The sequence below is a fragment of the Equus przewalskii genome, chromosome 9 (genome assembly GCF_037783145.1).
Source record: "Equus przewalskii isolate Varuska chromosome 9, EquPr2, whole genome shotgun sequence".
Taxonomy (NCBI): domain Eukaryota; kingdom Metazoa; phylum Chordata; class Mammalia; order Perissodactyla; family Equidae; genus Equus; species Equus przewalskii.
The window spans coordinates 18,437,649-18,558,365 of NC_091839.1; the positions used below are offsets into that span (position 1 = coordinate 18,437,649).

The following is a 120,717-nucleotide window of genomic DNA, read 5'->3' on the forward strand; positions in this document are numbered from 1 at the left end:
CCCAGCCCTCTTGGCTGCCTCCTCCCTCTGCCCAGCCTGCCCACCTCGGGGGTAACGATTTCCAGACTTCCCCGGGGCCGTCCCTCCCTCCCTCCCTCCTTGTGTGTGCTGAAGGAGCCAGCATCGGCCTCGGCTTCGGCTGTCCCGCCTGCCTTTGATTTGGTTGAAAACTTCCACCTGGGGATGGGGGTAGGGGGCGAAGAGGGAGAGACCCACAGGGAAATACTTAGCAAAAAAAACGGGGGGGGGGGTTTCGGAAAGAGCTTTGATGAGTGAGAAAGAATTACAGACTAGAACGGGGGAGAGCCGGTGGGAAACAGACACAAAGAGAACTATTGACCCAGAGACCAGAGACAGGAAGTGAGATGAGAGACAGAGAGGGATGCGGCCAAAAACAGAGTGGGAACCATAGAGCCAGAACACAGAGATGGAGAAACAGAGGCAGCCAGAGCCCCACGCTGCCGAGCGGCCCCCAGCCTTCCCAGTCTGTGTTGGTGGGGGATGGGGGATGTCTATGCCCTTAGCCCAAAGCTGGTCTTAAGAGAGTGTGTGTGTGTGTGTGTGTGTGTGTGTGTGTGTGTGTTGGCAAGAGGCATGAGGCCATGGAGCGGTAATACAGGAAGGGGTGTCCTGAGGGTGTGGGATGTACCCCTGACTTCCCTTGTCACTTCCTCACGTTAAACACCTGTAGGTCAAGGCTTCTGCTTCCTCAGCCCCCATTATCTCATGCTACCAACCCATTCTTCAGACAGGGAAAACAGACACTGCCTTTTTTCTCTTTTTTCTTTTCTGTTGCTTTTTTTTTTTTTTTTTGAGGAAGATTTAGCCCTGAGCTAACATCCGTGCCCATCTTCCTCCACTCTATATGTGGGACACGTGCCACAGCATGGCTTGCCAAGCAGTGCCATGTCTGCACCTGGGATCTGAACCAGCGAACCCCAGGCTGCCGAAGCAGAACATGGAACCTAACCGCTGCGCCACCAGGCCGGCCCCAAGGCTGCCTTTTGCAGCCTGGCCCAGGGTCCCACTAACCCCCTCATTCAGGCTTCTGGGGCCCGTTCTCCTGTTGGATTTTCCTGGCTCACTCAAGGCCTCCGTGTGTCCAGATAAGCCCGGATCCTAGCCAGGGGGCAGGCCAATTGGTCAGAACCTCAGGCCCTCCTCAAGGTGTACCAGTTTAAGTTCTACTTCATTCTCAATGGGGGGTAAAGGTTGAGACAGGGTAGGGGGGTAGAAACCTGACTCCAACTGCCCACCAGAGCCAAACTCTCTAGCATCCTGACTCCCTGCCATTCAACCCTGCTTGTGTTCCTACTGTGACGGGGGTCTCACTACCTCAAAACAGAATATTCTAAGTCAACATTCACCACCTGACCAAGTAAGATTTCTCATTTGAACCCTAGCTCCCAGCTAATTGCCTCCCCCACCCACTTCTTGACAGATCCCCTCCTTGTCACTCTCTCCAGAGTGCACAAGGTGATGTCCTCTGAGATTGTGTGGTCAGCTATTTAGAAGCCAAGGGCCTCCAATGGTCAAATCCACCAGAGTTGATCTGACAAGTTGTGTATTAGAGCTGATAAACAGTAGGCACTCAGAAAATATTGGCTATTATTATCATCATCATTACCCTCAAGTTCATCCAAGAGAACTCCTATTCATCCTTCAAAACCCCATTTGGTTTCATCACCTGTCTTGCCCAGATTGAGCTCTCAAAATCAGAGAGCTGTGATTTTGTGACCATTTGATATGTTCCCAAACTGAGGCCCAGAGCAGCCAGGTGCCTCCTGCGGTCCCTCAGGATCCAGTTCTCTTCCTCCTCTGCCTGCCTAGTTCCAGGGCATGGGCCTAGGCCCTGCCAGTCCGGCTGAGGAGAGTGCAGACGCAGGCAGTGTCAATTCGAATCCATCGCCAGCCCACACGGCCCTGGGCATCAGTGGTCAACGCCCGCACGTAGGACTGCTTGGCCTTACACTCAGACACCCAGTGCCTCCGGTCCACACCCCGGCAGCCCCCTCCACCTCCACCAGGGCCACCTTCCCCAGCGCTGTCAGCCTTGCAGCGGGTCTCGAAGAAGTACTGGCGAAGGGGACTGCCACCAGCCGCAGGCACCTCGCCCAGCACCTCCACCTCGCGCCCCCGCAGGTCCACGGCCGTCCGGCGGTCTGTCACCCAGCCGCTGACTGCGTCGCACACGGCCAGCTCTCCCCGGCGACTCGCTGGGGCTGTCTCGCTCACCCCCCGCCGACTGCGGTTGGCTGGGCTGCCCGCTGGCTCCCCAAAGGCCCTGGCCTCCAGCAGGAAGAGCAGAGGGGGGCCCGCGGGAGCGCCCCTGGACAGGGCTACACGAGGGGACAGGAGGTCCCACTCAGGGGCTGGAAATGGGGGCAGTGGCGAGGGTGGGGGATGGGGCTCCATGGGGACACTGGGGAGGAGGAAAAGTAAGAGGATGGGGACGGAGCATGAGGGGTGGGGGCGCATCTCGCTGAGCACCTGAGGAGAGAGAGAAGGAAGCCGGAGTTAAAGAAGAGGGTAACAACTTAGTCGGGGGGCAGAAGTTGGGAATTCCAGGGGGACCTGCACCCCAGAATCACGGAGAGGCCCTAGTTCTAGAACCTTGGGGGACCCCTATATTCTAGGACTTAAAGAACGTCCAACTTCTAGATTAATCTTAATTATTCTACTACTATTACTAATCTTAGCCAACAAATGGGGAAATACAAGCTCAGAGAGGTTAGTAACTTGTACCAGGTCACATAGCCAGCAAATAAATGCAAGAGGTGGGACTTGAACCCTATCGGAGCAACTCCACTCTGTCATGCTGCCTCTACAACCCAGAGGAACCCTAAGTCCTGCAGCCTGGGGGAGGTTTGAGGTTCCCAAATTCTGAGAGGCCACGTCCTGGAATCCCAGGAAGACCCAGGTTCAGCTCAGGACTGCCACTTAAGGAGGCTGTGAAATTGATTCGGGAGTGGAAGACACTGGTGGGGGCACTGTTCTCGACAACATTCTAGAAGCCTGTGGTTTTGGGAAGGGGTGGCACAGAGGGGACTGGGATGCAGCAAGTGGTTACCAGACCTGTCAGCACCTCCTCCGCCTCCGAGCTCCGGGGCTGGGGGCCCCCAGGCTCCGGGGGGCCCCTGTGGGGGACACAGGTGGCCCCCTCCTTCCTGACATCTCAGGAGAGGGAGGGGGCAGCCACCTAGGGGAGGAAGCGGATGGGCAGGTTATATAGGCTGGTGGGGGAGGGGGCCTGAACCCCTGAGCGCTCCCCTTCCCGGTGTTCCTCTTAAAGCGTAGGGGACCCAAAAGTCAAGGCTGCACCCCCTTCCCAGAGGCCCCTTCCCTGCCCAGGTGATGGCTCCTGGCTGGGATGGGAAGCAGATGGGGGATGAGAGGGGAGGGGAGAGGCTGTGGATGGAGGAGGCTGGAAAAGATTACATCCTCCTCAGCCCATTCATCTCCCAGACGGAGCGGGGGCGGGGCTGGCCTGGACACCCGGGTCCCTGAGGGCCCACACTCATGAAGCCCTGGGTCCCCGAGGCTGCTTCCTGGAATGTTCTCTCCTCGCAGGACAGGCCAGGGCCCGTCCAAGACGTCTGCTACACATACCTGGAGTGGCTGCCTGCTCCGGCTGGGAGATGGGGAAATGGCAAGGGGGAGTGTGAAGAGGGGCGCATGTTGACCCAACCGGGACCGGGCGTCTAGATCCCCAGCTGCCTCCTCCCTCAGACCGGGAATCCTGGTCCCCAGCTGCCTCCTCCCATAGGAGACCAGGCGCCAGCTCCCTCTTCTCTCTGACCCAAGAGCCCTGGGCCCCAGCCCCTCCTCCTGCGGGAGCTCAGACCCCCGGCTCCCTCCCTTAGATGCAGGATCCAGGCCCCCAAATCTCTACTCTCAGACCCAGGAGTCAGGACCCCTAGTGTCCTCCTTCCCCAGACCCAGGAGTTCTGGAGGTCAAGCCCCTCCTCCCCAGGTACTCAGAAGTACGGACTCCCAGGTCCCTCCTCCCCGAGAAGATTTAGGCTGGGGTTCCAGACTTCTGAGACCCTGCTGGGGTAACCGGCTGCGGATCCGGACACTTTCCTCCTGCCTCAGTTTCCTCAGCCAAGCCCCGCCCCCGCCGGCCCCGCCCCCGTCCCTCCCTACCCGGGGGCAGGGCGACCCGGGCGCCGGAATCCCGGGGGAGGAGGCGCGGAGGCTCTTACCTGGGGCGCCCTCCTCGGCTCCCGCGGCTGCCCCTGGCGCGGCGGCGGCTCCTCCTCCTGCTCGCTGGCTGCGGGGACGCCCGCGCCTCGCGGCTCGCGCTCCGGAGGGCCCGGCCGGGGCGGGGCGGGGCTGGGCGGGGCCGGCGGCGGGGGAGGGGCCGGGGTCCCGCCTTCCTCACGCGTGCCGGGCCTCGGAAGGCCGGCCCGGCTCCCGCAGCCAGCCCTCCTCCCTCAGTCCCCGGAGGCCATGCCCCCAGCTCCTCCTCCCTCAGACCCAGGAGGCCATGCCCCCAACCCCTCCTCCCTCCGACCCAGGGATCCAGGCCCCCAGCCCCTCTTCCCTCAGACCCAGGGGTCCCGGCCCCCAACCCCACCTCCCTCAGACCCAGGAGTCCCGGCCCCCAACCCCTCCTCCCTCAGACCCAGGAGTCCGGGCCCCAGCCCCACCTCCCTCAGACCCAGGAGTCCAGGCCCCCAGCCCCTACTCCCTCAGACCCAGGAGTCCAGGCCCCCAGCCCCTCCTCCCTCAGACCCAGGAGTCTGGGTCTGAGATTCCTTTGCCTTCTTTTGCCAATTTAGTGTCAATCCCGGGGCAGATTCCCACCCTCTCTCTCATCCCCACTTTCCCAGGAGCCCCAGGCCAGACATTAACCAGCTGGGCTTGGGCAGTGATAAGGACCGAGGCCGGGGGAGACAGTGGATGTGGGGGGCTCTCCCACAGTCGTCTCTCCTGGAATTTCCTGGGTGGGGACTGCGGAGAGGGTCTTGTCCTGAGCTCAGAGAAGGGAAATTCAAGGTATTATAGGACTCAGGGATAGACAAAGATAGGATTTGGTTAGAGAAAGTGAATAGTGACAGATGAAGGGGGCTGGGGGAAGGCACAGAAATGGAGTGGGAAAGGGGGCAGAGTCCAAGAGAAAGAGGAGGACAGACACCCAGAGAGAGGGGACACCCCAAGAAAAGGAGACAGAACCCTAGAAGGGGGACAGAGACCCAGAGAGAGAGACCTAAGACAGACGGAGATCAGACGGGAGCTGGAGCCCAGGACAGTCCTACTGGAGAGCCCTGCGCCCCTCCCGGGGAGCTATTTTCAGGAGGAAAACTGACACCCACCTTGGGGGGGGTCACCCATACACCTCCCTCAGCCTAAATATAGCATGGCAAGGTGGCAGGAAGGGTGTCCCCAGATTAGGGTGTTCCCCTCTCCTCCCCATCTCAGCCAAGGCAACATAGAAGGCGGCTACAGTTGTTTATTGGGGTGGGGGAGGGGCACCTCCCAGTCTCTAAGTGTCCACTCAGGTCACCTCCCTGACCTCTCCACACTTCCCTCCATCCCTAATCTCCAAGCACGTCCCACCCCCAACAGAGGGACTCTATGTAACCCAGTCTATGATGAGGTAGCATACGTGAGTTTTCAAAGAGTAATGGGAAGCAGTCCCGGTCCCCCTCTCTGGGTCCCTGTCCCCCTCTTTGGGTCCCTGTCCCCCTCCCTCTGGGTCCCTGTCCCTCTCTCTCTGGGTCCCTGTCCCTCTCTCTCTGGGTATCTGTCCCCCTCTCTCTGGGTCGCTGGTCGCCCTCTCTCTGGGTCCCTGTCCCCCTCTCTCTGGGTCCCTGTCCCCCTCTCTCTGGGTCTCTGTCCCCCTCTCTCTGGGTCCCTGTCCCCCTCTCTCTGGGTCCCTGTCCCCCTCTCTCTGGGTCCCTGTCCCTCTCTCTCTGGGTCTCTGTCCCCCTCTCTCTGGGTCCCTGTCCCCCTCTCTCTGGGTCCCTGTCCCCCTCTCTCTGGGTCTCTGTCCCCCTCTCTCTGGGTCCCTGTCCCCCTCTCTCTGGGTCCCTGTCCCCCTCTCTCTGGGTCCCTGTCCCCCTCTCTCTGGGTCCCTGTCCCCCTCTCTCTGGGTCCCTGTCCCTCTCTCTCTGGGTCCCTGTCCCCCTCTCTCTGGGTCTCTGTCCCCCTCTCTCTGGGTCCCTGTCCCTCTCTCTCTGGGTCCCTGTCCCCCTCTCTCTGGGTCCCTGTCCCCCTCTCTCTGGGTCTCTTCACCCCTTCTGTGGGTCTCTGTCCTCATTCCTGGGTCTCTTACCCCCTCCAGGCTGCTGTGAGAAGTGACTGGCTAAAAGTTGTATTATTTTCAACTTTTCTCAAACCCTTCCCATAACCTGTGCCTTCCTCTCTCTCTGTATTAAAAGGTGGTTGGATTACGTCAGAGGTTTCCAAGCTGAATTTCTTAGCTGTGTTCTGAGTTGACAAGAGGGACTCCCTAAGAGGAGTGTCCCCCTCAAACCAGTTCCCCTCTGATGTGACACAGTCGTGTCTCTCAGTAAGATTTCATTTAACCAAAAAAAAAGGGGGGGTGGTTATAGCTAAAAGTAAAAACGACAACACTCTGTGAACCACTGGACGGGTTTTAATAAATTAATACGATAAAGTCCTTTGAAAGATGCCTGCCACATAGGAAGCCCTATATGTGTTAGTGATTTAACCCGCCTCCTCCTCCTCGAAATGCCCTTTTAGTACTGAAAGACCTCTGAAAATGTTCTGGCTCCGTGAGGGTGACACTCTCCCCTCTGAGCCTCAGTTTCCCTGTTTGTGAGGAATGAGGCTGTTGGACTCAGGAGGTCCTGTGTATACCAGAAGGCTGATGGGGACACATGGGGTTGGCCACAAGCCACAAGCCCTGGCCCCGGGGGACAGGCCACGCGACCTTGGGAAGCCACTCCCATGCTCTAAGACTCTGGTTTCTCCCCTGGAAAGCAGAGTGGGCCCCCCAGTTTGCCTGACAGTCTCCCTGAGCTGCGGGAGGATGGGGTGGCACGCCTGGTCTGGGGTCTCTGTGATTCTGTGGAACAGAGATTGTGCGTCTCTCTTGGGTTCAGGGGAGCTGCATTTGTCTGCCTTTTTCTTTTCTGGTTCTCCTTCTCCGGGGCGCTCTGGTTTGTTTCCAGCCCTGGATGTCTGCCTCTCTCTCTCTCTGAGTGCCTGACAGCCCCCCTCTGGGTCTCTATCCACCACTCTTGGTCTCTGTCCCCGTCCATCTGGGTGTCTGTCTCCCCCTCTCTTTGGGTCTTTGTGCCCCTCTTCCTTGAGTTTCTATCTCTTCCTTTCTCTGGGCCTCTTGCCCTCCCCAGGTCTCTGTCCCCCTCCTTTGGGTTTCTGTCCCCCCTTCATGTCTGGACAGAGTACAATTTCTTCCTCTTTCCCCTTTCTGTGTGGCTCTGATCTCCACGTCTAGAAGCAAAATGGTAGGGGAGGACAGACAGGGGGGCGTTGAATGGCAAAACAAAGCAGGTGTGGGGTAAACGGAAGGAGTGTTGACATCTTCCTAGTTCACCCAGAAGCCCTCTGCGTGAACAACTGAATCCACGGATACAGAACCCAGCCCCACCCCTTGAAGTGAGTGACACTGGGCAAGCCAGTTCAGTTCGTCTCCCAGAGTCTACAATACCACACTCTCTCCCTGAAACATGATTCCTCCCCAGTGCTGTTGTCCTTGGGTCCTTTTCCTACCATTAAGTGCAAAACAAACCAACGTGGCCCTATGGAGCTCATACATACAGTCCGACTCAACCCAACATTCCTACAGGACTCACAGTGACATGACGTAACTCAACTCCGCATGGCCCTACAAGACTCAAACAGTTGTACCACCCAACTGAACCGGCCCTACGAGACTCACATGGTCATACAACTCATTACAGCTCAACTCAATGTAGACCTGAAAAACTTCCAGCCACATCACGGCGCTATTCAACCCCATGGAACCCTGAAAGACATACAGTCATACGTTCCAACCCAACTTAACCTCATGTGACCCTGAAAGCTCACATTCTATCACTTGACTCTTTGAATTTCTACATGACTCACAAGTTCACAGAACCTAAAATAACATGGCCCTAGAAGAATTGCAAAGCCACACAATTTCCAACGTGTCTCAACTCAACTCCATGACACCATGCATGAACACGCAATCACTCCCAACAATGCCATGGGCGGCCACCCAACCTGACCCAACATTGCCCTAGAGGATCATCAAACCACAGAATCTCGCACAATGCAGTTGGACAAGACTCACCCAGACTCGCAACCAAACCCAACCCAACATGGAACTGAAAAACTCACAAAGCTATGTGACCAAACCTATCTCGACACTACCTCTAAAGGCTTCACGAGGCTTTCACAACCCAATGCAACACAAACCAACAGAGTCTCCCGTCAACTCGGCATAACCCAGTGCCATTCATTGCCACCTAAGGAGGTACCCGCAGGAGCTACCAAACCACACAGCTGAAGACCCAAAAAGACTCTCAGCATTCCCCAACTCATTACCGCTTAACCTAGTTCTTCCTAAACCCAACACCCTCCCCCGACCTTCCCCTCCACCCACCCCCCTCCAAGGAAATGTGAGGTCCTGCAGATCTCAACTGTCCCTCACACTTCAGTGACCATGTGTTTCCCAGGGGGGGCCCAGAGTGGAGGCGGTAGCTCGGGTACCTCTCCATCCATCAACCCCCCATTGACCTTGCCCTCCAGTGGGCCACAAGGCTGCGTGTCCACATGGCTGTACATCCCGGCCTCTTCACTGTCTGTCTCCCGATGGTAAAAGTAGCTGAAGTTGGAGACAATGACTGGCACAGGCAAGGAAATGGTCAGCACGCCGGCAATGGCACACAGAGAGCCCACTATCTTGCCACCCACGGTGACGGGCGCCATGTCTCCATAGCCAACTGTGGTCATGGTGACCACTGCCCACCAGAAGGACTCAGGGATGCTGGTGAAATGGGAGTCTGCCCGGTCGGCCTCGGCAAAGTAGACTGCGCTGGAGAAGAGGACCACACCAATGAAGAGGAAGAAGATGAGGAGGCCCAGCTCACGCATGGAGGCCCGTAGTGTCTGGCCCAAGATTTGCAGGCCCTTGGAGTGCCGGGACAGCTTGAAGATGCGGAAGACACGCACCAGTCGGATGACACGCAGGATGGCCAGTGACATGGCCGGCTGGCCCACCCCCCGCTGCCGAGCAAGCTCAGTGCCCAGTGCCACAAAGTAGGGCAGGATGGCCACAAAATCGATGAGGTTCATTACGTTCTTGAAGAAGACTGCCTTGCTGGGGCAGGTTGCCAGGCGCACCAGCAGCTCAAAGGAGAACCAACAGATGCACAGCGTCTCCACCACAAAGAATGGGTCATCCAAGCGAGGCGGGGGTCCGGGTACCTGGTTGGAGCCGTTCAGCCGAGCAGGGAACTGCAGGGAAGAAGGGGTTCAGGGAGGACCATGCCAGGGCTGGGACACACTCGAATGGGCATATTTCTTGTTTAAATATCCAACTGCTTATCTACAAATTAGTCAATAGCCGCTGCCCCCAGACCCCCAGTTACTCAGATGTCTTCATTCCTTCCCAGGATCATAAGGATGGTCCCTGGACAGCTGACTTTGTGATCCCTGATCCTTCACTGGCGGGGCCTCCCAAAATGATGCTATAATGGGGTTCAACATCTTCTCTCCCAAAGTCCCACCCCTAGCATTGATTTTTTTAGATAGGGAGGGCCCTCGCACCTGCCCTACTCCCATGTGCCCTGCCCTCCCCAACTCAGCCCAGACTATATTGGGTAAGACTTTTCTGTACCCCAAACTCTCGGCTCCTCCTCTCATAGTCCTCAGCCCGACTTTCTTTGTAACAGATTCCTCCTACCCCCGCCCTCAGGCCCCACCCTCAGCTGCTTTCTTTGGGCCCTGGCTCTCACCACCTCCAGCCCATGGTTCCCACTGGTTACTGTGCAGACCTCAGATTTTTCAGGCTCTCCTGCACCCCTCAGCTTCGATTTCTTAATGTACTTGTCCTCTTGGCCTTCTGATAGGCCTCCTATTCAAATCCTCAGTCCTGGTCTCCATTAAGCTATACCTTCCCCACCCTCAGTTTTTAATCCCCTGGTCAGGCCCTGTCGCTGCGGTGCCCACTCTTCACAGCCCCTTGCCCCATTGAAGATAGGCCAGGTCCTCCTACCAGGTCTCCAATGCCCCGCCTACCCACAGCCAAGCCCCACCTTCCTGAGGCCCCCGCCTCCCACTGCCCCTTACTCCGCCTTTTGATTGGCTAGGTCTTCGTGGACCCCGCCCAGCTCCTCCCAAACCCCGCCTCTCTCCACCCGGGCCCCGCCCCCTCACCGGGCCAGCGGCAGCCACCGCGGCGAGCCCAGGGCTGTCGCGGTCGTCGCGGAAATCGGGCAGCGTCTCGAGGCAGAAGACGACGATGGAGACGAGGATGACGAGCACGGAGACGACGGCAAGCACGCGCGCGGCCTGCGAGCTCTCGGGGAACTCGAAGAGCAGCCAGAGCTGGCGCGCGAAGGCGCGGCGGGGCAGGGGGCGCTCGGGCGGCAAGGGGCAGCCCTCGTCCTCGCGCAGGCGCGCCAGCGCCGCGGTGCCCAGCCCGTAAAAGGCCACCTCCTCCAGGAAGATGTCGAGCGGCACGTGCGCCGGCCGCCGCAGCCGCCCGCCCGACTGGTAGTAGTAGAGCACGGCGTCGAAGCTGGGCCGGTGCCGGTCGAAGAAGTACTCGCGGCGCGCGCCGTCGTAGAAGCGGCTGCGGCGCACCGGGTCCCCGAGCAGCGTGTCCGGGAAGCGGCCCAGGGTGCGCGCCCGCGTCTCGAAGCGCAGCCCCGCCACGTTGAGCACCACCCGCTCGCAGCAGCCGCACGGCGGCAGGCACCGCGGCTCCATGGCGCGCGCAGCCCCGGCGACCCGCGGACGGACGTGTGGCCCCGACGCCCGACCCGGCCCGTCCCCGCCTCGGCCACCGCCGCCGCCGCCGCCGCCCCAGCCTGGTGTCCGGTGTCCACGCGTAAAAATAGCCCGGCCGGCCGGCCAGGGCGCGGGGGAGGGGGCGCGGTGACCCCGGCGGGGCAGAGGGTGGCCGCGCGCCCTCTGCCGGGGCGCCCGCCTTTCCCCCCAGCCGCCGCCGTGCCGCGCTCTCTCGGCTTCCATCCCGATTTCGGTTCCCCTTTCCCTCTGTCTCTCCATCGCTCGGGATCTCTGTCCTGCGTGACTCCGGGTTTCCATGTGTCTCTCTCATCTCTTTTTTATGAGTGTCTGAGCCCCTCTTTTGGAGTCACCAAATTTCCAACCCTCTTTCTCTCGTTCTCTTGTGTCTCCGCGTCTGGTTCTACCTTACTTTGGGTCTCTGTCAGAGATGTATCTCTGAGTATCTCTATGGATCACTTATCTCTGAGTTTTGTCGTTGTAGGGGGTCTGTGTCTTGGTGTCTCTGGATCTCTGTCTTTGTTTTGTGTCTTGTTTCTCGGGGGTCTGTCCCTATTTATCTCTTGTCTCCCTTGGTCTCTATCTCTCCCCTCTGTCTGAGTCTTTCTGCCTTTCTGCTTCTTGTCTCTCTGGGTTTCTTCTCTCACTATCTCTTAGCCCTGTGTGTCTCTGTCCTGGATTTCTCCGGGGCGCCCCTTTGGGTCTCTTTCTTTCCCTGTGTCTCTGAATTACTGTGGGTCTCTGTCTCAGGGCCTCTGGACCCCTCAGGGTCTCCGGAGTCCTAATCGCTGAATCTCTAGGTCGGCTCCGCCAGTGTCCTCGTGGTTGCTGGGTCCCGGGGACTCTCCAGCAGCTGCAAACCATGAGCATGTGCGCCCCACACCCAGTCCCCTCGCCCGGGTCTCGTCCGGGGTCTCCACCTGAATTCTCTGCCAGACGTTCTGAGAATCCTCCAGGTCCTGAGCTGTAGCCCTGAATAGTGCAGACGGAGGCGGGGCCTGCCAGGAACAGGTGGGAGGTGGGCCGTGGAGATGTCTCAGGGTCACTCGAAGGGACCGAAGGACAGACAGACTGTGGCCTTCCAGCCACCGGTGTCCAATGACACCGCGTAAAAATAGCCGCATCTAGCCTATCGGAAGGGCTTCGGGGGAAGTGGTGGGGATTGGTCGCCGGGACTCCAGGGAATGGGGTCCCGGGCGCCCTCTGCTGGGGGACTGGAGAGAGACACTGAAGGTTATAACTCCCTGCGAATTCTGGCGCTCTGCAATTTCTTCCTGGGATGCTGTGTCACCAGCCCTCTGGATTTCTGTGTCCCTCTCTCTGGGTCTCTATCCTCCCTCTCTCGGGTCTCTGTCCCCCCATCTCTCTAGTCTTTTCTCTTCCGTTCTCCCTGGTCTCTGTCTCCTTTCTTCTCTGTCTCCTCTTTTCTCCCATTCTCAGAGACCACAAAGACACCCCTCTTTGTGGTCTCTGAACTCTGTGTGTGAACTGCTCCCTCCTCTCTGCAGCCCTGTCTCTTACAATCTTCTTCCACTGAGCCTGGAGGGGGTGTCCCTCCTTGCCACTTCCAGCCAATTCTCCCTGCCTCAGCTCCTTTGAAGCTCAAGCTTTCCATGGAGGCTTCTTCTCATCCTTACTTAATGAGCTCATCCCTTTCCATTCTGGCCACTCCCGATCTTTCATAGAAGATTTTGGGTCCTACCCATCACTCTACAACTACTGTCATTATTCTTAGTAATTTCAATATCCCCATAGATGGTCCTGCTGAAACCTGGCCTGCACTGGAAAATCTGGCCTGTGCTGGATTGTCTTTTCCAAAAAGGACCATATTTTTTGTCCTACCAGGTAGTCCCAAGGCTTGCCACACCCTATCTCGTGGAGTCCATGTCACCAGCTTTTGACGACTCCTTCAACTAATAGACCACCTCGGAAGGAATACTGTGATTTCTGAGGTTGGGTCAAAAGGCAACTTTCCGCACCACTCTTTTCCCTGGGACACTTGTGCAGGCCAGATGGCGAGGCCCATGTGGAGAGGACGCTAGGGTACCAGCCCTGAGCCCTGGCTTGACTCACAGCTGATCACCAGCACCAACCTGCAGCCGTGTGAGTGAGCCATTCTGGAAGCCTGTCCTCCCCCAGCCAGGCTACCCCTGCCGATGCTCCTGGAGCAGAGATAAACTTTCCTCCCCAAGACCTGCCCACATTGCAAACTTGGGAGGGAAATAAATGATCTTCGTGGTTTTCAGCCATGCAGTCTCTGGGTGGTTTGTTACAAATGCTGCAGGAATAGATAACCAGAACATGACTTCTCGCTACTCTGAGCCCATCATTTCCATCGATCTTGCCCTCCGCCCCATACCAGCCGCCCACTTTCTTTCTTTCTGTTTTTTAAAGTTTTCTTGAGCTACAATTCACATAGCATACAATTCACCCATTTAAAGTGTACAACACAAAGTCTATGCTCTCCTTTTTCCCATCAACTGAGTTTTAAAACCTTTGAAGTCCACCAGCATGAACAGTGCATTGACTCTTACCTCTTCATCATGTCTGACTCCCCCCACCTTGTCCTCCCCTTGCTTCTTTCTTCTGCTTCCACTGTTCCACGTCCACCCATAAAATCACTCTTCCACACGTCTCTAACTCCCTTGCTTATGACCCCCTCCAGGGCACTGTTGGGGCCAAACCCTAACCCTAGTAAATCCTTCTCTCACCTACTCTGTGCCTTCCCAGGGGGCCCTGAGCAAGGCTGGACCCCAAAATACCCTCCGCCTCCCCAAGATGGCTGTTACCCATCTTCGTTCTCCTCGAACACCCTACAGCGCCCTGGCCCTTCAGTCAGCTGATTGCCTCACTCCTCATTCCACTGAAAACGTAAAAGCTCCCAGAACGCTTCATCTGCCCGCAGCCCATTCTACCATCTGCCCGGATGACCTGCTTTTCATCCGTCCCACCCCAATCGAAGACCAACATCTTGCCTCGTGTCCTGGATCCCATCTCCCTGTTCTACCCGCAGACTCTGCTCCTGTCATCACTCTTACTTCTCCTGTATCATCAGTGTGGGAGGCAGAATGATGCCCCCCTGAAAGATGTCCACATCCTGACCCCCGGAACCTTTGAATATATCACCCTATATGGCTAAAGGGACTTTGTGAACATGATTAAATTGAGTCTCTTGAGTTGGGGAGATTATCCTGCATGATCTGGGTGGACCCAACGTCATCATGAGGGTCTTTATAAGAGAGGTAGGAAGGTCAGACTCATAGAAGAGGCGAAGATAGAAGTAGAGGTCAGAGAGAAGATGCTACACTGCCGACGTTGAAGATGGAGGAAGAGGTCATGAGCCAAGGGATGCAGGCAGCTCTAGAAGCTGGAAAAGGCAACCAAACGAATTATCTCCTAGGGCCTCCAGAAGGAACCAGCCCTGCAGACCTATTTTAGACTTCTGGCCTCCAGAAGTGTATGCTAATAAATGGGTGGTTGTAAGCCACTAAGCTTGTGGTAATTTGTTACAGCAGTGACAGGAAACTAACACAGCGGGTCTCTCCCATTCCTTGATATCATTCCCACGTTATAATAATATCTTTTTTTTACTTTTAATTTTGAAATACTGTTAGACTTACAGAAGAGTTGCAAAGATTGCACACAGATTTCGTGAATATCCTTCACTCAGCTTCCCCTAATGTTGGCATCTTACATTGCCGTGGTATATTTGGGAAAACCAAGAAATTGATGTTGGTGCAATGCTGTTGCGTGAAGGACAATCGGATTGCCTTTGCTTTTCCACTAATGTCCTTTCTCCATTCCAGGAGCCAACCCAGGATACCACATGGCTTTTAGTTGCCACGTCTCCTTATCTCCTGCAATCTGTGCTCGTTTCTTACTTTTTCCTTGTCTTTAATGACCTCAACACTTTTGAAGAATACTTGTCAGTTACTTTGTAGACTGTCCCTCAATTTGTGTTTATCTGGCATTTTATCTTGATTAGATTGAGATTATAAGGTTTTTTGGGGGGTGGGGGAAGAATGCCACAGAGGTGAAGTCCTCGTCTCATCACATCATATTAGGGGCACATGATGTTGATAAGCTTTATCACGAGTGATATTAATTTTGATCACTTGGTTAGGATAGTGTCTGCTGGGTTTCTCCACTGTAAAGTTATTTCTTCCCTTTGTAATTAACGAATATTTGAGGAAGCCATCTGTTTTGTTCAGTCAAGTTTATTGAGATTTAATTTACATAGAATAAAATTCACCCTTTATAGCGTACATTTCTATGAGTTTTGGCAAATGTGTAGTCATGGAACTGCCACGACAATCAAAATATAGAACAGCTCTGGGGCTGGCCCATGGCCAAGTGGCTAAGTTTGCGCACTCCGCTTCGGCGGCCCAGGGTTTCGAGGGTTCGGATCCTGGGTGTGGACATGGCACCGCTCATCAGGCCATGCTGAGGTGGCATCCCACATGCCACAACCAGAAGGACCTACAACTAGAATATACAACTATGTACCGGGGGCCTTTGGGGAGAAGAAGAAAAGATTGGTAACAGATGTTAGCTTAGGTGCCAGTCTTTAAAAAAAAACAAAAAAGAGAACAGCTCCAACACCCCCCAAAGTTCTCTCCTTCCCTTTGTAGTCAGCTGCTTTCCCCAGCTCCAGGTCTTGAAAAGTACTGCTGTTTTCTCTCCCTCCATCCCTGTAGTTTTGCTTTTTCCAGAATGTCAAATAAATGAAATCATGCAATATGTAGCCTTTTGAATCTGCCTCCTCTGCTTAGCATAATGCACTGAAGATTCACTCCTGTTGTGTGTGTTAATGGTTCTTTCCTTCTTAACACTCAGTGCTGTTCCAAAGCCTGATGTACGCCCGTTTGTTTATACATTCACTGTATATGAGAGACATTTGAATTACATTTCATTTTTGGCGGTTACAAATAAAGATGCTATAAAAATCCATGTACACGCTTTTGTGTGAACATAAGTTTTCAGGTCTCTTGAATAAGTAGCTAAGAGTGGGTTTTCTGGGTTGTAGGATAAGTCCATGCTTAACTTTTTGAGTGTGTCAGGAAGATTGGCCCTGAGCTAACATCTACTGCTAATCTTCCTCTTTTTGCTTGAAGAAGATTGTCGCTAACATCTGTGCCCATCTTCCTCTATTTTGTATGTGGGATGCTGCCATAGTGTGGCTTGATGAGCAGTCCTAGGTCGGTACCTGGGATCCCAACCAGCGAACCCCAGTAATATGGTGCATATACTGCGTATTATATAAAACCTGCGTGGGAGCCAGCCCCGTGGCATTGTGGCTAAGTTTAGTCCTCTACTTCCCTGGCTTGGGGTTCGTGGCCCCCATCTTGGGCACGGACCTATGCACCACTCATCAAGCCCCGCTGTGGCGACATCCCACATACAAGATAGAGGAAGACTGGCACAGATGTTAGCTCAGGGCCAATCTTCCTCCCAAAAACAACAACAACAAAACAACACATTATGAAGGCAGGTTTAGCTTTGTTTATTTCCTTTAAACTTTGTATTTTGAAAGAATTTTAGAATTACAGAAAAGCTCCAAAAAATAGTGGAGTTCCCACGTGTACATAAACAAAGCAATTATGTCCAAATATTTTTTAAAGTACGTGCTTTTATACTACGTTTCTTGAAACGTGAAATTAGTCACTTACATTTTGTAATAATTTCTGTAATTATTAAACAGGCAAGTGGATCTATCCAAAAAACTTAAAATACAATACTTAACTCCTGATAAGTCTGCAGAGCCCTAACTAACAGGGCTGCTGACTCTGATCTCAGGGCCAACATGGGGTTCCTGTCATCCGTCCTAAAACAGGCCCTTTACACTTGCTGTTAACCCTGCCCGGATCTCTCTTCCATCAGGCCTCTGTTCAAATGTCACCTCTTCAGCAGAGCGTTTCATCATCTTCCTTTCGTTTTTTTTTTTAAGATTTTATTTTTCCTTCTTCTCCCAAAGCCCCCTGGTACATAGTACATAGTGTATTTTTAGTTGTGGGTCCTTCTAGTTGTGGGCTATGTGTGACACCGCCTGAACATGGCTTGATGAGCAGTGCCACGTCCGTGCCCAGGATTCGAACCTGCGAAACCCTGGGCCGCTAGAACGCGCGAACTTAACCACTCGGCCACGGGGCCAGCTCCGCCCTCCTCCTCCTCCTTTGTAAAGTACCCCGCTCTCACCCTCCATCCTCTTACTCTGCGTTATTTTCCTCTACTGTGCAGACCACTATCCTAAATTATATTTATCCTTTTAAATGCCTTGTCTCCCCCAGTACAATGTGAGCTCCAAAAAAGAAAAGATTTTACTTTAGTCACGTGCTACATCCCCAGAGCCCAAACGGTGCGTTCGCTGAATAGCTGTAGATTTAACACGTTAGACACCTACGTAATCACACTATTCACGGAGGGACTCTTTGCCAGCCGGCGGAAGGGTATATCACAGCGCACAACGAAACACGCATGCGCGGAAGATCGGGGAAGTGTGTTAGGGAAAGGGGCGGAGCATCGAGAAGAGTCTCGCGGACAGAGGCGGTTGGAGGCCCGAGCGCGAGGCGGAGGGGGAACGCTTGGTGAGGAACGCGCGTGCGCACTGCTGCCTCTAGCCTGCCGCGGCAGAGTTTAAGGTGCCCGAAGGCGGGGGTAGTGACCTCGCGCCTGCGCAGTGTCCGCGGCGGCGCCAGGTCCTTGTGTGTGGGTTGGCCTCGACTCGCGCGGCGCGTGCGCAGTGCCGACGGCGGAGGGATTTGAGGCCGGTTCCACCCCTTGCCCCTGTCGCGAGCCGAGGCCGCGCGGGCTCGTGAGCAGCGGCCTGGTTCGCGCGCTAGGTGGGAGACGGAGGCGGACGGGCGCAGACGCCACCGGAGTCTAAGCCAGAGTACGAGTCCTTGCTGCTGAGGGGCCGCCGCAGCCGCTGCGAGCCCTCGGACCGTCGCCAGGCCGAGGAGGGCGCCGCGCGGCGGGTGAGTGTGACTGAGTGGCCTTACCGGGTGCGGGGCCGCTACCCACAAGCCCCCGCGGTGGGCCCCAGTCCCTTCCTCGCGGCCGGGCCCCCTTCCCGCGCCGCCGCCACAGCGCCTTTCTGCATCCCTTACCCCGAGTCCCCTGGGCACTCAGGCCCTCTTCCCGCAACTCCCCCGCGGTCCCTTACCCACAGGCCCTTGCGGTGTGTTGCCTTTTTTTTTTCCTTCGCTTCCGCGGCGTCCTGGACCCTTACCCACAATTCCTTTCGCCTCTAGGGGCCTAGGTCTGTTACCCACAAGCCCCTGGCTTGAGGGGTTTGTTGCATATGACCCTCTCCCGTTGTTCGGAGACTTCCTGCGACCCTTGCCTTCTAACGTGTTCCCCAAGGTCTGGGACCTCCAGCCGCCCCTGCTCTGGATGTCCCTTGTAAGGGCCCTTGATTGCCCCACCAGCCCCCAGGGAACCTCTCGCCCCACAGTTCCTTGCGCAGGACTCAGACTTTGCTCAGAAACCCTTTTTCCATCTTTGTTTCCCTTACCGGCCTTGCCCCACCCTCGCACAGCCCTCCCCGAGAACTTGCTTTCTCATTCGGGTCTGCTCCTTTCCCCCGTGACATAGGATCCCTCTGAGCCCTGTTTCCCTCTTTTCTTGGGAGTCAAGGAATGACAGGGCCTTCCTCTCTCCCCGCCCAGCCTCACCCACGGCTGTCTTGCTTCTGCTCCCAGACTTGGCAAGATGACCCAGTTCCTGCCGCCCAACCTTCTGGCCCTCTTTGCCCCCCGTGACCCCATCCCGTACCTGCCACCCCTGGAGAAGCTGCCCCATGAAAAACACCACAATCAACCTTACTGTGGCATTGCGCCCTACATCCGAGAGTTTGAGGTGAGTTCCCTACGCAGACTTGGAAGGGTTTGGGTTTTACGGGCCGGGGGGGCCGGGGGGGGGGGGGGGGGCCTTGATTTGGGAGTCTAGCCTCTGGCTGTTTTCTAGCAGTGTGATTTAGGCAGGTGACGTACTCTTTGTGATTCTCAGTTTTCTTGTCTTAAATGGGATTGACAAAACATGCCTTGTAGGGTTTTTGTGAAAACTCAGTAACTAGCAGTTGGGGATACGGGCGGGCTCTGGAGTCAGGTAGTCCTTGGCGCTCGCCGTTGATCAGCTGCATGACCTTGGGCAGGTGGTGTATACTCTTAGTGCGTCGATTTCTTCATCTTTAGCAGGGGATGGTAGAGTTTTCCTCATAACACTGATGGGGAATTAACTGCAAAATTAGTGTTGCGGGGCCTGGCCCCAGTCAGTCAGCAGATGCCCACGTGCATTACTGTATTTACTGTTTTTGTGATGTTCATGAAGTTTTAGCACCGTGCGAGGGGGTGCTTAAGACCATCGGCTTGAGAATTTCTGCTCTGCTCCTGCAGGGTAAACACGAATACACGAGTTAGGCTCCAGGGCCTCAGTTTTTTCATTCGTGAAATTGCGAGAACAGCATTCATCTCCTAAGGTGCCTCCGAGCCCACCTGGGAAATGCTGGCCCGCAGCCAGCAGCCAGGAGAGGGAAGTTGTGGCCTGGAGGTGGAGGGAGTCACGGAGCAGGAGTAGCAGAGAGAACAGAAGATTGGCCCTTTAGTGGGATTTGCCTCCCTCAGTGAACCATTAAACTAATTTAGCGGCTGCAGGCCGGTGGCACTCCGTGACAACGTGGTCATGGGCCAGTTACTGCTGCGGGAGCAGCTGGTGAGACGTTCCAGGACGGACGGCCCTCAGAGAGCATTCGCTTGTTTGCCTCTGAGCCCTGTGCTCTCAGCTGCTTTTGCCTCAGGCCTGATCCCGATTCCTCTCTGTGATAAAGGACAAAGCTGGTGTAGATTGTGCCTTTGGTAAACACAAAAGAAGTCATTTTATCTTCCTAGTATTTTTAAAGAAAAACTATAAAGTTAAAAGATTGAATTTCTATGGGGCTGACCCGGTGGTGCAGCGGTTAAGTGTGCACGCTCTGCTTTGGTGGCCCGGGGTTTGCTGGTTCGGATCCCGGGTGTGGACATGGCACTGCTTGGCAAGCCATGCTGTGGCAGTATCCCACATATAAAGTAGAGGAAGATGGGCGTGGATCTTAGCTCAGGGCCAGTCTTCCTCAGCAAAAAGATGAGGATTGGCAGATGTTAGCTCAGGGCTAATCTTCCTCAAAAAAAAAAAAAAGATTGAATTTCTGTTATTGAATTCAGTGGGTATAAAAACTCTGTCAGATGGTTGTACAAGTTTGTGAACACTTAGTCCTGATTTCTTTGCTTTTCTTGTCACAGACCAGTAACGGTTTTCACATAGCATCGGTCCCAGGACCACACTTTGATCTGCACCACTCCCCTGCCTCTGCTGGTGGGGGAGCTGTCCATGTTTGTTTGCTTGTGTGGGGGGTTGGGGTCGGGGGATGCATGGCTGAGGTGCCTATTATTTACGGGATGGGTGTCCCTTGCCATTTCCCCCAGTCCCTCCTACGCTGTCACCTCTCTCTCTGTTCCCAGGATCCTCGAGATGCTCCTCCCCCAACTCGAGCAGAAACCCGGGAGGAACGCATGGAGAGGAAGGTATGTATTTTTTGCCTCCTGCCTCCGAGTCTTTTTTACCTCTTTCTCCAGGATGTTCCCTGGTATCAGGGCTTCTGTCTGCATTCACTTGTCCACCTTTCTCCTGACAGAGACGGGAAAAAATTGAGCGGCGACAGCAGGAGGTGGAGACAGAGCTAAAAATGTGTAAGTCTCTCCTTCCTCCTCTCACCTGTCTTTTCCTTCAAACTCTCCTGCATTTCTTTCCCTCAACCTCAGGATCCTATTTTGGGAAAGTGAGGTTGTTAGTTCACTTTTTTAGCCCCCAGTGTTTGCCAAGTGCTGTGTTTGGCATTAAGCAGGAGGACGCAGAGTAGGAGTAGGTAGAAGGGAAGCCTGGAGCCTCAGGCTGCGTCCTGCAGGGCGGTGCACTCGGAGGGGCCACCAAAGCCCGGCTGGGTCTCACAGGCTGAGGCAGTGAGGTCCGGGTTAGTGAGGTACTTCTGGCTCCGCCTTAGCTCCCTGGCCCTTCGGCTGGGGATGTTCCATCCCTTCCAGGTACAGGAGGAATTGGAGTGCAGGACAGGTATGCTGTAGCCATTAACCAGACTTCACAAGATGGTCTCCTGTCAGCCTCAGCTGGCCCTTTCTTGTTAGAGCGGGGGCCTTGTGGTCGGAAGACTTGGCTTTTCCTCCTACCCCCAAAAGGCTGGGGTGAATCACTTCACTCTGAACCTTATTCCCGGAGTGGCGCATTTTCCCGGACTGCTTGTGCAGATGCCTGACGCCTGAATCCGGGGCATCTAGCTGAGCACACTCTTGAGCCCTGACTTTCACCTCAGCTGCCTTCCTGTCTTGTCTCCAACTCCTCGAAGGCATCTGAGACTCGTGTCCAAACCGCAGTCAAGCCCCCCCCGCCCGGGTCTGATGTCCTTTGGGTGTTTCCTTCCTTGGGACATGGCCATCCTGCTTTGCAAGCTGTGACCTCAGTTGTTGCCATCCAGTTTGTTTAACATTACCTTTCTTTTTTGCCATTTCCCCAGCCTGTCGCTGATTCTCTGTCTCTGCCAAGTCCTGTGGGTCTTTTCTAAGTACCTTTCTGTGTTAACAGCTTCCTTTTGCTCTCAGCATAAAGCCCAGAGTCCCTTCCCTGCCCGCTGTTCCAGACTCGTCATGCACTGTGCTCCCTTCCCCTCCGGCCTTAGCCACACTGACCTCTTCTCATGCCTCATCCTTTCCGGATGGTCTCCTGTCATTGGGCCTTTGCCCAGGCTGATCCCCCAGTTTCTGATGGTACCTTGGTTTATGAGTAACGGCCCTTTGGATCTTCATGCAGCTGTCACTCCTCAGGGAGGCCTTTCCTGACTTGCTTGCTCAGGTCAAGTCCCCTTGTACGCTGAGAGCCCTGAGTTCTGTGGGGTGATCGCTTCGGTCTGCAGGGGGGATTTGCTGGTAAATACCCATCTCTACGTGGGAGGGTCGCGCTTGCTCTGAGAGGGCAGGTTTGGGTGGGATTTCCTCAGCACCGTGGCCCCAGCTCCTGTAGGACCTGGCACACGAAATTCTTGGTAGCACTTAACTTGGGAACTCCTTCAGCTCTGTTGCTAGGGCACAGGCCTTGTGGTCTGACCCACCTGAGTGTTAATCCTGCCTCTGCCACTTACAGCCGTGTCACCTTGGATAAGTCACTGCTCCCCTTGGATGTTGTTTTCCACACTTTAAAAATGGGATTCTGGCACGTTAAACACCGTGAGGATGCAATCAGCCAAATTCGAAGTGTGGGAAATCGTATAGGACAGATTTGTGACGCAGTTTCTCAACACAGGACAAAGACAAAAGGACAGCAGGGAGTGGACCGTGTGTATTAAAGAGTTGAAAGACACATCAACCAAATGATAAGTGTGGAGCTTGTTTGGATCCTGATTTAAATGAGCTAACTATAGGGGCCGGCCCGGTGGCGCAGCGGTTAAGTGCGCATGCTCTGCTTCGGTGGCCCGGGGTTCACGGGTTTGGATCCCGGGTGTGGACATGGCGCTGCTTGGCAAAATTCATGCTGCGGCAGGCGTCCCACTTATAAAGTAGAGGAAGATGGGCATGGATGTTAGCTCAGGGCCAGTCTTCCTCGGCAAAAAGAGAAGGATTGGCAGCAGTTAGCTCAGGACTAATCTTTCTCAAAATAAAATAAATGAGCTAACTATAAAAATCTAGTTTTGAAACAATTGAGGACTTTTGGACACTGGGTCTTGGTGAGGCTAAGGAATTAATGTTAACTTTATAAGGTGTAATAACTGGTTCTAGTTTTTTAAAAGTCCTTGTCTGTTGGAGACTAAAATGGTGCATCTGGGGTTTGATTTAGAATACTCTGGTGGGGTGGGGGTGGGTATGAAACAGGTGGCCGCGCCTTGATAGTTGCAGCTGGTTCACAGGGCTTCGTCGTGCTGTCTCTACCTCTTGAAGTGTTTGAACTTCTCCGTAATGGAAACGAGGAAGGAAGGACTGGGTCGAGTGCAGTAGTGCTCCTGCGCCCGAGAGCCTCGAGCTGCGGAAGCTTGCTGTGCCTCGTCACACTTCACAGCTGCCGTTCAGGGCCGCGCCGTTTGCCGAGCACTTGCTGTCCTTCGTGTTACTGGCTTCTCACAGCTCCCAAGTGGGGTGTGGGGTGCTACTCCCATTTTTAACAGGAAGAAAATGGAGGTGTGTCAAGGCCGAGTCTGCTTACCCAGAGAGAGTTCTGACATGTTTTCTCCACCCCCTAAAAGCCCAGTGAGGTTTCCCAGAGCCACAGTGCAGTCCTTTGAGCCCCTGCTCTGGGCTGCCACCTAGATGATCCCTGTAACCAAGGACTTCCCGGGGGCAGGATGGAGTGTGGTGGCGGAGTGTGTGTGCTCACTGGTGAAGTGCTGACTGACTTGGGTTCTCTGCCACCCTCTTTCAGCTGATGTGTTCTTTCTTCAGATACGTAGGTACTGTTGGGTTGACTGCACCAGCTTTTAACTTGTCACACTGCTGGGCTTCTGGGGGGCAAGAGCTACAGAGACTCACGCAGCGTGCCTGAGGTGGCTTCCCCTTTGACTTGCTGGGCCGCTCCGGGCCGCCTGGCAGGAAGCTCCGCTCTCCGCTGTTTGCGCTTCATGCAGTGCCCCAGGCGGCAGTCGTGGGCCTTCTCTGGAGGCTGCAGTGTCCTGCGGTACCTGTTAGACCGCCCGCTGCCTGGTGTCGGCGAGGCATGTTTCCTGTTGCTGCTGTGACACCTCCGGGTCTCCCCTTAATTTCTTATTAGATTCCCTTAATTAGTTATTCCCTTAAATTTGGGCTCAGTCTTCTGCTTTTTAAGAAATTCCCTAAAGTCATCTTGAACTTCATTTATTTGCAGCCAAACCCTCTCACAGGAAATGGATCTGTGACTTTGTCTCTGGCTTCTTGCAACACCCAGACTATCTTCCTGAGAAGCTGGTGCCTGGGGGTTTAGTGTGGGAATGTGGTAGTCGGACCGCCTGGGCTGAGCCCTTGGGCTGGGAGGCAAAGCCCAGCTTGGCCTCTGCTTCTCTGACACCTCCCCTCTTCCGTGCCTTGAGGCTTGGCTTTCTTTCCATTTGCAAAACAGTGGTGAATAATTCTCAGCATCCAGCGCAGTGTGTGTGGGCGGCCTAATTATGCATTCTGTAAATTATTAATATTAGCTTTCTTATATTCTCCCGGAATGTGGCAAGTCCTCCTGAGGGTTACACTGTATTGTAGAGAAGCTGCCTCTGCGGTGCAATGGGCAGGATGCCTTTGGGGCCTGGCAGGAGACAAGGGCCGTGGTGTGTGCTGAGGCCACCACACTTGGTGACAAGGACTGCTTCCCAGGCTGGACCCATCAGAATCGCCCACAGAATTGGTTTTGTAATAGATTCTGGCTCCTTTCTCTGGAGGTAGTTACTCCTCAGTGGCCTTGCGATAGTAAGGCTGGGAGTAAGAATCTGATCAGCCGCTGGCCAGCTCCAGCACCAGCCCTGGGTTCCTCCCTGAGGCCATGGGGCAGAGGGAAGAAAGCAGGGCTTGGCCCCTGCTCCCAGCCTCAGGGTTTGATCTCAGCTTTCCCTGCGGGCTGTTGTTGCAGGCCATGCCAGTGGGGGGCAGTGTGGCCCTGCAGTTGAGGGAGGAAGCTCAGCATACCCAGGGACGAGGCTGCCTCTCCAGAGATGCCTAGCTGATCACTCACACCTGGAGGGACCAAGGTCGTAGGATATGTAGGTCTGAAATGGCAGTTGGGCCAGCCCCCGTCCTGTTGCCTTAAAGTCAGCCTTATCCCCTCTTGCCAACTCTGCCTAAATGGGTCACTCGGATAGAGGCCACTGTGCTTCAGGGAACTAGAGCTCAGAGAGGGTGTGCTCAAGGTCACCAGGTCAGCAACAGTTTTCTTCTAATGGGCATCTGCTTGCCTGTCTGTGTCTGTTTGGCTACATGAGACTATGGACACCTACTTACAAATTCTCTTCTTCCTGCACAGGGGACCCTCACAATGATCCCAATGCTCAGGGTGATGCCTTCAAGACTCTCTTTGTGGCTAGAGTGGTGAGTCCCCAGCTCCTCTTCCCCGGAGCCTCAGAGGAGTCTGGAACCCTGGGCTGCGGAGAGCTTGAGTGTGGGACACAGGACAATAGGCTAGGTCCCGGGAATGTTCTGAGGGCTTTGGGATGGCTCACTTCTCCCACTTAACTTCCTATGTGTCTCCTTGTAGAACTATGACACAACAGAATCTAAACTCCGGAGAGAGTTTGAAGTGTACGGACCCATCAAAAGAGTGAGTGGGTGTGGCAGGGGGTATGTGGATCGGGGGTGCGGGTAGGCAGAGGGAAGGCTGACTTCCAGCCTTGAGGACGGATCGCGTCATTTCAGAGTCCATGGCCTGGCTTTACGTCCTGACTCCACTTCCATGCAGCAGGCTTTGGGTAGCAGAAATAAAAGTAAGAAGCAGTGATTGCTCGTTGTTGATTTATTTTTAGAGCAGGGGTTGGCAAACCGAAAACTTCCTGTTTGTCAATAAAGTTTTGTTATTTGTTTAGCACTGTCTTTCTGTAAGGCAGCGTCGGGTAGTTGCGGCAGACACTGTGTGGCCCTCAGAGCTGGAAGCATCTGCTGCTGGCCCTTACAGAAAACAAATGCTGACTCCTCTTTGAGGGCAAGGCTTTATGTTAACTGAGATTGCTTCATTTGATTTAAAAGCTAGTTAAATGCTCTGGGCAGTAGTGAGGTCATCAAGCACCTAAACTGCTAAGACCACTTCCATTTGAGCATCAGTCACTCTGGGCTCTTGAAGGGCACAACGAGGGTCTGAGGCCATGTGTCGCTGGCATCACAGGCTGTGTGATGGACGGGGTGGCATTTCTGAGTGTTAGAGCTAACCTCTGCCCGCTGCCCCCAGATACACATGGTCTACAGTAAGCGGTCAGGGAAGCCCCGGGGTTACGCCTTCATCGAGTACGAGCACGAGCGAGACATGCACTGTGAGTACCCGCCGGAGCCCTGCCTGCTGACCCTCCTCTCTGCGCCCCAGCCCCTCCCGGCGGCTGTCCCCACCCCCACCCTGCCAAACCTGACATTAGCCATGTCTCTTCTCCTCCTCCCTCTGTTTCTGATATATCTTTTTTTTTTTTATATACGTGTTTTTTAAAAAACAAAAACCAAAATCCCCTACAACGTGTGTGTGTGTGTGAACCCGGGGAGGTAAGTGTCACACGTTGAACCTTAGGGGCAAGGAGGGAACTGGGTGGGGGCTGGGGCCACTGGAGGTGGGGGAGGGGTCGGATTTTTGGGGAGCCTCTCCCCATTCCCCCCACCGGAGTTGGGGGCGGCCAGGTTGGAATGAGGACTGGCTTTTGAACCTGCCCTCTCTTACTCCCAGCAGAGCTGGGGCTGGGCCACCCGACCCTCCGCCTCCCCACCCCTGGCGCCCCACCCTGTTCCTCAGCAGGCAGTGGGCTGGTAGGCGTGTTCAGCGCCTGCCCCCCTATCTCCAAAGCCCCCTTTGAGGCTGCGGCGGCGTTCACATGGGCAGGGATGGGTGGGTGGGGGCGGGCAGGGCTGCGGCGTGTCCAGGGGCCGCCGTATTAATTGACTGTTCTTATTGTCACTGCAGCCACCACGCAGCTGGCTTGCAGCTGATGCTTACGCTCCCCTTACAACACCTCAGTGTATGGTTGGTATAAGGGTTTGTATCATGGGTAAGATCACTCAGCACCGCACACCAGCCCAGCTTAGCCAGGCAGCTCAGGAGCAGCGAGGTGTCCCTCCTCCCGCCCCCAGTCACCCCTCAGTCTCCCCGCACCCAGGACCCTTTCCTTGTTTGGGTGCCCTTTGTCCCTCCTGCCCTCCGATCCATATGCTCTCTGATGATCTTACTGATCCCAGGAGGAGAGGGAGGAACCCTGATGGGAAAGGCAGCTGGCCTCTCCAGTTGGGCTCCACCCAGACCCCGACTTACCTGTCTTCATGATGTCAGCGGCAAGGTGGCGGGAATACTGAAGATGGGGTGCGCTAGGGCCAGGGCTCCATGTGGAACCCTTCACCCTTCGCTCACCTGCCCCCGTGCCTTCTGTGGGGCTGTCACTGGTGACCCTGGAGAATCTTTTTTGGTCGCTAGATTCGGGGTGCTCTGCCCCCCCTTTCCGTCTGCCTTATCACGGTCGAGGCCTCCTGAGGGGCTGTGGTGCCAGCCGCTCTCCAGAGTGCATGGAATTGGGAATTGGGATGTGGGAGGGATCAAGTGACAGGCTGCAAACTGCTGAAGGTGTTGTAGAATTTACTGAAGACCCTTCCACTGTCTAGAGACCTAAGAGAGGGAGAGAGAGAGAAGCCTAGAAGTACACACGTCACATGTTTTCTTTGCTGTTACTCCCGGGTTGGGCATCTTTTGGGGTTTGGGACACTGAACCAGAGCAGGGTTCCTTTGCTTGACTGTGTTCCCGGTCCTTAAAATTCCTTTCCCCACTACCCTCCTCTGGGTTCAGGGGCCAAGTGGCCCCTCCTCTGATCATGGGCAGCACTCCATCTCCTGGACCCCCGAGGCTGTCACCTTGTGTGCCAGCCTTTGGCTGAAGCAGATGGTGGGAGGGAGCGTGGAGGTCGAGGTGGAAAAGTCACTCTGTACTGAGAGGGGGTGGGGCGTGTGCCTAGGTTAGCGTGGACTTTACTGGGGAAAGGTGAGGGCCGACAGGTTTGCTAAGGCCTCCCCAGCCTTCTTTTCAAATTCAAACAAGGCGGTCCCAGGGCTTTCCAGCTCCCAGACTTAATGTTGATTCTTGTCTCCCCCTTTTTCAAGGCCTCCGTGAGGTTTCTTTGGGGTCCACCACTTCCTCTGCCTGTCTCCAGGTGGTGCAGGAGATGTGGTTCCTCTCCCTGTCTGGGGCTCCCTAGGACCCCCCCATTTCCCCTCCCTGTAGCATTAGCTGACCTTATGGTGGTGGGTGTGGGGTCTGTGCGCGTGCTCAGGTAAGCTTGGGGGCTCCAGGTAAGCGGTCCCGTGTCCCCCCCCGGGAAGCCCGCCTCCTCGCCAGGCCCCCAGGAGTTGCCGAGCCCCCCCATTCCCGCTCGGTTTGGACACCCGCAAGGCCGGCATCGGTAAATGGCACCTTTTTCTCTTCCTCTGGTTGTTATTTGGGTGGGGAGTGGGCTGGGGCGGGGCAGGGTATTGTGGTTGGTCGACGACAACCCCCTAGGCCAGGGCTGGGGGTGGGAAACAGGGACTTTTTGGGCCTTCCCCACAGCCCCGTGTGAGACAGGCCAGGGGATCGGGCCTGCCCTTCGCTGTGCCCTGCCCAAGAGCAGGAACACGCTTTTGCCCGCATCTCCCCCTCTACTCCTCCCCCTTCCCCACGCTCAGGCTGGGGTGGGCTCCCGGCCTGTGTTGCGCTGGGGGTGTGGAGGGAGAGACGGGCTAGGGGCTGGGGCTGGGTGGCAGTCAGTCGTCTCAGGTAAGGCAGGCATTTTCAGTAGCACCGCACGTCTCCCAGGCCTCCCTCCACTTTCCCTCTCTCCCACCTGCTGTCGGGGGCCGCTCCAGGCCCCCTGGGAGCCCCATACCCTGCCCTTCTGCTCCCTGCCATCTCCTGAAGATGTCTCCCATCCCCTCTGGTTCATTTTCTGTTCTGATGTCTGTTCCTGCCACGCTCACCCTGCCCCCCCAAAAAACAGAAAAAGAAAACTGGTGTGAACTGGGGTGCGGAGGGGCCCAGCTGGGCCTCCTCCCCCAGCATGATGTTTTAGGGTGCATGCCTGGGGTTGTGGAGGAGCCCTCCCCCACAGCAGAGTCCAGCCTTAAGTTAACCTCCAGTTTCTTTGCAGCGACTTTGGCCGCCTTGGCGGGAGGGGGCTGCTCTATCAAACGGGTGTAGCAAGGGCCTGGGAGCCCCAGGGGATGGGGGTTGGGAGTGGTCTTGCCCCCCCAACAGTGATTGGGGGCGATAAGGAAGCAGGTGTTGAGATGGAGCAGGCCCCTCCCTGGGTTGGGAGAGGGTTGGTCTGGCTGTCAGTTGCCTGGCTGTCTAATGGGCGTGTGCGCGCGCGTGTGTGAGTGCACTGATGGGGACGTGGGCGTGGGGATCCTGCAGAGCTGGGCCCTGTCCTGACTAGAGGACCCTCTGGGGACTCCTCCCCCTCCCCCCTCCCCACGTCTGTTGCAGCCGCTTACAAGCACGCAGATGGCAAGAAGATTGACGGCAGGAGAGTCCTTGTGGACGTGGAGAGGGGCCGAACTGTGAAGGGCTGGAGGCCCCGGCGGCTTGGTGAGCACACCCTGCCTGGGTCGGGCCCTGGGGGTCTGTGCTTGGCGGCTTCATCCTTAGCTGTTTCTTCTACACCCTTTGCTGCTTTCTGTCTTCTCTCCCCATTAGCCAGCTGCTCACTCCCTCCGCCTCTCCAGCTCATCCTGTCATCACCATCATATTCCTGGTGTCTGTCTTCTCCTTCTGAGTTACCGCATAGGAGCAGGAGCACTGGCCTGAAGAGGCCAGTCCGGGATCGAACGCGGGCTTGTACTTACTAGCTGATGGGTTCCCCTTTTCCTGCTTCATTTTCCTCATTGTGGAAAGTGGGAGTAACCTCAGAGTTCACTAGTCAGTGCCTCAGATGCCCCCCTTGGCTGGAGGCGTGTGGTAGGTCTTGTAAGTGTCTCCCTCTCCTCTGCTTACACTTTGCTCTTGCTCATTCCATTGGAGGTCTGTTTGATCACCAGCTGTGTACCAGGCTTGTAGGCAAGAGCAAGACATACATAGACAGCCTTTGCCCTCAGAGCCTCCTACGTTAGTCCCCCTCACTGTCTGTCTCTAATCATCATTCACCATCCCAGTCAAGGTCAGTTTGGTTGCAGGTATCAGAAGGGTGTTCGAGCTTCCTAAAGTATAAACGGGCCTTGTCGTACAGGATCCGGATGTCATTTGGAGCGCAGAGACTTGTGATGCTGATGGGCCTGGTAGCTGGATCTTAAAGCTGTCAGGAGCCACCTCTGGCATCTCTGCAGCTCCCTTCCACCTTGTGTGCTGTCTGTGCAGACTGGTCTGCTCTATCTCCCTGCACTGGCCCTGTGTGGCGTTCTACAACTCCCCGCTTGCCACCCAATCCTGGATAAGTCTCTGCGTTTCGAGGTGGGCAGATCTGAGTGGCTCAGCATTGGGCCTGGGCCTAGGCCTGGGCCTGGGGTTGAGCTCCTGCCGTCCGCACACGCCTGTTGAAGACTGACTCCTGCGAGGGCGAGTGACAGTTCTCAGAGACGAGGGTCTTCCCTGGGCAGGCATCCCAGGCGGGTCCAGTGCCCTCTGCTCTTAGTCCTGCCTCTCGGCCCGCTGTTCTCACTCTTGGCTTGCCTGTGCTGGGTAGACCACACACTTACCTGCTGAGTCTCTGAACTTACTAGACAGATTCTTATATTGCTGTCTGGTTTCCCTGGGATGGAATGAGTTCTTCAGCCTGCTATTTCCTGTTTTTATTTCCAGAATCTTGTAGTTTGATTGGCATTCAGACTTTCTGATAGTGATAGCTGGTACATCTTGACCTAGCTTGTGTGCAGAAATACATATAAGCCACACAAGTTTTAGGAAACAGTAATTACCTTTCTGCAGGCAGTACATACTAGTATTTTGTATTCTGCTGCTTTCTTTCCTTTCTTAGTATATTGACGGCAACCTACAGATGGATGATGTGATTCACTGCTGGGTTGTGACCTGAAAATCGAAAACACTGGGCTATTCTGTCCCATACCTGGGACATTCCAGGTGCCTCATCAGTTGCCTGGCCCTATTTGAATGTCTCTGATAGCCAAGCAGCCTGTTTTTTTTCTCTCTCTCATTGCTAAAGCTCATTATATGGAGCTCCAGCCTGCCTCTCTGAAGCTTTCTTCCAGGGAGGGAGGACAGAAGAGAGCACGAGGGGACAGGTTCTGGAGTCAGCTGGGAGTCCTGTCCCAGCTCTGCACCTTCCTTGCCCAGTCACCGTGGGCAAGTGACTGAGTTCGTTTCCCCATTTGAAGGAGACTGTCCTTGTGTTGAGTCGTTTGACTGCTGCACATAGACCTTTATATCATGGATGCTGTACCACATGCTGGTCACAGTGAGCAGAGCCCCGACTTCCTTGGTGCATCACAGTCTGCTGGGAGAGGCAGGTGTTCATCAGCTCACACACAGGGATAATTTGAAACTCCACTTGAAGTTCTGGGAAGGAAATGTATGTGGTGTGTAAAGTGTATAGTGGAGACCGGCTTAATCCGGTAAGTCAGGGCAGGCATGCTGAGGAAGTGATGTTGGAGCTAGCGTGTCGATGGTGAGTAGCAGTTAACTAGATGAGGAAGATGAGATGCCAGGGGAAGAGATGAATGATCCAAAAAACTGGGGCAGGAAGGAGATGGAGAGCATGAGGAGATTGGAAAATGCCTAGAATGGAAAGAGCCGGGGGCGCTTGGTTTGAAGGGCCAGGGCCAGCCCTCGTGGACTCTGGGGGCCCCTTGAGGAGGAGTTGGGACTTCAGGCAGCATGAAGCCCTTGAAGGCTTTGAAGCAGGTCATGTTTTCCTTTAGATCTGTGTGCTTTTGGGTTTGTGTGAGGACAAGGATGTCTCGAAAGGAGGGTCTGTGAGGAGGCTGTGTGTCACGCGTAGTGGCTAAGAACGTGAGCTTTGGAGTCTGATTACAGCTGTTTCCCTATTCTCTGTAAAGCCCGGTTGTCATGTTGAAAGAGTGCACCCAAAATGTCCTCATGGCCCTTGGCCCCACAGACACCAACAGAGGTGGTTGGTGTCCGTCTCTTTGCTCTTGGATGCCCCTTATCTTCCTTCCTTCAGTGCCCTGCCCAGACTGACCCTCTGTTCACCTGTCCCCGCCCCCAGGAGGTGGCCTAGGTGGTACCAGGAGAGGTGGGGCCGATGTGAATATCCGGCATTCGGGCCGTGATGATACGTCCCGCTACGATGAGAGGTAAGATTGGGCAGCCAGTTTCCTGGGACGGGGCGGTCGTGTGGGGGGAGCCCTGCCACAAACCTCTGCCCACCTTATCCAGGCCCGGCCCCTCCCCGCTTCCCCACAGGGACCGGGACCGGGACCGCGAGCGGGAGCGCAGAGAGCGGAGCCGCGAGCGAGACAAGGAGCGAGAACGGCGACGCTCCCGCTCTCGGGACCGGCGGCGGCGCTCCAGGAGTCGCGACAAGGATGAGCGGCGGCGCTCCAGGGAACGCAGTAAGGACAAGGACCGGGAACGGAAGCGGCGAAGCAGCCGGAGCCGTGAGCGGGCACGACGTGAGCGGGAGCGCAAGGAGGAGCTGCGTGGTGGTGGAGGAGGTGGCGACATGGCAGAGCCCTCTGAGGCTGGCGATGCGCCTCCTGATGACGGGCCTCCTGGGGAGCTGGGTCCTGATGGCCCTGACGGTCCAGAGGAAAAGGGCCGGGATCGTGACCGGGAACGACGTCGGAGCCACCGGAGTGAGCGGGAGCGGCGCCGGGACCGTGACCGAGACCGGGATCGCGAGCACAAGCGGGGGGAGCGGGGTGGTGAACGGGGCAGGGATGAGGCCCGAGGTGGAGGTGGGGGTGGCCAGGACAACGGGCTGGAGGGTCTGGGCAACGACGGCCGAGACATGTACATGGAGTCTGAGGGAGGCGACGGGTACCTTGCTCCAGAGAACGGGTATTTGATGGAGGCTGCACCAGAGTGAAGAGGGCATCTGTTTTATTTGGACGTGTTCCTACCCACCCCCTGCTGTCAGCCTCTCCCACAACCTTGGCCGCCACCTAAGTTTGCCAGCCAAGGGTAGGAGTCTCATTTGTTCTGGTTCCTTGGATTTAAAAATAAAATTAATTTCATGTTGATAATGGGCACCTTGGTTTCGTCTTCACTGCTCTTAATATCTTCCCCAGGAGGCTGTCACCTGACTTTTGATGGCCCTGCTTTGGTGTGAGTTCCACAGCATGCCTAAACTTGAGCTTTCTGACCTAAGCCTGGGGCCTCCCCCGTACACCGGAGCTGTCTGAAATGGGGTAGATGCGAAGTCCTCCCTAAGGGTTTTTGATGCCCTTGGTGTCTCTTCCTCCTTTTCTTACCTCTCCTGCACATGCCCGTGTGGGGCTGTTCATGCCCCTGTCTTGGTGGGAGGGTGAAGCTGTAGGCGCTAGACCACTCAGTGGAAGGGGCAGCTCCGAATGTGTGGAAGGGACGCTGGTGTCTGAGGTGGGGAACAGGAAGAAGGCTGAGGAAATGAAATGTGAGAGCAAGGTAGAAGGATAAGACGACTGGGGAGAGCAAAAAGTCCGCACAGGGCCAGGGTGGAAATGGCCTCCAGCTCACTGTGGAGTTTACTCCTAATGATGGCAGAGGAATAACAAGCAAGAAACAGAAGTTGTTCCATCAGCAGTTGGGGTTTCAACACATTTCTGGACAGAAGATTAAATCAGACGACGGTGAGAAGTCTTCAGTCTGGTGACCATTTGGGAAGGAAGCCAGTCAGCCTTGCAGAGCCCCAGAGGCTGCAGACTGCAGCTCCAGGCGTAAGGAGGCTGGGGGCCCGAGGCAGGCTACACAGAATAGTGGTCCTGTTTCAGCGCTCAGCACGTCCGGGAGCCGGGCATTGGCTGCCTAGGCAAATACAAGACCGAAATGCTTTCATCTTCTGGAAGTTTCTCAGCCTAAAGGAAAACTTGGCCTGAAAACCTAGAGGCAGTCTGTCAGTTAAATCTGCCTGACATCCATGAGGATTCTGGTATGCTGTTTGAGTCCTTAGAAGCATACCAAACCAAAGGTCACAGGAGTTTGAAAAAAATCCTGCAACAAGAGACAGCAAGATAAACAAAAACTGGTCCTGGAAGAAACAGGGAGTAGAACAGAACTTAAGATCTCTAATTAGTATACTCATTGATATCCCGGATATTGCAACTGGACTTCTGGGATTGGCTAGGGAGAATAGCCCATTTCGGACTAGCCTGACACAGACCAGTTATATAAAGACTGGACAAAATATATAAACACAACTCATGAAAGGCATTGGGGGGTGATCCTTAAGAAAAGGAGAGCACTCAGGAGAACTTCACATTCACCCTGGCCTTTTCCTTGAGGATATCTGCCAATTTAGCATGGGGGAACAGATGCACAGTGGCAGTCCCCCACTGGGCTGAGTTCACAGGGCTTGGACCAGAGACAGCTGGGTAAAAATTCCCAGAAGGGGCCTTGAGCCCCCAAATCTACATGGAATCTTCCATCAAGGCATTTGTCCACTCCTAAGCTGCTCGTTGTCCTTGCATAACCGCCAGGGGACTCATCAGAAAGCAGTAAGGGAGGCCAAGGAGCTGAGCAGAGGTCTCATGACGCATGCAGTTCTGGGGGAGACGGGTTTGGGTCCATGGCCTGCCAAGGTGGAGTGGCCATGCTCGAGATCTCCAGAGTGACACACTATTGGAGTAAGGCCACAAGTGACATAGACTAGGCCTAAGAAAACCTAAAACCATGGGGCCAGACCGGTGGCATAGCGGTTAACTTTGCATGCTCCGCTTTGGTGGCCTGAGGTTCCCTGGGCACAGATCTACATACCCTTCATCAAGCCATGCTGTGGTGGCGTCCCCCATATAAAGTAAAGGAAAATGGGCACAGATGTTAGCTCAGGGCTAATTTTCCTTAAAAAAACCCCCCTAAAACCAGACCTCATGATTTAGGTGATCTCTCTGCCAGGAGAAAACCTAACCCCCTTTGGAGGAAGATATTCAGAGCTTCTACAATTTTTAGTACACAGTGCTCAGCAACTACTAAAAAACTATCAGACACACTAGAAAGAGGACTTGAATTACAGAAAACCAAGAGAAAAAAATAGATAATAGAAACAGACCCAGATGTGACTCCGACGTTGCAGTTATCAACACTGAAATAACGACATGTTCACAAAATAAGGGAAGGACGGAGAATTTTAACAGAGATCTGGACTCTCTAAAAAAAAAAACGCCCAATGCAAATTTTGGAACTGGGAAACAATAATTGAAATTAAGAATTTAGTCAGTGCATTTGATAGTTGACTAGATACTAAATAACCTGAAATGTTCCTGTTAGAAACACAAGAAGTGCTAGAGGGAAAAAAGAACTAGACGAACTTTCTTGAAAGTAAGAGAAATCTCACAATCTTTTGGGGAGGTTAACTGAGGATATACTTCACGAAAATGAGGGATTTAAAAGAAGAAACCGGACCTAGTTTAGCAGACCGGAAGACGGGAGTCCCAAGATGGCAGGTTCTAGAGAGTACATGCTCCAGACTGGGATCAGCGGACTGAAGTTTCCAAGGAATTTCTAGATGAAAAGATTCAGTAAAATAACTGTTGCGATGGAGAGCTTGAAAGAAACTGAAAATGTAATGGAAGAAGCAAAAATAGACAGAAATCAGAAAAAACCAGAAGCTTGTTCGAGAAAGGAAATGTAATCACAGAACACTGCCTGGCCTCTGCAGTAGACGGTAAGGACTTAGACAGAACGTGAGCACTTTATAGATTGACCTAGAAACTAGTACCTAAAACTACTGTGGGAAGAGAGGGAAAAGGTGGGGAGAGCAGAAAACCAATATGCAATATATTACTGACATCTAACATTGATAAATTGAGGAACAGCATGTTTCTTAGATAAAGAAGCAACCAGCAGATTAAACATCTCTAAGTCGTCGCCTCTCGCGGTGGGGAGAGTTAGAAGGACAGGGGCCGGGGCTTTTCAATATTAGCCCCTCTGTATCATTTGATTTTGTTTGTAACTGTAAATATGTTATTTTTTGCTAAAATTAGAAGAGAAAAAGAAATCCTGTGAAGGAGAGGGATAGACACCTTGCTCCAGTCCTCTCACTTTGCAGAAGCCCTTTCCTGGGCTCGACGTCCCCACCCAGCGAATGGGGCAACAGCCAGACATCCCCACAGTCCCGTCTGCATTTCCTACACTTCTTTGGCCTCTAGAGAATCTGATAGCAGTGCCCACTCCCTTTTTAAAAAACACTCTCTTCTCATGGTTTCTCCTACCTGCTTACCTTTCTACCTTTCTGGCCTTTCTTTGTCGTCTGAAATGCTAGGAGTGTTAAGGACTCAGTCCTAGGTCCTCTTCATTCTGCATTCTGTCCCCAGCATTCTTGTCTGCTCTTACGGTTTTATTTACCACCTTTGCCCCAGTTCCCCAAACTGCTTGGATACTGCACGGGCCCCTAAATTCAAAATAGCCAGGATCCCTCCTCCAGCACAGACCATCTTAGCAAAAGGCCCCATAAGCACTGTGATACCCGCTTCTCCACTGCCCAGTGCTCAGACACCGTTAATTACCAAGACATGTCCAGAGACAGCTCCACATCTGTCCAGCTGTCCTCTGGGCCTCTGCCCTGGTCCAAGCTCCACGGGCTTGCTGGGAAGCCTCCTGACTGGTCCCCCTGCTTCCGCTCTTGCTCCCATCCAGTCCACAGTGGCCAGAGTGATCTTAAAAGACATCTTTAAGGAACCCTCATACACTGTTGGTGGGAATGCAAACTGGTACAGCCACTATGGAAAACAGTATGGAGATTTCTCAAAAAGTTAAAAATAGAAATACCCTATGACCCAGACATCCCATTACTGGGTATCTATCCTAAGAACCTGATATCAGAAATCTCAAGAGTCCGTTGCACCCCTATGTTCATCGCAGCATTATTTACAATAGCCAAGACGTGGAACCAACCTACATGCCCAGAAACTGATGATTGGATAAAGAAGATGTGGTATATATACACAATGGAATACTACTCAGCCATAAAAAAAGACAAAATTGGCCCATTCACAACAACGTGGATAGACCTCGAGGGCATTATGTTAAGCGAAATAAGCCAGTCAGAGAAAGACGAACTCTATATGACTCCACTCATAGGTGGAAGTTAGTATATTGATAAGGAGATCTGATCGGTGGTTACCAGGGAAAAGGGGGGGTGGGGGGAGGGCACAGAGGGGGAAGTGGTGTACCCACAACATGACTAACAAAAATGTACAACTGAAATCTCACAAGGTTGTAATCTATCATAACATTAATAAAAAAAGAAAAAAAAAAAGACACCTTTAAATAATATATTTTACTCTTAAGAGTCCCCATGAAGTCCAAAATCCTCAACAAGCGTATGCCAACACACAAGGCCACGCACAAACTGTATCCTGCCAACCGTTTAAATCCTCATCATAAGCCGCTCCTATCGTTACTCTGCTGTCCAGCCAAGTGGGCTCTTTCTGCCTGGAGAGTGACCCATGCCCCACCTCATAATGATCTTACCTCCAAGGACTCTGTCAATGTCCCTCCTAGATCGTCACCTCCCCACTCCCAATTCTGACCGCAGTCCTAGTTGACTGTCTACCTCCCCTCTCCCATAGACTAAGCGCAGGGAGGGCAGTGGCTTATCTGCCCTGCTTACCACCGTGTCCATCGCCTTGGGCCCAGATGTTTAACGTACGTTTGTCCAATGAATGTGGAAAAAAGGGACAGAAAGGGGACAGACAGGCGTGGCGGGCAAGGCAGACAGAGGCCGCCATAGGAGGGGTCGCAAACCAGACAGACCGACGCTGGCTGAGGGCAGGGCGGCGGGACCCGCGGCCGCAGGTGGAGCGCCGCGCACGGCGGGCCGCGCCTCCGCAGGGGGCGCCCGTCGCCGGGGGCGTGGCCTCGCGCGGCCCCGCCCTCCTCGCCGGCGACCGGGCGGGCGGGCGGCTCGCCGCGGCGGCGCCGACATGGCTGCGCTGGTGGAGCCGCTGGGGCTGGAGCGGGGTAAGCGCGCCGGGGGCCCTGCCCGCCCGCCTGCGGCCTGCGCCCTGGACCCCGGTCCCCGCCCCTCCCCCGGCAAAGTCCGGGCGGGCGGATGAGGCGGGGGTGGGCGGGGCGGGCGCCGGGAGTCCGGAGGGCTGTGGGTGTGGGAGGGTCCCTGGGTGAGCAGGCCAGGGAGGGGGCGCCCGCCGCACACCCCCGCCTGTGCGCGTAGGGGGATGCTGGGGACGCTGGGCGCCCGGCTGGCCGTAGGCTGTCCGTTGCCACCGGCGACTCTGCGGGTGTCCGACTGGGACGCGGCTGTCCTTCCCGGGGTCTGTCTGCGCTCGCTCTTACTCGATCTCTGGCCGCATCTCTCCGCTCTTCTCTGCGTCTTCGTGTCTCTGACTGTGTGTCTGCTGCGCCCCGCCCCCGCCCCGCAGACGTGTCCCGGGCGGTGGAGCTCCTCGAGCGGCTCCAGCGCAGCGGGGAGCTGCCTCCGCAGAAGCTGCAGGCCCTCCAGCGCGTCCTGCAGAGCCGCTTCTGCTCTGCCATCCGGGAGGTGAGAGCTGCGCGGCGCTGGGGCACGAGCGGGCGGCCGCCGTCCTCCTCCTGGTCGCCCGGAGCTCGGAGACTACGCCTCCCAGCAGCGCCTGGGGCGGCCCGCCTCGGGGTGCCTGCGCTTCAGCACCGGGGTTCTCTGGGAGTTGTAGTTTCCTCGGGCTCTGGGTTGCGGGGGCGTGGCGGATCCTTGGGTGGGAGGGTCTGGGGGCCTGGATTCATATGTCCGAGGAAGGAGGCGGGTGGCAGCTCCCTGATGCCGCTGCGTCCTCATCAGGTATATGAGCAGCTCTATGACACGCTGGACATCACCGGCAGCGCTGAGATCCGGGCCCACGCCACTGCCAAGGTAGGCGCTGCCCGGACCCGCTCCCCATCGCTCACGGTAGTCACTGAACTGCATGGTCTAGCTCAGGAACTTTTTTTTTTCCTTAAAGATTGGCACCTGAGCTAACAACTGTTGCCAATTTTTTTTCTCCTGCTTTTTTTCTTTCCTCCCCAAATCCCCCCAGTACATAGTTGTATATTTTAGTTGTGGGTCCTTCTAGTTGTGTCATGTGGGACGCTGCCTCAACATGGCCTGAGGAGTGGTGCCATGTCCGTGCCCAAGATCCAAACCCTGGGCCGCCCAAGCAGAGTTGGGAACTTAATCACTCGGCCTCAGGGCCGGCCCCTCAGGATCTTCTTAATGTCAGTCATTTCTGTTTCCTCCTTCATGATTTTTGCCAAGTCTGTGTACCACCCTTACTATTACTTATTTATAATTTATTTTAAATAATCTCACTTTCTTTTTAAGGTTTTATTTTTCCTTTTTCTCCCCAAAGCCCCCTGGTACATAGTTGTGTATTTTTCAGTTGTGGGTCCTTCTAGTTGTGGCATGTGGGATGCCACCTCAGCATGGCTTGATGAGCAGTGCCATGTCGGAGCCCAGGATTCGAACTGGCGAAACCCTGGGCGGCCGAAGTGAAGCGAGGGAACTTAACCACTCGGCCGCGGGGCTGGCCCCCCCATTTTTAACTTAAACAAGTGTCACATAAAGGCATCTTTAGCAACTACAAATAGAAACTAGTACCACATGCCTGATTAGAAGATAACCTTAAACATCTATACAATGAAAACAAACGAACTAGCGGTAAACACTGAAATCTTAGTGAACTACAGTTCCATGCTGTTTCTTGCTGCTTCCTAGAGGCGCTGAGCTCCTTGCAGGCTTTGTTTTTGTGTGTTAAAAAGCGAGACTGAGGGGCTGGCCCCGTGGCCGAGTGGTTAAGTTCGCGCGCTCCGCTGCAGGCGGCCCAGTGCTTCGTTGGTTCGAATCCTGGGTGCGGACATGGCACTGCTCATCAAACCACGCTGAGGCAGCGTCCCACATGCCACAACTAGAAGGACCCACAACGAAGAATACACAACTATGTACCGGGGGACTTTGGGGAGAAAAAGGAAAAATAAAATCTTGAAAAAAAAAAAAGCGAGACTGGTAAGTGTCCAGTATTCAGGACACACGACAAATGGAGACTTTCTCTTGGACATGTCTGAAGGATCAAAGTGAACTCAAAGGGACAGATGTCATTACAGAGTGATCGTGTGATGAGCGGGGGCAGGCGCCCTGTGTGCGGGGAAGGTGATCTGGCCTCAGTCGCTCTCTCTGGCCCAGATCCTCCACCCCAGTCTGCTTGCCCACCATGGAGGGGCCCTCACCTCCGGCTGCTTTCTCTCTCCCAGGCCACGGTGGCCGCCTTCACAGCCAGTGAGGGCCATGCACATCCCAGGGTAGTGGAGCTGCCCAAGACAGATGAGGGCCTGGGCTTCAACATCATGGGGGGCAAGGAGCAGAACTCACCCATCTACATCTCCCGTGTCATCCCTGGAGGCGTGGCTGACCGCCACGGAGGCCTCAAGCGTGGGGACCAGCTGCTGTCGGTGAATGGTGTGGTGAGTAGGGGGCTGAGGTCGGGCTGGGGTCACAGTCTGTCCAAGGTAGCATGGTCCCTGTTTTTGACCTTCATTCAACACACACTGGTTGAACACTGCCTCTGTGTCCAGCCTTGTGCTCGGCACTGCTGCGGGCCCTGAGAGAAGTTGACCTCAGCTGCTACATTCAAGGACTCCCTCTCTGATGGGGGAGACAAACTCTGACTAAAGTAGTCCTGACCCAGGGAGATAATACTGAGGAAGCAGAAAGCATTGGACGAGCCCAGATGTGGCACTGGACCAGTGTAGATGAGGGAAGTTTTTGTAGAGGAAAGAACATTTGAGTTGGGTTTTGAAGAATGAGTAGGAGTTCTCCAGGCAAATAAGGTGAAGATGGGTTTTACTAGCTGAGAGTGTTGTAGGTAGAGGCTGTGACTCTGCTTTCCTGTGGGCTGAAGAGAAAGGGCTTGATTCTGATGGAGGTCTGGGGCATCCAGGTAATCACTGTGGTTAGAGTAGGTGGAGGCATAACTGGGTGGGTGGTTGGGGCCAGCCATGCAGGGCCTGAGTGCCAGCCTGAGAAGCTGGGACTTTGTTTCAAGGGTTGTGGGGAGCCATGGGACCTGTGAGTCGTGGAGGGGTAGGCTCAGCTTGGAGGTATAGAAGGACCTCTTAGGGACTCCGTGGGGGATGGACTGAGGGGACACTGGAGGCCAGGCCAGGGAGGAGGCTACGGTGAGAACCCACAGGGGAGAGGACAAGGCCTGAGCTGGAGCCAGGGTGGTGGAGACAAAGAAGAGGGAGTCGGGGCAGGACAGATAAGGCTGGGGATTAGTGGGCTGTGGCGGGGAAGGGGACAGAGATGGGCAGGGAGGTCTGGCTCAGTGACTGAAGGCATATGGGGCTTGTCCCTGACATAGAGAACCTGGAAGGTTTTGGGGGAGGACACTGAGCCAAGAGTTATGAGGACACGAGGTCTTGGCATCTCAGGGTTGGTACCAGGCTCCCCAAGGGATGGTCCCATTTCCGGAGTGGGGGCTGGGTGAGGGCGGTGGGCCCCAGGCCCAGCTGTCTGTGTACCGCCCTGCAGAGCGTTGAGGGTGAGCAGCACGAGAAGGCAGTGGAGCTGCTGAAGGCGGCCCAGGGCTCAGTGAAGCTGGTGGTGCGTTACACCCCTCGCGTGCTGGAGGAGATGGAGGCCCGCTTTGAGAAGATGCGCTCCGCCCGCCGGCGCCAGCAACACCAGAGCTACTCGTGAGCCCTTGCTCCCACACCCCTGGGGTGTCCACTGCCTGCCTTAGCTCCAGACTCCCAGACCCGGCCAGTGATTTCTGGGACCCTGATTGCCACCCCCAGCCCTGGCTCCTCTCCCCTGGGATTCTGACCCTTGACCTGACCCATGCACTCACCCCACAGTGTTCTGGCTATATCCCTTGGGGACTCCTGGCTCACTCCCATCCCAAGATCTGGAACCTCCTCTCTCTGGAATCCCTCAACCCACTTCCCTGGGCCCTTGGCTCTGGAACCCCGGACCTGGCTCTCTCCCAGCCCTCCCGGGATCCCCTCCCCTGAGCCTGGCTCCCCTCTCTTCACCCTCCTTGCAGGTCCTTGGAGTCCCGAGGCTGAAACCACAAATCTGGACCCTCACCCTCATTCCTTCCCCTGTACAGTATTTATTGTCACCGGCTCCTTATTTAAAGATCTTTGACCCTCACTGAGTGTCTGTGTGTCTGTCCTGCATCCTGGGTTAAGAGTGTCTTGACATGTGGGGGAGGGAGAGAACCTGAGGTCGAGACCAGGCCCTGAAGAAGCCCTTTTCAGAGTCTGGGAGCAGAGTTGCACACTCTTCCCTACGTCTGAAGGCGGAGGCTGGCGGGCTTGCTAGGGACAAGTCCAAGGCCAGAGACTGGAACCCGGTCTGGGTCTGCGTGCAGAGTCAGAACTGAAAACAACGCGCCCTACCCTTAAGAGAGTCTGAGGGCGGAGGCCAAGCCCCTTCCTCCCTAGCTGGTGGGATGGTGGAGTCCCGAAACGCTGCAGGAGCCAGTGGGCGGCCTCTGTGTGGGCGGGGCGGAGCGAACCATTAGCCTCGTCCGCCGGGGGAGCCCTGCAGGCCGTACTATCGTCTGCGGGGGAGGCGGGGGTGGGGGCGCCGCGTGCAGTTCCCCAGGCGGGCGCAGGGGGTGCAGAATAAGGTGCACTCGCCGACCCGGCGCTCATCCCACCTTCCAACCCGAGCGCGCATCTCCGGGAGCCGCCCCCGCCTTAAAATCCAACCTTTCCTCTCATCTCGCCGCCGGCCCAGCCCTCCCGTCCCGTGCGGCGCCAGGGCCAGTGTGCGCCACCGCCGGGATCCAGGGTCGCGACTCGCGTTCCACGCCGAGCGCCACTCGCTCCAGGTGACATCATCCCCCTGCCAGGCTCCGCCTCCCGCCCCAGCCGCCGCACGCCGCGCGCCTATTGGCCGTCGCGCCTTGAGCCCCGCCTCCCGCTCTCCGCCCGCGCGACCCCTCCCGGCCCGCGCGGAGGCGGGGTTTAGCCGCCGGCCGGCGCCGACGCCGCTTCCCATTGGCCACTCAGGGCCGTCTGTCAGCCTCCTGTTAAAGGGGCCACGACCGCCCGGGAGCCGCGCGGGGGGGGAGGGAGGAGGAATTTTTTTGGGGGGGAAGGTGGGATTTGGGGGGCGCTGGTGGGCACCCCTGGATCTGGCGGCTGCGGCCTTGCGGGGGGAGACCGAACGGTGACTGGGGCAGGGGGCTATTTTCGGGGGTAGAGGGCTGAGACCGTGAGGGGAAGGGGGGTCCCCAGCGCCCAAGCCGGAGCAAGAGACGCGGAGCCCGTGCGAGCAGCGGAGACAGGGCTCCGGAGCCTCAGATCCGGGCCCCGGCTGCCGCCAGGGGCCCCGCCCGGTCCCCCCACCCCACCCCACGTCCCTCCTGCAGCCCAGCTCCGCCCGCAGCCGCCGCGGACCAGGTAGGTAAGAGACCCGGCCCGGCCCGCCTGGCAGCGCCCACCCCAGGGACCCCTCGCCGAGATTCCCCCGCCTCCCAGCGATCCTGGATTCCCTTCTTCATCCCCGGGGACCCCAGAGCCCAGGTTTCCCAGCCCAACCCCAGAGACCCAGGCGTGCCCCTCCCGGCTCCTAGAGTCCCCAACCGAACCCTAGAATCCCAGGCGTACTGCCGCCTTGCGCCTCCTCCAGGGCCCAGGAGCCTGGATTTCAGTGCAGCCCCGGGAACCCCCTCTGGACCCAGGTCCTCCTCCTCAGCCCCGTCCCGGGAGCTCCAGACACCCTCCGCGGCTGTGTCAGACTCCCCCGGCGAAGGCCGGCCGTCCCCCGTCGCGTCCGCATAGTCCCCCATTCGCGCACCCCGTCTGCCCATCTCCAGCCCTCCGGCTTGAACAGCCGGCCGCGTCCCTCAGTCCAGGCCGGCTTGGCAGCCGCCCTGGCCGCAGGCCCGCTCTGGAGCTGTCCATGGTCAGCGCACTCGGCAGCCTCGCCTCCCCCACCTCCCGCTGCCGCCGCCGGAGAGGGGGCGCCGGCGGCGCGGGGATCCCCCCCGCCGCGCCTTTGACCCGGGGATACCCGGGCCCTCCCCGGCCCGGGCGCCCGGGCCTCAGGGTTCCGCTGGTCAGTCTCCCGGCCCCATCCTCGGCACCCCAGGTTTCTGGGACCCTATCTCTTTCTGAGGAGTCAGGGCTTCTGAATGTTCCTGCCCGGTCCACCTTAGGGACATTGGCATCCAGGGATCCAGCTCCCACCCAGCTCTGGGAGTGCTGTCAGCTTTAGCTGTGGGGCTAAAAGACCCAGCTGGTAGCCCTCACCCCCTCAGGACCTGGGAATAGTTTCCCAGACTTTGTCCCCTTTAGAGACCCAGTTCAACAGCCCCTGTGCCCCTCAGACAAATATACCCAGCCTCCTGGCACCCCAGCATCTGTTCCCTGAGGGATTCAGGCGCCATGACTCTCTCCCTGTTTCAGGAGTCTCGGAATGCAATTCTTAATGCATTTCTTAGGCTTCTGCCTACCCTCCACCTTGGAGACCTAGAGGCCCTGTGCCCAATCTTGCATACCCTCAGGGACCCAGGAGTTCATCTCCCAGTGTCTGTACTGCCCACCAGCCTTTGCCCAGGCTGTCTGCCCCAGCCCTGCTTCCCAACCTCCCATCCCTTACTTCCACAAGGATTCAGAAGTCCAGGTCGCCAGCTCTGCCCCACCCCCCTACCCCAGGTTTCTAGCTCCTCAGCTCTTACTCTTAGGGACCCAGGTCCCTATGGCCTCACAAGCCCCCATCAACTTGACATCTCTGGGGACCTTGACAAACCCCTGCCTCATCCCCGTACCATCTCAGGCGCTGGGACCCCTGGGACTCTTCACTCTCTCCCCTGAGACCCAGCTTCTTAAGATGTTTCCAGCACCCCATTGCCTCCTGAGGCCCATATGGTGATGTCCCATCCTCTGAGTACACCCTCTCAGGCTGAGGAGCCAAACATACATCCCTTCTTCCAGATGCGCTCTGTGGCCTAGGCTCATTCTTTGATCTAGAACCTGCCCACTCTCTTCTACATTTCTGGTTAAACATGTGCCCCTGGGATGCTCCATGTTCTAGAGTCCTTCTAAATCCTAGAACGCTTCCAGTCAACATCTCTGTTCCATCTTCACCCAAGGCATGTTCTAAATTCTAGGCTAGGTGCCAAATTCCAGGCACGTCTTTCCCCAAGTGAATTCAGATGTCTAGATAATACTCCCGAACCACATTCTGATCCCACCCTCTCCTCAGACATGTTCCAAAGTTTTAGAAACCAGTCCTTGCTTGTTCCCTGCTAAAATTTCATTTTAGGTGTGTTCTAGGTTCCAGCCACGTCCTTGACATTGTTCTAGATTCCATTATCTTCCCAGGGACATTCTAAGTTCTAGAATGTGAGTGTTCCAGCTATGTGCCCTCGCCTTTCTCCAAATTGTGTTATCAATTCCAGAATGCACTTCCTAGTTTTAGGTTCCATCCAATTCTACACTCTTAAATCTAGAGGATTCCCACTGAAGTGTTCTACATTATATCTTCTTTCCTCAGATTCTAGGTTCTAGAACCATCCATGGCCACCTTCTCTGTCCATCTTTCCCCTAGTGTGACCTTAATTTAGAACTTGTCCCCTGGTGGATTGTGGGCCTCCTCCTCCATCTGCCACTTCAGCATTCCAAGCATGCTCTAGGCTCTTTCCTCTTCTGGAGTTTTCAGCCTAGAAATGTCCTCATTTCCAGAACATCCCCACCCCCCTTTGCCAGCTCAGTCCTTATGCCAGTAAATTCTCAATTCCCGGCATGCATCCTTCTGCATCTTCCCCCAGGCACTTGTAAGTTCCAGGCAAACTCCTTGCTACTTTCTAGGTTTTTCTTCACCTCCTGGGCATTCTGAATTCTAGAGCATATCTTCTGTCTTCTGAGTTCTAGCATTATCTAGACATGATAAAACCGAGAATGCAACCCCTGCTATATTTTGTGTTCTACCTTCATCGCTGGTAGATTCTGAGTTCTAGACTGTGTCTCCTGACTAGGTTTGTTAGGCATTGCATTAGGTATGTTCTTAGATATCATTATGCTCCCCTCTGTGTTTAGGGTTCTGGGGTGACCCAGATATGCTTTACATTATTGATGGCACTTGGCTGATTCCAGGTTCCAGAACTGGGTTCTAGAATATGCTCCTCTCCTTGGTCCTACGTGCGGTCTTACCCCAAGCACATTGTAAATGTGGAAGTGTATGTCTGCATTCTGTACCGTGCCTTCATGCCCGTGGCTTTCTAGAGTCTACACTGAGCCTTGCTGTGTTTTATTTCCTTCTGGGTGAATTTGAAGTTCCAGAGCAAGCCTCCCTCAAGCACGCTGTGGTGCATCTCCTGAGTAGGTTCTGGGTTTTAGATACCACGTCGGTTTCTGGCCTCAGGCTGGCCTGCCCTCTTATAAAACATTTTCCTGAATCTGGCCTCTGAGTCTTGGGATTCAGGTGTCTAGATTTCCAGATGCACCTCTTCAAAGACCCGGGGTACAGGAGCCCAGCCGCCTCCTCTCCCCTGTCCCAGACTTTGGACATAGTCTGCACGTTGGGTGGGGCTGGGAATTATCTACTCTCAGAACCGGTTATGCCGCTGCCCGAAGGGGGAGAAGGAAAGGAGGGAACACAGTGAAAAGTCTCTCCTGCTTTCGGCCGGGCCAGCCGGACCCGTCTGACCTGATGTGTGCAGAGGGAGGGGCTCAGGAGACCTCGCTTCATTTCTGCCCACAGCTCCTGCACTTGGACTCCTGGGTTCTGGGGGAGGGGGGGTCTGAGGCTGGGATTTCTGGGTCTAAAGTTGGAGGTTGAAAGCCCAGACTCTGGTGTCCTGGGGGAGGAGGGGGGTGTGGTCTGTGACTCCTGTGTCTGGGGAAGGAAGGGACTCAGGGACCTAGACTCTGACCTGAGGGAGGAGGGAGCTGGATCTTGGACTCCTGGGTCGGTCGTGGGAGATAGCTAGCATGGCCTCCTGCCAGGATTTTTTTTTTCTTCCCAAGTCGAGTGGGTCTTCTTCTGGAGCTGGGGTCCAGATCTCTGGGAAATTGAAGGAGGCAAGAGTTGGGCTGGATAGCAGGTGACGACCATCACTGTGACATCGTACAGGTAACCTCGTGCCAGTGACCTAATTCTGTGACCCCAGTGCTGTGGCCTCCTGAGGGCATGGTTCTCCCCTGGGGCTCGGTTTTCTCTTGCAGTGGGTCGAGGGGAATTCTCAGAAGGGCCAGAATTGGTAGAGGCTGATTTTTCCACATTCACTCAGGCAATGCCTGGGTCACCCGGCTTCGGGTTCTCTGACTCGGCCGGACCTAGATTGGCTTCCAGTGCCTGGTGGAGTCTGACCTCGGTTTCCCCAAATGCTCTCGCCCACGTAGCCCGGCCTGGTTTCCTGAGAGCAATGGGTTTCAGCGTATCCCGTGTCATAACTGGAATGGAGAGGCCTCAGTTTCTTCTGTGCAATGCCTGGGTTGCCCCGCCTCAGTTTCCCCTGCGTAGTATCTGAGTGGCGGTGCCTCAGTTTCTCTGCCTGTGCCTTGAAGAGGCCGATCTCTGCTCCCTGCCCCCTCCCCGCACCCGCAGGCCAGCACCGCCGCCATGATGTGCGAGGTGATGCCCACCATCAGCGAGGATGGCCGGCGGGGCTCGGCGCTGGGCCCGGACGAGGCAGGCGGCGAGCTGGAGCGCCTCATGGTCACCATGCTCACGGAGCGCGAGCGGCTGCTCGAGACGCTGCGCGAGGCGCAGGACGGGCTGGCTACGGCGCAGCTGCGGCTGCGCGAGCTCGGCCACGAGAAGGACTCGCTGCAGCGCCAGCTCAGCATCGCGCTGCCCCAGGTCTGGGCGGGGCCGGGGCGGGGCTGGCGGGAGGCGGGGCCTCGACCCGTGAAGGCAGGGAGTGGGCGGTCTGGAAGGGGCGGGGCTTGACACTTGGAAGGGCGGAGTCGGGGGTGGGGTGGGCTGTCGGTGATGGGCGGGGCCTGGGCCTCTAGAAGGGGCGGGGCATAGCGGGCAGGGGCGGGGCCTTCAAACTCTCAGGCCTGTGGAATGAGGGAGACGGGGAAAGGACTGATCTGATTGTCCCGATCCTGTCCGCATCTGGACAGGAGTTTGCCGCTCTGACGAAGGAACTGAATTTATGTCGGGAGCAGTTGCTGGAGCGTGAGGAAGAGATTGCAGAGCTGAAAGCGGAGCGGAACAACACGCGGGTGAGGGGTGTTGGGGGCGGGGCCAAAGTGGGATGGGCAGGACCTCCAGGTGTTGCAGCCTGACCCATCTTTTTTCTCCATCTCGCCTTCCTGTCCTCTCCTCTCCGCTCCCACTGCCTGGCCGGCCTCCTCTGGTCCTCTCCTTCCTTCATGTCCCCTCCCCTATCTTCATAACCGTTCTCGTTTCCTGTGCCACTCTTTCCTTACGGTGTTCCCACCTGTCTGAACCACTCTCTTCCTCAACGCTGCTTCTCTTCCCTTGCCTCTTTTCCCTGGACTGACGCCCTATCCGTGTAGCTTCTCCTGGAACACCTGGAATGCCTGGTGTCCAGGCACGAGAGATCACTGCGCATGACCGTGGTGAAGCGCCAGGCCCAGTCCCCGGGCGGGGTTTCTTCCGAGGTGGAGGTGCTCAAGGCTCTAAAATCCCTCTTCGAACACCACAAGGCCCTGGATGAGAAGGTATGAGAATCAGAGGAGCCTGGATGCAGAATGGAAATCCGTGGATGGCTGGGGCTGTCCTGAATGGGAGAGATTCTGGCTGTGATTGGTTGGGGATGTCCTAAGTGGGAAGAATGTTGACCGTGATTGGGACAGGCTACGCCCACTGGGACCATGAACTGGGGCGGGGGGTGGCTACCAGGGGATGGGGCTATCTTGGTAGCTGGCTGAGGCTGTACACCCATTACAGATAGAGGAATCTTAATGTTCCCTATCAGGCCCGTCCCAGGGGTGTTCTGCGTCACGGTCAAACGTCCTAGATTGGGTTTGATCTCCATCTCACTCCATCCTGCCCCCATCTCCAGGTCCGGGAGCGGCTGCGGATGGCGCTGGAGCGGGTGGCAGTGCTAGAGGAGGAGTTGGAGCTGAGCAATCAGGAGGTGGGGGGGCGTGGCCAAGAAAGGGAGGGCTGGACTAAGGAGCCCCTCAATGGGGTGGAGCTGATTGGGTGGGTTCCGAATCTGTTGGGGGCAAGACTAGGGCAGAGGGCCAATGGGGTTGGACTATGCAGAGGAGTAGTGGGGTTGCTAAGGAGGAACTCATCGTCAGGGCTAAGGGGAACACTGCTCAGTGAGAGTGAGACTAAGGTGAGAAACAGGGGCTGGGGCTGAGGGAAACTGACTACAGAGGAAATGGTTGGATGAACAAAGTCAGGGCTAAAGAGGACACGCCCACAAGGAGGCCAGGACAAGAGTAAGGGTGGACTTCCTCTCTAGTGGGCGGCTAAGGAGAGATATAATGAGGGCGCAGGGTCTAAGGGTGGACTGTGAAGTGGGGGTGGCCCCAGCAGGGCGGGGGCCAGTGGGAAGTAGATCGGGGGGTTCTGGGACTCCCTTCGCCCTGATCTCCCTTTCCCGTTCCCAGACTCTGAACCTTCGAGAGCAGCTGTCCAGGCGCCGGTCGGGGCTGGAGGAGCCTGGCAAGGATGGGGATGGGCAGGTAAGAGGTAGAAATCCTTTGCTCCCTTGCTCTTCATTGGTCCCCAGCCCTGTGACCTCGATTCAGCTTCCTAACTTTGTGATGGTCCTTTTAATGTTTGGTATGATCCTCACTGACCCTAGGACATCTGAACCCGTAAGACCTTTACTGGCCTTTGACCTCTGATTCAGGTCACCTAGCTAATTTCTGTGACCTCCATGACCCTACAGATCTGTGATTTCCCCTATCCCCCATTAACTTTCTCCTTGCATTCTTTCTATATCTCTGTGTTTCCCACTCTGAGTTCTGTCCCTTCCTCCCTCACTGTCCCCATTCCAGACCCTTGCCAATGGCCTTGGTCCTGGCGGCGATTCGAACCGGCGCACGGCAGAGCTGGAGGAGGCCCTGGAGCGGCAGCGGGCGGAGGTGTGCCAGCTGCGGGAGCGCCTGGCGGTGTTGTGCCGCCAGATGAGCCAGCTGGAGGAGGAGCTGGGCACCGCCCACCGCGAGCTGGGTAAGGCCGAGGAAGCTAACGCCAAGCTCCAGCGCGACCTCAAGGAGGTGAGGCCGGAGCCCCTGGTGGGCTGCCCTCTGTCCCTCCCCCAACCCTCCCCCTTTGCCCAAAGTCACAGAGCTCATGAATGGTGGAACCTGGATTCAGTCCACAAGCCGTGTGGATTCTCCTCTCTGGCCTCAGTTTCCTCACCTGTAAAATGGGATTTATGATCCTTGTGAGAGGGTTGGCATGTGGCACGTACATGGTAGGCATTCTGTAACTGGCCGCAGTTATTACGTTATCATTGGGAAATTCTCTTGTGCCTCTAAATTGAATTCCTTTGTCTGCATTTCACCCCTTCCTCGCTTAGGCCCCTTGATCCCAACTCTCATACCCCAGGGACTGCTGGGAAATGTAGGCTCTGGATTCTTGAAGGCAGTGGATGAGAAAGAAGAGTGAGCACTCTACTCTGGGGCCTTCACCTCGGATTTTAAGCCTGGATGACCCCGGGGCCTGTTGGGAAGTGTAGTCCCCCTGTGTGGGCTCCGAGGTGGGAGTCCATTTCCCATGAGACCCTGGAGCACCTTCTCTGGCCGCCTAAGCCTGCGCTACGCTGGAAGGGAACTTCGTTTCCCATGAGACCCTACGGCACTTGCTCTGTGGTTCTAAGCCTGGGCTATGCCGGAAGTTGCTGAAAAATCTAAGGCCTGGATTTCTGAGGCGAGTGGGCCAAGAAGAGTGGAGAGTTCCCATCCCACAGGCCTTAGGTCATCCATACTAGGAGAGTCTAACCCTAGATGCTCATAGGAAGTGTGGTACCACCCTTTAACTCTCAGGTGGCAGGGGACCCAATATTGGCTATTGCTGGGAAATCTTGGAAGGTGTGGTTCCACCATTCTGACGCTCCGATGGCAGAGGACTTGATTTCCCAGGATACCCTAGGGTGCTTGACCTGAGATTCTAAGCCTAGGCTACCACAGGGCCTTCTGGGAGCTGTAGTCCATGCGGCCGTTTGCCACCTCTGCAGGCGCTGGCTCAGCGGGAGGATATGGAGGAGCGGATCACGACCCTGGAGAAGCGCTACCTGAGTGCCCAGCGCGAGGCCACGTCTCTGCACGATGCCAACGACAAGCTGGAGAACGAGTTGGCCAGCAAGGAATCGCTGTATCGGCAGGTGGGGGCGTGGCCGGGGAGCAGCGATGGGGGAGAGGCCGTGGCCCGCTTGATCTAGCTTCTCCCCTCCTCCATCTCTGTCATTCTGCAGAGTGAAGAAAAGAGCCGTCAGCTGGCCGAGTGGCTGGACGATGCCAAGCAGAAGCTGCAGCAGACTCTGCAGAAAGCGGAGACCTTGCCCGAGATAGAGGCGCAGCTGGCCCAGCGCGTGGCGGCCCTCAACAAGGTCGGGGGACGCCTGGGGCGGGGCCTTGAGTCTCTGGGGAAAGGGGCGGAGCCTGGAGGAGGCAGGGCTTGAGTCTGGACAGGTCGTAGATCTTCAACCTGGATTCTGGGGGAAAAGGGCGGGCCCTGGGGTGTAGGAAAGGGATGGGACTTGGAATGGGGGAGGGCCTGGAGGTTTGGGGGGCTGTTCTCTAGTCTGGAACGAAAGGATGGGTGGCCTGTAACATGAACTGAGAAAGGGACAGGGCCTGTAGACTATACAGACCGGGGCAGGGCCTGAATCGCAAGTGCAGGGTCTGAAGTCCTGCGGGGGAGGAGCCTGGAGCTCTGGGGGCGGAGCCTGGCACTCAGCCTTGGAGGAGGTGCGGCTGGAGCCTGACTGGGTCACAGTGGGACAAAGTCAGATGCCTTGGGTTCCATCCACTAGGCTGAGGAACGTCATGGAAATTTTGAGGAGCGGCTTCGGCAGTTGGAGGCCCAGTTGGAGGAGAAGAATCAGGAGCTACAGCGGGTGAGGGGGCGGACAATTGCAGAGAGGGCGGGGCCTTGAGGCTGGGGGAGGAGCTTAGGTAGGGGGCTGGCTTGGGGGCGGGAGCTTAAAGCAGGCGCTGCGGTCTGGGCCAGGTGGGCTTGAGCGCCTCTGTCCGGCTCTACTTCGGGCAGGCCCGGCAGCGGGAGAAGATGAACGATGACCACAATAAGCGGCTGTCCGAGACCGTGGACAAGCTGCTGAGCGAGTCCAACGAACGGTTACAGCTTCACCTCAAGGAGCGCATGGGGGCGCTGGAGGAGAAGGTGCGCCCCAACCTAGGGCTCTGATAAGCTGGAATTCTGGACTGCCTTTTGCCAGAATCCTGGGGTCCCAGACATTTGCCCGGGATCGCTTACCTGAGGTCTCCCCAAATCTGGGCATCCCGAATTCAACAGACTTCTCTACTCTATTGCTGGGACCACTCTCTCACCTAGTCCTTTTTTTTTTTTTCTGCTTTTTCTCCCCAAATCCCCCAGTACATTCTAGTGTATTCTAGTTGTGGGTCCTTCTAGTTGTGGCATGTGGGACGCCGCCTCAGCATGGCCTAATGAGTGGTGCCATGTCCGCACCCAGGATCCAAACCGGTGAAACCCTGGGCCGCCAAAGCGGAGCAGGCGAACTTAACCACTCGGCCACAGGCCGGCCCTTTCACCTGGTCTTAATACCCCAAGAGCTGAATTCTGGGCCACCCGTACCCTGAGTTCTTGGTTTTTTTCCCCAAGTCTCTAACCCTGTGGGCCCTCAAACTCTGAATCCACGGAGATTATACAGGAGGCCGGATATTGGGGCTCCCAGGGACTGCCCTCTGCAGATACATCTTTGGCCCCACAACCCTCACTCCTTGCAGCTTACCATTCACGCCCACTTCATCCCCCCTAGGGTCCCCTCAGGCCTGTCTCTGGACACTTACAGCCCCCAGGGCCTGCCCCTTCCAGGCTCCACCCTCACTCTGCACCCCTGTCCCCCACAGAACTCATTGAGTGAGGAAATTGCCAACATGAAGAAGCTTCAGGACGAGTTGCTGCTCAACAAGGTATGGAGGCGCCTGGAGGGCGAGGACCAGGGAAATGGCGCTGTCATTACTGGGGTTGGAATCAGCCGGGCTGGAAGGGGCTGTTCCTCAGGGGCAGAGAGGATTCTGACCCGACACCTCCAACCCCCTCCCTCCAGGAGCAGCTCTTGGCGGAGATGGAACGGATGCAGATGGAGATCGACCAGCTTCGGGGGAGGCCACCATCCTCCTACTCCAGGTGACAGTCATCTTCCTGCTCCACCTCTCCCCAGGGAGCCCCCTTGGCCGGGGTCATCCTTTCTGATCCCCAGATCTCCCCCATGCCCGCTCCCTGTCCTCCTGGGATTTCCCCTCACTTTTGATCTCTGACTTCATGACCCCTGACCTCAAACTCCTTTTCCTGATCTTTGACTTCAGATCCCTCTTCCAGTCCCCTGACACCAGACCCTTCCCTGTGACCCTTGACTTCTCTTTCCTGACCCCTTTGTCCCTGACTGTCTCCCCATGCCCACAGGTCTCTCCCTGGCAGTGCCCTGGAGCTCCGTTACTCCCAGGCACCCACATTACCTTCTGGCGCCCACCTGGACCCCTATGGGGCTGGCAGTGGCCGGGCAGGCAAGAGGGGCCGCTGGTCGGGGGTCAAGGATGAGCCCTCCAAGGTCAGCAGCCACTTTTGGGGCCCGGACTGAGCAGGGCTTGGGCGGGCAGCAGTGGGAAGTGGAGCCCAATAGCCGGGTTCTGAAAGGGGGCTGGGTGGAGGCAGGCTCTCCCAGACCCACGCTGTCTTCTCTTCTCCTACAACTAACTCCATCATCCCCACTTGCCTGGATGTCTCTGCACATGGATGTCCTGCTGCCTGGTGAGAACCTTACAGGAATGATGGGGTGGAAAGAGGGGTGGGGCCTGGGGGACCGTGGGCAGGGTGAAGAATCCTAGAATGGGTGGGACCAGGTGAAGAAAGGAAGCAGGCAGGTTGAGGGAAACAGTAGAATCAGGGGAGGGGTGGAGGCATGGGTGGTGGGGGTGGTCCAGAAAATGGGCCTGTCAGGAGAGAAACCTGGGCTGAGAAAAGTGTGGGGGAACTGGGTCAACATGGTGAAGCTAGTCAGTATCAGGGAACACGGACCAGGTCATGGAGGGTGCGCAGAGTCGGGAGAGGTGAGGGAAGATCCAGCATCTACCTTGGCCCCCGCCCACCTTGCATCCCTCTGTCCCCACACAGAGACAGGAGTGGGAACGGTCTGCTCCTGCGGGGTCCATGCCGCCCCCATTCCCTGGGGAGCTGGATGGCTCAGACGAGGAGGAAGCGGAGGGAATGTTTGGGGCTGAGCTGCTCTCCCCCAGTGGGCAGGCTGACGTGCAGACGCTGGCCATCATGCTTCAGGAGCAGCTGGAGGCCATCAACAAGGAGATCAAGTGAGCGCTGGCCCGGTCCGGCTCCACTCTGCCCCCATCTCCTCTCCCACCATCTTCAAGGGTTTCTCCCAGCCCAACACCCCCTCCAGGATCCAGGGATCCCCCAGGATACACCTAGAAGTCTCTGATGTGCTATCTCTCTCTCTATACCCCCAGCCAGGACTCACGATTTCCCAATACACCAAAGACTGCATCCCCAAATACCAAAATTCTCAAAACAATATATCAAAAATCCTCTAGTACACCATGGATTTCATGGCATCACACAACCAGTATCCAGAGTCTCACAGTACCCAAAGAATCTCGACATAACACAAGATACCCAGCCCAAAATACCGAGGATCTCATTCTAACACCTCAAGAAGGTCAAATCTAGATACCAAGAGCTTCTGCCTAATATAACAAGAATCTTCGATTTATTAAGAATCCCTCACACCATCATGTCTACACTGATTCCCCAGCAATTGCCCTATTTAGCAGTTCTCTAATAACACATTCTCCCTGGGCCCCAGCAAATATGCCAACGTGACCACCACCTTCGATTCAAACTCTTTCTGATGAGAGGCATCGACTCTCACCTACTGAATGACCTCATGACCTTTCCCAGATCCTAGGTTGACCTCAGAGTCCCCGATCTCATCCTGATCTTATTACGACCTTGCTCTTGCTGCCCTCCTTGGAACTTGACCTCTTGCCCAGAGTAATCCCTTTGTGATCTTCCAGAACCAGTTGGTTATCGTCAGGGTTGCCCTGATGCAGACCCCTCATCATTCATCCTCCCCGATTCCTCCATGACCTCCTGAGCCTATGGTGACCCCTGACTCCCCTTAAACCCGTGAGACCGTCATGAATCCGCCAAGACCCTCTAACTTCATCCTGCCTTCCCCAGGATTGTTTTCGCCCCATCGAACTTTCCTGGCCAGTTGGGATCCCCAGACTCCCTCTCCCATTGTCTGCCTAAGTCCTCTCACGCGGTCTCCTCCGTTTCCCTCCTCAGGCTAATCCAAGAGGAGAAGGAGACAACAGAACAAAGGGCAGAGGAGCTGGAGAGCCGAGTGTCTGGCTCCGGCCTGGACTCACTGGGCCGCTACCGCAGCAGCTGCTCCCTGCCCCCCTCCCTCACCACCTCTACCCTTGCCAGCCCCTCCCCTCCCAGCTCTGGCCATTCGACACCCCGCCTGGCACCCCCTAGCCCTGCCCGTGAGGGCACCGACAAAGCAGTGAGTGTTCTGAAGCCTCCTCAGCTTGGTGGGGTGGCAGGGGGGTCAGAAACAGGGCTCCCCAACAAACAGCAACAAGAACCCCTCACACCAGTCGTTTTCAAAAGCAACCTTAGCTTTCCCTAAAAGTTCCAATTCAAAGGGCGAAGGGTAAGTTGAGTCACTGGATTCCTGAACCTTAATTTGTCCTTTAGTCAGATCTGGCCCACTTTTACCTGTTTTATGCATTCATTTTTTGCGTAGGATTTTTTTTTTTTTAATGTTTCTATGACTAAACATACATTTGAGAACTATCATTAGATCCTCAGAATTGACCTCTAGGGAGGCATAAGAGATATTAGTCCTATTTTATTTCCTTAAACTCAGCTTTCCTGCTTCCAGAACCTGTGACTCATTAGCTTTCCTTGAGGCTGAGCAGATCCCACTCCTGACACCAGAAGCCAAGAGACTATAAACATGGGCTCATCAAGCTCCAGGGGGACTGCGCTCATTGCCTTTATGTTCCTGCAGCTAACCCCGACTTGTTCTAGGCTACCTTCAGAAATGGTGCCCCAAACCAGGGGCATCCCAGACACCCCCTAGTAGACATCCCAACGAATGAGCCCCCAACATGACCCCTCCAACTCAATCCAGCATCTCTGCCTGTCTGTCCCCAGAATCATGTCCCCAAGGAGGAAGCTGGGGTTCCACGAGGGGAAGGGCCAGCCATCCCAGGAGACACCCCACCTCCCACTCCCCGCTCTGCTCGCCTTGAGAGAATGACCCAGGCCTTGGCACTCCAGGCGGGATCCTTGGAAGATGGGGGGCCCTCACGGGGAAGGTCAGCAGGGACGAGGGATGGGGCTTGGTCGGGAGGATGAGAGGGGAGTGGACAAAGACTTGGGCTGAGAAGAGGCATCCTAGATGGGGTCTGCCCTCACTCTGTCCTTCTCACCTAGTGAGGGCACCCCAGATTCCCTGCACAAAGCCCCTAAGAAGAAGAGCATCAAGTCATCCATAGGCCGTCTCTTCGGCAAGAAGGAGAAGGGGCGAATGGGACCACCAGGCCGGGACAGCTCTTCTCTGGGTGAGTACCCTGATTCTAACTCTCCTTTCCTTCCCTCCTTCCGTCTTTCCCTTCCTCCCTCCCTTCCTTCCTCCCTTCATCTCTTTCTTCTTTCTTCTTTCTATATTCACTTGACATTCATTCGTATCTTCATTCATTTGATAATTCATTTAGAATATGGAAGGGACCAGACTTGGCAGAGGTACAGGGGAGGAAGAGGGACAAGGAAAGGGCCTTCTGAGGCATGCCCAGGTGACTGGGAGTGGTGGTGGTAAATGAATTTGTTATTTCATTCATTTATTTTTTAAATAGAGAAAGAAGGAGGAGCATCCTAAAGGCAGAGCCCCTGGTATGCTGGAACCCGCTTGTTCTGGCTTGCGAGAGCCAATAGTTAAATTTTCTGGAATTTGTGGGCTGCTTGCCATCATATTGGTAGCTTGAAATTGGCATGGTGGGAGAATTTACACCATGGAAACTGGCAAATGCCACAAAGCAGGGATATTCCCTCCCTCCCCAGGGAGCCAGTTGTTAAACATTTACCAGCACACCACTGCCACTTTGACACAGCCAGCCCACTAAGTCCAGCCCTATTTTGGAGATGTCGGATGTCTCCAATTTATTGCCTGGGAGGTGACATTGATCCCTGTCTGGGTTTATCACTCTCACTATGTGGCCTCATTTACTACTCCCTTGGGGCCTCTGCTTTCCTGGGATCCTTCTCACCCACCTTGGCATGAAAGATTCTGCTTCCCCATTGAGACTCCAAATTTTGGCCCCTCCTTGTCTCCAGCTGGAACACCCTCAGACGAGACATTGGCCACTGACCCTCTGGGGTTAGCCAAGTTGACGGGTCCAGGAGACAAGGACCGAAGGAACAAGAGGAAGTGAGTGTGTGTGGGTTGGGGGGAGGGCTGGTGGTCCTAAGTGAAAAGAAAATGCTGGGAGAGGGGGTGTCCAGGATCCTGACTTGCTTGCCTGGAAACTTGGGAACTCCTAGAATTTTTCCTTATTTTTTCTCTTCTCTGTCGATGGAGGTGGGGAGGGGAGGATGACATACAGAGATTCACATGCATTTTTTTTTAACTTTCTGCCACATTTTCTACATTCCTAAAAACTGCCTGTGGTGGGGGAGGTGTTGTAGTGAAGGGAGCTATCCAAGAGGGCTGGGGGTCTCTACCCCCTGAGAGCTCCTGCCCTGGCCCCCTCTCCCCAGGCATGAACTTCTGGAAGAGGCCTGCCGCCAGGGGCTGCCCTTTGCTGCATGGGATGGGCCCACCGTGGTCTCCTGGCTGGAGGTACTGGGGCCCAGAAATGGCCTGACTCTTGATCCCACCTCTGTGACAGCCCCACCATGAGAAGCTGGCCAGATCCACCCAGCACCATCCTCCTAGCCCAGAGGTGGGGGGGGGGAGGGGAGGAGGCCCTGAGAGGGGTCAGGCTTCTTGTTGATCTTGCTGTTGTCCTTTCTCCTTCTCCCCCCTACCCCTGCCGATCTGGCCATGCCTGCCTTGGTCCTGTTCTCCTGTTGTCTTTCCCCATGTCTCTCCCTGTCTCTCCCTCTGTGGGGTTCTCTGTCTCTGTTTTTCTGCCTCTCTCCTCTTCTCTGTGTTTTTGTCACTCCCCATACTTCTTCCTATGTCTCTGGGTCTTCCCATGTCTCTCTCCCAATGTCTATTGCTCCTTTCTCTTTCCATGTCTGCCTTGTCTCTGTGTCTCTTCACATCTCTGACTCTCCCCATTTCTCTCTTTCCCCTTTGACTCTGGCATTCCTCTTCTCTGTCTCTCTTCATTTGTCTCCCTGTGACTCTCACATCTCTTTGCCTCGCCCTATATGTTTCTTGTCTAACTTTCTCGTGTCTTTCTGTTTCTCCCCCACTTGCCTTTCCCCATCTCTCTGTCTCCCTCTCTTTCCTTCTCCCTCCCATCCCTCCTGTTTCTCCTCTGATATCTTCTCTGTCTCTCCTCTGTCTCTGTCTCTGTCTCCCCTTCTCTCTCTTTCCTTTCCTTCCTCCCTCCTTCTCTCCCTCCCTCTGGTCCAGCTGTGGGTAGGCATGCCTGCGTGGTATGTGGCCGCCTGCCGGGCCAACGTCAAGAGTGGGGCCATCATGGCCAACTTGTCAGACACAGAGATCCAGCGCGAGATCGGCATCAGCAACCCGCTGCACCGGCTCAAGCTGCGCCTCGCCATCCAGGAGATGGTCTCGCTCACCTCCCCCTCGGCTCCCGCCTCCTCCCGCACGGTGAGTGTCCAGCGGCCAATCCCAGCCCTGGCTGCCTCAGGGCCCCGCCCCTTGGCCTCAGACTAGCCAATCCTGGGCCGGCTCACTCCCGCGCTGACTGGTAGACTCTGCTGCTCTCTGTTGTCTCTCACCTGGTTATCCCTGATGGGGAGTCTCCCCTCAGGTCTTCCTGACCCCCGTTTATCCCTAACCCTCAGTCTGTGTTCCACGCTGCAGCCAGAGGGACCTCATCCCAGAAATAAAGCCAAATTCGTGTGGTTCCCTGTAAGGCCCTTGATGAGGGGCCCTTCCCTGCTCCTTCCCTGACTCTGCCCCCCGGCACTTGCTTCTCCCTTTTCTTGGAGACCCCCCCTCCCCCCACCAGCTGTTTTCCCCAAGGCTGGCTCCTTCTCATCCTTCTGGTCTCAGCTCAAATGTCACCACCTCAAGAGGCCTCCCTAACTCAACAGCTAAACTAGTTGCCCGCCCCATCAACCCAGTACACGAACACCTAATTTTTTACCATAAAATTTATTGCCTTCTAATAGTTTATCCTTTTGGTCCATACAGAAAATTATGTGCACCCATGCCTAATTCAACAATGGTGATTGTTAACCCCTTGCCGTGATTGCTCTTTACCTGTGTGTGTGTGTGTGTGTGTGTGTGTGTGTGTGTGTGTGTGTGTATCTGAAGCACTTAAATGTAATTTGTGGACATCATAACAGGTTAGCCGGAAAAATTACTTCAGTGTGCATCTTCGAAAAATAAACATTCTCCTATGTAGCCACCATGCCGTTATCACACCTAAGAATAGCGACATTATCGCTAATTTCATCTACCGTTCAGTCTTTATTCAAATTTCCCCTTGTGTATCCCAGACACTACAGCTGTGCCTGGCACTCATGAGGAGCTATATAAGTGTATGAATTCTCACTTCATGGGGTTGTTGGGAGCAGGTGCTCAATAAATGTGAATACACGGCCCCCTCTCCCCCAAACATTTGCCCCGTTGCTGTATCTGCTACCTCATTCTGCATCCTCGCTCTGTACATCTGCGTGAGGTTGGCGAGGTGACACCATTTGCACAGGGCCACACAACAAAACGTCTAGCAGAATCCCAATTCAAACCTCACTTTGTCCAACCCCAAAGCCCGTGTTCCTTTGCCTGGTACACAGCAGGTGCTCAATAAATGATCATTCTTTTTCTTTGTCACGGTGTGGCCCAGAGCAGGGACTGGCCTTACTGAGCCAGAAAGCAGACTGTATATAAATATGCATGGCCTGGGCCTCCAGGAGGAGGACTTTCTTCCCCTCCCCTATCCGGAAGCCCTCTCTCAACCCTCCTTCCCCTCCCCTATCCGGAAACCCTCTCTCAACCCTCCTAACACTGCCGGCCCCTCAGTCCACAGGAAACGTGTGGATGACACATGAGGAGATGGAGTCCCTTACGGCCACGACCAAGCCTGTGAGTGCCCCCTGCCGGCAGCCTTGGGGGTGGCACTAACTCTCCCTGGGGAGGGACAGGGGGCGAGTCTGTAGCTGTCTGTCTGTCTGTTCGTCCCTCCCGCCCTCCTCCGCCTGCCCCTTAACCCACCCCTTCTCTCCCCTCTTCCCACTAACGGGTCAGGAGACCAAGGAGATCAGCTGGGAGCAGGTAGGGGGCGCGGGGCGGGACGTGGGCGCATGTCCAGGCTGTGCACGCTGCATGGACGCCCCTCCTTCTCCGAGCCCCGCCCTTACCCTTGCCGGAGCATTCCATCATCACCGCGGGGGGGTGCTGCGCGAGCTCGGCTCTGGGCTGTCTCACTGTGGCTTGGTGGGGGTGGGTGCAGAAGCCCGGACTGTTCCGTTGTTAGCGTGGTGCACGGGCCATTCCATTATCGTGGGTTGCAGGGGCTCCAGGGACTGTTCCATTGCTGTAAACTTGAGAGACGCTAAGCAGCAGGTTTCCCTCTCATTGAGGGGGCAGTGGGACTGTTCCAGCGTACGGGGCAAAGGGGGAAGCATTTGGGGAGGACTGGCTGCATGTTAGGCTGAGAAGTTGGGGAGGAGCTACACTTTGTTCTCAAGAAGGGGGAGGCACGAACTCACGTGAGGTGGAGGAACTGTGTTGGACTGGGGTGTTTGTGTCCAGTCAGGGGGAGGTGTGGGCTGTTTCCTATGCCAAAGGGAGTGAAGGACTTCGGGCTCATCCAGAATATTATCCTGGGTGAGATACAGCCTTAGACCAGTATTTTTGGGACAGTGCAAGAGTGATGGCTCCATTATCTTTTGTTGGAGGGAGAGCTCCTTTGGAAGAACCCACTGTCCTGGCTTGAGGGAGCGGTGGTGTTGTACTGATCCGTTGTTCTGAGTTGGGACAGAGCTCGGCTAGAGCTTCTCAAACTTGAATGTACAGTTCAGATCACCTGCGGGTCTTGTGAGAATGCAGGTTCTTATTCAGTAGCCTGGGGTGGGGTCTGAGATTCTGCAATTCCAGCAAGTTCACAGGTGATGGTGATGCCGCGGGTCTAAAGACCACGCTTTGAGTAGACAAGAGTTTGTTCTGTCATTTTGAAGGGGTGGAAGACCACTTTGGACGGGTCCATTGTCCTGAGCGGAGATTGGCCATTGGCCTGCTATGGGATGGAGAAAGAACAATCTTGGATTGGGGGGTTGGACTATACCCTTTCATACGTACGTGGGAAGGGGTCAGAGGGCCTGACCCTTCCCCCACCTGCCCATGGCCCCAGATCCTGGCATACGGCGACATGAACCACGAGTGGGTGGGAAACGACTGGCTGCCCAGCCTGGGGCTGCCCCAATACCGAAGCTACTTCATGGAGTCGCTGGTGGATGCCCGCATGTTAGATCATCTTAACAAGAAGGAGCTCCGGGGCCAACTCAAGATGGTGGACAGCTTCCACAGGTGGGGGCTGCTTGGCCAGTGGGGACTGTCCAAGGGGAAGCCCTACTTCTCGAGTCTCTGGGACTGGTGATGGGAAATTCCTTGGACTATCGTTGGCCCTTTAGCCTGGATCCTCAGGAACTCCTGACCGCTGTGCCTCTTCCACCAATAAGGTGGTCCACTAGGAAAAGTCCAAAACCTGAGACAGCCTGGCTAGTTGACCCCACACCCCTTCCAGGTTAGCCCATAGGAACTGCCTGTTTCAAGAACTCCGGCTTCTGGGGAGGTCAGCAGTTGATAGAACTGACGCAATGGGACAACTCCCCGAGCTCTCCCAGAAGACCACAGCCAATGGGGAGGGCCCAACAGGAGCAGCCGTCACTGGGGTTGTGAATTCTCATCTGTGACTCCATTTCCCCTGCTGCTCAGGGTGAGTCTGCATTATGGGATCATGTGCCTGAAGCGGCTCAACTATGACCGGAAGGACTTGGAGCGGAGGCGGGAAGAAAGTCAGACCCAGATCCGAGGTGAGCAGAAGAGTCTGAGAGTCCGGCCCCCCGGAGCCAGCTGGAGGGTTTGGGGTTGGGCTGGAGGAGGGGTGGTTAGGGAAGCGGAGGGAGGCCAGGGAAGAGGAGCCTTACGGTAAACTAGGGGGTGGAGCCAGCACAGGGGGCGTGGCCAGGAAAAGAGAAAATGGGGCGTAGGTATGGGCTAAGTTGGATGGGCCTGCAGCTGAGGGTCCCTTCCGTCCCCAGACGTGATGGTGTGGTCCAATGAGCGGGTCATGGGTTGGGTGTCCGGGCTGGGTCTGAAGGAGTTCGCCACGAACCTCACGGAGAGCGGGGTGCACGGGGCGCTGCTCGCCCTGGACGAGACCTTCGACTACTCCGACCTGGCCTTGCTCCTGCAGATCCCCACGCAGAATGCGCAGGTGAGCTGCCGCTTGGCCCGGGGCCTACTGGGTATCCCCACCTCACAGACCGCACGCTGCAACCCCTCCTCCACCTCTCCTCCCCAGGCCCGGCAGCTCCTGGAGAAGGAATTCAGCAACCTCATTTCCTTAGGCACAGACAGGCGGCTGGACGAGGTAGGCGCAGCAGCAGCTCAGAAGGCTGGGCTCCCAGCTGCACTTGGAGGGTCGGAGCTGAAGGCTTGACTTTGCCAACCAGCCGTGGTTGGAGGCGGGGCCAGGAGGGAGGCGGGGTTAAAGGAGAGCTGAAAGCCGGGGAGGGGTGGAGTCGAAGGAAGGGGCGGGGTCAGAACGGGGCCCTGGTCCCTCACCGGCTGCCCGGCCCCTATACCTAGGACAGCGCTAAGTCCTTCAGCCGCTCCCCATCCTGGCGGAAGATGTTTCGAGAGAAGGACCTCCGAGGCGTAACCCCCGACTCAGCTGAGATGTTGCCCCCCAATTTTCGTTCGGCCGCCGCAGGGGCCCTGGGCTCGCCGGGGCTCCCTCTCCGCAAGCTGCAGCCGGAAGGTGGGCGGCTCCCAAATGCGACAGCCTCTCCCGCCCCCTTTCCTCGGGATAGGAAAAGGACCAACTTAACATTCCAGAAGCCTCCCTCTCCAGATTCCGAAATGGCCTAGCCCTTTCTCCCCCACCCATGACAAATGGACCACTCCAGTATGCCAGCTCCCTCCTTAGGGTGTGGAATGGATTCATCTTACACCCCCTTTGCAGTGTGGGAAATGAACTCGCCCAGTGCCACCTAGGGCACCTTGGATGAATCCAAGGATGTAGGAAACGGAGGGAAACCGGCGGAGAGCCAGGCGGTTGTTGTCACCCCGGGAGGGGAAATCCGAGGGAGGACGCTTGGGGTTGAACCTCGGAGAAACCCTGGGGAGGATCTGGACGGAGTGGGGTGTGTGATGCTCCAGGCTGAACCGCTGCTCGCTCTCCCTCCAGGCCAGAGTGCTGGCAGCTCCCGGGCAGACGGCGTCTCCGTCCGGACCTACTCCTGCTAATGTAGGCCTCCAGGTGAGGACTGTCCTGGGCGATCTTGGGGGTTCGGGGCGGCCCAATGGATCTTCACTGCTGCACGTACTGCCCGGCGTCCATACAGGTGACCTCACTCGGATGGAAGAATCTTCCAGAGGCTGGGCTTTTCCCCCTCCCGCCCAGAGTATGGTCTCGCCGGGGAGAGCGGGCGGGGGCGCTCGCGCCGCGGACCGGACCATCTGTACAGACAAGCGGGAAGCGCGCGTCCCCGCCTCACAAATGGACTGGGCCTGGACCAAACCACAGGAACTGGACTGAGAGGGGGAAAGAAGCGGGCAGGAAGAAATCCCGCCCCGAACTTCCGCCTCCGTTTTCTCTACTTTGTAATTTATTGATCGGTTTCCGACGGGAGATGGAGGCCCTTTCCCCGCGGGGAGGGGGCGGGGCTTCCCTCCCGGGCCGCATGCGGGGAGAGGCTGCCCCCTCTCTTTTCTCCTCCCCAGTCGCGGGGCCCAAGTCTTCCTTCTCCGTCCGAAAGGAGGGGAGGGGGGACTCGCTGCTACAAGCCTCGCCCCCTGTGCCACTCAGCCCCGCCCCGCCGCGTCCGGTCGCCGGTGCCTGGGGTCAGCGGCGGCCGGCGTCCCTTCTCCCTCCCCAGTGTCTCGTGTCCCCGGGGCCCCTCCGCCCCCCGTGCTGTGGCCGTGTCCGTGCCCCGCGGGTAGGGGGTGCAGAAGTGCGCTCCCCGCTCCCCTCCGGCTCTGGGGTTTGCATGGGAGAATCCTCTTTCCACGATGCCACTGGGCGACGTGGCGTGAGGGGAGGGAGGACGGTGGGGGAGCCCTGGCCCCCGACTCTTGGTCGGCCTCCCTGCCCCAGGCGTCACTCAGTGATCACGGGTAAAGAGAACTGTTTCAAAAAGCTCCCATGTTGACTGATTTATTTGTCAGGACCTTAGGAAAGCAAACCAACCACCTCGAGGACCAGGCTCTGCCTCCCTCAGACCCACGAGTTCAAGTCCCCAGTCCCCACCCGCGTTCCCCGGTGCCCTGACTATCCAGACCCCACACCTGACAGTGTGGCTTTAGGGAAGCACGTTTATTCAGAGAAATAAATATGGCTCGTGGAAGGGGGTTTGGAGGGCTGGGGAGGTATGTCTGCGCGCAGCCACGCCCCCAGGTCAGGGTTCCGGAGTTTCCAGCATGGCCGCCAGGGCTCTGGAGAGAAGGACGCAGAGGTCAGTCTCTGTCCGAGGCTCACCCCAGGGCGCTTACAGATCGTTAACTTGCTCATTTCACCGACAGGGAAATGGAGTCCCAGGGTGCTCCAATAACTCATGGTGGGATAGCGCCACTCTAAACAGGGCCCTTAAAGTCCTCCCCCCCCCCCCCCCACTTACTGGTACAGGGACGAGGAGAAATAGTCGACGTAGCTTCCTGTGGGACAGAGGAGAGAAGAGGCTTTAGGGATCCTCCACGGGCGAAATTAGGGGGCCGCTTTTCACTCAATCCGGGATCAGGACTAGCTCTGCCCCCTTTTTCCTAATTCCTTCTACAAACTAGATTCCTTCTATTGGAACTCCTTTGAAAGCCCCTCTCCTTCCTCCTTGCTCTGGGTGTCCCCATTCTCCAGTATTCTGCTTGCTCTGACCCTGCCCACTGGGTTCTAGGCGCACCCCTCAACCCTCCACCCGCTCTTGCCTCCTAGGCTTCGGAATCCATGCCCATCCTTCCCTGCGTGCTGGCCCTGCTCCACCCATAGACTCAGCTCTGGCCACGCCTCCCCGCTTAGCCCCGCCCCAAGCCTTATGGGCCCGACCCCCGACTTGGCTCCGCCCCCGCCAGGGTTGGCCTCTCTGGGCCCCGCCCACGCTCACCTGGACTGCAGACCGTTTCGCAGACCAGCGGGCAGAGGTAGCAGAACTGGCAGTGCTGGGGGCGGGGATGGGGAGAGAGTGAGCGCTGGGATGGGGTTAGGGGCGGAGTCGGGAGGGAGGCGGCGGCTGTACAGCGGCCAGAGGTGGAGGGTCAGGTCAGGGGCAGGATGGGCTGTGGAGTCAGGGCTGCATCAGCGGTGAGGGCAGAGGCCAGGTTTTGGGACCAGGGATGCTCCGATGGTTCTGGGACATCCTGGGGCCTAGTGGAGCCTGGCGTCCGGGGAAGTCTCACCTGGCACTGGTCACAGTGCTCTCCCATGTTCTCCTCGTCGCAGTGACAGTTCTCACATTCCGTGCACCGCTGGGGACCGGAGGGGGCTGATTAGATGGAAACCCTAATCCCTCCTGCTAGTCGACTGCCCCGCCCCCTGGAAAATTCCCCAACTCCTCATCCTCGTACCTCCAACACTGACTTCAGGATCTTCCCCCAAACCCGCTTTCCTCCTCCCTCATTTCCCTATTGCAGGGTGACCCTATGTCCCCTGTCACTGTGGGCTGGACCTGTGCTCTCTTCACCCCCTATCTCCTATTCTCCCCACAGCCTTTCAGTCCCCAGTCCTGTCCCACATGCCCCCGACTCTGCCACGGACCCTCCTCTCGGTCCCCACATCCGCAGGTGCCGCTCAGGCCTCACTGTCTCTTTCCTGGATCATTGCCCCACCCTCCTCCCTGGTCTCCTGGCCTCCAGTCTGTCCCCCACATTGCCCCAGAAGTATCTTTGTTCCCTCAGAACTGCCCCTGCCCCTCCTTTACTCAGCGTCCCCTAAGGTACCCCTGAGCCCTGGGCCAGATTCCAGGGACTGGTTGGTAGATGGATCTGGGCTAGGGACATACATTGCAGAAGGTGCAGTAGCCACACAGGGACCCTGGCTGGTAGTTCCCGTACTCCTGGGCATCCCGTGGACCTGTGGGGACAGGAGGGCAGCAGTGACCCAGGCTGGCTCTGCTCCTCCCCGCTCCCCCCCCCCCCCCAAGCCAGATGGCTTACCAGTGTCTTCCTCACTCTCCTCACTGGAGGCACCTCCAGCCACCTCCTTCCTGGCCCGTGGGTTGGGGATGATGGTGAAGGGGAGCTCATCTTCCTCGTCTTCTTCCTCCCGGTGCTCTTGGCTCAGTGGAGCCCGAAGCTCAGCCCTCTCTTCCCTCCTCTCCTCCTCCTCCTCCTCCTCCTCCTCCTCCTCCTCCTGGCTCAGGCTGAGACCATGACCTTCCTCTTCCTCTTCCTCATCCTCCTGACCCAGGCTGCCATGATGGGTGCCTTCTCCCAGCTCTGAGCCTTCATCATCTTCCTCCTGGGAGCTGTGGTCCTCTTCCTTCTCCTCTTCCTCTTCCTCCTCAGAGTCTCCGCCCCTGAAATGGCTTCTATCCTTGACCCCCGTGTGCCCTGGGGGCTGGTGGCTAGTTTCCTCTTTGATGGACCCTCTGTGGCCAGTCCCTTCATCTCTGTGGCCTTCTTGCCCATGGCTGGGAGCCTGGTGGCCAAGCTTGGCAGAAATGTCCTCATCTTCCTCCTTGGGGACTCCGTGGTGGTGACGGCCAGGGACTGCTGTTTCGTACTCATCTGGGAAGTCCTCTTCCTCAGAGCTCTTGTGGCCTTCGGGTTGGTGGCTCGCAACATGGTGGCTGAACTTGACTGCGATCTCCTCCTCTTCCTCCTCATCCTCATCTCCAAGGCCATGGTGGGTAGGTCTGGCAACTTTGTGCCAATGTTCAGTGGACTCATCCTCATCTTCCTCATCTCCATGGTGTCGGTGCCCATGGCTGGGGACATGATGGTGATGTTCATCTGAGGCATCTTCATCCTCTCCCCTCCCATGCCCTTGGTGCCTGTGAGCCTGGCGTCTGTACTCAGTAGCGACGTCATCATCATCATCATCATCATCTTCATCATCATCTTCTTCTTCTCCTTCCTGGCCTTGGTGTCTGTGGCCAGGGACATGATGGTGATGTTCATCTGAGGCATCTTCATCCTCTTCCTTCCCATGGCCTTGGTGCCTGTGGGCCTCGTGTCTATACTCAGCAGAGACATCATCATCATCATCTTCTTCTTCATGGCCTCGGTGCCCGTGGCTGGGGACATGATGGTGGTGTTCACTTGAGACATCCTCATCCTCTTCCTTCCCGTGGCCTTGCTGTCTGTGGGCCTGGTGTCCGTACTCAGTGGAGACACCCCCCTCCTCCTCATCTTCCCCATCATCCTCTTCTCCTCTGTGGCCTTGGTGTACATGCCTGATGATACGATGATGACGCTCACTGGACACAACTTCGTCCTCATCCTCATCTTGGTGGCCATGACTCCTGTGGCTGGGGAAGTGGTGCCCATGCTCGGCCGAATCATCCAGGTCTTCGTTCCCATGGCCTCTGTGCCCATGGGCCTGCTGAGCATGCTCTGTGAAGACCTCCTCCTCAGAGACATTCTCATCCCCAGCCTCATGGCCTTGGTACCTGTGGCCTTGGACTCGGTGACTGTATTCCCTGGAGACATATTCATCCGCTTCTTTGTGGTCTCTGTGGCTCTGGAATTGATGCCCACTCTCTGTGGAAACATCCTTGTTCTCATGTCCATGGCCTCTCTGGCTGTGGATGGGATGGCCAAACTCAGCAGACCCGTCCTCTGAGGGCCCTGAGACTCCTGAATGGTCGTCCCAGTTGCTGGGGCCCGGCCCAGCCCCTCTCAGCTGCTGGGTCATGGCAGGGGGGAGGAGCAGGCTGGCCACGGCAGCCCAGAGGACAGAGGTGTGCAGCCATGGCACACGATGGCCCATGGGGAGCAACAGGGAGCAGAGCTTCTCCCAGGGCTGGCTCCAGCTGCTGCTGCGGCTGCGTGGATGAATGTTGGGGTCCTTGTCCCTTTTGGGGTCCTCCTCTTTCTCTCTTTCCGTGGCTTTCCTTTGCTGTGTCTCTCTCCACCTCTGCCTGTCTGCCTTCCCCTGGCCCTCACTGCCAGGCTCTGGACAGCCCTCTGAGGCAGAGTCAGGAGCCCCCTGACCCCCCTCTCAGGCCCTCCCTCCCACTTCCCAGCCAATAGGGTCTCTCCCCGCCCCTCTCTGTGGCTAAATTTACTCTGAGCCCTGAGTTATTCTGGGCCAGTCCCCGCCTGCCCCTCCCCCCTGCTGGGGAGGGGGTGTGTGAAGGGGTCTCCTTGGCCAGGAGAGGAGGACCAAGGGACTTAACTTTAGACCGCCAACAAGTTCATGTCTGGCAGCTGCAAAGACAACACCTAGACTTCTAGCTGGCCAAGTTGGGGCAGCCTGAGGCACCTGGGGTGTCAGGGGGGACCCTCTGAGGGAGAGACCCCTGACATGGAAGGATTGGGATTAGATTTGGGGCCAGAGTTTCCGGCCAGAATGGGACCCATTGCTGAGAGAGTGGATGCCAGTATGGAGGGCCTGGAGGTGGGGAAAGGAACGCTGCTCCCAGCCCCGGTACTCATGACCTCCTGTCCCTGGAACTCGGATCCCAGGGCAGGGGACCCGGCCAGGCCAGGGCTATAAATACAGCAAGGAGGGTGGGGGGCTCAGGTTACCCAGTGGCCGCAGCTGTCCCTGTCAGAGAGAGCCAGCAGGACACATGTGGCCCTGGCTGCCTGTTGTCACTATCTCCCACTCCTCATCCTGTCACTGTCGCCCTTGCTCTTGTGTCCCCATCCCTCTTTACGGGTCTCCCTCTCTCTCTTGTGGTTCCTTCACCCACTCTCTCAAGGTCCCCATCCCCTCTCCCCAGGATTCTGTCCCTTCTCGCTCTGAGTGTCTGCCCCTCACCCAAGTCTTTGTCTCTTTCTCTCTCTCTGGGTCAGTATACCACCCCCCAAATCTCTGTTCCCTCCTCTTTCTAATTCTCTGCCTCCCACCTAAGTCTTTGTGCCCCCGTCCAGGGTCACTGTGCCACCTTCCCCCATCTCTGTCATCCCCCTGGGGAGCTGTCCCTCTGTCTCTGGGTCTCTGTCCCCACCTCTGAGTCTCTGCACTTCATCTAAGTCTTTCTTTCTCTTTTGGTCAGTGTACCTCTCTCCTCTGGATCTCTGGGCCTCTTTTTCTGATTCTCTGCTTCTCACCTAAGCTTTTGTGTGCTCTCCTCCTCTAGGTCTGTCCCCCTCTCCCTGGGTCTCCATCTCCATATCTCTGGGTCTCCGTCTGCCTCTCTCTGGGTCCCCATCACCCCTCTCTCTGGGTCCCCGTCCCCCTCTCTCTGGGTCTCTGTCCCCCTCTCTCTGGGTCCCCATCACCCCTCTCTCTGGGTCCCCGTCCCCCTCTCTCTGGGTCCCCGTCCCCCTCTCTCCGGGTCCCCGTCCCCCTCTCTCCGGGTCCCCGTCCCCCTCTCTCCGGGTCCCCGTCCCCCCCTCTCCGGGTCTCCGTCCCCCTCTCTCTGGGTCTCCGTCCCCCCCTCTCCGGGTCTCCGTCCCCCTCTCTCTGGGTCTCTGTCTCGAAGTCCCGTCCGGCCCTCTGCCCCGCCTCCCGCTCTGCGTGTCTCCGAGACTCCCGCCCCCCCCAGACTTTGCCCCGCCCCAGGCAGGGCTGGAAAGTGGCGGATCCGGTTTGTCCGGGGCGGGTCTGGAACCCGGGTTCATAGACGGGATGTAAGGAACCGGATAGGTTGCGGCGGCTGCGGCAGCATGGTGGGCTCAGAGAAGGAGCAGGTACAGCAACCGGACCCCCGGGACGGAGGGAACAGGGAGCTGGGGGCCTGGTCTCCTCGTTCCCAGAGAGGAGGGCGCTGGACACCCAGATTCTTGGGTCAGACGAAGGAGGGTGGGGGGGCCCGGACTCCTGGGTCTTTGTGGAGGGGTAGGAAGGGAACTAGGAGGGGGTCGAGACTCCTGAGTCTGGGGGAGGAGGGCGCTGGGTCCCAGATTCCTGGGTCCCAGGGCGGGGCGCGGGGTGGGTGCCTCCGTGCCCCATAGGACTGAATGGGAGCCCCCCATTCCCACCCCTTGTTCCTGGCCCCAGAGCTGGATCCCCAAGATCTTCAGAAAGAAGACGTGCACGACGTTCATCGTTGACTCCACAGACCCGGGGTGAGGAGTTCGCCCCGGGACCGACCCCTGAGTGTCCCCGGCCCGCTAGCCCCGCCCACCTCAGACCCCGCCCTTCGGCCCCTCCCCCGTGCCAGTCTCTGCGGACACTCCCAAGGGCGTTCCCTGGTGGTCCTCTCCCTCGGGCGGGTTTGGGTCTGTGCAGACACTTCCAAGTTCCCATTCTCTCGTTCAGGTTCAGTGTTAAGGGTCCGGGACTCGGTTCTGTTCTTTCCTTCCCCGTGTCTCTCCTATGCGTCTCTGTCTCCTTGTGCCACTTTCTCTTTTTCTTTTGGGTGTTTCTGTTGCATTCATTCATTCATTCATCCAGGAAACTTCACCGAGCGCTCCCGAGGGGGCATAATTTTCAGGAGCACAAGCCCGACCAAAGTTCAGATCTCCCCTGGGACACGTGCTGTGTGGCTTTGCGCAAACCGTTTCACCTCTCTGGGCCTCATCTGGGCATAAAAACAGGCCCTGTCTCCAGGGATTATTGGGAGAATGAAACAAGTTAATGCTTGTGATATTTATGGAACAATGCCCAGCACATAGTAAGCCCTGGAAAATATCAGCAATTCTCACTCTGGGGTAGCAGTTATGACTGTGGACAGGCCCCGTTGTTTGTGCTGGATGGCTGGGGACACCGAGTGAGCCAGTCTGGTATTTGCCCCCTTAAGGAGCTCCCTGCCTTCAGCGAAGGTCTCCCGATGGGTTCTGAGTTTCTAGTTGTTCTTTTTTTTTTTTTTTAAAGATTTTATTTTTCCTTTTTCTCCCAAAGCCCCCCGAATACATAGTTGTGTATTTTTAGATGTGGATCCTTCTAGTTGTGGCATGTGGGATGCTGCCTCAGCACAGCCTGATGAGCGGTGCCATGTCCACACCCAGGATTCGAACCGGCGAAACCCTGGGCCACCGCAGCGGAGCGCGCGAACTTAACCACTTAGCCACGGGGCCGGTCGCTCTAGTTGTTCTTAAGACAATCTTTAGGGTGTAGGAAATGTCAACATTCCTAATTTAGTGTGTGTTTTGTTAGAAACATATTAGTGCAGTGTGGCTTGCAATCGTGTAGATAAACAGATATACATTGCTGCCGGCGAGTGCCCAAAACCTTTTTGTCCCTGGAAGTGTGGTCAAGAAAGCTTAGGGACCTCTTGTCTGGCGGGAGGCGGACAATTGTAAGGCAAGGGGATGGGAACTGCAACGGATGCGCCACTGGACCCCAGGGGTGCAGAGAGGAGGCATCTGGCTAAGACTGGGGAGGGGTCACGGGGTGTCACTAATGGCTTCTGGAGGAGGATGGGCCAGTGAGGTGACATTTGAAGGACAAGTTGGAGCTTGACAGTTGAAGGTGGGCTAGAGAGGAGTGTGGACAGTGATCCCAGGGGCAGGAAGATCATGTGCAAATTGGCAATGTGGTGTGGCTTGAAAATGGAGCAGAGTTCAGGGAGCAAGGAGCGCTGTCGCGAGAGAGGAGGCCACAGACGAGGGCAGGGCCTCAAATGCCACCCTGCGGGGCTGGGACCTTGTGCTGGGGCACTGGGGAGCCACAGGAAGGGCAGGGTCAACTCTGGGTGTGGAAAGGCTCTCTAAGGGCTGTATGAGGATGAATAGGAGTTCAGGAAGCCAGGGAAGAGGCTGGGCGAGGGTCCGGGTGGGAGAGGAAGAGGCCTGAGTCAGGCCAGGACTGGGGGACACAGAGAGGAGGGGGCAAGGGCAGGACTGATGGATTTAGAGAGTGACGGGGGAAGGAAGGAGGATGGTATCTGGTTTGGGGTCTGGGAGACAGCGAGGTTGTCCCCGAGATGTGAGAACCCAGAAGGATGAGCAGGCTTGGCATATGTCGCCGAGCTCAGAGTGGGACTTCGTGCACAGGAGGGGCCTGGGGGGAACCGGGGGCGTTGCAGACCTGGGTCTGGGATTCAGGGAAAGATCTGAGACTTGAGAAGTCTTAGCCGTAGATGGCAAAGAAACTGGGGAAGGAGGGGGTACGCCACAGGGGAAAAAATGTGAGAAGTCAGGGAGGTTGCAAACTGGCAGTTCTGTGGCCCAATGTTTTTGCATAGAAGAGCAGTTTTAACAACCTGTCTCTGAATGCCTCAAGACAAACATACCTGCCTGACATGATGGTGTCACATGGATGGTGACATATCCACTTGTCTGGAGCTTCTTTCCGTTAATGACTTGCCTGGCCCCTGGAGGCATCGAGTTTGAGACCCGTGTAGGGAAGCTGGTGGGCCTTGCTCCCGGGAACACCTGTACTCAAGGGAGACAGAGGAAGAGAAAGGCACAGATAAGGTGGGCACAGAACACCAGGGATGGGGGGCAGGTGTTCTCTGCCAAGGAGGAGGTTTTCTGGAATTGGAGCCCTCTAGCTGTGACCAGCTGCTTTGTGATAAAGTCAGATGAGACCTCAATACAGGCCATTGTATTTGGGGACACGCAGGTAATCGCGGATCTTACAGAGAACAATTTCAGTTTGGGTGGCCGCACTGAGGAAGGGGAGGGTAGGACGTGAGGAATGCAGAGGGGGAGTCTGCCAGTGCTGTCCACCAGAACTTTCTGCGATGGTGGCAATGTTCTATATCCATGTCCAATATGGCAGCCACTGGCCACGTGTGGCTCCCGAGCACGTGACATCTGGCCTGAGTGACTGAGGAACTGAATTTTTAATTGTATTGAATTTTAATTTATTTGGATATAAAGACTCCCATGTGGCTAGGGGCAACTGTATTGGACAGCACAGGTTCTAGAACATTCCATGAAGGAGTTTGGCCAGGCAAGGCTAGTGGGAAGTAGATGGAAGGGACCGAGGGGGTCCAGGGATGGGATTGAGATGGGTGAAAGGATCAAGTGGGTAAACTGAGGCATGACAGGACCCTGGAGGTAGACTCAGAAAGGAGGGGTGTGTTCCTCATTGTGGTTGGCCATTCTGTTAGTGTCTTGACAACTTCTGCCAAATCCATGTACCACCTGTGTTATTCTTTCCACAAAACTGGCCCTTCACTCACAGCTCACTCTGTTTACGTAAATGCGGGCAGGTCTCCCCTGATATCTGAATCCTTTCCAGAATCAGGGACCAAGGAGATCTAGATACGTTTTCAAATAAACCCCTCATTCCCCAAACTCATGTCGCTTGCTCTTTAAGACTCAGGTGCCAATCCCCTTTGGATGGCAAGGATACTTGTACATTTTTTTAGGGGGAAAAAAAGTTTCACATGTAATCACCATAAATGGAAAATCTGTTCCATTTGCCACAAAAAGAAAAAAAATAAAAACCAAGCCATCAAAGACAATTACAATGCAAAGCAAAGGAAGGAATGTACCTTCTGGCTAGATGCTATTGCCAGCCCCATTTTCTGAGGCTGAGGCCAGCTCTTCTCTGTCAAAGAGTAGCGATGGGTTTGCCCTTAGAGATATTCCAGCACCGGCGGAGCCTCTCTCCTTGACTATAATCAGAGCTGAGAAAGGAATGACTTTCTCGCTGCGTTACTCACGGTTATTTAAAGCTCTGTGTGCAGTTCTGCAGAGGCCGCTCTCCCACTGGGTCTGGTATGCAGTCCTCATTTCAGGAATATTGCGTGATTTCATTGGCTCCTCATAGTTCCATGGAGTAGGCTGTGTTCTTACCGTCTTTCCGTTTGAGGAGGAAATTTAGTCTTAGAGAGGTGAAGCCACTCGCCCAAAGTCACACAGCACAGCCACTAGCGCGTGTGCACTTTCTGAACCACTCTCTGGATTTTCCTTTTTGTGGGGAATATCATCTGTTTCGACTAGGGGCAGCGGGGACCCCCCTCCCCCACCCCCTGCACTGCTTCATTTTGGGCCCTGCAGGCAACAGCGAGGGTGGGCCACAGCGGTGTCCTTCTGGTGGGCACTGTGACTGTGGCTGCCCTCCCGCGCCAGTCTGTCCCTCAGGCTGGTCGGAGCCAAGGAGGGGCAATGCCAGGGGCAGCTTGGACTGTGACTGCCTCTGGGGGCATGCAGAAATATGGAGACTTGTACGGGATTCTGGGGGTCGGTGGGGACAACCCTGGGGTTCATGCTCCCCCTCCCTCTTCCCCCTCAGGGGGACCTTGTGCCAGTGTGGGCGTCCCCGGAGTGCCCACCCGTCAGTGGCTGTGGAGGATGCTTTTGGGGCAGCTGTGGTGACCGTGTGGGACAGTGACTTGCACACCACGGAAAAGCCCACCGATGCCTACGGGGACCTGGACTTCCAGGGCGCCGGCCGCAAGGCCAGCAATGTGAGGCCTGCATGTGTGGGCAGGGCCAGGGTGGACCAGCGGGGTGGCACGCCTCAGGGGCTCCCAGAGCCAGGGTCTGGGGGTGCCCCAGCTGACTGCTGTGCCTCCCCATTTGCCCATCTCTGTCTTCACCTCTCTCTGGGTCTCTGTCCCCCTCTCTCTGGGTCTCTGTCTCCCTCTCTCTGGGTCTCTGTCCCCCTCTCTGTGGGTCTCTGTCCCTCTCTCTCTGGATCTCTGTCCTTCTCTCTCTGTCTCTGTCTCTGTCCCCCTCCCTGTGTCCCCTCCTCCTGTGTGTCCACAGTTCCTCCGGCTGTCTGACCGAACGGATCCAGCTACAATTTATAGTCTGGTCACTCGCACATGGGGCTTCCGGGCCCCGAACCTGGTGGTGTCAGTGTTGGGGGGGTCGGTGGGCCCCACCCTCCAGACCTGGCTGCAGGACCTGCTGCGACGCGGGCTGGTGCGGGCTGCCCAGAGCACAGGTGACTGAGGGTGGGCGGGGGCTGAGGCCTCCTGGGCTGGGGCTGACTGCTCATCTCCCCCAGTTCTCTGGGATGCTGTCTCCCCACCATCTCTGTGTGTGGGTTTTTGTCTCACTCTCTATTCTCTCTCTTTCTCTCTCTCTCTCTCTGTGTCTACATACCTGTGTCTTTGGACCTCACCATCACTCTCTGTGTCTCTGTGTAGGGGCCTGGATTGTCACCGGGGGGCTGCACACAGGCATTGGCCGGCATGTTGGTGTGGCTGTGCGGGACCACCAGACAGCCAGTACTGGGGACAGCGAGGTGGTGGCCATGGGCGTGGCCCCCTGGGGTGTGGTTCGGAATAGAGAGAACCTCGTCAACCCCAAGGTGGGACTCAGGATCTTGGAAAAGGAGGGGCTGGGGACCCGGACTCCCGGGTGTGGGGGAGGCGGGGCTGGGGGCTGGACTCCTGGGTCTGAGGGAGGAGGGGCTGGGGGCTGGACTCCTGGGTCTGAGGGAGGAGGGGCTGGGGGCTGGACTCCTGGGTCTGAGGGAGGAGGGGCTGGGGGGCCTAGACTCCCGGGTCTGAGGGAGGAGGGGCTGGGGTCTGTCCTCCCGGCCCTGATGGAAAGACTCCCTGGTCTGGCCACTTGTCCCCCAGGGGTCGTTCCCTGCAAGGTACCAGTGGCACGGCGACCCTGAGGACGGGGTCCAGTTTCCCCTCGACTACAACTACTCGGCCTTCTTCCTGGTGGACGACGGCACCCACGGCCGCCTGGGTGGGGAGAACCGCTTCCGCCTGCGCTTCGAGTCCTACATCGCCCAGCAGAAGACGGGCTTGGGAGGTGAGTGGCTTCTTCCCCTCGCGACCCAAAGCTCAGGATCCTAGTGGTCCCGTCTGGTCGAAATTTGGGGGTTGCAGCAAGGAATTTCCTATGGTCAAGCGTCTTCGTCCAACATTTGCTGTCTTAAAAAAATCTTTATCTCGAAGTCTAAAATACACAAAAGTGGATGGCTTGATGAGTTTTTAACAAGCTGAACCCGCTTATGCAGCCAGCACCCAGATCAAGAAATAGATTATTTCCAGCCTCCAGAAGCCTTCTCCTCCTGCACCCAAGGGTCACCCCTATCCTTCTTCTAATACCATGGAATGGTTCTGACCACGTTTCTGCTTCATATAAATGGAATTCTGCCCTCAGCACAGTTTTGTCTGGCTTCTTGTATCCGATGTTATTTCTGTGAGATTCGTCATTGCATGAGTCGTAGTTTGTAAATAACCCACGGGCCAAAGAAGAAAGAAAAAGAAGCTAGAAAATGTTTTGAATCGAATGATAACGAATATATGACATACCATCACTTTTGGAATGCAGCTAATGCAATACTTAGAGGGAAATTCGTAGATTTAAATGCATAGATCAAAAAAGAAAAGAAGAAAGACTAAAAGTCAATGATTGAAGTTTTTTTTTTTTTAAACCTAGCAACAGAACAGCAAATCAAATCTAGAGAAAGTAAAAACAAGGAAATAATCAAGACAAGGCAGCAACTGATAAAATAGAAACAAATGTGCCGTGCAGAAAATCAACTCAAACAAAAGCTGCTTCTTTGTAAACATTTCCTGTATTTAAAAAAGCGTCCACTTAATTCTTAAACTTTACTTAGCTTTTTGGCAACTTTAATCTTATTTTTAAAATTATCATACACTAAAACCAACTTTTGGGAGTGTACGGTTTTGTGAGTTTTCGCATATTTAGTGATCTATGTGAGCATTTCCACAATCAGGACACAGACCAGTTACCATGAATGCATTCCTTTTGTACCCGACCCCTGGCAGTCACTGATCTGTTCTCCATCACTCTAGTTTTCTCTTTTCCGGAAGGTCCTATAAATGGAATAATATAATACACGACCTTTTGAGACTAGCTTCTTTCACTCAACATAATGTATTATGGCAGCTTTAATATAGGCTCATTGGAACAAATCAAAACAAACGAAGGTGTATCAAGAAAAAGTTAATGATCTTCCTTTCTCAGCTCCAACCCCCTCTACTGGGGTAATCAGTGTTATATAGTTTTGAGTTTATCCTTTTGTACCTTTCTCTATGCTTATAAAATCCTTTGTAATTATATTTCCACCTGTATAGTGTTTCTTTCTTTTTTGTATTATACATATACATCTTACACTTTCTTATGACTATCTCTTTTTTTTCCCCTTTTTCTCCCCAAAGCCCCCCAGTACATAGTTGTATATTTTTAGTTGTGGGTCCTTCTTAGCTGTGGCGTGTAGGATGCTGCCTCAGTGTGGCTTGATGAACAGTGCCATGTCTGCGCCCAGGATCTGAACCAGCAAAACCCTGGGCTGCTGAAGTGGAGTGTAGGAACTTAACCACTCGGCCACAGGGCTGGCCCCTATGACCATCTCTTTAGGTCCAAACTTCTCTATCTTGCATCTCCTTCTAATAGTTGCATCATATTCCTTGGTAACAGATGTGGCACCTGTTATGTAAAATTTTCTCAGTTGATGGATACTTAAAGTTCTACCAGCGTTTGGCACTACAAACAATGCTGAATAACTATCTTTGTGTGGACATCTGTAATTACATACGGGTGTTTTAAATTATGTACAGTAGATTCCTGCAGTGAGATTGCTGTGTGTCTGTATTAACAGATAGTACTAGAAAACTTTCTAAAAATTTGTAGCAATTTTCATGCCCATCAAGAATATGTGAGGGTTCCTTTTCTGCCTAGTTTCAACCAGGTCTGGATATTTTTTTTTTCTTTTAGAAAGCAAACATTTCTCATGCTGATTCCCCATTTTCATTCTTGACCATTTTTTAAAAACATTCCTTCTTTTTTTTTCATGGAAAGATTTTCTCTGAGCCAACATCTGTTGCCAATCTCCCTCTTTTTTCTTCTCTTTTTTCCTCCCCAAAGCCCCAGTATGTAATTGTATATTCTAGTTGTAAGTCCTTCTGGTTCTTCCATGTGAGCTGCTGCCAAAACATGGCTACCGACAGACAAGTGGTGTGGTTCTGCCTGGGATCCAAACCCAGGCTGCCGAAGCGGAGACGATGATCTTAACCACGAGGCCATCAGAGCTGGCTCAGCTCTGGATATTCTTGCTTTAAGTTTTTTTTTTTTTTGCCAATCTGATGGGTGAAAAGTGACGTCTCGCTTTCAATTTGATTTTTTTAACTTATCCAACCACTATTAAAAGATATAAACCTATATTTTGTCAGCCAGTCAGATTTCCTTGATTATGAACTGTCTATTGATATCCTTTGCACACTTTTGAGTTGGGTTATTTCTTTCTCATCTTTTTGTGGGAATTCTTTGTCTCCTGTCGATAGCTACGCTTTGACTGTTAGATGTATTGTAACATTTTTAAAACATACTTTCATTATGCTATTTCCATAAAAATTCTACCATTTTTATGTGGTTAGATATTTTTGTTGTTTCTTTCAGAGCCTCTCGGTTTCCCGTCTTTTTAGAAAAGTCCATCCCGCTCCAACACTATACAAATATTATCTCTAGGTCTTCTTGTTACTATCTTATATTTAGACCATTAATCCATCTGGAAATGATATTTGCATGTTTTGAGGTAGGGAATCTACGTTTCTTTTCTTCCAGATGGGAAGCCATGTTTTCTTCATGACTATTTAATAAATAAACCATCTTTTTCTGGCTGAATTGAAGTGCCACTTTTTTTTTTTTCAAGGAAGATTAGTCCTGAGCCAGCATCTGCCACCAATCCCCCTCTTTTTGCTGAGGAAGACTGGCCCTGACTAATATCCGTGCCCATCTTCTTCTACTTTATATGTGGGACGCCTGCCACAGCATGGCTTGCCAAGCAGTGCCATGTCCACACCCGGGATCCGAACTGGTGAACCCCGGGCCGCTGAAGCAGAACGTGCGCACTTAACAGCTGTGCCACCAGGCTGGCCCTGAAGTGCCACTTTTATTTTATTTTATTTTATTTATTTATTTATTTTAAAGATTTTATTTTTTTTTCCTTTTTCTCCCCAAAGCCCCCCGGTACATAGTTGTATATTCTTCGTTGTGGGTCCTTCTAGTTGTGGCATGTGGGACGCTGCCTCAGTGTGATTTGATGAGCAGTGCCATGTCCGCGCCCAGGATTTGAACCAACGAAACACTGGGCCGCCTGCAGCGGAGCGCGCGAACTTAACCACTTGGCCACGGGGCCAGCCCCCTGAAGTGCCACTTTTATATACTGAGTTCCTGTATATGTTAAAATCTGCTTCTGAAACTTTTTCTCTTCTACCTCTCTGTCTATTCCTGTGCCAAAACTATGTTTTGATTACAGCAGTTTAATCTGTTTGAATATATATTAGGGAACATTCTCCCTCACTGTCCTTTTTCAAAAATTTCTTGGCTCTTCTCTGGTATTTATTTTTCCATATGAATTTTAAAATTATTTTATTCTATTAAAAAAAAAAGAAAAAGAAAAACACCTCCAAACTCCTCCTACTCCCCCTTTCCCCAAACTGTATTGAATTTATGTTACTTTGTAACAGGTCGACATGGTATTAGTTTTTCCATTTATTCAGACTTTGTCCTTAAATAAAGTTTATCCAATTTCCTCATAAAAATCTCATGCCTTTCTGGATGAATTAAGTCCCAAATATTTTATCAAAACATGAATAGGATACATATTATTACTAGTTTGGAAAAAATTTTTTTATTTTTGTGTATTTTTCTTGTGTCAATCCTCTTACCAAATTCTTTTTATTAATATTTATTTATTTTGAGTGGAGTCTCTCCAGTTTTCTGAGAATATAAATCATGTTTTCTTCACATAGATACCTTTGTCTCTTCCAGCTTAAAAAAAAAACACCAGTTTTCATTCCAATGATTTCATTTTCTTGCTTTATTACATTAGCTCAAAACTCCCAGATGAGTGTGAACAGTAGTAATGTTGTCACGTTTCTTTTTTTTTTTGGTTCTTATTTTAATGGGAATAGAGTTAGTATAAAACTATCTTATATCCTTTTGCTATTGGCCTTTGATAAATATCTTTATTGTGTTTGGATGGTCCTTTTTAGTCCTTATTTCCTTCATTTTCTGTTTGAACTTTCCTCCTCTCCTGGTTCCCGGGTGGTTAATCAATTACAGGATTGACTCACACCAGAAATACCTGCCTCATTTGGAAACCCAGGAGCTCAGGCCCCCAGCCCTCTACCTCCCTTGGGAAGTGGAGCATTACTGTCTTCAAAATCTGGCCCCTCCAATGTGCTCGAAGACATGACCATTCCCATAAACCTCAGGACAGAGGGTTAGGCAGAAGCCAACATTTGCCCCAGGGACTCCTGGGAAATGTAGTTCTCTCCCATCCTTGGCAAAGGCTGATGGGAGATGACCAAGCCCCCGGCTCTCTTCTCTCCTCAGGGACTGGAATTGACATCCCTGTCTTCCTCCTCCTGATCAACGGTGATGAGAAGATGCTGGAGGTATAGGGGTCTGGACTCCTGGGTCCTGAGTCTTTGGGGAGGAGGGTCTGTAAGTCTGGACTCCAGGTGGGGTGAATACCTGCCTTCCGTGACCTGACTCCCCGCTTTATCCTGTAGCGGATAGAGAATGCCACACAGGCTCAGCTCCCCTGCCTCCTGGTGGCTGGGTCTGGGGGAGCTGCAGACTGCCTGGCAGAGATCCTGGAAGACACCCTGGCTCCAGGGAGTGGAGGGGGCAGACGACGTGAAGTTCGAGATTGGATTAAGCGTTTCTTCCCCAAAGGGGACCCTGAGGTTCTGGAGGCCCAGGTATGACATTAGGGGCCAAACCCTGGATCCTGAGATGGGAGGGAGCTGGGGACCTGGGCCCCAGGGTTTTGAGAGATGGGGGTGCTGACGACTTGGAGTCCTGGATCCAAGGGAAGGGGGGAATGGGGGCCCAGACTTGTGGATTTGAGGGAGGAGGGGCTGGGGGCCTGGACTCCTGGGTCTGAGGGAGGAGGGGCTGGGGGCCAGGACCCCGGGGTCTGAGGGAGGAGGGGCTGGGGCTGGACTCCTGGGTCTGAGGGAGGAGGGGCTGGGGGCCTGGACTCCCGGGTCTGAGGGAGGAGGGGCTGGGGCTGGACTCCTGGGTCTGAGGGAGGAGGGGCTGGGGGCCTGGACTCCCGGGTCTGAGGGAGGAGGGGCTGGGGGATGGACTCCCGGGTCTGAGGGAGGAGGGGCTGGGGCCTGGACTCCTGGGTCTGAGGGAGGAGGGGCTGGGGGATGGACTCCCGGGTCTGAGGGAGGAGGGCCTGGGGGCCTGGACTCCTGGGTCTGAGGGAGGAGGGCCTGGGGGCCTGGACTCCTGGGTCTGAGGGAGGAGGGGCTGGGGGGTGGACTCCTGGGTCTGAGGGAGGAGGGCCTGGGGGCCTGGACTCCTGGGTCTGAGGGAGGAGGGGCTGGGGCCTGGACTCCTGGGTCTGAGGGAGGAGGGGCTGGGGCCTGGACTCCTGGGTGTGAGGGAGGAGGGGCTGAGGGCCTCCTCTCCTGGGTCTGAGGGAGGAAGGGCTGGGGCTGGACTCCCAGGTCTGAGGGAGGAGGGGCTGGGGGCCCAGACTCCTGTGTCCTGGAGGGGAATGGTCTCCTGTGTCTCTGTGGACAGGGCTCTGGAGGAGTTGGGCTGGGGATGCAGACTTTGGTGTTTTGCAGGTGGAGAAAATCATGACCCGGAAGGAGCTGCTGACAGTCTACTCAGCCGAAGACGGCCCTGAGGAGTTTGAGACCATCGTTCTGAAGGCCCTTGTCAAGGGTAAGACTTGGACGCCCAAATCCTTCCCCTCTTTCAGCTCAATTTTGGACTCCTTTCCTGGCCTGGCCACTTTATCCATCTTCTCTAAGCTAAGGTCTGTGCCCCTTTTTATCTCTTTTCTATTATCTTTCCCCTTTTCAGTGTTTCTTGGGGCTTTGCACGATGCTATTTGGACAGTTTTTCCAGGATACTGTCATTATGTTCCAACACTGCTTTCCTTCTGTTTGATCCATCCGTCCATATGTACATTGATCTCTCTGTCTTTCCATCTACGCATTATTTCATTCATTCTTCATTCTTCCATCCATCTATCCATCGATCTTGCCATCCCCCATCCATTGATAATTCCATCCACTCATAATCCATCCATCCATCCATTCTTCCATCTATTCATTCACCCACCCACCCTTTCTTCCTTTCTATATGTGTTAAGCACTGAGGGATAGGGGAGTTAGAGATGAACCAAAGCACTGCCTCCCAGTGGGGAACTCCTGACATTTCATTAAAAATGGTAAACTCAGGGGCTGGCCCGGTGGTGTAGTGGTTAAGTTCACGCACTCTGCTTCGGTGGCCCAGGGTTCTCAGGTTCGGATCTCGGGCGCAGACCTACACACAGCTCATCAAGCCATGCTGTGGCGGTGTCCCATATACAAAATAGAGGAAGATTGGCACAGATGTTAGTTCAAAGACAATCTTCCTCACCAAAAAAAAAAAAAAGAGAGAGAGAGAGAGAAAAAAAGGAATGGCAACTGAGAGGAAGGAAGGATGAAAACCAAGGTAGGGAGCATAATGGCTACATGGTAGAGGCTGGAGATGGGGCTCATTTATTCACTCAACAGACACCATCCCAGGCTCCAGAGACTGAGGCAGACCCATTTCCTGCTCTCAAGGACCCCAGATCCTACTGGGGTTGTTTGGACACAACCTTAAGTAAAATTAAGACCAAAGCGTGAGGGAGGAATCACTGTCGGTAAGGGGAGAAAATTCAAGGAGGAGCTGGGATTTAAATTGGGCCTTGAAAAGTCAGTAGAATTTGGACTCAGTGAGACGGGGCGGTGGGGTAGATGAGTGGTGAGGAGGATTCCTGGGGGTCTGTGGGAATGTGGGTGGGAAAGGTTATTTTCGGTGTCAGAATAGTTTTACAGGGAAAACACCCACTTAGATAAAATTTCCCAAGAGTCATAGTGTCCATTTATATAATGTGTCCTCAGCCCCAGGCCCCCACCCCAATTGTATCCACCATGTTCTGTGGTGTGGCAGAAAGAGCAGTTACTTTCGACTTTGGAGTCAGATAAAGCTGAATTTGAGTAACAGCTTGGCCCCTTCTTTGCTGTGTGACCTTGAGAAAGAGACTTCCCCTCTCTGAGCCTTAGTTTATCTCTCTGAACAATAGAAATAATACCTTGGAGGAGTGTTGAGAGCCTCACAGGCAACTTATGAGCAGTGCCTGGTCCCCCCGGTGTGGGGGAGAGCAATAAATGGGAGCTCTTAATATCATTCCATTTCCTATGGGGACATAACCTGAAACAGAGGATGACCCTCAGTGGGCAAATCGGATTCATTTTACAGAAATTAACTCACCAGCCTCCTAGGAGAAAACACAGCAGCTCTCTAAGATGTGGTTTGAAGGGATGGTGTTATAAGTCCATTACCTGCAGAAGTGGAAGTGATCACGCTCTGCCGGGGAAATCGGAGATAGCTGGACGGGCTGTGATCGCAGAGCTGAACGGATGGGGTTTCAGCAGGCAAGGAGGGAAGGCGGAAGGGAACGAATGCTCCGTAAGTGTCTAGTATGAGCCAGGCACTGTGCTGAGCAGTCGGCAGATATTTATGCCCAGATCCTCCATTCCTGCCTGCAAGGATCGTCTCCCCGATGGTGGCATGAAGCATGTGGCATGAAAGGAAGGTTGGAGACAAGGCCAGTGACGTGGGCAGGGCCAGACCACCCAGCACCCCAATTTTGTCTTGAGAGGCACAGGAGGGCCAGCATCAGTTCTATGTAGAGAAGGACCCTCTGGGACCAGGCAGAGGCAGAGTAGAGAGGAGAAGAGAGACCATGATGAAAAGGAAGAGATTGCTGTCATGGTGGGGGAACGGGATGAAGCTGGGGCCGGAGCTGGGCCATGGGGACAGTAAGGGGGGCTGGAAGGGACAGTGGCAGCACCTGGGGGTCTGCCTCATTGGGTGGACAAAGGGCCCGCCCCTGAGATGGGGAAAGATTGGTTTTAGGGACGGATGCTGAGCTCACTGTGGGACGTGGTGAGCAAGAAGGACCTGGGGGAGGTCAGGGTGATAAATGATGTGTCAAGGCAGAATATAAAGCAAGATGTTATAAGTCATTTATTTCCCTTTTCTTGAAACTGAAGAAAGTAGGGGAGATTCACAGAAATCCCACTCTGAATTTGCTTCTGGGTTTTGAAAAGAAATATAAGCTTAGGGCCGGTCCGGTAGTGCAGTGGTTAAGTTCACACGCTCTGCTTCAGTGGCTGGAGTTCATGGGTTCGGATCCCGGGGGCAGACCTACGTGCTGCTTATCAAGCCATGCTGTGGCAGGCGTCCCACATATAAAGTAGAGGAAGATGGGCACGGATGTTAGCTCAGGGCTAATCTTCCTCAAAAAAAAGAAGGAAGGAAGAAATATAAGATTGTGTGATCCGAGGCATATTACTACCCCTCTCTGGGCCTCTTGTTTCTTAACTATTAGCCTCAGAGGTTACGCTCATCAAGCTACAAATTCCTCCCAGTTCGGAACTTCTTCCTACAGTTCTTATTGATAACAATGCTACAAAGTGGGCACCATTATCATTCCCATCTTTTGTGTCTGTGTGTGAGGAAGATGATCCCTGAGCTAACATCTGTGCCAGTCTTCCTCTACTTTGTATATGGGATGCCACCGCACCGTGGCTTGATGAGCTGTGTGTAGGTCTGTGCCCGGGATCCAAACCAGAGAACACCAGGCCACTGGAGTGGAGTATGCGAACCTAACCACTATGCCACCAGGCCCACCCCTATCATTCCCATTTTATAGATGAGGAAACTGAGGCTCCCAAAGTTCAGTGGCTTGCCTGAAGTCATTCAGTTGGTCTTGGTGGAGCTGGGATTGGAACCCAGGCCTGCCTGCCTCAGAGCCCGTCGCTCCTCTCTGCTCCAGTAGATTACCTAGTTTTGCAACACCAATTTTTGGAACAACCAAAATGAGATGAAAGTCCCTCCTGAGCTCTGGAGCTAGATGTGGAGCAAGTGGAGACAGAAGGAAAAACTCTCTCCAAGCACAAGGGCTCTGAGACCCAGCAGGGTCTGGACTTTGCTTCACTTCTCCTGGGATCCACTGCGTACTTCAGACTCTTCAGGCCCTTGTTGACTGCACACGTTTGGATCCAATCAATTGTCGGATCAAAGTTTTAGAGGTCTCTTGTTCTTCCTTGCTGTTTTTTCTTCTCCCTCCCCAAAGCCCCAGTACATAGTCATCTATTCTGGTTGTAGGTCCTTCTGGTTCTTCCATGTGAGATGCTGCCACAGCACGGCTACTGACAGATGAGCGGTGTGGTTCCATGCCTGGGAACTGAACCCGGGCTGCTGAAGTGGAGCATGCCGGACTTTAACCACTAAGCCATCAGCCGTCAGGGCTGGCTCAATCCTTTTCTCTTTTTAACAACCTCCAGAGTCTTCTGGAATCCCTCTAATGTTTGGATCTTTTCCAACCTCATTTTCTGCTACTGTCAACTCTTTCTTCGCACAAGTGCCCCCAAGTTTCAAGAAATCAGAGTGACTCACACTTGCCATCATATCCTACTTTCCCGCACGCGGGCCTTGGCTCTGGCTGCTCTTGCTGCCTTGAAGGGTTTTTCCTCACTTTGGATGCACACCTCCCATTCCTACCACTCTTTCAACAGCCCCACTTCAACGCCCGTCTTCCAGGAGGCTCCTTTGGGTCACTCCCTACCTCTGTGATCGTCACCTCCCCTGGGCCCTAATCACATCCTGTGTTCGCCTCTGAGGGCACCAGTCACTCTAGTTATGGGGTTCTGGGACATATTTCCCCAGGATGAGCTCCTTCAGGGCAGGGACTGTATCTCCATCCCTCCCACTGCCTGGTCCGTAACCGACCTCAACAAATGTTAAATGAATAAATGATTCCTTTTCCTTCTTCTCGGGGGCTCTAAACCACCGGTCTGCCCTCTGCTCCTGAGTCAAATGACCTTTTACTTGTAATAGCCTGACTTCTTAAAAACCCCAGACTCTGCCCAACAATACCCCCTTGATATGGCATTTAAATGTCAGGCATCCGGGGGCCGGCCTGGTGGCGCAGCGGTGAAGTTTGCAGATTCGCTTCGGCAGCCCGAGGTCCGCCAGTTCGGATCCCGGGTGTGGACATGGCACCGCTTGGCAAGCCATGCTGTGGTAGGCATCCCACATATAAAGTAGAGGAAGATGGGCACGGATGTTAGCTCAGGGCCAGTCTTCCTTAGCAAAAAGAGGAGGATTGGCGGCAGATGTTAGCTCAGGGCTAATCTTCCTCAAAAAAAAAAAAAAAAAAGTAAGGTATCCGAAATAGAAGCAAAACAGACCTCCATCAGCTGTTGCCACACTCCCCCTGACTTCTTGCCCCCTCTTCCTCTCACCCTTTCAGCCTGTGGGAGCTCTGAGGCCTCAGCTTACCTGGATGAGTTGCGTTTGGCTGTGGCTTGGAACCGTGTGGACATTGCCCAGAGTGAACTCTTCCGGGGTGACATCCAATGGCGGGTGAGAGGTCGGGGCCAGGAGGTTGGGGATCCTGACACGGGGGATGAACTCTCCTTCTTCCCTGACATTTAGCCGTGCCTTCCATTATGGCCTGTCCAGCTTTCTCTTAATTGTCCATCCATCTCTGATTGTCCATCTGTCCCCATCTTGTTCCCTGTCTCCCCATCCCTCCATCCATCCATGCATCGATCGTCACTTACAGCTCTGTTTCCTCATCTCTTGTCCTTAACCTCTGACCTCAGCTGGACTTCTGTCTGCCTCTGCTCATCTCTTCCCACTTTCATCCCATCCCTGCCAGTCCTTCCACCTGGAGGCCTCCCTCATGGACGCCCTCCTGAATGACCAGCCGGAGTTCGTGCGCTTGCTCATCTCCCATGGCCTTAGCCTGGGCCGCTTCCTGACTCCGACGCGCCTGGCTCAGCTCTACAGCGCGGCGCCCCCCAGCTCGCTCATCCGCAGCCTTCTGGACCAAGCGTCCCACTCCCACGGCGGGAGCACCAAAACCTCAGCCCCTAAACCCTCTGGGGAGCCCCAACCCCCTAACGTGGGGCAGGTGCTTCGGATGCTGCTGGGGGAGACGTGGGCGCCGAGGTACCACGTCGGGGACGCCGGGGATCCCCACCCGGGCTGTGGCTACGGGGAGAGCGAAAGCGTAAGAACCGTGCGAGGCTGGGGTGGGGAAGCGCGGAAGGGCCTGGGGGCGTGGCTATGTCAGTCGGGGGCGTGGCCAGAGTGCGGAGGTGGGGCTGGTGGTTGGGGGCGGGGCCAGGCAGGGTCGGGGGCGGGGCCCATCCTGACCACGCCTCCCCCTCCCTGCAGAGTGGCCTGCTTTCGGACTTGGTCACCCCAGAGCGCAGGCTGAGCGCTGTCGTCGGGCAGGCCCCGTGGAACGACCTGCTCCTCTGGGCACTGCTCCTGAACAGGGCTCAGATGGCCGTGTACTTCTGGGAGATGGTGAGCGCTGCCTTGCTCTCTGGTTCTACCCTCTCCTACGTCTCTGTCCTTTATTTCTGCGCCACTCCAATGCCCCGGCTCTCCGACTCCCTGACTTCTGACGTCACCCCGACCCCCACCCCCATCCTCCATTCCTGAAACGACTCCAACTTCTGCTTCTTTTTTTCCCCGCCCAAATCATGCTTTTGTTGTAACTTGCCTTTTCTGTTGGCGATGTCTCTTGGGCGTTTTTTCTTGTTCATCCATGTGAATCGATCTCATTTCGTTCAAAAGGGTTGCCTGCGTGAGGAAGTCAGGCGTCACCCTGTGGCTGACGGGACGTCATTTAAACATAGTTACACTTGCTGTACATCGCTGTAGTTGCAACCTAGATGGGAACAAAACTAGAGGCAAGGATGCTACGTAACAAGGTAAAGCTTGGCTCCTCCAGGCAGCCGAGATGAGGGCCTGGACAGAAGCAGATGAGATGGAGGTGTTGAGACCTTGGAGAAGTTTGAAAAATTTTAAAAAAAGAAAAAGAAAAGAAGAGTCTTGGGGTTTGAATAGGATCTAAGCTAGAGCCTATTTTTATGCCATAGAAATATCTTCTTTTTTTTAGATTTTATTTTTTTCCTTTTTTCTCCCAAAGCCCTCTGGTACATAGTTGTGTATTTCTTCTTAGTTGGGGGTCCTTCTAGTTGTGGCATGTGGGACGCCGCCTCAGCATGGCCCGGTGAGCGGTGCCGTGTCCGCGCCCAGGATTCGAAGTGGTGAAACCCTGGGCCGCCGAAGCAGAGTGCGCAACCTTAACCACTGGGCCACAGGGCCGGCCCCCATATGCCATAGAAATATCTTGACAGGACTTCTTCAGCCTTGGGTTGTTTTCAGCCCATCAGGTCATCGGTTAAGTATAGACCTTTTTTTCATCGAGATAAAATTCACCATTTAAACCATTTAAAACTGTACAGTTCAGCAGCCTTTGATACACTCACAGTGTTGTGCAGCCACCAGAACATTTAGTTCCAGAACATTTTCATCAGCTCCAAAGGGAGCCTGGTACCCATGAAGGGGCCAGTCCCCATTCCCTCTTCCCTCCAGCCCCTGGCAACCACCCCTCAGCCCTCTGTCTCCCTGGATTTACCTGTTCTGGATATTTTATATAAATAGAATCATATAATATGTGGTCTTCTGCATCTGACTTCTTTCACTTAGCGTGTGTTTCCGTCGTTCATCCACGTGGTCGCCTCTGTCCGTCCTTCATTCTGTTTTGTTGCTGAACGTTCTGTTGTGTGCATAGACCACATTTTTTCATCCATTCATCCACTGATGGACACTTGAGTTGTTTCTGCTTTTCGGCTATCGTGACTAGTGCTTCTGTGAATATTTGTGTCCAAGTGTTTGTTTGAATACCTGTTTTCAGTTCTTCTGGATATACACCTCCGAATGGGATTCCTGCGTCATGTGGTAACTCTACATTTAACTTTTTGACGAGCAGCCAGACTGTTTTCCACAGTGGCTGCGCCACTTGACGTTCTCACCAGCAGCGTATGGGGGTTCCATTTTGTCCACGTCCTCAACAACACTTGTTATTTTCTGTTTTTTTTTTTTTTATTGTGGTAAAATACAGATAATATAAAATTTACCATTTTAACCATTTTTAAGTATGTAATTCACTGGCGTTAAGTACATTCACATTGTTGTGCAACCATTGTCATCATCCGTCTCCAGAACCTTTCATCATGGCAAACTGAAACTCGGTACCCATCAGACAATAACTCCCCGTTCCCACCAGCCGCTGGCAACACCATTCCACTTTCTATCTCCGTGAATTTGCCTCCTCCAGGTACCTCATAGAGATGGGATCATACAATATTTGTCCTTTTGTGTCTGGCTTATTTCACTTAGTATTATATTTTCAAGGTTCGTCCATGTTGTAGCATGTGTCAGAGCATCCTTCCTTTTTTAGGGTTGAGTAATATCTTACGGTGTAGATATACTGCGTTTTGTTTATCCGTTCATGTGTTGACGGGCACATGGGTTGTTTTGACTTTTTGGCTATTGTGAATAACACCGCTATGAACACTGGCGTACAGATACCTGTTTGAGTCCCTGCTCTCAGTTGTTTTGAGTACGTATCCAGGAGTGGAATTGCTGGATCTTATGGTAATTCTAGGGTTAGTTTTGTGAGGAACCACCATACTATTTTCCACAGTGGCTGTGCCGTCGTACATTTCTACCGGCAATGCACAAGGGTTCCAGTTTCTCCCCATCTTCATCAACGCTTGTTATTTTCTGTGGGTTTTTTTTTTACTTTTGATAATTGCCATCCTAATGGGTGTGAAGTGGCACGCCACTGTGGTTTTGGTTTACATTTCCTTAATGATGAGTGATGTTGAGCATCTTTTCACAGGCTTATTGGCCATTTATATATCTTTGGAGAAATCTCTATTCAAGTTCTTTGCCTATTTTTTAATTGACTTGTTTGTCTTTTTTGTTGTTGAATTATGAGTTCTTTATATGTTCTGGATATGAATCCCTTATCAGATATACGAATTGCAAATATGTTCTCCCTTTCTGTGGGTTGTCTTTTCGCTCTGTTGGTAGTGTTTTCTGATGCACAAAGGTTTTAGATTTTTTTTTTTGAGGAAGATTAGCCCTGAGCTAACATCCACCGCCAATCCTCCTCTTCTTTGCTGAGGAAGACTGGCCGTGAGCTAACATCTGTGCCCATCTTCCTCTACTTTATATGTGGGACGCCTGCCACAGCATGGCTTGCCAAGCAGTGCCATGTCCACACCCGGGATCCACCCCGGTGAACCCCAGGCCGCCGAAGTGGAACGTGTGAACTTAACTGCTGCACCACCGGGCCGGCCACAAAAGTTTTAAATTTGGATGAAGTCCAATTTGTCTAATTTTTCTTTGGTCACTTGTGCTTTTGGTCTCATATCTAAGTAACCATTGCCAAATCCAGGGTCATAAAATTTTATCCCTATGTTTACTTATAAGAGTTTTATAGTTTTATAATTATTGTATATATTATAATTATTTAAGCCTACATGTTAGTCTTTTTTTAATTTATTTTTTAATTGAGGTAACATTGGTTTATAACATTATATAAATTTCAGGCGTAAATCATTATATTATACGTGTTAATCTTTTTTTTTTTTCTCCCCAAAGCCCCATGGTACATAGTTGTATATTCTTAGCTGTGGGTCCTTTTAGCTGTGGCATGTGGGATGGCGCGTCAGCATGACTCGATGAGTGGTGCCATGTCCGTGCCCAGGATCCGAACCGGTGAAACCCTGGGCCGCCGAAGCGGAGCGCGAGAACTTAACCACTCGGCCACAGGGCCGGCCCTGAGAATAGTTTCTATTAGTTTCTTTTTTCCTGCTTTTTGTGGGTTGTTTGTTTGTTTAGTGACTTTTATAAGCTATTTTCGTAAAGTTTGTATTCTTTGTCAGGTGTGGCCACTGAAGTCTGTTACCAAGGTGACCGAAGCTTCAGAGATGTTATCTACAAGGAACCTAGTGGGAGTGATGTTTGTTTACCTATATGACGTTTAAGAATAATCATTAGTGGCTGTCTGACCCTTGGTCTCAAGTCCTCCTGTTAGTTAAGCATTCAGCTAGTGACTTGACAGAGACTGCCTTGAATGCCCGGGGCGGGGGGCGGGGGGGACAGACAAAACTCTCGCAGCTTGGAGCTGGGGTCCGTGTCAGAGCTGTCAGCCTGTTTACAGTTCTGCCTTAGCCTTCCCTTCCTGCTTTTGCTGAGCCTCCAGGTCAGCCAGAGGTGAAAGCTTCGGATTTTCTCTCGTCTTTTGTGAGCATGCCTCCAGTCTCGGTCATGCAGTGTAATCTTCTAGATTCCTTGATACACGTAGGAGCTTTTCAAACCCATTATTCTCCAAAGTACCTCTCTGCCCAGCCGCCTCCCTCCCAAGCCGTTCAGTGTATCCGTTGCTTGCCTTGACTGTTATTCTTTGCCTCAGGCAGCTGAGGCTAATATATTTGTCTTGAAATGCTTTCAAAGACCACCTGGGAAGCCGCTTCTGCTCTGGGAAGCCGCTTCTGCTCTGGGAAGCTCCAAGACCAGTGAAACAAAGGCAAGCCCTTCAGCTGTTCCTTCAAGGAGCCACCAGCTAGGTCATAGGCCCAACCATAATTATTTAAGAGTAAGATCTGAATCGCCCCCTCTGGTAGCAACAGCCTGCGCCAGGAATGCGGGCCGTTGCCTTCAAGGCCGCCACTGAGCTGGGGGGCAGGTTAGTTAAAATGTCACAGTGCTCTTTTCCTGAAATTTAGCATTTTCTTTCTTCATTAAGCATTCTCTTATTTGTTGTAAGTTTTCTATTAGATTCCAGAATTCTCAAAAAGTTGATTCTGACAGCTTTTGCCAGCTTATTTGTTGCTTTTGTGGACGGACGGGGTTTTGAAGTTCTCTGCCATGATAGGCGACATCGCCAGTTGCCTTTTGACCTGTGACCTCTGACATTAATGTCACTCCAGCCCAGTTCCAGTCTCTGAACCGCCTGACGTCTGTCATTTTCACCTGATGTCCAGTTTCTTCCAGATCCGTCTGCAAACATTGCTTTATCCTTGGCCTCTGGTGTCCCTGGTTAATTTCTGACATCCGGCTCCGTCTCTCCCTCCATCACAGGCTTCCACCCTCCTTCATCCCTGTAGGAAGCTCATTCCACACCCTGACCCTATCCGTGACCCGTCTCTGTTTCTCCAGGGCTCCAACGCTGTGGCCTCAGCTCTTGGGGCCTGTTTGTTGCTGCGAGTGCTGGCGCGCCTCGAGACCGAGGCCCAGGAGGCGGCGCGGAGGAAGGAACTGGCGGCCAAGTTTGAGGGGCTGGGTGTCGGTGCGTGGGGCATGGGTGCTGGGGGCACGGACAGTGCTGCATGAAGTCCATCTCCCCACTCCCCCTCTCGGGATCTTGCTCCCCACCCTTCCATGCCCTTATTTCTCCCCTCATACTGTCTTCCCACCCCTTTCCCCCTGCCCCCAGACCTCTTTGGCGAGTGCTACCACAGCAGCGAGGAACGGGCCTCCCGGCTGCTCCTCCGGCGCTGCCCGCTCTGGGGGGATGCCACCTGCTTCCAGCTTGCCATGCAGGCTGACGCCCGTGCCTTCTTTGCCCAGGACGGGATACAGGTGAGCATCTGAGACCCCAACATCCCAGACAGTTCCCAACTGGACTCTGGGAAGCGTGGAGGATAAGCCCCTGCCATTGCGGGCAGTCCGTCGTCTTGACCAGCCCCTCCCCCTGGAGACCACCGCTCCTCTAGAAAGTCTCAGGCCTCTCCCAGAAAGGCTGCTCTTCCCCTAAGAAGCTCCTCCCTCTGCCACAGGAAAGCCAGCCTTCCCCCAGCAAAGCCCACCCTCCTAAAAGTTCCAGTCCGGATAACAGGAATTCCTGGTGACTTTACTAGGAAGTCCTTCCCACTTCCTTACGAGGTCCCCACTCCTAAGTTTCAACTAGAGTGACGTCACCGGACAATTACCTATTGTTCTGGACAAAGACAAACTCTGCTTCAGGAAATCCCACCCTTCCTATAGGAAATCCTGTCCTTCGGGAAGCCCTGCCTGCCCCCACAGTCCCTCCCATCCTGCCAATCCTGACATTTTGAAAACTTTCTCAGTCTCCTTAATCTAAATTTGACAGGGGCTCAGAGAGTCCCACCCTCAGGACAGGACGTTCTGCCTACCTGACGGGAAGTCCCATCCTCACCTGTTGGAATGATTTGGTGGGGCTTTCAAAGAATTACCCAGAGTGCTTTGCTTTGAAGAGTGGTTGAACTCATGGCTTCCAGCTTGCGCCCCTTCCTGAACCTCCCTGTGCCCCATCTGTGAGCAGGGAGAAAGTACTGGTACCTGTCCTCCTGGGGGTGTGGTGAGGGTTAATTGAAGTGCTTAGCCCAGCATCTGCCATATTGGGTTAATAAATGTTAGCTGTCTGCCTCTCTTAGCTAAAACCTGGGACAGGTGGCCCTCGCCTTCCCCCACCTCCCACAGTTATGGTCCTGGCATTGAGCACTTGCTCTGGGCCTTAGAGCTGTGGCCCAGTCCTTGCCTGGGGTCTTCAGGAGGGGGCTGCGAGTATATTCAGACTCCTGATTCTCCCCACACCCCACAGTCTCTGCTGACACAGAAGTGGTGGGGGGAGATGGACAGCACCACGCCCATCTGGGCCCTGGTTCTTGCCTTCTTTTGCCCCCCACTCATCTACACCGACCTCATCACCTTCAGGTCAGTCCCTCGGGGTTAGATGGGCAGGAGGGGGCGCTCAGTGTCTCCTGTCTGCTCACTTCTGGCTGCCTTTCTACTTGGTCTGTCCGGTGCCCCACCTCTTGTTCATTCTCTTTGCCTTCTCAAACTGGGGGCGTGTTCTGGGAGCTGAGATTTTGGGGGTCTCTCTGTGGTATTGCTAGGGGCCGTTCCTCTGCCCTCTGGCCATGGCTCTGGGGGAAGGTCCCTTTGGGGTGACTCTGGGGAGGCACCTCGCCATCTCCCTGCCATGTTGCTGGGTGAAGAATTTGGGGTCTTTCTGGAGAATTCCTCTCCCACTCTCGCCTGCCCCCATTTCTCCCTCTGTGCTTCCCTCCAGGAAGTCAGAGGAGGAGTCCACACAGAAGGACCTGATGTTTGACATGGATACAGACATCAATGGGGAAGGGCCTGCCGGGTGAGTGAGACACCAGCACCCTGTGAGCTGGGACACCCTGGGCGGCTTCAGGAGCACGGGGCACTGGGAGCAAGGCCAGAGGGGAGAGACGTGGGGCTTCAGGAGATGGTGGTTTCTTGAAGCCACTGAAGCTACTGAGGAAGTTTCCCAAATGCCACGCTCCAGGCTTGGTTCTGCCACCAAGGAGTTCCTCAGTGGAAATCAACTTGCTTCATGCTACATGTACTTCTGTTCCATGTCGCAAGTGGAATTGCATGGATTTGGTTCATTTGGGGATCTTTGGCCTACTTTTTTCTCCTGACTCCAGGGCCTTTGTTCTTTGGTGCCCATGAAGGTCTTTTCAAAATCAGGCCTAAACAAATGAAATAAAATATTTATCCATCTTCCGATAATCCTGCAGCGTGGAGGTGCTGAGGGACGTGGCTCTGAGTCAAGCAGACCTAAGTTCAAATCCTGACTTTGACTTGGGCGGTGACTTCACCCCTGAGCCTCAGCTTTCTTTTCTGTAAAGAGAAGGCACATGGAAGGTTGTCCCTGTGTTAGTCAGGCTGGGGTGGGTAATGCTGCAATGACAAGACATCCCAGACTCTCCGTGGCTGGCAGCAGCGAAGCTTTAGCTCTCCCTCTCACTCCAGTCACGGGTGGGCCGTGGCTCTGCTCCACGTGGTCTCCACTTTGGGATGAGCAGGCACCTCCAAGCTGAGATGATGCTGGTCTCATGGCAGAGGGAAAGGAGACGTGGTGAACCAGCTACTGGCTCTTAAAGGGAAGTGACAGGTGTCACTCTTGCCCATATTTCATTGGTAAAGCAAGTCGTATGGGGATTCCTCAGCTCCTAATTCTCCCATTGGGAGAGAACCAAAATATCTGGTGCATCGTCATACAGGGTACCGTGATGCCTGATGGAGTGGGAGCGAGGATTCTTGGAGATAATGTGGAGAAAATGCATAGCGTAGTGCTTGGCACATGGTCAGTGCTCAGTTAATGGGGATTATCATTACTACTGCTATTATTAATACATTTATTATTTATTTTGTTGAATGGCGTGTGTGTGTGTGTGTGTGTGTGTGTGTGTATGTGTGTAGGTATAAGGGTCTTAATCTATAGTAAGAGAGAAATAGGAAGAGGCCCACATTTATACCCATCTTTGCATCCTCCATCTCTACTTTAGCCATATAAATGGGGAAAGGATGGACCACACCCTCCAATATCCCAGAAGAAGAAATGTTTCTGATAACCAGACTGCCAATAGTCTGTAAAACCCACTACATACCTCATGAAATGTCAAATTTAAATGTGTGTGTGTATATGTATATATATATATATTTTTTTTTTCTGAGACAATGCACAAAGAATGCAAAATATTTGTCAAGATAGAAGAGAAAACTAGGAAAAAAAAATTTGGACCACTGCAAAAGGTTGGCTAGAAGGCCCCAGTGTCAGGATCAATAATGGTGCCCTTGCCTAGTGATTTCCCAACTTTTGCACCATGTGATGAGGATGATGACGATGACAATGGCTGCTGTCACAGAATACTTACAGTGGGCAGCCATCGTGCTAAATCCTTTTGAAGATAAGTTCATTTAATTCTCTGAACAGCCCTATGCCGTAAGGTGTATTATTATCCCCATTTTACAGATGAAATAACTGAGGCATTAAGTTACTATCCTCAGATCATGTGCTTGGTGACAGAGGTGGGATTTGAACCCAGATCCTCTTGTGCCTGAATCTGTGCTCTTAGCCACTGTGGAGAGCCAGTGATCTCCAGGGAGCAAGATCTCCAGGGAGATCTTTGTAAAAGGACAGATCCCTGGCTCCTGTCCCCGGGAAGCTTGCGGTTGGGCCCAGGGATCTGCGTGTGGCCCGGCTGCCGGTGAGTCAAGATGGCAGACATTGGGAAGCGTTCTGACCTGCCACGTTCTCGCCGTCAGGACCCTGCGGAGGGTGAAATAGGAAACCCCAGGACTGTACTCCTTGTCATTAGGGAGCTGCTCTCTCTGCATCTGACCCCTTTTCCCCAATACTTCTCACTTCCTTTAGCTTTTACCGTTCTTTCCACTTATTTTCTTTAGAACAGCTTAATTGAGATATAATTCACAGACTATTCAGCTTGGCCATTTAAGGTGTACCATTCAATGGTTTTTCACAGAGTATATTCACAGAGTTGTAAAGTTATCACTACAATTTGAAAACATTTTCATCACTGCAACGAGAAACTTTGTACCCATTAACAGTCACTCCCCTCCCCCCACTTCCCCCTGAGCCTCAGGGCAACCACCCGTCTACTTTCTGTCTGTGCATTTGCCTATTCTGGACATTTTATATAAGTGGAGGCACGCCCTGTGTGGTCTTTTACCATTGGCTTTGTTCACTTAGCATCATGTTTTCAAGATTTATCCACGATGTAGCATGGATCAGTGCTTCATTCCTTTTCATTCCTGAATAATATTCCATTGTCTGGATAGACCACTTTTGATTTATCCATTCATCAATTGATGGCCGTTTGGGTTGTTTCCACTTTTGGGTTATTATCTTTCTGCTTGGTTTATAAAGAGAGGACACTTATTCAAGCCAGTTTGGTTTTCCTGTTAGCTTTTTGAATTTATTATTATTAGTATGACTCATTTTAGCCTTTCTTATTTGAGGTCAGAATTAAGAGTCAGGATGAAATTGGGATACAGGATCAGAACTCAGATGAGAAGGGTCAGCGAGTATGAGTGGGCCGAGAAGGTCAGGATTCAGAAGCCAGCTAGGACTGTGTGGTCAGAGATCAGACATGGGGAAGGAAGAGTTGTATGAGAAAACTGGGCTGGATAAGCTGATATCAGAATCTGTGGGTCAGAGGTTAATATTCAGGGACTGAGTTGTCAAACCTGGGGAGCCGAGGTCATAAAAGTGAGGAGTCAGAGGTCATATTTCAGGGCCAGAGGTCAGGTAGATGGTCTAAGGTCAGACACAGAGTCAGAGATGGTGAAGGTGAAAGAAGAGGGACTTGGAGTCAAAAGGCAAACAAGAGGCAGAGGTCATCCCAGCGGTGAGACGCCAGAAGGATGGAGGAAGTCCGAGGTGGCAGGCCAGCAGTGTTGATGCTAGGAGATTTCAGAGGTCAAAGGTTAGCTACAGGAGTCAAAAGTCAAGGAGGTGGTGGACATCAGACTTAATTTCAGGACAGGCAGGGCCAGAAGTGGTGAAGACGGAAGAGGTCAGAGGTGAAGGGTTAGGGGTCTTGCTAACGGTCAAGGTTCGGAGGTCAGACTGAGCCCTCATCCCTTGTCTCCTCCTCTCCTCCAGGCTGGCAGAGCCCCCCGAGAAGACGCCCGAGGTGTTGAGGCAGCCCGGCCGCAGGGGCTGCTGCAGGGGGTGCCCCCCACGCCTGCGCCGGTGGCCCCAGTTCTGGGGGGCGCCGGTGACGGCCTTCGTGGGCAACGTGGTGAGCTACCTCCTCTTCCTGCTGCTCTTCGCGCGCGTGCTGCTCATCGAGTTCCGGCCCGAGCCGCCCGGGCTGCTGGAGCTCCTGCTCTACTTCTGGGTCTTCACCCTGCTGTGCGAGGAGCTGCGGCAGGGCCTGGGCAGCGGCTGGGCCAGCCTGGCCACCGGGGGCTCCAGGCCGGACTCCCGCCACGCCCCGCTGCGCTGGCGCCTGGAGCTCTACCTCCTGGACACCTGGAACAAGATCGACCTGCTGGCCCTCACCTGCTTCCTCCTGGGCGTGGGCTGCCGGTGAGTGGCCCTGTGACCTTCATCTTGGCTGTGGCCGGCCCCGTGGCCGAGCGGTTAAAGTTCTGTGTGCTCTGCTTCGGCAGCTCGGCTTTGGGTGTTCGGATCCCCAGCCGGAACCTACTCCACTCATCAGCCATGCTGTGGAGGCATCTCACATACCAAATAGAGGAAGTTTGGCACCAATGATGGCTCAGGGCCAATCTTCCTCAAGCTAAAAAAAAAAAAAAAAAAAAAAGAGGAAGATTGGCGACAGATGTTAGCTCAGGGTGAATCTTCCTCACCAAAAAAAAAAAAAAAAAAAATCCATTCTTGATCAAAAGTACTGCATAAAGATGGTCTAGAAGCAGTTTGATCACATATGAATATCTGGCTTTAGGGGGCATAGGATTAAAATGAGAACTCCACTGCTTCTGCTGCCATTGATTCTAGATTTGGAGATTACCGGATGTTTCTGTGAGCCCCCAAACCTGGCCCTGCAACTGCATCACTGTCCCCGGTGAGCTCAGTATCTTCCCCCAGACACCAGGCCAGATGCTGGGTGCCACCCTCACGTCCTGCCTCCTCTTCCTCCACAGGCTGGCAGTCCCAGGCCCTGTCCTCATGCCCCCGACTCTCAGTTCCATCCCCATCTCCACCTCCATGGCCGCCTCTCCCTCCTGGACTCCAGTCTCTTCCCTCCAGTTCATCCCCCAGAGGGCCCCACGAGGGTATTCCTAGACCCAGAGCTGACCTGTCCCTGCCTGCTTCCTGTGGCTCCCCAGGACCCCTGGACAGAGCCTGCGCTCCTGGCCCTGGCACTGGAGGCCCCGCTGGGTGCAGGCCGCCCGTCTCTGCAGGGCTGTCTCCCCTTTTCTTTCTCTTTCCTTTGTCTACACTCCAGCCTCTCTAAGAGCTACTTGCATTTCCTTCATCACAGGGACAAAGGGCTTTGACCTTGATCCTAGATATTTCCAGTCTGAAAAATTATATAATTGTCATCAGAGTTTTCCTGATGAATTCTTATCCAGGAAGTATTTTCTAGTGAAACTTCCTTGATCCCTTTTATATGCAGGGCAGTTAAACTAGCTTCAATTATTTTCATCTTCTGTTTCTGAAATTATTTCGGTTTGGTTAGTTATTATTGGGTTAAGGGTTATGACACATATTTGGTTCATCGTTCGTGTTTTTGTCTGTATTGAATTTTGCCAAAATCCGGGGTCTGTGTTTGTGAATTTTGCTTTGTGGCTTTTATTTCTTGCATGGCCAGTTTTCCTGGGTCAAAAGTAATAGGTTCAGATCTCATCAGAGAGGTTTGAATGTTCTGTCAGCTTTTTAGTCCATAAAAACTGTGACTGTTTCTGCTTATTTCTTAGCTAACTTGTAAAAAACAAATTGCGAGGAATTACCCTCAGATATTTTCTCTTGCCCAGACTGGGCTGTGTAATGTTAGTTCATTTCTTCCGTAGTTTCCAGATCAAACTGTGTGGTGCCCAGAGAGAGGGCAAAGGGCAAGTCAAAACATCCTTGGGAATAAATGGTTTTGTCTTTGGGTCTTGGCACATGCTGTTCCCCTTCCTGAAACACTTTGTCCTCCTCTCCTTGGCCAAGCCGACTTCTGCACTTCCTTTAGGCCTCAGCTTTGCTGTCTCTGTCTCTGCAAACTTCCTTTATCCTGCCTACCTCTGGGTCCTTCCTTCGTGTTCCCCTGATGTCCTGAGATCACCCCCAAATGGTGCTCTGTGTATGGCTTGTGCTGTCTTTCTCCTCACACAAGATTGTAAACTCTTCAAGCCACATCTATCTCATCTCCCAGCAACTTAAAATATCTTTGAAATACAGTCTGTCATCAAAGAAATGCAGAAATATGTCCTCACTGAACGAGATTAAACAAATGAAGAAAGACATAAAACAGAAACCAGTGATTTTCCTTGATCATTTCAAGCGTCCTCCCTTTCTCAGCAGTTACCTCCATGAACAGTTTGGTGTACATCCTGCCTGTTCTTTTTCTATGCATTTACATGGACAGTTACACATACTTCTTTCATACACAAATGACATTATATTTTCTGTTTTCTTCTGCAACTTTTTCTTTTTGTCTACAGTATGTCCTGACATTCTTTACACATCAATATTTGCAAATATACCTTATTCTTTGAAAATGCCACATCAGAATCCAGAAGAACGGGTTTTAGCTATGGTTGGCTAAAGATCAGACAAGACAGGCTCCTCCTTGCCAGAGTTTAATGAGTGAATGAATTCTTTTCATAAGGCAGTGAGACAAAAATTCTGAATTTCAAGAGAGAGAAATCAGGCCAAAAGTTTCTCCACAAGGTCTCTTTCATTTTCTACTCAAGATAACGTGAAGTTGTAATCAGATATTAGCTGCTCTGGGTCCAATATTCTGCTCATAAAGTTTCTTTTTTATAACGTCCTATCAGTGAGGATGCCACTCGTCTTGAGGGGGGCAGACAAAGAGCTCTGTGGACACAACCTAGTAACTGTTTACAAGGGACGAAGGGCCTTGGCATCCCCTTTCATAAGCTGGATGGTTTGACAGCAATGACACCCCATTTTCTCAGTGGACACAGGGAGAGGCGTGCTCCTCTGTACTGTTAGAAATGCCACACGGTAATTTGGGATGAGTAATTTATTCAAACAGCAAGATGAGAGTTTTGCAGAAATCTTTGCTTCTGTTTATCTTCATATTTTGTGTGAAGTATCTTTTGAGATGAAAGGACCAAGGCCGTGTGCTACCATGCTCAGGAATACCAGTGAGATTTTAGATACTTTGTCAAACTCTGTATTTTCTAGTGAGGAAATAATTATTGCGTGGGAAAAAAAATCCAAAGATCTTGGCTTACACGGGCGAAATTTCCAATGATCTCCAGAACTGAATGGATGACTCATTTTATTTGCCAATCCCTTCCGGATTGACATTTCGATTGTTTCTAATTTTTTATTATTCCAAAGTAATAAAAGTTTACATCCCGGATTAAACTTTGTAGGTCAAAGGGTACAGATATTCTTGACTTATTTCAGAGTAATAAAAGTTTACCTCCCGGATGTAAACCTTGTGGGTCAAAGGGTACATACATTCTTGACGTGAATCCATTTCCTTGTTAAAATAGCTTCATCCGTTTACAGGCCCACCATCAGGGTAAGAGAGTGCCCCCTTGAGGACATGCCTGAAAATACCTGATGTTTTCAATCTAAAGTTTTGTAGCTGTCTGTTTAACTGTTACCGTTTTTGGCAATTGGATGGGTCAAAATGACCTCGCCTTGTTTTAATTTATGCGTCCCTGACTGCTGGATAAGTTGGGCATCTTTCATGCCTATGACCGCTTGTACTTAAGTCAACTGTCTTTTCACATCCTTTGCCCCAGTTTTTAAATTTTATTTTATTGTGTTCATTGATCTCTTGCATATATATATATATATAAACTGGTAAGTGCTCTCCCTAATTTCAAAATCGTAATCCTTGGTGATTTTGTTCTAAATATCTTCTCACAGTCTGCTGCTTGTCTTTTCACTTTTGTATGTTATCTTAAACATTCTTTTTATTCTTTTACTTTTCAGTTTTAAATAACCTGAAACTTATAAGCTTGTTGCAAAAAACAGTTTAAAGAGAGCCAGCCCTGATGGCCCAGTGGTTGAAGTTCAGCATGCTCTGCTTCAGTGGCCCGGGTTCGGTTCCCGGGCACAGAACCACAGCACTCATCTGTCAGTAGCCGTGCTGTGGTGGGGGCTCACATGGAGGAACTAGAAGGACTTACAACTGGAATATACAACTATGTGCTGGGGCTTTGGAGAGGGGGAAAAAAAAAGAAAAAAGAGAGGAAGATTGGCAACAGATGTTAGTTTAGGATGAATCTTTCCCAGAAAAAAAAAATTAAAATATTTAAAAAAGAAAGCACAAAGAATTCCCATACACATTTGACCGAGGTCCCCCAAGTGTTAACATCTTACATGATCAAATCCAGGAAATCTTATTCAAATTTCACCAATTATCCCACTGATGTCCTTTTTCTGGTTCAGGTTCCCAAGTTGCCTTTAGTTCTCATGTCTCCTTAATCTTCTCTAATCCACACAGTTCTTCAGTCCTTCTCTGACTTTTTTTCTGATTTTCACATAATTATGTCTTTTTTTTCCCCCCTTTCTCTTACTTTTATGACCATAACACTGTTGAACAGGCCAGGCCAGATATTTTGTAGAATTTGCCTTGATTTGGGTTTGTCTGATGTTCCCGCAAATTGAGGCTATGCATTTTTGGCAGAAATTTTCGCTTGTCTCAGTCCATCATCTTTACATTATTTTTTGATGCACAGAAGTTTTGTATTTCAAAGTAGTCGAATTATTCACTCTTTTCCTTTGTGATTTCATGTCTTACTTATAAGGCTTTTGTTCGTATATGACATCTTATCCTATCTCAAGCTCTTGAAGAAATTCTACATTTTCTTCTAAAGATTTTACTATTTTTGCCTTTTACTCTAGGTTTTTAATCCATCCAAAGGTTAAGTACATGATGATGCAAAATAGGGATATAAGTTTCAATTTGCCCGTAAGGATTGCTGATGTTATCGGCCTTTTGACTTTCCTCTGTGAATTGTGCGTTATTCTTTATCCGCTTCCCTGTCAGGTCGTTTGTCTTCTGCTTATTCATTTGCTGGAACTCTATATTTTGCCTTTTATGGGTTGGGCAAATATTCCAGCAGTTTTTCAAGCTCGATTGTTCCAGGGACCTCCCAGCTTTTTGCTCAGCCCTCCGTTCGTGCAGCCACTGTTTAATGGGTGCCTGCGCCCTGGGAGGCCCAGCTCGGCTGGGAAATCTGAGGAAACCCGGGGAACTCCGAGGCTCCTGATTCTGGCCGGGGAGAGGCCGCAGCCTCTCCTGAAGCCTGGTGTTGGGAAGGTTTCCTTTGCGCCCTGTGACCCTTGAGTGACCCCTGCGCGTCTCCCCACACCCTAGGCTGACCCCAGGCCTGTATGACCTGGGCCGCACTGTCCTCTGCCTCGACTACATGGTCTTCACACTGCGGCTTCTGCACATCTTCACTGTCAACAAACAGCTGGGGCCCAAGATCGTCATTGTGAACAAGATGGTGAGGGGGCGGGGCCCAGAGGGGGCGGGGCCAGGAGTGGGAAGGGCGTGGCCCTAGGAGAGAAGGGTGGGGCCAGGGGAGGGAGGGGCGTGGCTGAGGGGAGGGGTGGGGCCAGGAGGGGGAAGGGTGTGGCCAGGGGAGGGAAAGGTGTGGCCAGAGGAGAGAAGGGCGTGGCCAGAGGGGGGAAGGGTGGGGCCAGGAGAGGGAAAGGTGTGGCCAGAGGAGAGAAGGGCGTGGCCAGAGGGGGGAAGGGTGGGGCCAGGGGAGGGAAAGGTGTGGCCAGAGGAGAGAAGGGCGTGGCCAGAGGGGGGAAGGGTGGCGCCAGGAGAGGGAAGGGTGGGGCCCAAGGTGGAAAGGGCGTGGCCAGAGCAAAATACGGGAGGGCGGAGCCAGGGAGGGAAGGGCGTGGCCAGAGGACTGGGGGGCGGGGCCAGGGTAGGGAAAGGCTGGGCAAATCTCGGGAAGGGCGGAGCCAGGGTAGGAGGGTGTGGGCCAGGTTTGATCACATCTTTCTTTCCTGCAGATGAAGGATGTCTTCTTCTTCCTCTTCTTCCTCTGCGTGTGGCTGGTTGCCTATGGGGTGGCCACAGAGGGGCTCCTTAGGCCCCAGGATCATGACCTCCCGGGCATCCTGCGCCGCGTCTTCTACCGGCCCTACCTCCAGATCTTCGGGCAGATCCCCCAAGAGGACATGGACGGTAAGGAGGGATGAGAGGGACTGCCACCCTCCCTCTGAGTCTCCCCTCTCTTCCCCCATCTCCGGATCTCTATACTCCTCTCTCAAAGTCTCTATCTTTCTCTCTCTGGGTCTCTGACTCCTTCTCTTTCTGGTATTCAGCCTCCCTGTCTCTGGGTCTCTGCTCCCCCACACCCTTCTGAATTTCTGTCTTCCTTAGGTCTCTGTCTCTGGCCCCATCTCTGTCTCCCTTCACAGTGGCCCTCATGAACCACGTCAACTGCTCCTCGGAGGAGGGATTCTGGGCGCACCCGCCGGGACCCCAGGCGGGCTCCTGCGTCAGGGTTTATGCCAACTGGCTGGTAGTGCTTCTCCTCATCATCTTCCTGCTCGTGGCCAACATCCTGCTGGTCAATTTGCTCATCGCCATGTTCAGGTGAGGCCCAACTGCTCTCTGATCTGACCTCACTCAGCATGGCCCTTGACCCCAGCATGACTCTTGATCCCAGCTTGACCCTTGACCCCACCCTAATCAATTCTATCTTTAGTCCCTGAACTCTGACTCAGACCTAACTATGGCTTGTCCCCAAACCCAGCCAGACTCTGCTCCTGACCTGGACTTTGGACTCTAATCCTCTCCCTGAGCCCAGGTTGAATATTTAAAACAATTTTTTATTGTGCCAAAATAGATATAACATAAAATTTGCCATTTTAAAGTGTATAATTCAGTGACATTAATTACATCGATAATATAATCACCGCTATTTCCAAAACGTTTTCATTACTCCAAACAGAAAATGTGTACCCATTTAGCAGGCAGTAACGCCCCATTTTTCCCTCCCTCTAGTCGCTGGTAACCTGTAATCTACATTGTGTCTCTATGAATTTGTCTTTCCTAGATGTTTCGTATAAATAGAATCATACAATATTTGTCCTTTTGTGTCTGGTTTATTTCACTCAGCATAATGTTTTCGATGTTCATCCATATTGTAGCATCTATCAGCTCTCCATTCCTTTTTACAGCTGAATAATATTTCATTGTATTGATCTAAGACATTTTGTTTATCCATTCATATGTTGATGGAAACTTGGGTGGTTTCCATCTTTTGGCTATTGTGAACAATGCTCCAATGAATATTGGTATCCATGTGTCTGTTTGAGTCTCTGTTTTTATTTCTTTTGGGTATCTTTCTAAAATAGAATGCTGGGTCATATGGTAATTCTATGTTTAGCGTTTTGAGGAACCACCAAACTGTTTTCTACAACAGCTGCATCATTTTACATTCCCACTAGCAATCCATGAGGGTTCCAATTTCTCCACGTCCTTGCCAACAGTTGTTATTTCCCTTTTAAAAAAATTATAGCCATCCGAGTGGGTATGAACTGGCATTTCATTGTTGTTTTGATTTGCGTTTCCCTAATGACTAATGATGTTGAGCATCTTTTCATGTGCTTATTGCCCATTTGTACATCTTTGGAGAAATGTCTATTCAAGTCCTTTGCCCATTTTTTAGTTAGGTTGTTTGTCTTTTTGTTGTTGAGTTGTAGCACTTCTTTATGTATTCTGGATATTAAACTCCTATCAGATATATAATTTGCAAATATTTTCTCCCATTCTGTTAGTTGTCTTTTTCTTTTCTTTTAATTTTTTTTTTTTTGAGGAAGATTATCCCTGAGCTAACTACTGCCAATCCTCCTCTTTTTGCTTGAGGAAGGCTGGCCCTGAGCTAACATGCGTGCCTATCTTCCTCTACTTTATACGTGGGACGCCTACCACAGCATGGCTTGCCAAGCGGTGCCATGTCCGCACCTGGGATCCGCACCGGTGAACCCCAGGCCAACAAAGCGGAACGTGTGCACTTAACCACTGTGCCACCAGGCCAGCCCCGTCTTTTTCTTTTCTTAATGATATCTTTTGATGCACAAAAGTTTTAAATTTTGATAAAGTCCAATTTATCTACTTTTTGTTTTTTTGCTAGTACTTTTGGTGTCATATCTAAAGACCCATCATCAAGTCCAAGGTCATGAAGATTTACTCCTATATTTTATGGTTTTAGTTCTTGAATTCAGGTTGTTGGTCCATTTTGACTTTATTTTTGTGTATGGCATGAGGTAGGGGTCCCACTTCATTCTTTTTGCATGCAGAAATCCAGTTGTTCCAGGTCTATATGTTGAGGAACCTGTTTTTCCCCCACTGAATGGACTGGGCACCCTTGTTAAAAATCAGTTGGCCATTGTATTAGTTTCCTAGGGCTCCCCTAACAAAGTACCAAACAGTAGGTAGCTTTAAACTACAGAAATTTATTATCTCATGGTTCTGAAGCTAGAAATTCAAAATCAAGATATGGACAGGGTTGGTTCCTTCTGAGGGCTATGAGGGAGAATCTGTTCCATGCCTCTCACCCAGCTTCTGAAAGTTTCCTGGCAATTTTGGTCTGCAGATGCATCATTGCAATCTCTGCCTTCATCTTCAGGTGGTGTTTTCCCTGTGCACATGTCTTCATCCAAATTTCCCCTTTTTATAAGGACAGCAGTCATATTGAATTAGGGACCAACCCTAATGACCTCATTTTAACTTGATCACCTTTGTAAAGACCCTGTTTCCAAATAAGGTCAGATTCTGAGGTCCCAGGGGTTAGGATTTCAACATATCTTTTTTGCGGGGGCATAATTCAAGCCATAACACTCATAGATGTATGGGTTTATTTCTGGACTCTCAATTCTATTCCATTGGTTGATATGTCTATCCTTATGCCAGTACCACACTTTTTTGATTGTGTAGCAAATTTTGAAATTGGGAAGGGTGGGTCCTCAGGCTTTGATCTTTTTCAAGATTGTTTTGCCTGTTCAGGGCCTCTTGCAATTCCCTATGAATCTGAGGATCAGCTTTTCCATTTCTACAAACAAGGCTGTTGAAATTTTGATAGGAATTGCATTGAATCTGTAGATTGCTTTGGGTGGTATTGATATCTTAACAATATTAAATCTTCATATTCATAAACACAGGCTGTCTTTCCATTTATTTAGATGTTCTTTTAAATTTCTTTCAGCATTGGAAAAATTGGATTGTGATTTTTAGGGTATAAGTCTTTCACCTTCTTGGTTAAATTTATTCCTAGGTGCTTTATTCTTTTAAGTTCTATTATAAATGGAATTGCTTTCTTAACTTCCTTTCTGGATTGTTCATTGAAGGTATATAGAAACACAATTGATTTTTGTTTGTTGATCTTGTACCCTGCAACTTTGCTGAGTTCATTTATTAGCTTTGGTAGATTTCTTGTGATTCTCTGGGATTTTCTATATATAGGATTGTGTCATCTGTGAATAGAGAGTTTTACTTCTTCCTTTCCAATTTGGATGCCTTTTATTTCCTGTTTAAGCGCTCTGGCTAGAACTTCCAGTATGATGATGAATAGCAGTGGTGAAAGTGGGGATCATTATCTTGTTTCTAATCTTGGGGAAAAGGTTTCCATCTTTCTTCATTGAGTGTGATGTGTTGACTTGAAAAGCCTCAAAATGAGTTTATTTGGGAATAGCCAAAAGAATTGCAACTTGGCATGTGCATGCTATGGCAAACCATAGGCAAATGCAGCAAACAAGGAAGGGGAGCTGCCTTTATAGACCAAAAGCAGGAGTAGGGAGGGGCTGTGCTAAAGGAAAGTCCATCGGGGGAAAGGAACAGTTCAGGGTGGCAACGGCTTCTCATTGGCTGAGCTGTGGCATTTCTCATTGGCTGAGCTGTGGCGTTTCTCATTGGCTGAGCTGTGGCGTGTCTCGTTGGCTGAACTGTGGTGTTTCTCAATGGCTGAGCTGTGACGTTTCTCATTGGCTGAGCTGCAGTGTTTCTCATTGACTGAGCTGTGGTGTTTCTCATTGGCTGAGCTGTGGTGTTTCTCATTGGCTGAGCTGTAGTGTTTCTCATTGGCTGAGCTGTGGCGTTTCTCATTGGCTGGGCTGTGGCATTTCTCATTGGCTGAACTGTGGTATTTCTCGTTGGCTGAGCTGTGGCATTTCTCATTGGCTGAGCTGTGGTGTTTCTCATTGGCTGAGCTGTGGCATTTCTCATTGGCTGAGCTGTGGCATTTCTCATTGGCTGGGCTGTTGCCAGGTGGGGAGAGAAATCTTCCTTCAGTGGTAGCTTTACTTCCTGTCCAAGATGCAAGCTCTGTCTCTTCCTATTTGGTATAATTGATGATGTGTGATAGGGCATGAGAGCTCCCCCTGCAGGCCTTCTGACTCCAATTCAGATAAGGTTTATTTTATTAATTTTGTTTTTTATTTTTATTTTTATTAATTTATTATTATTTTTAATTATATGTAATTAATAATTATTTTAAGTATTGTTAATTATTTTTATTAATTTATTTTTATTTTATTAATTTATTAATTTTTTTGGTAAGTACTCTTTGTCATGCTGAGGAAGTTTCTTTTCTATTCCTACTTTTCTGAGTTTCCCTTTTTAATCATGAAAGGGTATTGGATTTTGTTAAATACCTTTCTGTGTTGTGTCAATTGAGATGATCATGTTTTTTTCCCTTGTTCTAGTAAAGTGGTGTATTATATTGATTAATTTTTGTATGTTGAACCACGCTTGCATTCCTGGGATAAATCCCATTTGATCATGTTGTATAATTCTTTTAATATGCTTCTGAATTAGGTTTGTTAATATTTTGTTGAGAATTTTTGCATGTATATTTGTAAAGGATATTGGTCTGTAATTTTCTTTTCTTGCGATATCTTTGTCTGGCTGATATATACTGGCCTCATGGAATAAGCCAGGAAGTGTTCTCTCCTCTTTAATTTTTTGGAGTAATTTGAGAAGGATTGATGTTAATTCTTTTTTAAATGTTTGATAGAATTCACCATTGAAGGGTTTTTTTTGTTGGAACACTTTTGATTAGTGATTTAATCTTTTTACTTGTTATAGGTCTTTTGAGATTTTCTATTTCTTCTTGAGTCAGTTTAGGTAATTTGTGTGTTTCTAGGAATTTGTCCATTTCATCTAGGTTATCTAACTTGTTGGCATACATTTGTTGATATTCTATTATAATCCTTTTTATTTGTGCAAGATTGATAGTAATGTCCCCATTTTCATTTCTGATTTTAGTTATTTGTGTCCAGGCTGACTTCTGAACCTGACTCAAACCTCTATCCTAATTCATGACAGCATCCCCAACTTGACCCCTGACAGCTGACCCTTGGCCCTCTTGATCCACCTTATGTAATATCCTCTGACTTTATTGACCCCAACATCTGCCTGCTGCCTTGGACTTCAAGCAGATGTTGCCCGACATCTAACCTTGATCCCCTACTCCTGACTGGGCCTTGACCTCAGGTGACCCTTGGCTTCTGTTCTCCACAGCCACACCTTTGGCAAAGTACAGGGCAACAGCGACCTCTATTGGAAGGCGCAGCGTTACAGCCTCATCCGGGAATTTCACTCTCGGCCTGCGTTGGCCCCACCCCTCATCATCATCTCGCACGTGCGCCTCCTCCTCCGGCGATTCTGCAAGCGCCGTGCCCATTTGCCATCCTCCCCGGTCTTCGAGCGTGAGAGCCGGGCTTGGCCCCAAAGAGTGACACACCGGGGGCAGGACCTAGAGAGAAAGAAGAGCGTAGCCAGGGTCGGGGGGATGCCCAGAAGCACTAGTGGGCGGGGCTTAGACTGACAGGGGGCGTGGCTGGCGCACTGGGGGCGTTGCCTGGGGAGAGCGCTCGGAGGGTTTGGAGTTGGGTGGCTGGGTGGAGAGGGAGAGGTCCGATCATGGGTGGGCCCCTTGACTCGGTCCTGACCCCTCCCTCCAGGGCTCCTCCTCTCGGAGGAAGCTGAGCGGAGGCTGTTGACGTGGGAGTCGGTGCAGAAGGAGAATTTCCTGCTGGCGCGCGCGCGGGACAAGCGGGAGAGCGACTCTGAGCGTCTGAAGCGCACGTCGCAAAAGTGAGGGGGCAGGCTTCCGGCCTCGTGGGTGGACCCCCTGAGTTGAGTTGAGCGAAGGGAGCTGCGGTTTCAGAGAGCAGAGCTAGAGGCGGGGTCCTGGGATGCTATAGAGGAAGGCGGAGCTCTGGGGCGGGGCTGGAGGGATGCTGGCACCTGCCTGAAGCCTTGTGTCCCCAGGGTGGACACGGCGTTGAAGAAGCTGAGACAGATCTGCGAATACGAGCAGCGGCTAAAAGGGCTGGAACAGGAGGTGAGAACCCTGGGCCGGTCTGAGGGAGTGTGGCTGAGGTGGGGGCAGTGGGGTTGCAGTTGGTGTCCTGATGTCCCCCCTGATTCCCAGGTCCAGTACTGTAGCCGTGTCCTGGGCTGGGTGGCCGAGGCCCTGAGCCGCTCTACGTTGCTTCCCCCGGGGGGGCCGCCACCCCCGTCCCCGCCTGTGCCCAAAGGTCAGTGTGGAGCATCTACCTGTGGATCTCTGGCCTCTGTCACTACCTACTTTTCGGGTCTCTGCTCCCGTATCTCTGAGTGTTTTCTCTTTTGCTGCCCTTCCTTTGTCCCTGTTTCACTCTCTCTGTCTCTTTTGTTTTTTTCCTTCTTTTTGCCAGTCTCCCATTTTTTCTGTCTTCCTCTCCGTGCTCACCACCTGTTCTCTTTTCTCTCTTCCCCCTAGACTGAGTCCTGCTGGTGGACTTCAAGGAGTAGCCCTCGTAGGGAGCTTTTGCTCCTGGAGTAAGGCCTAGCTGGTCCTCGACTCCTGCACCTGGCGGCCTTTCCCTTGAGGTGGGGCCCCATGCCCATGGACCACCACCTGGGCTGCTGTCGGGACCACTGCAGGGAGTGTCATCCGTGCCTCCCACGGCAGGCCGGCTCCTCCCGGAACCAGCCCCACGCTGGCAAGATCAGCCTCTGGAGCCCAGGCGCTGCCCCTCTGAAAGCCCTGCCACAGCCTGCTGGGCGGGAGAAGGCTGCAGGGCCCTGGGGGCGCAGGGACCATAGACCCCACTCACACCTCCCCACACTGGGGAAATAAAGCCATTTGAGAGGAGTGGGGCCTGGATGCTTGATTCTTGGGGAACTGGTGGCTGTCTAGATCCTTTGGGGTTGGGGGCTCGAGCTGGGGGAGGGTTTGCTTGGTCAGTTTGCTGCTCTGTTTCACATATCTCGAGGTCTGTTCCCTCTTAGCGTGACTCTTCCTGTGCCTCAGGCCCAGCACCTCTGGTCTGCACTGTTTTGATGGCTCTCTCTTCAGTCGGACAAGAACCCCAGCCATCTGCAACCCCCTCTAGTTCCTACTTTCCAGTGGAAAAAGAGCTCAGTGATAAAACGCAAATTATTTCCTGAAGTGGGGGTGGGTGGGCACTCTCTACATCTGCTCTGGCAATCGGGGAACAGATGATGCAAATTTGAGGCGATAACTGCATATGTGTCTTTAAAAAGTCTAATTAGTGGGAAATTGCAGGCCACGCACACACAGAATTGAGGCAAATATGCATGATTATACAGGCAGTTTGACTAAACAACCCAAAACAAACTAAACTGGTAATGAGAAGGCTGAACTGACAGCGATTATTAGGTAAATAGCAAGAAAGCCACCAACCACCAACACATCCAAAAATCAAAACCAAAACATCCTTTCTCCAAATTGGAGGAATTCCAACTCTCTGCCACTGTGGGTGCAGAGTAGCTTTGAAACATTGCCAAGTGTTACGTGGCAGCCCGACTTCTCTGGGAGACGCTGAATTGGTTCTCGCTAACCCAAGTGGTAATAATAATGGTAATGCCAGTGGTGCCAATAATAACAAAACAGTGAACTTGGAGTGCTCTCTCTGTGTCTGGCCTTGAGTTCTGGAAAGTGCTTCACAAGTCCTAAATCAATGAATTCTGATGACAACCATATAAGGTAGGTCCTAGTGTCTCCATTTTGCAGATAAGAAAACTGAGGCACAGATAAGTGACACACATGAGGTCACACAGCTGGAAAGTGGCTGCGTTTGAATAGAAACCTGGGCAATCTGGATCCAGAGCCTTGGTAAAGCATCAAGTTGTATTTAGAAATGTCAGATGCTACAAAGTCCTAGGAACTCACTCAGTCGGCGTGCTGGCTTTTTAACTTATTGTCTCAGCTCCAAATCCGCCGTTCTATACTCTACTCTGTGATGCTGGGGCTGGAATCCTGCAAGCCACGTTTTTTGCCTTGTCAGCTGGGTTCCTATTAGGCTCTGCCTAAAGGGGGCGCTAGAAGGAGCCCAGCGGCTGGCGGAGTAAGAAGGGACTTGCTCCTTTCTCTTTGCTTCCAGTTCCTAAGCGTCCCCCCCAGAACACTGCTTCCTCTGACAGCAGTAGTGGGTTGTAGCTTTTAGCTTTCCCCCCCAGCACTCCCAGAATCAGTTTCATTGTCTGCCTTCAGTTACACCAGCTCCATCCAGGCAGCTCCCCCCCCAACGTTTTTCTTTTATTAAGTAAATGAAACCTTTCTTTTTTGTCATAATTGTTGTGGGGAAAGATTCCACCCTGAGCTAACATCTGTTACCGATCTTCCTCTTCTTTTCCTCCCCAAAGCCCCAGTGCATAGTTGTATATTCTAGTTGTAAGTCCTTCTAGTTCTATGTGAGCTGCCACCACAGCAGGGCTACTGACAGGTGTTGTATTTTCACACCTAGGAAATGAACCCAGCCTGCTGAAGCGGTGAGAGTGCTGAACTTTCTGAACTTTAACTACTAGGCCTTCAGGGCGGCTCCAGGCAGCCCCTTTTCTAGTCTGGGTTTCAGTTCCACAGGGAGCACTTCTCGGACAGTTTAGGTTCTGATAACTATTCTCTTCCCTTTATCTCCCCAGTCCTGGGGATGATATCTGTTTTGTGCAGTAAATAGGTCTGTGCTAACTCTGTGTTTCTTTCTACTCCTTTCCCAGTTTCCTGAAACCCACTTAATTTATCTGAGAGCTTTGTATTAGTTTATCTCTGTTGAACTGTGTATGGTCAACTTAAAAGGCAAATTTGCCTGTTATTTTATCTTAAAATGAGTTTATTAGAGTATAGCCAAAAGAAGTGCAATTCAGGATGCATATGCTAGGCAAACCATAGGCAAATCCAGTAAACAGAGAAGGGGAGCTGCCTTTATAGGGAAAAAGGGGGAGAGGGAGGGGCAGTTCTAAAGCAAAGTCCATTGGGGGAAAGTAACAGTTCAGGGCAACCCTGGCTGCTTGTTTGCTGAGCTGCCACTTTCTCATTGGCTGAGCTGTGGCGTTTCTCATTGGCTGAGCTGTGGCATTTCTCATTGGCTGAGCTGTGGCGTTTCTCATTGGCTGAGCTGTGGCGTTTCTCATTGGCTGGGCTGTGGCCTTTCTCATTGGCTGAGCTGTGGCGTTTCTCATTGGCTGAGCTGCGGCATTTCTCATTGGCTGAGCTGTGGCGTTTCTCATTGGCTGAGCTGTGGCATTTCTCATTGGCTGGGCTGTTGCTGGGTGGGGAGAGAAATCTTCCTTCAATAGTAAAGTAGTTTAGTTAAGTTTTACAACTTCTCACTTCATTTACATGCATAAACCCATTTGGAAACCGAAAGTCCCTTAATTGAAAAGGAATCTTGACTCTTGAGAAATTACCCTAAAATACTGCTATAAGTTTATGTTTTAATTAATTAATTAATTATTTTTTGAGGTGAGGAAGATGGGCCCTGGGCTAACATCTGTTGCCAGTTCTTCCTCTTTTTGCTTGAGGAAGATTGTTGGTGAGCTAACATCTGTGTCCATCTTCCTCTGTTTTATGTGGGATGCTGCCACAGCTTGGCTTGATGAGTGGTACTAGGTCCATGCCTGGGATCCAAGCCTGTGAACTCCAGGCTGCCGAAGTGGAGCATGCAAACTTAACCACTACCCCACCAGGCCGGCCCTATAAGTTTATGTTTTAAATTCTCCCTACTTATATGTTTCCCTTCAATGAACGTATTTCAAGAAACTTCTCTATTGCATAGCCTGAGTGGTGGATATCCTGACTCCTTTGCATGGTAGTTGGTGACCACAAAGGAAAAGTCTCCATCTGTGCTGGTGCTGTCTTTTTGGAAGCCTTGCAGAGTTTAACTGGGCCATCATGAAGGTGGAAGGTATTCCCTCTTAGGAGTGATGGTAGGTCACCAGCAAGGCCAGTAAGTGACTGGGCGTCCATTAACCAAGAGTGAGCAGTGTAGTCATGATCTACTAGTCTAGGGTCCTCTGGAGGGGCAGCTGAGGGCATGGGACAGCTCTGGCATCCACCAGCCTAGGATCCAGCAGGGCCCCCCAAGCTGTCTGCTCCAGATCTCAGATGTCGGGGAGGGAGAGTGACCATCAGTAGAAGAATATGTAAGCCACTAAACCCCCAAGCCAGCAGGTCATTTGAAAGAGGGGTGCATTTTATACAAAAAAGAAAACTCCAGATAGAGAGGCTGCAGGTCGTCAGAGAAAAGGGGCAACAGACTGCAGCAAGGACTCAAGAATGCATGTACTTTACGACTGAAGGCTGAGGACCTGAGATATTAAAGGGACAGCGCGGCTGCTCAAACCTGCAGCCAAGACCTGGAATGGATTTAGTTGCTCCTATGGAGTCAAGACTTCGACAAGCCAAGGGGCTGTTACAAAACCTGGATTGGATTTGAGAAAACTGTGGGTATTGGACATATGTTTTTGTTTCTTTTGGGTAAGACCTAAGATTGGGGTGTTTGGGTTGTATAATAAGCATCTGTATAACTTTATATGAAACTGCCCCTCTTTCCCTAAGTGGTTGCACCTTTTGCATTTTGCATTTCCACCAGCAACGTAGAAGCGAGTTTCAGTAGCTCTGCATCCTTACTAGCACTTGCTCTTATCAGTGTTTTCAATTAGCCATTCTAACAGGTTTGTAGTGGTATCTCATTGTGCTTTTAATTTGCATTTCCCTAATAACTAATGATCTTGAGCATCTTCTCATGTGCTTATTGCCATCAGTGTAGCTTCTTTGGCCAAGTGTCAGTTCAAATCTTTTATCCATTTAAAAAATGAGTTATTTGTTTTCTTATCATTGAATTGTAAAAGTTAATATGTTCTGGATACTCCTTTACCAGATATGTGTTTTGCAAATATTTTCACTCAGTATGTGGCTTACCTTTTCATTTTCTTAATGGTGTCTTTTGGAGAGCAGAATTTTCAAATTAACAAAGAAATTTTTGTCAACATTCTCTTTTATGTTTCATAGTTCTGTTGTCCTGAGAGACAACTAACCCAAGGTCACAAAGATTTTCTCCTCAAACTTTTATAGTCTAGGGTTTTACATTTAGGTCTTCAATCTATTTGGAGTTCATTTTTATAGAGAGAGTAATGTTAGAGTCAACGTTATTTATTTTTTTTGCATATGGGTTGCCTAGTTGTTTTGGCACTGTGGGTTGAAAAGACTGTTTTTTTTCTCCACTGAATTATTTGGTACCTTTGTTGAACATCAATTGACCATATATGTGTGGGTCCATTTCTAGGCTCTCTATTCTCACTACATCTATATGTCTGTCTTTTCACCAATATCATACTGTTTCGAAACCATAGCTTTATACGAAATCTTGAAGCCAGGTAGCGTGAGTCCTCCAACTTTGCTTTCCCTTTTCTAAATCGTTTTAGTTATTCCTGTTCCTTTGATTTTTGACATAGATTTTGGAATCTGATTGTCAGTTTCTTCCAACAACCTGCTGGGATTTTGTTTGAAATTGTATTGAATCTACAGATCAGCTTAATGTGATTGACATCTTAATGGTATTGCATCTTCTGATCCATGAACATTGCATATCACTTAATTTAATTAGGTCTTTTTTAAAAAAAAGATTTTATTTTTGCCTTTATTTTATTAAATTTTTTTTTTTCCTGTGGAAGATTTGCCCTGAGCTAACATCCATGCCAATCTTCCTCTATTTTGTATGTGGGTGGCTGCTGACAAGTGGTGTAGGTCCGTGCCTGGGATCCAAACCTGGGCTGCCAATGTGGAGTCCACTGAACTTAACTGCTAGGCCACGGGGCTGGCCCCAGTTAGATTTTCTTTGACTTCTGTCTGGACTGTTTGTGATTTTCAGCATACAAATCATGCACATATTTTGTTAGATGTATTCCTATACAATATACTGTTGTATAAGCTACTATTCAATAATTTTAAATTTCTCATTGCTTATTGCTAGTATACAGAAATACTGATTTTTTTGTATATTCATCTTGTATTCTATGACCTTGCTGAATTCTCTTTGTTAGTTCTAGTATCATTTTTGCAGATTCTTTAGGATTTTCTGTGTATACAGTCATGCTGTCTGTAAATAGAGGCGATTTTATTTTGTTGTTTCCAATTTGTATTTTATTATTGTGGCAAAATACATATAATATAAAATTTACCATTTTGTCCCTTTTTAAGTGCACAATTCAGTGGCATTTGGTACATTTACAATGTTATACAGTCATTATCACTAGCTATTCCAGAAGTTTTCATCACTCCAAACAATAGCCTTGCGCCCATTAAGAACTCACTTCTCATTCTCCTCTCCCCCGGCCCCTGGCAGCCACCCACGTGCTCTCTATCTCTGTGGCTTTGCCTATTTTGGACATTTCATATAAATGGAATAATAAAATATGTGGTCTTTTGTGTCTGACTTCTTTCACTTAGTGCAGCGTTTTCAAGATTCGTCCATGTTGTATCTTCATTCCTTTCTACGGTTGAATAAGATCCATCATATGGATATATCACTTTTATTTTATCCATGCATCCATTGACAGACATTTGTGTGGCGTCTGCATTTTGGCTATTGTGAATAATGCTGCTATGAATGTTCACAGACAGGTTTTTGTTTGGGCACCTGTTTTCAGTTCTTTTGAGTAGACACTTAGGAGTGGAATTGCTGATATTTCTATATTTAACTTTTTTTTTTTTTAAAGATTTTATTTTTTCCTTTTTCTCCCCAACGCCCCCCGGTACATAGTTGTGTATTCTTCGTTGTGGTTCTTCTAGTTGTGGCATGTGGGACGCTGCCTCAGCGTGGTTCGATGAGCAGTGCCATGTCCGCGCCCAGGATTGGAACCAACGAAACACTGGGCCGCCTGCAGCGGAGCGCGCGAACTTAACCACTCGGCCACGGGGCCAGCCCCTCTATATTTAACTTTTTTAAGGAACTGCCAACTTGATTTTCCCGGGGGCTGCACCGTTTTACATTCCCACCAGCAATGTATGAGGTTCCAGTTTCTTCAAATCCACACCAACACTTGTTACTTGCCATTTTTTTTGGTTATTGACATTCTGGTGGGTGCAAAGTGGTATCTCATTATGGGTTTGACTCACATTTCCCTAATGAGTGATGACGTTGAACTTCTGTTCACGTGCTTGTTGGCCGTTTGTACATCTCTGGAAGGAATGACACTTTTTGGTAGTGACCTCCACTACCTGTGTTGCATTGCCTGCCACCCCATCACTAACTAAGGATGGATGGGCCTTGGATGAAGACAAAATGAAGGCCGTCATCTTGAGGACTGTCTGGGCTCAAATGGATATTTCATAGCTTAGAAAAGACAAACTGTTGGTCCTGCAGCCCCTAACTGCAAAGGAGGTCCAACAAGGATCAGCCTTTACGGATCCTGGAGACACCATACCCCACAGGCAGAGATTTCTCTTAAGCTGATGCTGTGGTCCCTGACTCACGCATGTTAGACTCCTTGGTCCACGTTCCCCAAGGAGGAAAATGCACCTGAATTCAACTGATAAGGCTCACAGTGGGGAAAAGGAAGCTGAAGTCGCTTTGTGGGGTCAGGACTTTGGGCCAATTCAATGTGCTGTTGTGGCTTCCACTATCGAACTTATAATTGGTATTGATGTTTTGCATGTTCATACTGTGAATGTCCCATAAGTGTCAGATGATTCTCCCATCCAGGGACTATAGCACGTGTGGTCCTCTGCATGGTAGTCTACAGAAACGAGGCAGAATTCCAAAAGGAGAAAGGAAAATCGCAACTTTAATGACTTAGTGGTCTCCGGAGTGCTCGCAGAGGCCGTTTCCCTTGACAACAGCGCCACCTGCCAGATGCAGCCGCTATGTACACCCCTTTTAAGAAAAGGCGGCTATGAATTGTTATTAAGCTCGCCTTGAAGGGAAGGCCTGACTCCTGGAGACCTTGGATGTCCTAACCTTACACCTCCATTTTGGTGTAGGTCAGCTTGAACTTGACAACTAGTAAGGTCCAAAATGCTTAAATGTAAATGGTAATTCAAGAACACAGCCGGCCTGGTCCTCCTGTCATCTCAGTTTTGCAATGGAAAAGTAGCAGCTACCCCTTTGAGGGGAACTTTATCCCCTACTCCACTGCCTGAAACCAAGCCGCTGGCTCAGTGGCGCCTCGATCCACAGACATTCCCATAAGTGGCCGGGCCTGGTTCGCTGCTGGTTGGCTAAGTTAAAATCTGGTGGGGCCGGCCCTGTGGCCAAGTGGTTAAGTTCGCGCGCTCTGCTTCGGCGGCCCAGGGTTCGGATCCTGGGCGTGGACATGGCACCGCTCATTAGGCCATGTTGAGGCGGCGTCCCACATGCCACAACTAGAAGCACCTACAACTATGTACTGGGGGGATTTGGGGAGAAAAAAGCAGGAAAAAAAAAAAAGAAGATTGGCAATAGTTGTTAGTTCAGACGCCAATCTTTAAAAAAAAAAAAAAAAAATCTGGTGGTGTCCACTAGGGTCCAGCAGCCGTTCAACCCCAAAGCCAACCGCAGAAGCCAGATTGCAGGCAGTTGATGGTTAAGGTATTGGCTGGGACTTTCTCCTTTCCCTCCGTACACTGGGATCTGGTATTATTGATTGTTAGAACAGTTTCCTCAAAAATCTGTTCAAGAATATATTCCTGATTCTACATTCCTCACCTCCTTCTGGTCCACACACCTGAGGCAGTTTGGTCCCTGAATGTGGGTGTTTCCAGAGAGGCTTCCTCTCTTCTTGGTTGCCTCCTGGATAGTGACTGAGACCAAAATTGTAGGGATTCATACAGACCTGTTTTGAAAATTAAGGATTCTGCCCCATGACTATTCTTGGGTCATCTTTCTTTCTTTCTTTCTTTCTTTTTCTTTTTTTGGTGAGGAAGGTTGGCCCTGAGCTAACATCTGTGCCCATCTTCCTCTATTTCATATGTGGGACGCTGCCACAGCATGGCTTGATGAGTGGTGTGTAGGTCCACACCTGGGATCCGAACCACGTGAACTTAGCCACTATGCCACCGGGCCAGCCCCTTGGGTCACCTTTCTTTCTTCTTGCTGGACAGCCTGGTGGTTACATCCTCCAGGTGGCAGCCTGGCCCAAAGTGGGCTAACTAAGAAGTTCAAACTAAATTCTGGTATAGCCACCAGCATTCCCTTTGTGGCTTGACATGGCCCTAGGTCAGGGGTTGGCAAACTACGGTCTGTGGGATAAATCTGGCCTGTGAGCTAAGAACAGTTTTTACATTTTTAAAGAGGTGTGAAAAATAAGTAACAAAGAAGAATATGCAACAGAGACCACATGTCCTGCAAAGCCACAAATATTTATTATCCAGTTCTTTGTAGGAAAAATTTGCTGACTCCTGTTTTGGTTGAAACTACTTGCTGACACCACCCATGTGGCTTCACCAAGTCAATGGAATGGTCATCCAAATCAAGGTCAACAACCAAACTCATGCTGCAGGACTGTCCAGCAGAGATACCTCACCCAATGCAGCCCAGTGCAGGGGGCTGGAGGCTTCCACCCCACATCCACCAAGACCACCAACCTCCCCTGCGGAAATTAATAGAAGAAACCTTAACGAAATTGGAGTCAGGAAGGCCTGTAGGGGGAGCTCTCACGCCCTATCACACATTAGTCAATTACACCAAACAAGAAGAGAGGGACAGTTGCATCTTTGATTGGAAGTAAAACTACTTTACTACTGAAGGAAGATTTCTCTCCCCACCCGGCAACAGCTCAGCCAATGAGAAACACCACAGCTCAGCCAATGAGAAACACCACAGCTCAGCCAATGAGAAACACCACAGCTCAGCCAATGAGAAACACCACAGCTCAGCCAATGAGAAATGCCACAGCTCAGCCAATGAGAAACATCACAGCTCAGCCAATGAGATATGCCGCAGCTCAGCCAATGAGAAATGCCACAGCTCAGCGAATGAGAAATGCCACAGCTCAGCCAATGAGAAACACCACAGCTCAGCCAATAAGAAATGCCACAGCTCAGCCAATGAGAAACATCACAGCTCAGCCAATGAGAAACACCACAGCTCAGCCAATGAGAAACGCCACAGCTCAGCCAATGAGAAACATCACAGCTCAGCCAATGAGATATGCCGCAGCTCAGCCAATGAGAAATGCCACAGCTCAGCCAATGAGAAGCCCCGTTGCCTCCCTGAACTGTTCCTTTCCCCCAATAGACTTTCCTTAGAACAGCCCCTCAGCCTCCCCCTTTTTCTCTATAAAAGCAGCTCCCCTCCTTTGTTCTCTGGATTAGCCTATGGTTTGCCACAGCATGCACATCTTGAATTGCAATTCTTTTGGCTTTTCCAAAATAAATTCATTTTGAGGGTAAAATGCCAGGCAAATTTGCTTTTTAAGTTGACACCTCATACAGAGAGGTCACCTCGCATGTCTTTGCTTTCCCCTCCAAGCTTGTGGGAATGCCTTAGAGTGGGGAATGTAGGTCACATGACAGCACTCCAGCTGTAAGGGTCAAGAAGCATTTAGCCTGGTAGGGACATGAAAAATGAAAGGACCCCAGACTAGGAGCCAGAAGACTTTGATCCTCTTGTCGCCTCAATCACTGACTGGTTGCTTGACCTCAGGGCAGTTTTCTTCTCTGAGCCTCCTGCAGTATCCACTTCCTGAAAGGAGAGGTGGGTGGAGGAACCCAGCAAAGGGCCTGTCTGTTGCCCTGTCCAAGTATTAACAAGAGCACAGGGACTTCTCGCAGCGCCTGGAACAGTGTCCTCTGTGCCAGGACTTCTCATCCCCCAACTTCTCACAAAAACAAACTTAGAGCTGGATCTCTACCTGACTTAGATGCATCACCTAT

At 52.8% G+C, this 120,717-nt stretch overlaps 8 protein-coding genes across 14 annotated transcripts; 4 read left to right on the plus strand and 4 right to left on the minus strand.

The window, feature by feature from the left end:
- Window positions 1-1,547: 1,547 nt before the first annotated feature.
- On the minus strand, window positions 1,548-4,323 carry NTF4 (neurotrophin 4). Its single transcript, XM_070558186.1, has 3 exons — window positions 4,206-4,323; window positions 3,076-3,199; window positions 1,548-2,490 (listed from the first exon to the last, which is right to left on the minus strand). The coding sequence occupies exon 3, from the start codon at window positions 2,476-2,478 to the stop codon at window positions 1,846-1,848; it is 633 nt and encodes a 210-aa protein (XP_070414287.1). The 5' UTR covers window positions 2,479-2,490; window positions 3,076-3,199; window positions 4,206-4,323; the 3' UTR covers window positions 1,548-1,845.
- A 2,261-nt stretch (window positions 4,324-6,584) lies between these two features.
- KCNA7 (potassium voltage-gated channel subfamily A member 7) lies at window positions 6,585-11,931 on the minus strand. The gene is made up of 2 exons (XM_008523860.2): window positions 10,357-11,931; window positions 6,585-9,435 (listed from the first exon to the last, which is right to left on the minus strand). Exons 1-2 carry the CDS (start codon window positions 11,248-11,250, stop codon window positions 8,626-8,628), a joined length of 1,704 nt encoding a protein of 567 aa, XP_008522082.2. The 5' UTR covers window positions 11,251-11,931; the 3' UTR covers window positions 6,585-8,625.
- A 5,472-nt stretch (window positions 11,932-17,403) lies between these two features.
- Window positions 17,404-32,803, plus strand: SNRNP70 (small nuclear ribonucleoprotein U1 subunit 70). Of its 4 annotated transcripts, none has more exons than XM_070558255.1 (10): window positions 17,404-17,924; window positions 18,618-18,807; window positions 20,445-20,507; window positions 20,618-20,672; window positions 24,958-25,022; window positions 25,189-25,251; window positions 25,873-25,954; window positions 29,129-29,230; window positions 31,821-31,908; window positions 32,018-32,803. In XM_070558255.1, the coding sequence occupies exons 2-10, from the start codon at window positions 18,661-18,663 to the stop codon at window positions 32,640-32,642; spliced, it is 1,290 nt and encodes a 429-aa protein (XP_070414356.1). In that variant the 5' UTR covers window positions 17,404-17,924; window positions 18,618-18,660; the 3' UTR covers window positions 32,643-32,803. The 4 variants fall into 4 exon arrangements, with proteins under 4 accessions (XP_070414356.1, XP_070414355.1, XP_070414353.1 ...); XM_070558254.1 differs by having other exon boundaries at window positions 18,651-18,807; XM_070558252.1 differs by having other exon boundaries at window positions 17,452-17,924; window positions 18,651-18,807; window positions 31,991-32,803.
- A 4,752-nt stretch (window positions 32,804-37,555) lies between these two features.
- LIN7B (lin-7 homolog B, crumbs cell polarity complex component) lies at window positions 37,556-41,873 on the plus strand. The gene is made up of 6 exons (XM_070558262.1): window positions 37,556-37,711; window positions 38,131-38,249; window positions 38,526-38,597; window positions 39,971-40,180; window positions 41,250-41,413; window positions 41,764-41,873. Exons 1-6 carry the CDS (start codon window positions 37,675-37,677, stop codon window positions 41,783-41,785), a joined length of 624 nt encoding a protein of 207 aa, XP_070414363.1. The 5' UTR covers window positions 37,556-37,674; the 3' UTR covers window positions 41,786-41,873.
- Window positions 41,874-41,917: 44 nt separating this feature from the next.
- Window positions 41,918-42,525, minus strand: C9H19orf73 (chromosome 9 C19orf73 homolog). The gene is given in 3 exon segments (XM_008512465.2): window positions 41,918-42,166; window positions 42,169-42,342; window positions 42,344-42,525. Coding segments are annotated over 3 exon segments (405 nt in total). The 5' UTR covers window positions 42,449-42,525; the 3' UTR covers window positions 41,918-42,040.
- Window positions 42,496-64,408, plus strand: PPFIA3 (PTPRF interacting protein alpha 3). 2 transcript variants are annotated; one of them, XM_070558190.1, is made up of 31 exons: window positions 42,773-43,132; window positions 46,703-46,808; window positions 47,283-47,537; window positions 47,807-47,908; window positions 48,206-48,370; window positions 48,715-48,789; window positions 49,274-49,348; window positions 49,667-49,888; window positions 50,851-50,997; window positions 51,088-51,222; window positions 51,649-51,732; window positions 51,885-52,016; window positions 52,724-52,786; window positions 52,924-53,003; window positions 53,280-53,424; window positions 53,994-54,181; window positions 55,179-55,401; window positions 56,058-56,221; window positions 56,340-56,467; window positions 57,237-57,330; window positions 57,660-57,741; window positions 58,486-58,686; window positions 60,067-60,129; window positions 60,292-60,318; window positions 61,397-61,572; window positions 61,981-62,078; window positions 62,307-62,482; window positions 62,570-62,638; window positions 62,857-63,028; window positions 63,458-63,529; window positions 63,615-64,408. In XM_070558190.1, the coding sequence occupies exons 3-30, from the start codon at window positions 47,298-47,300 to the stop codon at window positions 63,514-63,516; spliced, it is 3,585 nt and encodes a 1,194-aa protein (XP_070414291.1). In that variant the 5' UTR covers window positions 42,773-43,132; window positions 46,703-46,808; window positions 47,283-47,297; the 3' UTR covers window positions 63,517-63,529; window positions 63,615-64,408. The 2 variants fall into 2 exon arrangements, with proteins under 2 accessions (XP_070414292.1, XP_070414291.1); XM_070558191.1 differs by lacking the exon at window positions 60,292-60,318 and having other exon boundaries at window positions 42,496-43,132.
- A 156-nt stretch (window positions 64,409-64,564) lies between these two features.
- Window positions 64,565-68,466, minus strand: HRC (histidine rich calcium binding protein). Its single transcript, XM_070558245.1, has 6 exons — window positions 66,412-68,466; window positions 66,258-66,328; window positions 65,656-65,724; window positions 65,364-65,418; window positions 64,887-64,923; window positions 64,565-64,704 (listed from the first exon to the last, which is right to left on the minus strand). Exons 1-6 carry the CDS (start codon window positions 68,186-68,188, stop codon window positions 64,668-64,670), a joined length of 2,046 nt encoding a protein of 681 aa, XP_070414346.1. The 5' UTR covers window positions 68,189-68,466; the 3' UTR covers window positions 64,565-64,667.
- TRPM4 (transient receptor potential cation channel subfamily M member 4) lies at window positions 64,641-110,718 on the plus strand. Of its 3 annotated transcripts, none has more exons than XM_070558187.1 (25): window positions 64,641-64,724; window positions 70,370-70,437; window positions 74,501-74,675; window positions 74,977-75,157; window positions 75,363-75,526; window positions 75,801-75,984; window positions 80,542-80,603; window positions 80,721-80,912; window positions 81,795-81,894; window positions 86,525-86,637; window positions 86,936-87,289; window positions 87,457-87,591; window positions 92,308-92,437; window positions 92,585-92,730; window positions 93,713-93,825; window positions 94,184-94,261; window positions 97,553-97,981; window positions 102,927-103,059; window positions 103,583-103,757; window positions 103,994-104,171; window positions 109,098-109,285; window positions 109,541-109,673; window positions 109,851-109,923; window positions 110,014-110,119; window positions 110,344-110,718. In XM_070558187.1, exons 1-25 carry the CDS (start codon window positions 64,641-64,643, stop codon window positions 110,346-110,348), a joined length of 3,699 nt encoding a protein of 1,232 aa, XP_070414288.1. In that variant the 3' UTR covers window positions 110,349-110,718. The 3 variants fall into 3 exon arrangements, with proteins under 3 accessions (XP_070414288.1, XP_070414289.1, XP_070414290.1); XM_070558188.1 differs by lacking the exon at window positions 64,641-64,724 and adding an exon at window positions 69,082-70,059; XM_070558189.1 differs by lacking the exons at window positions 64,641-64,724; window positions 70,370-70,437; window positions 74,501-74,675; ... (4 more) ...; window positions 80,721-80,912; window positions 81,795-81,894 and adding an exon at window positions 85,440-86,295.
- Window positions 110,719-120,717: the final 9,999 nt, after the last annotated feature.

What these genes read in the sequence shown, in the direction of transcription:
- NTF4 (XM_070558186.1), bottom strand. Translation starts at nt 2,478, where the DNA reads ATGCGCCCCCACCCCTCATGCTCCGTCCCCATCCTCTTACTTTTCCTC.
- KCNA7 (XM_008523860.2), bottom strand. Translation starts at nt 11,250, where the DNA reads ATGGAAACCCGGAGTCACGCAGGACAGAGATCCCGAGCGATGGAGAGA. An exon ending in CGGTGGCTGCCGCTGGCCCG is followed by an intron (nt 9,436 to 10,356) that starts GTGAGGGGGCGG and finishes TCTTCCCTGCAG; the next exon opens with TTCCCTGCTCGGCTGAACGG.
- SNRNP70 (XM_070558252.1), top strand. Translation starts at nt 18,661, where the DNA reads ATGACCCAGTTCCTGCCGCCCAACCTTCTGGCCCTCTTTGCCCCCCGT. An exon ending in CTCTCTTTGTGGCTAGAGTG is followed by an intron (nt 25,023 to 25,188) that starts GTGAGTCCCCAG and finishes GTCTCCTTGTAG; the next exon opens with AACTATGACACAACAGAATC. An exon ending in GCACGAGCGAGACATGCACT is followed by an intron (nt 25,955 to 29,128) that starts GTGAGTACCCGC and finishes CGTCTGTTGCAG; the next exon opens with CCGCTTACAAGCACGCAGAT.
- LIN7B (XM_070558262.1), top strand. Translation starts at nt 37,675, where the DNA reads ATGGCTGCGCTGGTGGAGCCGCTGGGGCTGGAGCGGG. An exon ending in GCCGCTGGGGCTGGAGCGGG is followed by an intron (nt 37,712 to 38,130) that starts GTAAGCGCGCCG and finishes CCCGCCCCGCAG; the next exon opens with ACGTGTCCCGGGCGGTGGAG. An exon ending in TCTGCTCTGCCATCCGGGAG is followed by an intron (nt 38,250 to 38,525) that starts GTGAGAGCTGCG and finishes CGTCCTCATCAG; the next exon opens with GTATATGAGCAGCTCTATGA.
- PPFIA3 (XM_070558190.1), top strand. Translation starts at nt 47,298, where the DNA reads ATGATGTGCGAGGTGATGCCCACCATCAGCGAGGATGGCCGGCGGGGC. An exon ending in AGAATCAGGAGCTACAGCGG is followed by an intron (nt 51,733 to 51,884) that starts GTGAGGGGGCGG and finishes TACTTCGGGCAG; the next exon opens with GCCCGGCAGCGGGAGAAGAT. An exon ending in CCGGGACAGCTCTTCTCTGG is followed by an intron (nt 56,468 to 57,236) that starts GTGAGTACCCTG and finishes CCTTGTCTCCAG; the next exon opens with CTGGAACACCCTCAGACGAG.
- TRPM4 (XM_070558187.1), top strand. Translation starts at nt 64,641, where the DNA reads ATGTCTGCGCGCAGCCACGCCCCCAGGTCAGGGTTCCGGAGTTTCCAG. An exon ending in CTGGAGAGAAGGACGCAGAG is followed by an intron (nt 64,725 to 70,369) that starts GTCAGTCTCTGT and finishes TCCTGGCCCCAG; the next exon opens with AGCTGGATCCCCAAGATCTT. An exon ending in GGGGTGACATCCAATGGCGG is followed by an intron (nt 86,638 to 86,935) that starts GTGAGAGGTCGG and finishes CATCCCTGCCAG; the next exon opens with TCCTTCCACCTGGAGGCCTC.
- HRC (XM_070558245.1), bottom strand. Translation starts at nt 68,188, where the DNA reads ATGGGCCATCGTGTGCCATGGCTGCACACCTCTGTCCTCTGGGCTGCC. An exon ending in GCTACTGCACCTTCTGCAAT is followed by an intron (nt 65,725 to 66,257) that starts GTATGTCCCTAG and finishes TCCGGTCCCCAG; the next exon opens with CGGTGCACGGAATGTGAGAA. An exon ending in CGAAACGGTCTGCAGTCCAG is followed by an intron (nt 64,924 to 65,363) that starts GTGAGCGTGGGC and finishes TCTGTCCCACAG; the next exon opens with GAAGCTACGTCGACTATTTC.